We start from the raw sequence: 141,690 nt of genomic DNA on the forward strand, positions 1-141,690 counted from the left end.
AGGCCTATACTGCAGGTGACTCTATTGCTCAGACTGTGGCAGGCTACCTTTAATTAACGCCAGTGAGATTGGACAGACAGACAAACATGGCCTTGGACACCTTCCTACCTTCTCAGCCCACTATCTACTACTACAGATATTTACAAGCCAAGCTTTTCATTATAGGCTACTGTAGCCCACCAGCATTCACATCACAGGAGCTTTACTGTATGACAAAGCAATTTTCATATCTCCATGGCAAGCCGATTTCGCGCTCCTGTCTCTGCACTGCCTTTGTGTGGCAGAAATACCTTCAAACAAGCAAAATCATTGTTATGACTGTCACTCACAGCACAAAGCGCATTCACATCCATTTTTTTTAAACTAGCTGCTACATCACACAGTACAGTACACAGGACTCTACAGTACATCTGCCATCGTCGTTCTTCCGGCTTGTCTATATTCTCCCTGAGCAGAAAGCCCAGCAGCACAAGTCACGTTGCAGAGAATCAATCTAGTTCTCAACAGTCGAACATCTTTGACAGGGACGTCCAGCAGGGAACAGACTGTGGCGCGCGGCCGTCATTACTGAGGCTTTGTTCCCAGTAATGTGATCATAGCTTTGGCATCATTAACTGTAATCATACACCCGCTTTCCAGCAACCCCCTGACAGCATGCTAAAGATCTTCATTATGATTGCAGTAACAGGAGTGGGATTGGGCCCTTCTCACAGACAGAAAAAGGCCTTTCCGTGGGGACCCTGGAAAGATGCTTGCCCCATCAACCCCATTAGCGGAGTGGCTCGCTCTGGGCAGAACTTGCAAAGGGGACCCCCCCCTCAGCCCTTTACCCCCTCAGGACCGTGGCAGAAGGAGAGAGGTCTTGACTCACTGTGAAGCCGATGCCCACTGTGGCAGAGAAGGACCCTGGGATGAACTTGCCCTGGTCGTACTGGACCAGCAGAGAGGTCTTCCCCACGCCACTGTCTCCCACCAGGATGGTCTGTGGAGAGCAGGGAGAGAACATTGTGTGATGTTACCCAGGCAGCACAGCACACGGCACAGCCAAGCACAGCACAGCACATCCCCGAGGCCAGCCAGTGGAATATGTGGGCGTAGTGTAGTTTAGGCTACTGTATGTGCATCTGTTGCATATAGTCCATGCCTCTCTGCCTGTCTGATGGGATATCGTGTGTGTAATGTGATGTGATGAAAGGCTAGGGTACATGTCCCGCAGGAGGAGGGAAATGGTAGTGGGAGAGGCTGAAAGGACCCAGGAATAAGGCCCTATGGGAGATGACGCAGAGGCTGCCTGAGCTTTACTGTAGCAGCGATGGCTACTTAGATTCAAGTGGATGTTCTTTATGCCCCGAAGGGAACATAAACCGATCTTCAGTGGCCCAATGAACCGAAAAAACCTCTTGCACAATGACACACGAACACACACGAGCAAGCTCACACAAGCACGCACACGCACACGCACACGCACACGTACACACCCGCACACACACACTCTGTCTCTCTCTACAAACACACACACACACACACACACACACACACACACACACACAGAGTCAGCGGTCCTCAGATAGGCATCATTTCTCCTTGCAGTGGGTTTTGCGTCATCCCAACAGGGTTCCGCTGATTTCAGAGGAGGGCTGAACGTGGGCGTCAGTCGGCCCTGTCGCCATGGTTATCAGGTCGGTGGCTCGCGCGGCTGGCCTGGGGCTCCTTGGTAGCAGACACTCGGCTCTTTTGTTGACATTTATCACCTCCCAGCAGGCCACTGTCTCTTATCTGCCGTCTCAAAGAGCCACGCACAGCACTTCGCATAACTCTCAACTTTAATCACTAGGATGGGATCACTGAAAACTGTCTCAATTTCTCCCTCAGACAATTTTTTGAAAAATGTTGTTCATTACTGTTTTGCCGGATATGTTGAGAGGGATTCATGATTCATTCAGTGTTTTCTGTGTGGACTCAGCTGGACCGTTGGAAAGTATCTGGATTTAAGGGCTGACATTATTGTTGACCTTTGAAAATCAGAAGGGAGTGCTTTAAAATACCCTTCACCTGACAGACACTGACCTTTTGAAACAACTTTGAGATAAGACCTTGGGGAAGCTTTGATATAAAATAAATGAAATGTTCTCATTTCTTATTGTTTATATTTGACGTGCTGCAGTACAGATATAATTATGGGTGTTGTAGTTTACCAGAGGGTAGCATTCAAAAGTACGCAGTAATAACATAAAATAATGTATTACTCAGACTTCAGGCCTACTGTCTTGGATGAGTCACAGAGGGCAGCGATCGTTATTTGTGGAGGCCTGGATGGTTGGGCCAATCAGCGGCCACTGACTGTCAAACCAATCCCTATTACTATTTCATGGGAGCCTCATCAAACTTTAATGGCTGCATGTAAACTCCTCATCGCTAACTTTGTTGAGGAGGAGGTGGGTGAGGTTGCGGTAGGGGAGAGAGTGCGGTGGGGGAGGCAATGGAAGGGATCAGGAAAGGGGGGTTAGGAATATCTCAGGAGGCAAGAGAGGGATACTGTTTCCATAGTAACACAAGAGCTCTCATAACAAGAGTGTCAATTCCACTCTGAGTTGTCTCACAGATGTTCTGTATAAGTCAGTTACCATGAAGTCAAAGAGACAGACAGACAGACAGACAGACAGACAGACAGAGAGACATACAGACGGAGAGCAAGACAGACAGTCAGACAGACAGACAGACAGACAGACAGACAGTCAGTCAGTCAATCAATCAGTCAGTCTGGGTCCCTGGGACTCTATCAAGCAGAGGAAAACCCCAGCCTCCCCGCCACGTCTCTGTCTAATCAAGCAGACGGTTGTTGTTTTGCCTCAGTTAATGAGAATGTACCTCAAGGGATGTCTTCCTCACACGCCTGATGAATCATTACGCAGCATTGTTTGCAAAAGTAAGTGTAAAGTGGAAGCATTTAACATAAGCACTTTTTGTTGCTACTAGAGTATTCCCAGTTGGTTGATACAGTATAAGATCCAGATTTAGCTCTGTTCTCTAGAGAATGGAACTGTAGAATAATGATTCACATGATATTAAACAACTGATGAGAGTGCATTGCCGTAGACTTGAATTCAAAGATTCAATACTGTGTTTCCATTCTTCACACAAGAGATGGTGTGGAAAGTGCATTGCATGTGCTGGATTTGCACGAAACTTAATGCTTTGTAATAAATCCAAATAAACACATTTCCAGCCACTTTCTTTGCTGTATGACTTGAATTCATTGTTGCCAACACAATTATGGATATGAGATTTTCCACTTTTTATTAGACTTTTTATTTTCCATTAAGGGATTCTTTTTGGCCACTTGGTTATAGACCAATTTTGTAGATTGACTGAGATGATGTTGTCCCATCGACTGTGCTTTTTCCTCTCCACCATTCAAGTTTGTAGATTTTTGTCTCCCCAGGCCTCAGGGTTGCATTCCTGAGCAGTTTTGTTCCTCTCCATTTGCTCAGTTTGTAATGACAACCTGATCCACACAGTGTGTAATTGATTCCTATGCAAATCAGAGACACTATAAAAACTAAGATATTAATTTAAAAATTACATGAACTATTGTCCTTGCATTAAGATAGACTCAGTTCAACTTATTGAGTGATTTGTTGATGATTTTAGCATTTTAGCTAATTTTAAGAGTGTCATAGCAAATACTTATGTACATGAGGTATTTCTATATTTTAATTTTAATAAATTTACTGACATTTCTAAAAACCTGTTTTCGCTTTGTCATTCTGGGGTATTGTGTGTGGATTGATGGCAAATTATTTTAATTTAATCCCTTTTAAATTGAGTCTATGACACAACAAAATGTGGAAAAAGTGAAGGGGTGTAAATACTTTCCAAAGGCACTGTAAATACCTTTAAATGTTATCTCCATTGGTGGCCACGGGGGACATATAGAATATTGAGTAGTTCTATAAAGAATGTACTGCTTCTTAAGGAAGGAATAACAAATGTGGAGCATTTTGTCTCTCTGTGTGGGAATATCGTGCCCCTAGTCTCATATTTCTTTAATATAATTTCTTCCCAACAACTTCCACCACAAACCCACACATTTCCTGATGTGAAAAAAAACTCATTAAAAATGTAAATTCCTTTGGAATGACTTAACGTGAGCGACAGTGCTAATGTCCTAAAAAGCAGCCTTGGTCAGGATGGCCTTATGTTCTATCAGGGCTATGGGAATACTCACAGGAAGGAACAGAGAAACTACAGGAAGTTCATTTGTGATCCTTCTCTGGTTATCCACTTCTCTGGACCTCACTTACTGTACAAAGTAAAACATTGTAATATCTAAAATAAGGACGTGTTAAACAAGAGAGAGAGAGGGGGGGGGGGGAAGAGAGACAGAGAACAGGAAGGAGAGAGGGCGAGAGAGAGAGAGAGAGAGAGAGAGAGAGAGAGAGAGAGAGAGAGAGAGAGAGAGAGAGTGTTTTGACAAAGGAGCTGCAACCTCTCTTTTTTGTTGTTGTTGTTGTTGTGTTGCTTCTGATTGTAATTCAGTATAGGCCTATACTGATACATTTGTTCCCCATAGTTCTCTATTTACCACCACAGGTCACATGTTAAACTGAGGCCCTGGTCCATTTGTTTACAACATGCTCCTTACACTTGACATCAAAGAAAATGTTTGTCTTTTTTGGCCCATTGAACATGGTCAGGTGTTAGCCTTCCCCCATGGTTCTGGCCTGAGATAGTTCCTGTTCAGAACTCCTGGGGCCTGGCACTGGCAGACTGGCAGGTAGCAGTGCTGATTCAGGTGAGAGAGATAAATGAAGGCTGGAAAACTGGCAGAGGGAAAATGTTCCCCACAAGCAGAATCTCTACACATACTGAGATATCCCTGCACTTCAGAAGTATGACAACATGTCGGTATTAGCCGGCACCATATATGAAACATTACTTCAGCTGATAATAGAGTGTGAATAGTACAGAATAGTATGATAGAAAATAAATTATTTTAAAGAATAAAATAAAATACTTAGAAGGCTGATTGGTCACATAGAGAAAACTAATTGTATCTAGGCCTACTGTATTTACACAGACAGGAAAGGTTTCTTACCTACAATACTTACAATATGAAGAAAGATCATACATTGATGATGATTTGAAAAAGTTGGTGAAAATAGATTGTTTTAAGTGTAGACTACCCTGGAATTTTATTAACAACCATGAGCTAGTGGTGCATAACTGTGTGCAGTTTCGTCTCTTGGGCGACTGTTGTAAAGTGTCCTCATTAGAAGTAATGAAAAAGTAATCACCTTGTGGATTAGGTCCTCGTCATAGGGTAGACTGCTCGCAGAGGGAGTGTGTCCGTCCTCTGTGTCCGTGTCCACTGCGGATGACCCATATGCACTGTCGGAGTGAACCACCTCCTGCTCAACACACTCTTTTTCTGAAGTATACTCCGTGTCCATCTCGTTTATTCGTTCCATATCGTGTTAAAACCTTTTGGCACTGAGTTCATGAGCTTTACAAGTCTGTCTTTCAGATGCGTCGTTGCAACTTTCTCCTTCCCCAGTCCTCGCTCGTCCGTTATTGCTCTACTCTCTCGCTAAACGCCCCCTCCTTGTCTAGCTCTCAATTTTGCCCTGAATTGCATGTTTTATACTGATGCTCTTGGGAAAAAATTATAGCCACCTTTGGATTATTTCCGCTGAGTCGAATAAAATGTGAAAGCTAATTAAGCACACCAGTTGGAAGCGAACACAGTATACAGTATTTATGAAATCATGTCAAGTATGTCTACCGTGACAACCAGGATGTGCGTTGTCCGTGTTCAGCACCTTGGAGAGCACTTCTTCTCCGACGAAAACCATTTCGCACGAGCTACAGGATTCCAGCGACTCAGCATACAGTACCGTCGGAAAGTATTCAGACCCCTTCACTTTTCCCCACATGTTGTTGTGTTATAGACTCAATTTAAAATGGTCTCTGATTTGCATAGGAATCAATTACACACTGTGTGGATTAGGATGTCACAACCAACTCAGCAAATTTCATAATGTTCTCTTTATCCTGACAAACTTCCCAGTCCCTGCCAGTGACAAACATACCCATAACTTAATGCAGCTACCACTATTCTTCACACGAGAGATGGTGCGGAAACTGCATTGTATGTGCTTGATTTGCACCAAACTTAATGCTTTGTAGTAAAAAATAATAACCAAATAAACACATTTCCAGCCACGTTCTTTGCTGTATCACTTGAATTCATTGTTGCAAACACAATTATGGATATGAGATTATTTTCCATTAAGGGATTCTTTTTGGCCACTTATGTCCCATCAACTGTGCTTTTTCCTCTCCACCATTCAAGTTTGTAGATTTTTGTAAGTCTCCCCAGGCCTGGGTCACATTCCTGATCCACACAGTGTGTAATTGATTCCTATGTCAGAGACTATAAAAACAAAGATATTCATTCCAAAATTACATGAACTATTATCCTTGCATTAAGATGGACTCAATTGAACTTATTGAGTGATTTGTTGATGACATTTTTGCATTTTAGTTCATTTTAAGAGTGTCATAGCAAAGGGTCTGAATACTTATGTACGAGGTATTTCTGTATTTGAATTTTAAATTTACTTACATTTCTCACTTTCTTTACTCAAATCTTCACTTTGTCATTCTGTCATTCTATTGTCTGTGGATTGATGGCAAATTCTTTTAATTTAATCCATTTTAAATTGAGTCTATGACACAATAAAATGTGGAAAAAGTGAAGGGGTCTAAATACTTTCCGAAGGCACTATACACTTACTTTTTCGCCACAGGGCCAATTTAATCTATCTACACCACCTTGTTTTGCAATTCCCCTCAACAACAACAACAATAAACCAATTTAACAGTACTCTTGGCACTTCTATCAGGTCATTTAGAGGACAGTAAAAACTATGTCAAAATTGTCTTGAGCAATTTTTATCAGAGATGAAAGAGTTCTATATAGTGATATATTACAATAACATTGATAACAGATTGAACAGAGGTAAGCCAAATATCAATAAGGTGGTATTTCATTTACAATTTCATTTGGAATGGCCTCTCTTCAATGTCCAGAATGTAATTTTGCTTACAAAAGAGCACAAAATGAAACTTTCAAAAAGTGAGTGGATTCAAAGCAAGGACTTTCCTCTTTAAAACCTACACACATATCTGACTATAATACTATGCCCACCAAGGGACGAACACTGAAAATGAATGCATGCTGAAGTGTCATGATGTAATGCATCTGACTGTTGTTAATTCAATGCTCTAAACACATCTGTCCTTACTTAAATACATGATTCAATAAATAAATAAACAAAGTAGATAAAAGGGGACACAACAGCATGATAATTTAACTTTTTTTTTTCTTTTTTTTTATTGTGCCACCAGTCAACCTGTTGCTGTCGTCATGGGCTTGTGTGATAGTGGTAACGCTCCCCTCTCACTGAGGCCCCAGACCGGGAGAGAGCCACCACTACTACCATTTCATCCTCATGAGTCACCAGGCTGCTGCTGCTGTGAAGCAATACAGCAGGGACGGAAGCCTTCGCCACGGGGGGAATCCATTTCATATGACATTGAATAAAGGATGATGTGTGTCAAAACAATAACTTTACAAGCAGTGGCTCTGAACAGTTGGACTTGACAGATGGCTCCGTGAATGAATGAACAGCCATTTTCCCACTCAAATTGAAATACAAAAATATCTATGTTCTCTTACTCTAAACTGTGCTCTGCCTTCTATTTCTTTAAACGGGAGGCTTCACTGAAGCAAGTGTGCAAGGGGAACAAGGTCACTTGAAAACATAGTGTCAGAGAGTACGCAGAACAGAATATAACAGGGCGTTCAGATTAAAACAATAAAATTAAAAACTAAGACATAGGACAGGGCTTTTATAATAATCTAAAAAGGCAATAATTGCACATCTCTTGATAAACAATCCACCTTACCAACATAAGAAAGTAAAGGCAGCTTTAGATTTTCTTGACCTGGCTGGGAAATAGTCTGATGATGTCGACCACTCTTGTTTGTGAGTTTCAATACAAACAAATGAAACATGTTGGAGTACTCACTTTGTTGGCTTACAGACTTACAGCATAGACGGTACTGCATTCAAACTGATACAGAGGAGACGCATCACATACTACTGTTTGTAACCGACGTATGACAATTTCAACTTGGAGGCAAATCTAACTGTAGTCTTTATTTACATCAGCCAGGCACTTCCTCTGAGACACACACACGCACACGCACACGCACACACACACACACACACACACGGCTCTGCAGCAGTCATGGACAACAAAGACATTTAACATCTCAAAGCCAGTTCAAGAAACAAACAAATAAAATAAAAAATAAAAACACACATTCAAAACATGATATGTCACAGTAAACAGAGAACTCATGAGGAAAAGGGACAACTATCAAACAACTATCAAAAGGGACAACATTTGATCATCTTGGGGCCTGACAGCTAACTCCAGTATTGCAATCCCAGGTTGGCTGGTTCAGGTACAGTACATCTGTGATGTGTCTGTGTGATGGTGACGCCGCAACTTTAATAGCAGCACTTTGAGACAAAGACAAAGTAAGTAAAGGGAAAAGGCCATCAGTCCACTTGAGTGATGACCTCTCCTGTAACCTCTCAAGCTCCTCCTCCTCCTCCTCACCAATATCTGTGTGACCTTACAGTCTTACAGTAAAGTGCACTTCACCCATCTGCCTCTGCAGTTCTCTTAACAATGCTTCAAAATAAGCATGGTAATATAGTCCAGAGGATCCTCTCTCTCTGCTCTGGAAATAAACAAAAAAAACATATTTGAGTTTCTAGTAAAATTTTGGCAACTGCTTTCGATTCCATTTAAAGCAGAAGAAAATAGAACTGTGCACTGAGTTCAAAGTTGTTGCGGGGGGTGGGTTCTTTTCAAAGTTCAACCCAGACAAACCCTGACTGAAGACAGAAATGTGCGCGGACAGAAAACAGAAACAAAATCATCCATGTAACGATGCAGCAACGTTGGGACAAACCCCCCCCCCCCAAAAAAAAAGTTATGTTTGTCTTGCAGTCTTCATGTGCAAATTTCCAGCACTCGTCTCCTCCTTGGCATTAGAGGCCATTATTGCCTCTTTCACTGACGGCACTCCTCAGTGTAAGGAGACTCCCTGTCTGTTTATGTGCCCTTGAGCCATGGGCTGGCCTCTTGGACCATAACCCAGGCACCCTGTCCTCTCAGGGTTAACACCCTTCCACTCCCTCCCCTTGAGTGGGTAGTCCAATATCTCTCCTCCTCCAACGCTACCTGATACGGCCGTCACCTTTGAGAGGTCCCAGTTCAGACTTGGGGTCGGGGGACAGGGAGCTCCAGTTGGACTTGGCGCAGGGTCCCAGGGTGGGGCAGGAAGAGGTCTGGGTGGCACACAGGTCCCCAGTCACCCAAAAGGCTCCCACACTGCTGTCCACCCAGGCCTCCAGGGGCTTACCTACCAACTGGGACCTCCGCTCGGCCTCCGTCAGGGCCGGCTCCTGGGGGGGCAGCTTCAGGACGGAGCTCAGCTGCTGGAAGCCCTGCTCCAGGTACAGGTTACCAGGGGGACCCGAGTGAAGCCAGCTGTCCTCCTCTGGATCAGGGAGAAAAAAGGTGGACTGTTAGCAAAAGGTGGACTCATAGCATGACCAGAAAGATGAAAAGAAAGGTGAAGGATCTTCTATTGCTGTAGAACTCCACAAAGTGCAGAGAGCTGATCTTAATCCAATGGCAACTACACCTAATAACACTGCCAGTTAAATTACAAATGACAAGGGACTATAAGACCCTCATTTACAACCGCAGCCTCACCTTTGCGAAACGGCTCACGTCCTTTGAAGGCCAAGGGCGTGACAAGGAAGCGGGCCTCAGCCACGCGCTCCCACAGCCTGAGCACACGCACCGTCCAGGCCCCGGGCCGTAGGGGGCGCTGCAGCGGGGGCTTGTACTGGGTGTACTCGGCGTCCACGTCGACGCTGATGTCATAGGAGGCTGCCACCACCTGGGCCGGATCGATCCACACGATGGTGGCCGTGAGGTTGGGTCCCCTCGCCCACTTCTGCACTGCCACCGGCTCGTCCAGAGGCCCGATCACACTGCCGAAGTTCCGGAAGATTCTCTCCTTGGGGTCCCATTCTGTACCCACCTGGCAAGGAAGCACAATACACACACACAGACGTATAAGAGCAGCCTTGTGTCCTTGTTGTCTGAATAGAGCATCACTTTTTTGTTGATTTGGGGTTTTACAATAGATTTTATCAGACAAGGTCTGAGATCAGCCCACACTTTTTGTTTACCCTACACACAACTAAAACACAACTCCCTTTGACCACACACACCTACAGAAATCGGATAAGAACAATTCTCAGTACACACACCTCCAGGTTTTTGAGCCTCTCGTACTCCCTGAGGTTGTTCTCCAGCTGCAGCATGGCCTGAGGCACCGCCCATACCTCCACTGTCTCCCTGACCCTTGACCCCATGTTCTGCACCTCCTGCCTCACCAGGTAGCCCTGGAAACGGTCGTCGTAGAAGTACAGGTGCACAGACACCGGGTAGCCTATGGGCTCGTACCTGCACCACAGTAAGATCAGCACGTCAGTCAAACAAACAACTGACTTCACCTCCAAAGAATCAGTTTAGGAGTCTTATTTCTAATGAAGAGAATCACTGTCTCAAACAAGCCTAAGCAGAGGTAGAGTGATGATAAGGTGGACTCCTCCACACGGGCTACGGCTCTGGGTACGATTGTCCACTGAACTTTGGGGCCTCACCTGCAGGTCTCCAGCTTGGTCTGAGTGGCCTCCATGCTCTTGAGGCCCAGACGGAAGAAGGAGGAGTAGGCGGTCAGAGCCACGTCACTGAGGGTGCCCACCCCGTCCGCCCGCTCAAACAGGCTCTCCCAGTAAGCCTTGAGCGCCACGGTGCCCGGGGCATAGTGCCCGTACAGGTGGGTGTCCAGGATGTCGATGGCCTCCTGGTTCACTGTGGACTCAAACTTGCGGGCGAAGAACGTGGGTCGGGTGAGTTGCTGTAGAGAGATGAGGAGAAGGGGGAGAGAGTCAGTTGAGAGTCAGAGTCAACAGACATAGGATAACTACATGTAACATTTGTTGGCTGTTGGCCTTTAAAAGACCTGGGTTTAAAACAAGGCTGAGATGATCCATTCATGGCTATTTCTGTCAGGATGTAAACTCTGACCAATGGATGAAACTGTAGCCACACACTGCCCCCTCCTGGCAGGCAGACAAACTGACCTGTATCCTGATGAGGTCTTGTGGTTTAAAGTCGTTGGGGGAGCAGCCGCACCAGTCGACTATGTGCTTGTACTGGCACTTACAGCCCAGTTTGCGGTTCCAGTTGGTGACACGCAGGTTGTTGTCCACCAGGCTGTCACACATGTGGCTGTTCCCCAGCACTGTGTGGAAGAAGGACTGAAAGAGAGAGAGAGAGAGAGAGAGAGGGGCGTCGGTCAGAATGTAGGAGCTTCATTCTCGAAACACTATGGAACCATATTTACTATAAACAGAACCACTACAGCTCAACATTCTCACAGACAAGCCTAGACAAACAGTTTTCTACATGTCTAACCAGAACATTCACAATCAGTGCTAACAAGAGAACAAATCACAACAAGTGAAACAAGTGAGAAACATTAAGCTGACAGGTAAACTGTCTCTGAACCCCCCCACCTCACCCTCACCCATCAGTTCTGTCTAGCACCTCTAGAGCCCTGTGGGGACCGGAGACTGAAGGTGTCAGATAGTCTTGTCAGTGTACCATTCCCTTACCTCCGCGGGGAGCAGGGCGTAGGTGTAAAACTGCTTCAGCCCCGCCACCAGCTCGTCCTGGGAGTTCATGACGTACTCAACGAAGCGGCGGGTCAGAGAGAACCAATCAGAGCCCCCAGACACCTCCAGGCCGTCGGGGATGGTGCGCTCGCCCAAACGCCACATGTGGTTGTCACACTCGTGGAAGAGGCGGTCCAGACCCTGCTTCTTAATGAACCTGGACACAGTAGGGAAGGACAGGGGGGGGTTGAGGATGGATGTCTTCAATGCACGTCGACAGAATGCTGCACCATCTTAGACTCAATGGTTGGCGATAGATTGTCAGAGAGGCTAACCTTTATCGGTACAGGACAAACAGAAGGAGATGTTTCGTGCCATTGTCGTGCCTTTGAAATTTGAATTCAAATCTAGTATCACAATTACACCATATGACGAAGCTAAGTTCAACCATTACACCACAGAGGGAGCTTTATATCAATGTGGAAAAGGCCCAGACAACGTGATGTGCGAGGCGTCACACCAACAGTGCTGTATGAGCCAAGGCTGCAGGAATCAGGTGTCTGTAAGCGCCTTACCTCGCGTTCTCCCTCCCATGTGACTTCAGGAAGTTCTTGTCCCTGTGTTGTGACAGAAAAGCCACCAGTTCATCGTTGGTCCTGTTGGAAGGCGATAGGGCAAAGAGGGGAAGAAAAGATAGAGAGAGAGAGGGAGAGAGAGAGAGAGAGAAGGGGGGGGGGGGGGGGGGGGGGGGGATTAGGTTGGAAATAAAACGCTGACTGGAGCGCGGCTCGCGAGGGAAATGTGATGACTTTCCCTGGGTGGAATTAGCCACTCTGGGCAGGATTTGGGGTAGCAGCGGCTCCCCTTGTGTGCATCAGAGCGCTGCCGTTTATTCTCCCTTTTAAACCCCCGGGACGGTTCAGGAGGATTGGGCCACTGCTCTGGTAAAGGGCTCAAGATGGACCTCAGAGATCCACCCAGAACTGATTGACAAGAAAGCAGCCGATTTACCAGCGTCTCTGTGCATCAGTGACCCAAACAGTGTATTTAGTGCAGCTCAGAGAAAGGGGCTTTCATCTGCCGAACGGCGTGTCTCTCCTTTTCTCTTGTCGCTATACAAGTCAGAGTTAACTCGGGTCAACAGAATAATTTAAATCAAATCTCAGAGCGAGACCAAAAAAAAAAGCTCAAGCGCCTATGAGGAGCTGCAACTCCAGAACAAATCTCCTTCGAAACAGAGTTTCGGTCTTACAAACACAGCTCGACGCCTAGCAGAATAGAAAATAATAATAATAATAATAATAATAATAACAACGATTCAACATCATGGATCATTTGAATTTCAATCAAGCCATCCTTCAGAAATAGCATACAAAACATATCATACATTAGCATACACCAACCTAACAGACGGCAGATATACATTTCAAACACCACTAGGAGAGTGTGGTAGTTGTGACTGACCTGGTTGGGAAGTCAGTGGCGCTGAGGTTGATGAAGAAGTCCCATTTCCAGTCCAGCATGGAGAGCAGGTCCTGCATGCTGCGCAGGTAGGCCTTCAGCAGGCTGGCACCGCCCCAGATGGTCACCATGCGCCAGGGTGTGGCACGCACGTTGGGGTACTGCTTAGCGATCTGCTGCACCTCCCGATGCAGGTAGTTTGAACGCTGGTGGGGTTAGGAGACCAGGAATACTGTTAAAGGGGCAATCCGGGACTCAAACAACAACAAAGCGGTCTCCTCGCTGAGGGATGGGGCTGGACTGGAGAAATGTAACCACTCTTAAATTCATAGATAGAGCTATGGATGCAAGGACTGACCATCCATTAGATAAAAATGATAGTTTTAACCATGTTTTGAAGCTATAGCCTGCAGAGCTTATATTTTGGGTTCTGATGGGGGTAAGACAGTTAAATTAAGCTCATGAGGCAATTATAAGTTATATTCTTCAAGAATCAATGGATATACAGATTTACAATTAATTTAAAAGTCCAGAAATGGATGCACCAATTCCAGATGGCCCCTTTAAAATGGGCAATGTTTTTTTTCCACTGAGTGACTGTATCTAGTCATGGATACATGACAGCCAGATGTTAATCGCATTAGCCAGCTCGATTGTTGATACTGTGCCAAGTCATCCAGACAACAGTTGGCGAACACTGTAATAGCATTTAGCATTTAGGCAAGACAACAAAACAACATCCAATGTGTTTGTTAATGTAATGTGGGTCACTGCTGAGAGGAAAAAGAAGCGGAGATGGAGAAGTGAAAATGAATCCCCTTCTCGTGTTGGAGATAGCTGTCGGTACTTTGACAAACGAGACGTGAATGAAAAATAAGAAGAACTCAGCTTAAGAAGCTACTGAGAGGAAAAAATGTAAAGAAGGGATTAAACACGAGCGGTGAAAGACGACTGAAAAAAGTGACTTCATGTCAAAGAGGGGAGGAGAACCGGCAGGGTGGGTGCCTGCTAACAGGCGTGGAGGTGTGTGTGCGTTCAGAGAGAGTGTTCTGTGTTCAGAGAAGCAGCAGGGAGAGTATTATGACAGTCCCCATCAGCTCTGGGCTCCCACAGTCGCCTGCTCGGCAGAAAGAGACGGGACAAAGGAGGCGGAGGCGGAGGAGGAGGACAAGGAGGAGGAGGGAGGCTCATGGAACCACTCCAGTCCAACCTGACCTGCTTTACAGCCCAATCCCTCAAAAGGCCCTTTCCTACTGAGTGATGAGGACACCGGTGCTCCTTTAACATCCAGCATGGTCTCTATGGTGGGAATGCCATGGACTCCTCATTCATCAATGCCTTCCCTTCCAGACAACAGTATTCCACTGAGCTCTACAGCTAGCTACCTCTGCTCCGCAGCTGTGGAGACCAGCTCCCTGGCGCTCAGGTGTGTGACCGGTCTAGTCTAAACAGGTGCAGAGACGACAGCCACCTGTATCTCTATCCACGTCCTCTCCTCCTTCCACACCCCAGCCTCCCGTGAATAATCACATAACCCTTCCATCCTGACGAGGCTAATCCCCTGACCACTAAGACCTGAGGGTAATCTTAACCTCCTCAGCTGTCCACTCTGTAAACACACTCCAATGACCCCTCCTCACACACCACAGCACACACAGAGGGTGTATGCAACTCCCCTGAAAAGAGGTTAGGGCTCCTGCGTTCAACAAGCTGCTATGGTATGTGAAACCATGCATACGTGGGAGGGAACTAACGAGGGAACTAAGGTGAATGCGTGGTGGAGTACAGACAAGTCAAATCCTTCTAGTGTTCCATCCGCTGCTGTCGACAAACCGGTTTCCTCACACTCTTAGTCCCACCATATGCCACCTATGTGCAAGTTACGGCACATTTTGTCACCTGCTCACAAGACTATGCTGCCTTCACATCTGAATGTGAACAGTTCCAATGTACAAGGGAGATATAGAGCACCTTATTACATGGAGGCAGCTTCATATGGAGTCTTTTATGACACTTTCCACGACACATATGAAATCCTGTAACTGTCTCCTCTCCTCTTGTTTCTCACACACATACTGTGCATACATTCCCTCTCAGTACAGTATGTACCCAACGTAGGCAGTAGGGCTTGGCTTTCAAAACGGACTCTGACCTCGTCAGCCTTTCGCCCCGACAGAAAAGGCAAATATAAGCCCAGCGTGGGTTTTACCTTGTCCACGTGGATGTAGTAGAAGTGGTCGCGGTGGTATATGGCTTTGATGAGGCGTTTCAGCTGGCGGACGGAGCGCCCGTGGACCACCAGGACGAACGCCACCCTGACGGGGTTGTCCACCTTTGACAGGTCGTTGTCCAGCTCGTCCGCTGTCTGGACAGGGCTGGACAGGCCTGAGGGTAGAAACACAACCAGAGAGTTAATGGAAACTGTACTATCCATGTCCTCTCCTCCTTCACCCCCCCCCCAGCCTGGCTATAGCTCAGCCTCACACACACACATGTAAAAGGAAAAAACTACTAAAAACTACTTTCAGAGATGTGAAAACCGTAAAACGGTTACATTCATACTACATCCAGGCTCTGAAGAGGAGATACTTTGACATGAACAGAAGGAACTGAACTGCAAACTTAATGGAATATAAATCATGAAGAAACTGCAGTGTGTGTGTGTGTGTGGTCAGCCTCTGGTAGTCTGTGATTCCAAGAGGAGAGGCCTATAGCTGAGTGTGTGTATGTGTGTGTGTGTGTGTGTGTGTGTGTGGACCGGAGGCATTCTCACCATGCTGTGGGCAGAACTGAGGCAGAGCCTGTGGCATGAGCTGCCCTGCCTGATGCTGGCACACAATGTTGGCGATCTCCTGTCGACACTGCCGCGTTCCGGCGCGGTGCAAGGCAGACAGGGCGTCTTTGCCCGTGATGTCACACTTGGGCACAAAGTCGCTGCTGGGAGCTTGGGGCGCTCCCTCCACACTACCGGGTTCCCCAGGCACCGCCAGAGGGGGTAGTCTGGCCGCCCCCTCCCCGCCCCCACGAGTGTCGCTGAAGTTCCTGCTGCTGGAGGGGTCGTGGGGGGGTATGGCGTCCGGGCCCAGGGTGCTCTTGACCCTTATGGTGGGCTTCCCCCGGCGCTTGCCGCCCCTCCTGAGGGCGCTGGCGGCCGTGGCCCCAGTCCTCTCCAGCCTGGTGCTCCATCGGGCGCCGCTCCTCCCAGACAGGGAGTTCTGTCTCTCCCAGACCTCCACTTCCCTCTTGGGGTCCTGGCTGTTGTGGTCAGGAAGCTTAGACCGCCGGGTCTTCCTCTGAGGGAAGATGGGGGAGGGAGAAAGAGAGAGGGAAAGAGAGAGAGAGAGAGAGATGGCAGAGGGAAGGTTTAAAATCTCCCTCCTTCTCCTTCATCTCCTTCACTACATCGATCATAGAAGAACACCATAGAAGAGCACAAAGCGCAGAGAAGCAGTCCCAATCAAATCCTGGTAACGAATGACGACTGTTTTGGAAACAGGGAGATAATTCACACCCTGAATAAGAACGACTGAAAACAACAACAACAACAGCCCAAGAGCCCCAGAGGCGCAATGTGTTTACTCCGTTTTGTTTTTGCTCTCATCATCTGGGTTATTTTTAGCAGAAAGCCGAGCCTCTGCCTTTTGTGGAAGTAGGCTAATCTGGGAAAGACAGAGTCCAGAGAAGGGACAAAGACGCATAATAATGAAGGTTGTGATTCACCGCGGGGACCTCGATAAACCTCAGCCAGACCCTGGGCACCGACACACAGCACATGCTTGGGGCGTGTGTACACACACACACACATGCATGCACAAGCACACACACATGCACACACACTGGGCATAAGCTCTCATCTAGGAAAGGTCACACTGAGTGTCCTTATCAAGCCACTGCGGGGAGAGTCTGTGTGTGTGTGTGTGTGTGTGTGTGTGTGTATGTGCATGTATGACTGACTGACAGACAGACAGACAGACAGACAGACAGACAGAGTCCTCTGAGGAGTAATTAGTGAGGCCTGGAAATGGGATACGGCAGTAGGAGCTGGAGGGCTGCCATGCTCTGAGCTGCCCAGTAAGATTACTGTCGGACAGGGGCCAAATGGCCTTATCAGCAGCCACCCCTGCAGCCCCAGGAGTGCTCAGCGCACAGTTAGTTAGGACCCAGGCCTGTTCTTCTATGTCACTTTAACTGTATAGCAATGCCCCTCCACCATCCCTGTGACCACAGGTACCTGGGGAAGGATGGGGAGGGCCGGGCCAGGGAGGGGGGACAGTGACACTCAGACTATTCATTCATTTCTCACAGTGAAACATTCCCTCTCTCCACCCCCCAAAAAAACTATTTAATTGAATTTCAAAGCAAGACTTAACTTCAGACAGAGAAATCAATAAGCCAATACGAAAGCCTCTCTGAGCAAAACCTTCCTGTTCAGCTTGTTTACCTGAGGCTCCAACGGTGAACAGTACAAAACTACATGCAGCTAGGCCTATATTGTGACTGACTTGACCAATGCTACTCTCATCCCTGGACTCTGAAGTCATTTCTTACATTCTATTCCTGCAAAACACGACGTCTTAAAACCATCGACACCCACTTTATTCTGGTATTTAGCGGTAAACAAACAGGAAGACGCAGCTCTCCACCGCACCGCATCGTACTGGAATGCCAAAAATGGGGCCCTCCCAATGAAAACACAACTAAGCTATTTTGACTTTTGGCGAAAAACGCAATATCATAGCTTACCCACACTGGTTTAATGGATTATACCATAGGGCCCTCGAAATATGCACACGGAGGGGGAAGCATAACACTGAGTGGGCCGCCCACTTCCTGCCTCTGTCAGACAGCGTGGCTGAGTGTGGGCTCACGCCGCACGCCGCTGGCACAGACACAACCAGCCCAGAGCGGGGGGAGTGAACGGGGGCCACAGCACGGCTGGAACAGGACAGGGTAGGGTAGGACCAGGCAAGGCAGGGAGCTAGACCGGTGCCGGTAACCAGCCTGCCAGCAGCCAACACCAGCCAATCCACACAGCAGAGCTACTGAATGCCCATTGCACTATAAACCCCATTACGGTTAAAAAAGCATTTGTAGGCAATGATGTGACACAGCATGAAGCCCAGGCAGCACCAAATGTGTTTCAATGTGTTTATTAAAAAAACATAGCATACTGGGCAGAGGCTAGAGCTGTATCTCAAGGTGCAAAATACATATTTGAGAACTAGCCTTTTCTTCTACTGGTTGTACAGTACAAAGATACTCTGATAAGGGCCTACCCTTAATGTATAGCCTATATATGGCCCATGTATGTTCTTGTATGGAAGAGAAACACTGCAATGTTTCCAATGCAACTTCCCACTCTTTTCACAGTTTTTAATTAACTCCATCAAGAAAAAAAAAAAGCGGGGGCTTCTTTTCTTTCCAATTAGCTGAAGCCGTATCACCACCGTCATCTGCTGGAGCAGAGCTGTGAGGCGGACAGAACGGAGCGCGCGGCCTTCTTCCTCACAAGTCTTCTTCTGCGATGCTTTAATAGGATGCATGTGGCTGTGTTCACACATGCACAGCCAGCCTCTGATGAGAGCAGATGTGAGCTCCGTCGACACCACTGAGCAGAGAGGAACCCGCTCGTCCAGCCCTGCCTCCGTGCAGACAGGCCGCAGCCCCAGCCCCTGCCTCATCCTCTCACACTCAATCTCTCACTCAACACTCCGACCTCTGGGACTAAAGGGATGTTAGGACCTGCATACGGCCCTGTGGAATGCACATGAAAGGCCGTGTGTGATTTAAAGCAATTTAAACAACGGTTAAAATAGGCACAACTTCCTGCTCTTGTGATGGATCACGAGCCATGTCACGCTTCCTGTTTACACTGGATCACTCTGTCCAAAGGACACGTAGCCTATTCATCGTATCTCGGCTTGGTTGTTATTTGTTTAGACGACTTCAGAGCAGCAGAGAGATTGACTAAATGGCCTTTCAACAGCTCCAAGTAACAGTTCCATGATGGAGACAGAGGGATGGAGCAACACACCAGCATGGTCACTGAATGCCTAATCGTACAACAAGCGCCAGAAACAGAAACCACGAAAACCAGTGAAATAAGTGTTATGGGCGCCAGACACGGAGTATAAAGTAGAGGCTCTATGCACCCATTGAAGCCTTCACTCAATCAGCACCAGGCAACTTAACCAGACAGTAGACTCCCTTCACTTCCCCATAGTGGAGGAAGACGCAAATAAATGCAATCCTAGGCACCGTGTTCCTCAATTTGGGCCCTCTTTGTTCCCTTGCTCCCGCTCCCTCTCCCTCCACCCACAGCTCGCTGAGACAGCCCTGCTGCATGTGTGACCTATCAGTGTGGGTTATGCATGCACAACACATGTCACATCATGATAGACAGAGGAGGCGGGGGGGGGGGGGCTCCTGTCTATACAGTATTTCAGCTCACATTCCTGTCTGTACCAATGCCTTAAAATGATATCTAAACGCAGAGCCCCAGGGCTGAATCAGTTAACAGCTCAGAATTACCTTATTTAGAGAGACCAGGGGAGGTTCAAGGGCACTGCCTGAGGGGAACGTTTGAGTTCCAGGTGTGCATGTGAGATGTGATTCCCACGGAACAGTATGTTACATTGATTGGTTCAAATACCGCTGACTTCAATCATAAAACCCTAGAATGGAGCAAGACACTGAGTTGTAAGACAGGGCTGTAGAGGTCTTTTTAAACTAAACAGACCTGCTTCGCAGTTGACCACACATGCAGAACAATAACAACCAAAGCAACGCAAATACTCAAATGTCAAACTAATATAATGTCATCATATTATGAGAAAGATGATAACGATGATGATGGTATGTATGGGACGAGCCAACTGGGTTAGCTTTGAGCAGGGATGGTGAGCAAAAACGAGCCAGAGGCAACCACGAACGCACATTCCTAATGCCCGCTCTAACTCGTCGCATGTCATAAATTGACATTTATACACGCTGGTGCTGACACTACATTGGGTAATCAGATTGGATTTCAGTTACCTTGCCAGCTAGGAACTTCTCTCTTCTTTCCACACCGCGCCGGCACGAAACAGTGACAGAGAATTCTGCTTTTTAACTACTTTTTAACTACTGTATCTAGCCAACTAACTCCTTACTGGTCCAAAGAGTTATCATACAGTTACAACAACTCTGAATGGCATAAGATGCCCGTTTGCCCGAATTCCTTACAGAACTACAATAGACGATGATCACAGACACACAAGTTCTGATGAGCCCCAGACAGGAACAGTGAGGGACAGTCTACTGGTACTATGTTTCCAGGCAACTGGCTGGCTTAGCCTGGGCGATAACGCAAGTGTAGCTTTAATATCCTAGCTAGCTGGTTTAACATTTATTCCTGGACAAACTAGCTCAGACAAATTGGCTTAACTGTACCGCTATACCAATGACAGACAGTTGGCTAACTGGCTAGCTAGCTAGCAGACAGATCTTTTTTTTTTTCACTTGCCGAAATCCTATTAGATTATGGGTCTCACCTCCGCCTCGCCCTCTTCGAGACTCCTCAGACTCCATACGACTAGCCCTTGAATCAGAAGAATTGTTAAAGCGGCGGCGATCGCTAGTTTGTACCGTCGGAGCAGCTTCTGCACTCGGACGCTGGCCACCATTTTTCCGATTACCGTTTACATGGGCGCGTGCAAGGCAAGAAGCGCGCTCACGCGATGACGTTGGCTTGCCTCCTCTCCAGGTTGCTAAAAGTTGCATGCAGTTGCAACATAGATAAATACAGGCTACAGTGGTTTCCATCTATGGGTTCAGTCAGTGTTATTATAGGGTTTTTTTAGGGTTTTTTTTAAACATACTTTCATTGTCTATTTCTTAAATTGTGTTCATTTAATGATGCTGATATCATTACAGTGAGTCAAAGTGTGTGAGTGAAAACACACTTTGAATGAAGTTCTCACAATACAAATGAAAGTCGACAAGAAAAACGTGAACAATCGTTAAATACAACAGAATGTAGCCTATTGGCAGATAGTAATGTCAGTAGCCTAACAAGTTTATAACGTGTCTTTAATCATGATTCATGATTTATAGTTTCTCTCAATGTGGAAGGACATATCTTATTTATTTATTTTTTATCTCATTCCTGTCAAGATGCAGTTTTGGACACTACCAACAGGCTGTCCCCTCTCATCTCTCATGAGTCCTTGGTATCTCCAAGGTAACCAGCGACTCCAACGCTGGAATGCGATGTCCGGACTGATCTGGACCTACGGATTCCCCACTACAGAGAAAACTTCTGAAACACACTTTAGTGATCGGCTTTGCAAAATTGTAAGATTTCTTGTGCGCGTCAACCGTTTTTAATCTGGAAACGATCTGCATTAGGCTACTGTAATATATTAGATAACCTGAATTGATAGCTTATCAGATCACATGATTAATGCAAACTCTGGTGCGCCTCTGAATTATTGATTCAAAGCCTAGCCTTTTGTTACTAGGTTCCGTCAGCAAGGTATAAGTAACCTTCATTCCTCTTGCCTATTGCAATCATTAATATAGATTAGTAGTGCAGCAAATATGGGGGGACAAGCTGTAGTTGTTATACTACTGTGAGTTCAGTGGCTACTCAATAACCAGTGTCACTTCCTTCCTTGGCGACTGCGCGTGTCCATGAACAAAGTGCGGGACATAGATATACAACTGTTCTGTCTCTATGGTGCAGGGACTGTCCAGTGCCCGGCGACGTCACGGGATTTGAGAGCGCGACAGTGCGCCTCAGGACTCAAATACTGTGGCATGTTTACCGAGGTGAGTTACCCTGATCCGACTCTGGTCTGGAGAAGTCGTGTTCATCGCATTGGAATGGGACAGGGGATGAAGAGCAGACATCTATCTGATCTCGGTTCCTCATGATACCAGAAGACCCCTTTTTTGCCTACAGACTCCGGAGTTCAAGATCCAAGGGAATTGACCATTCGTCAGAGATGTCCACCGCTGCAACTCCAACCATCCCCTCGTCACAGTTAACATCGGATCAACTTACAGTCATCGTGGCATCATGTAAGTAAGCCTTTAATCTCTCATATGTCACATATTTCCGTGATATTGATAGTAACCTTTTGATCAGAGAATAAAATCACACATTAATCCCAGACATATTTTTTGTAAACAGCCCTGCTGTTATGACGAACACCTGCATTTTGCTTTCTGATTTATATTCACTGTAGACAGCCGGTTATTTACACCAGTGATGGATAAATTCACTTTATGAAAGCACTGCTAAAGTGGTGTGTGATAAGGAATATATTGAACAGATTTGTTTGCCAGCTGTGATCCCTGTAGATAGAAGCCTATTTGCTTTCCATGTGACATTTGAAACAGTTCAGATTATTATTGTCTATATTTAGAACCTAGAACCTATTTGTATTATCTTGAAGCTGCCAGTGTTATGGATGGACTGAAGAACACTATCAAAGGAGGAATTATATGCTTTACTTCACACTCAGATTTGACTGTAAATTCACTTGAAGCCTGGAACATCTAGACTGTGACTAACATTGCCAATTACAACTTCACATTCTATATCACCATCCACAGAATGAAAACATTATATACGCTTTATTTGATGTCCACAGCCTCTCAGCTGTGTCAATAGTCATTCCATTCAAAAATCCATAACACATTCTCAACAGAATGATATGACAATATTCCAAACTCTTGTTTTCACAACTTAGAATGGACCTTTGTGTGTAGGCTTTAGGACAAGCCCATGCTGTGATTATAGGAAGATTGGTGCCTGGTTAATGCTGAATGGTTAGTTTTCTTTCTTTCCCTCTCCTTTAATAGTTTCCTCTCTGGTGTTCTTTGTGGTGATTGTGGTGCTGCTTTCCATCATATACCGGAAAGACCCTCACTGCTGCAAAGTCCACTCCTATCAGGACTCACATGGAGACCTGGTAAGACCTCTACAGTACCTTATTGTTATGTCTTACAGAATGATACAGAAGAGTAAGAAAGTGTCCCTTGAACATGTTCCACTTTGGCACATTACAGATTAGATCAAGTGACTGAGGACAAAAATACCATGCAAATTCAATGTAGCGCCGTTAAGAGGTGTCAGGTTAAATTTGCATGATTATGGGGAGAGGCTCAGAATAAATGTGATATGATCATTGTAAGACCATGGATTTGCATTGATGGAATTAGCAGTGCCTGTTGATCTGTCCTCCGTTAAACACTAACTGTGTAAAGTAACTGTGAGCGTGTAGGGTGTAAAGTAACTGTGAGCCCCAGGGTGTAAAGTAACTGTGAGCCCCAGGGTGGCTGAACAGCATTGGCACACAGTAAATTCCATTGATACTTGCATTGATTTTAATGATGTGTCAATACATCCCCACCACCATTAGACTACCACAAACTGATTTTGTTTTACTTTCAAGCTAGCATATAAAGACTCCTAAGAATACCTAATATCAAAACACATGCCTGGTATGTGATGGGGTGCACGTTTCAGCGGGGGTTTTTTTCATCAGGAAGAAGAAGAGATGATATTTGATTATTGTTTTTGTTCCAGTCAGATTGCACACCCACAATATCTTTGCTACATTCAAATTCTTCCGCCCCGGAGGCGCAGGCAAAGCAGTGATGCACAGTGATCGAAAAGTTAACCAAACTTTGGCCAGGGGACAGGAAATAGTGGACAGGAAGTGTAAATTCTCCTCGGAGCTCACTCTTGAGTTGCTGTCCATCCTCCATGTTTCCACTTCCTGGCCTGTGTCCCGCCTCCTCGCCTCCCCAGGTCCCTGGGGTAGTGGTTGTGTGTTATCTCTGGAGCACAGGGACACTGCTCCTCATACCTTCCCTCTCTCCCACGGACAGGAAACACTAACTCGTCTGCTATGTTTGGCTCTGGCCTCAGTGGGTAGATAAAAGTTGTGTTGTCTCATGTCAGGAAGAAACAGGCTTGTCCTCTTGTACACGCTGGTCATTTTGACCTGTACTGCTGTCAGCTGGAGTCCCACCACACATGGCAGATCAGACAACTTTGCCCTTGCCATCTCCTAACATATTGTCAGGTTGGGGTGTCGGGTCTCAACTGTAAACATGGGTGACAGACAGTAAATATGGAGAGCACTGGCTACATAGAGATGACCTAAGGGAAGGTTCCACCTTTCTGGAGGTGAATACACAGTTAGCTAGCTGATTGTTGTTTGATGAGGAAATGCAAGAGATGCAGTAATAAATAGCTCTCTCCATTGAGACCAATTCATTCGAAAATTGCTTTTTTTTCACCCTCTTATGTCCTGAATTAATTTCCTTTTGCCTGCAGGCGTAGTCACTGTTATAATTTTTGGCAGAATTTTCTTTGGCAGAAGAGGACAGTTGTATTTCAATATCATTACAAGGACACAGACTTGAAGGAGGGCCAGATTGAGAGGGAGGCTCTCATGGAAACAAGCCTCTGTCATTGTTTTCCAACAGAACGTTTACTTTCCTCTATCTGCGTTGAACCTTAACCACATACCTTCCCCTGCTCCAGTTTTTTCCATGAATAATGGGCCAGACCCTGCTGTGGGTGTTGGGGACAGAAGGGACAATAGCCGTCCTTCAGGTCGCGACACTGAAAAAGGCACACTGCCGATGGGGTCCTCCCCCGATTTCAACTCTGATTTTACACGGTTGTGCTTTTTCACACTGGCTGAATCGACGAAAGACAACAAAAGGACAACTTTTTTTTTTTTTCCTTTTCTGAGGACTTTTTTTTTTTCGCCTCTTGAAAGTGCAAACCAGTGAGGGAAGGTGACCTTTGACATGACTGCTTCTGTGGCGACTCTCTCAGTACCATGCTGGAGGGGCGGTGGCAAAGGTCAGGGTGCGTCACTCTGAGTGCAAGTGATGTCACCGTTCAGGCTGGCACCATGATCTGCTTTATATTTTGAAGGTGACCATTTAGTTTGAATGTGCTACTTCTCTTCTTGTGATTTATAGTTACACAACTTTCCTGGGAACTTCGCTGCAACGTTGCTCCTAACGCCATGCATCCGCAGACTGAATTTAAGTCTCAGTCAGGCAACAAATGACTTTTCTGTGATGCCATGCCACCCAAATGACGTATGGGGCCATAATGTGTATTGGAGCGTGCTCGTTAAGCGGTACCTGCTGCAGTTACAAGGGGAGACAAAGACGTTGAAAAGGGCCACAGTGTGTGGTTTGTTGCCTGGGACCCTGATGACACAGTAGGACACAGCATTGTCACCCACACAAAGAGCCTCATTTAGGCCCTGGGGTAATCACCTAGTTTTCTGGCAGGGCTTTTTCAAGAATTCCAGCACCTCATACAGTGGGAGCCTGCCTAATCTTGTTTGGGAAGGGGCTGGACTGGGAGGAGGCACGGAAACCAGAGGGTGGTCGTCCTATTGGCTAGATAATTTATGGTATTGGTAAACCAGCCGGGACCCACAAGGATTAAATAAGGCTTGCAAATTGAACAATCATGGTGAAATGAGGGAATTCCTGCCTAATTAGGACATTAGGGATAACGTCAAGGAGGTTCACAACATGTTCATAGAGGTTGTTCGCTCAACTTCTCACTGTCACTGTGATAAATAACGGTCCACCATACATTACTATAACAACACATCCTGTGGGGGTTACTCTGCGCTGACTTTCCCATAACACATGCTGATCTCTGTCCCTTGTCTCTGTCCTGCTCCAGGATGGCCCTCCTCAGTACTACAGCAGCAGACAGACCCTAGTAGGCTCCCCCTGTCTGGAGCAGTCTCCGGACGTTATACAGGACAACTCTCATACCCAGGTAAGAAAGTTCAGTAATGTGTGAGCAATGAACCAGTACTCCAGTGCCTACCTTGAAGCCCCTGGACCACCATAAAAATCCCTCTGTGTAGAGCTTCAACGACTGATAAGACTTAGCATGGGGGGGTAAGGCGCTTTCGGTGAATACGGTGGTCACTCAAACAGTGATGCATAGACAAGGAGTCTCCATGGCCACAGAGAAACCGGTTGCGGACTACATCCAAAGTGTTTGTAAAAAAGTGTTACGTCTCCAACACTGTTCCATTGGGTGTGTCGTGTCTGTTCTCCCACAAACAGCAGGCAGGTCAGATGTTCCTCATCGGCCTGCCCTCCAGCTACCGTCTGCCCGCCCTGGAGGCTCCTCTACCCAGGCTGCCATCCTACGAGAGCGTCAGGAAGAAGGACCGCCAGAGACAGATCCACTTGATGATCGCAGACCGCTTCGGCCTTAACGGCCCCATTCCGACTGAGGTAAGTTACCGTGGTGTGGACAAGTGTTATAAATGATGTACATGACTTATATGGTTGTAAGTAGACCTCAGTCTGAACTATTTCTATGAAATCTTGATTCAGCTTGGAAACCAAAGAAATACCCCCCCCCCCCAAAAAAAATAAATAAAAATAATAATAATCATAACCCCTATAAAGTAAAGAAGAAATACCATTTTGACCCAGGTCTGCTTTTAAGTAGTAGTCTTATACAATTCTTTAACTGCCTTGTTTTATGTTTTGTGAAGTCAAATCTTCCAATTTTAAAAAGTCTAACATCACCCCTGTCCTTTGCAGAGGCCTCCCATCTTTAGTTTTGTCAATAACAGGAGATAATGAGAGAGAGAGAGAGGGAGGTTGTCACATAATGGCTGTGCTCTCATATTGTACCAAGAGCTTGTTGGGAGATTAGCTGTTATTCAGAGACAGCTGTAAACAACAGCCCTATCAGCTCATCACATCCTCAGCTGCAGCGATGCGCCTGCCGCCCTTTTCTAGGTTTTAACCGTGTTGATCTTTCGCTGAGCTCTGACTTGCGTAACGCTCGAGCAAACGAGGTAATGAGAAAAAGGCACATCAAACATGATTAAGGCTCGCGTCCTGGGTGTAAACAGTGTCGGAGAATGCAGCGCTTTGTGCTTTTCTCTGATGTTTTTTTTTTCTCCTCCTTTTCTTTATGAAATGACCTAGTGAATGAGTGCACCTCAGGTATGTGGTTAAGGTGTGGGGGGGTTTGGGCTGGGGGCGGGGGCGCTCTTAATTGCCATGTCTGTGTGGTGGCCAGGGGGGTGTGGTAGTGAAGTGAAACTGGCCCGGTACATGTGTGGTGTGTTTCTAGGGCTGGGAGAGGCGTGTAGGGCAGGGCTGTCCCTGCCGCTGTCCCAGGGCCCCCAAGCAATTCAGAGATAAGAGGACTCAGGGAGTCAGGGAGTGAGGAGCCGCCTGATGAGGGAGATACGTACTGGAGGAGCGCATGTACGAGGCAGTCAAACGTGCACCACGCAAGACTAATCTGTAATGTAAATACAAACATGGTGTGATTGCCTTTTGTGTGATGTAACAAGGACACTACCGGGCAACAATCTAATCATAGGACCTTATCTTATTCTGAGTATTCTGTGCCTTTTCTGTGCTGTTCCACGCATGGATTGTCCTGGAAAACATTATCAGTGCAGTTTAAAAACAAACCACTTGTGAGTGTTCCCATACGGGGTGACTCATAGCCTTGTATATAATGTTCTTTGTAAGAATGGGAGACAGACTTGTTTGTGCTTTAGCCAGCTCCTTCTCATGCTGAATTTGAGGTGACTCAGTCTAAAAGAGTCTAAAGAGTCTCAAATTGTCTTCTCAAAATGTAGCTTGGTTAATGGGACAACACACTCAGACAGTGCCCCTTAACGCTGTTACATTCACCCAATGCAGTGCTCTCTAAAATCTTTCTCTCCTTTCTGTCTCTTACACAGCCCCCTCCGACGTACGAAGAGAGCATCCGGCAGTCCGTGGAGGTGCCCTTCGATATTCTTGCGTCTGTTGAAGACCCCCCCCACCCCCAGAGCATTTACCCACAGCAGCCTGACTCAGACCCCACCACTCAGTCAGAGGCCCCCCCTCTGCGCCTCTCCGCTCAGGATACCAACTGTGCCCCCCTCCCTGTCTGAACATTTGGGCGCTCTACTGACTCCTGCAGGCACATGATGACGAGGGTAAACTGCAAAGTATGGATGCTTTTTCATCCAGCTTGATTTGCCAAACTGGTCAGAGGATATGGAATTGCGCAGATTCTCAAACTTGGGTTGACAGTCAGCTCCAGAGACCGGCGGATCGACTGTTCTGTCTGAAAGGAAGCTTTGACAGTATGCTGGAAGACTGATGGTGACCAAAGATAGGGAGGTGTTCCTCTCCACTGCCTCTACAGAGGATTACTCCATAGTGAATAACTGTGCACACTTGAATCAATGTCCAAACCTCCTCTTGTCAGTTGTCATTTCAAACTGGAGCCTGAGCGAGCCTTGAGAGACCTGGATTGACTTTCAACAATAAAAAGGGAAACGGTCGTTCAGATAATGCTGTGACACTATCCGAGGTGGCCGGTTCATCTCATGCCAAAGAAAATGCACTGTAACAGGACAGGACAACCGTGATAGAGGACACTCCTCTGCATATATACGCTACTGAAAACACAAAGACCATTTATGCTGTGAACAGAAAAAAGCACCAAAAAAGGGAAGAACGATCTTTCAGACTTAAAAGAAATGTTGTCTTGTATTTTAGATTGAATGGTACCCCTGCCCCCTCTTTGCATCACTTTATGGATTAAAGTGGTGTGGATTCTTTTTGTCTGTTGTAGCAATCTTATTTTAACTATCATCACCCTCTGTGTTTAGTACTGTGTCTGAGCCAAAGACCTATGAAGGTCTTAATATGCTCCCATCTTGCCGAGTGTTGTACAGCTTCTGCTTGTGTTTTAGCCCCGGAACCTGTTAAGAGGGGAGGTAAACACCAAAGGTGTTTGCTTTGTGTGTCTTTTAGCTGTGCGTTAGTCATTACAGGGAAGTTTCACAATTGGCTTGTTTTATTCAAGACCTCTTTGAATGTGAATAGTGAGACGGTTGTGACGCTCGCTGTAAAACGCCTTTTTTTCACAAGTTTACTTTACAAGGTCAATTTGTCTGTCTCCCTATTTGAACAAGTAATGTAACACAAGTATGTAGCTTACTTTCCCTTCCCAGTCCATTACGTTAGTAAAAGGTTGACATGGAAGTTAACCAAGCAACAGGCCTATTGAAATGAACATAATGGTGAAATACTTAAAGTAAATGACTTGTCAAGGCATGTCAGGAGCCCACATAGTTAAATAAATGTGATGTGACCTATGCACACACATCCATGCATTCTCACTGTACAGTTTTACATTATGTAAATAAACTGAGTTGTTATAACATTTAGATGTTTCTTTTGTAACTTCTTATTCACCTGAATAGTTACTTGCAATGATTGTATTGCTCTAGGAATGTCATAATGACATCGTTTGAAGAGGAACATTGTCTTTGTATTATTGAGCATTGAATATGAGTGAAACACCCTTCACTATTGAAGTTCAAAACAAAACTCCCATGTGAACTATCACTCTTAAGTTAACCGCTGACATCTGGTGGCCAGTTCTGGAAATGCTGATCTCTGAAGACGACAACATTTCACCTCTTTTCCACTTATCAGTTTGAGACAATACTCTCACAGACACATATTACCGATGGCGACATCATTATGTTGAGGTCATTAGATGACGTGTTCACAAGGGCACCATTGTCCTGTTAAGTGCCTAATGAGGGAATCAGGAGGACACTGGCAGAGGTCCCTGAGCCTCTTCACAGCTGGGCTCCACAGCAGGAAACAGCCTTCAGGAAGAATGAGAGAGAGAAACACTGCAGGCGGAACATCTTCCATGACTGTGTTCTAACTGAAAGACAGAACACAACTGTTTGGTAATCCCCTTGAGCTCTCCTCATAAAGGATGAGCCTCTCATACTTGATAAGGTCACAGGTCGGTTGTTTCGTCCCTAAAACCGTGGTGGTGTTGGGGGTGTTGGGGGTGGGGGGGGGGGGGGGTGCATGGAGTGCTGTGCTTGCTTCTCATCACTGACATCTTACCATCTAATTAAGCATGCAGATTTAGTCTTTAGGGGGATTAACTGACGGTAACAGAAAGGCAGGCTTTGTTTGAACTGGAATTACTTTCTGATAACTCTTCCAATTACAAAGAGGGAAAGCAAATAGTGAAAGTGTTTGTTTTCATTACAAGTCTCTAACGCTCTCTAAGCTTCTTATATTGTCTTCATTCATCTGTAAAGGACTCTCTGTAATTGTTACTCCCTGGATTCACATCAATCTGTTTTATATGTCCTTTTCAATGAATGTCATTTAAGAGTACTCTTGGTGGATTCTTTAAAGTCAAATGTCATTGAAGCTTGACATCAAGATTAAGTATGTATCCATAATTTGATTCTTACAATAATGGCATTCAACCAACCAAGACATTGGTGTATGAGTTGAATCAGGTACTGTATGTTGGTGCTGCTGGGCTGAAGCAAAAGCCTGCGCACACTCTGTTGCTCTCCAAGACCATGGATGGTAACACCTGAAACAAGTCTTCTTCTATTTGTGGTAGCCTTAACTGGGACAAAATACATTTCATTAGTGAGATTGTTCAGTTCAAAATCAGACTCTCTTTCAGTATGCAGAAGAAAAAAGAACGGACATTTTTTTATGAATATGATCAGTAGCCAACTTCAGCAACAAACATGGCTACGCGCTTTGTCCATCTTCGGATCTGATTGCTAAGAGGCGGAGATAGCCGAAGTATCTTCGTTCATACGAAAATCGTGTATGTAAACAAGGTCAGTCATACTGCAGCATACAGTATCAACTGACTTATTCCACTGGAAAACTACTCCCGTGGCTAGAAGAGACCAAAACAAGGACCGACACCACAAAATAGTGTGCAAGGTATGTAAGTGAATACGATCCTATCGCATGATTAGGAATGTATTTTCTAAAATATGATGATGAACATTTTGATTGAATAAAGACTTCACACACAACAGCACATAACAGCATGACATTGCTTACATATACCTCAAGTATGAGCATCTCATGCAAATGTGCGAATTCGACATGTCAAACCAAATTCGACATGCAATGTCAACCAAGGGTATTGCAGCATTAATATTAATGCAAGATCTGTTGCAGTGCCGCAAAGTCACACGATCTACCTATGTTTACTTTGTGCGCACCAGTCTAGACTGGTATATAACTGGGTCACTGTCACTGTCAACATGCATAATCATGTTTTCTCACTCGCAGATTAAACCTAATTAGCTGAGTAGTCTACTCGTATCATATTCAATTGCAGTGCTAAATAGTGACACTACGGTACTCGGCAGGAAAGACGAACGTTATTTGTCCGTATAGATGTATGAGTTTTCACCATGATGTTTCGTACTTATTATTACATACAGCGCCGTATATAGACAATGCTATTCGATTTGATAAGGCAATAATTAAAATTGCCAAGGTTGAATTTACCAAGCATTGTATAACCACACCTCTTTGTTATGCAATAAAACATGTTGATTTGATTTTTTTTCGATTTAAATTGACCAAACATTTTATAACCACACGTCTTTGTGTTGATATCTTCACACAATCCATGTGAGCAGACAGTCAGCATGAACTCACATAAAGGGATTTATTTGTATCCATAATTTAGAAACCTGCAGTTATGATTGATTTGGGCAATGAATGCAAGTGGTCAAGAGAAAAAAAAAACAGGTTTCAAGCTTCTAACCCTTCATTTCTAGTATTTTAGAGATCAAAGATCAAATGCACGTTGTTATCTGTAAGTCTATAGATATTACCTATCAATACACACAAACTTGAACTTGCCACAGTGAAATGGAATCTAGAGCTATATTGCCAAAGATGGGGATTATTTTGGGCCAGTTAAATCCATCGCTGTCTGTTTTGCCTGTGATCCATTATCTGGGTTAGCTTGGCTGTATCAGGACTTTGTAACTCTGTTTGGAGATCTTCCCAGGTACGCTAACAGCCTCAGTCGCACACTGACTAAGGTCACGTGCCACAGTTGCCCTGCTCTGCCCAGCAGAGTTACTGGCTTAGCCTGTGTGTGTGTGTGTGTGTGTGTGTGTGTGTGTGTGTGTGTGTGTGTGTGTGTGTGTGTGTGTGAGGGAGGGGGTGAGAGAGTGAGGGAGTGAGGAGAGAGAGGTTGCTGGACAAACACACGAATGCTGACAGATGAGACAGCCCTGACAGCATGCAGGGGCAGTCACGCTACAGAGACTGGACTGTAATGTCACTGTTAATGTAGTGTATGATTTTTAAAGGTGAGGTAATGATTTCTAAAGGTGAAGCATCCTTCATGTTGTGACCACACACTGGTGTTGATGTTTTGTTTCGGTCAAGTGAGATTGGCCATATGTTGCATGCTGTGCCCTCTGTCCCATGTTTAAATCGGCAATCTGGGATTCAAACAACAACAAAGCGGACTCCCCGTCAGCTGACGGAAAGGGTTGGAGACCCATACCATTCCCAAATTCATAGACAGAACTATGGATGCAAGGACTGACCATCCATGAGATAAAAATGATAGTTTTAACCATATTTTGAAGCTATACAGTGTTTTGAAGCAATACAATTACACTGTTTATATTTTGGGTTCTGATGGGGTAAGATAGTTGAACTAGGCTCATAAGGCATTTATAAGTTATATTCTTCAGGAAACAATGGCTATATATAATTCATTTAAAAGTCCAATTATTGATGTACCAATTCCAGATTGCCCCTTTAATGATTTACATAATGTAATGCTGTTTGGGAAGTAAACATGTTTGTCTCCTGAAGGGTGAAGGGGTGTTGTTATTGTTGACTTAGGACACGTGGGAGAGGGCCGCCGAATTAGGGCAATGGGATGGAACAGCTGACCCATTTGCAATAATAGCAAAGTGAATAAAGCTTTCTGAGGTTATTTCAGGTGAAAGTTATTTTTTTTTTAGTTCCTTTTCATTTGGATGAGGCACCGGTGTTCCTGCTATTACTATCAGTCACAGTGACACAATGTAGCCTACAAGTACCGCTGAATCAGACACGCTTTAGTTGGACCTGTCCATCTGAAAGTTGACCACAGGGAGTAATGGGTGGATCGATCCATTTGGATAGTCTGTCAAGCAGAGGTGCCCTGTGAAGATAAGTTTCTAAAACTGCTTTATCTATGTCTGATTTTCAGGATCCCAGCACAGACCTGCCAAGATGATGCAGTGTTTCCACTTCCTGGTCGAGCCGGCCAAGAACATAACGGCCAAGCTTAAGGTAGGACAAACTCCTCTCTGACCTCACAAATCCATCCTTACACAAAACACCTTTGTCTTATGTCAGATTTGATCACAGGGGAAGGTGACCTTGAAACTGCTGTTGTCATGGCATCAGTCACATGCTTTAAGCAGTCAGTTCTATTTATTTCTATCTACTACATGCTAGTTTACTGATGTTAGATTAAGTTGTAGAGACAAACTAAACCAGGCTGTTGTTATGGAGACAAATAGACGCAGTGAGTCAGGGAGGTTATTGGAGAGAGAGAGTGAGGGAGGGAGAGAGAGAGACAGATCTCTTTCTTTCCTGCTGACAGGAGGGGAACATGGTGTGCATTTTGATGAGGACAAACGACTTCTTTTTTTCAGTTTTGACCTTATTACTTTCTAAAGCACTTTCTGAAACCCCCATTTGTCCCCTAAATCTGTTTTCTATCCTCTCTGCCCATTGCTATTGCTACTTTTTCTGTATTCCATGGTAAACTGTCTTCACACTTTTTCCCTCAGGAATCTCGCAAAAGGGCAAAGACTGAGAAAAGAGAGCCCCTGGAAGAGATTCAGCTGTTTATAGTGGACCTGGCTAGGGACCTCAGCCGAGTGTGCCAGGTATACACATATACAGCATGTAGAAACATTCAATGGCCGATAGGAACGTCTGGCTTGGACTCTAAGAAATAAACTTTATAGACAAAAATATCCCTTATTCCAAGGTGGTCCCTATCAGACTGCTTTATTTCAGTCCTTAACCCCTTCTCATTCCCTCTACCTCACTCACTCACTCACATACTCCCAGAAGCCTGAAGTCATGTCTGTGTCCGTGTCCTCTCTCACTGCAGCGGTCGGATGTGCTGGAGCACATCTGGAACCTTGATGACATCTGGCCCACCCCTCTCTGCAGGGCCTTCATCCTGGACTGGGCCTCCATGCTGGAGAGCAAGGTACTGGAGGCTAATATAGAGAGTACTGATGGACTGGGACTTAGACCTCTAGGATAAAAGACTCAAAAGAGCTGGTGAATTTGAAGGAGAATGTCTCTGTACAGTACAGTACGTGTAACTCCATGCGTCTCCATGTCTTATCTGCAGAAGAGGCCGATGCAGACGGATGGCTGGCCAGAGAAGAGTGAGGGGAGGGAGCAGAACCTGACCAGTGAGCAGGACCTGGAGAACGCCAAGGTGGTGATCATCAACTGGACCAAGGACCTGAGAGCCCAACCGGAGGTGACGAGAGCACATCTGCAGCTTGTCTTCTATGTTACCACTGGCAGATCTAATCATCCTATCGGAATAAGTGAAACATCCTTAAGTGAATTTCCCCCTTCGGAGATTGATAAAGCGCTAATCTCCTCGACTCCATTTACACTGTGGCCTTGTTGATTGACGCTGTGCTTACTGTTATCATGAGACACTCGTCTTACTGCAACCTCTCTTGTTTCCTTGCAGCAAAGTGTGTGGCCTGGAGAGCAGGTGGCCAAGGTGCTGGATGATCTCCAGGCGGTGTGGCAGAGAGGCTGCGTGCCCAACCTGCTGACGGCCATGGAGCTGATCATGCTGACCTTACTGACGCAGAGCCTGGACAAGGCGAGGCCTTGCTTCAATCTTACAATTCATTAAGGATAATGACGCATACGGTTTACGAAGAGATTGATGACAGCATTGCGCTGATATTTACAGAGGCAATTTCTTTGTGTGTTTTGTTTTATGTTTTTTGCAGGAAACCATCCCTAAACAATGGCTCATGTGGAAGCAGAGGACTCAGAAGATAGGTTTGTAACAGGATCTCGCCTGTAAATGTTCCAAACATATTAGTGTTACTGCAGTGAGAAACCAGTCGGAGGGTCATTTTTACTTTAAAATGTGCTTATTGGCTCCCTCTAGGTGCCGCCCGCTACATCCCTCGCCCAGGTATGTGACTGCATCGACAGGCCTGAGCAGAGCTGGATGTACTGTTGACAGAACATATTTGTTTTACAATCAATTCCATGTGTGGACTGTCAGAATATTTGTTGCTAAAATGCTTTATTCATGTTACAGTATGGGACTGGATCTCTGATGCTGCAGGTATCCTCTCTCTCTCTCTATACTATTCCATCCATTCAAATCGTATATTATAAATAACAGACACATACATATCTAATGTCATTGCAGTGCTCTGCCGTGCCTCATGTGTCTAAATCCTTCCTGTTGCCTCTCCCTCAGTGGAGATCACCCTGGACCTGGACACGGCCAACCCTGACCTCCTGATCTCCAACGACGAGAAGAAGATGCGTTGCGGCTTCGAGAGGAAGGAGGTCCCCAACTACCACCAGCGCTTCGACGGCTGGTGGTGCGCCGTGGGGGTGGAGGGCTTCGACTCGGGCCGCCACTACTGGGAGGTGGAGGTGGGGGAGCGGGACTGGCGACTGGGTGTGGCCAAGGAGTCGGCCCTGAGGAAAGGCTTCAAGTCCCTGAACACAGACACGGGCTACCTGAGCCTGCGTCTGGAGAGGGGCACTGTGCTCAAAGCCCTGACCGTGCCCTTCACCGCCCTGCCCCCGGGCCTCATCCCCCGCAAGATGGCCATCTACCTGGACTACGACCAGGGCCAGCTGTCCTTCTACGACGTGGACACCCACTCGCACATCTACACCTACAATGAGGTCTTCACAGAGAAGCTGTTCCCCCTGTTCGGTACAACGGAGATCATCAAGAACCTGGTCATCAGGTCTCCAGGGACCAAGGCCCACTGCCTCTGCCCCGCCCCATGCCTGTGGGGCTGAGCAGAGTACTTCCCACCCATAACCCCATCCCTTATGGTACCACACTCACCAGTCAGCACTCCTGTAGATGTGTACTGTATGCACCAGTGAGTTAATGTAGTCACTGGGAGTATTCAGACCTCCATTAATGTAAAGACCAACATGCTATGGCTAATAGCTATGTGACCACTCTAATGCTGCTGCCTCTGTGATTCTTTCTGCCTCTTCCTTACTAGAGTTATGCTACGCTCACATGCTCTGTATTTTCGTACATTTGAAAGAATACCGTAGTATTAATGTATTGTGCAATATTAATCCTGCAATAAAAATGCACTTTCTGTGAATAATAAATAAGCAAAACTCAAGTCTTTACTTTGTGCGCTGTGTTTTTATTGAACTCTTACATGGTTCAGACTATGTGTGCCCTGAAATAAGAAAAAAAGAAAATGAAACTACTTCAATGTTTTTTTGGCAAATCATACTAACAAAATGATACTAATAATACATACTAATAATATGAATTAATTAACTTCAACATCATGAATTAATATAAAATAAAATAAAAAAGTAGTTTTGCAGGCTTACAAAGGGGAGGTGTAGGTGAAGAAATGAACGATTGCTCCTCTCCCTCATGAGACACTATGAAAACACAGATCAAGTATTAAATCAGAATCAGATATCAGACCGCAATAACTTATGACCAAATTCTGCACGTACGTGTCACATGCTGTCCAGAGATGAATAGGGGACCCAGTCCGGAGCGGAGTTTGAAGGTGACAGGTGGAATGAGCTCAAACCCATGGAAACTGACCTGCAAATAAAGCACCAGCAAGACATCAGTTTGAGGTGAAGTCAAGCCAGGTACCTCCTCCCTCCCATAAATAAGAAAACTTCACCTGTGAGGTCAAAACGGTCACTACTGCTTTCATACAGTAACCCATTCTCTACGTGCCCAACCCTCTACCAGTCAAACAATTCCAGTGAGTCTCTGGGATAGGGTGACTCACCATAGGTTGGCACATAGGATGAAGGCTGGCGATAGGCACTGGCCTGGAGGACAAGCCAACACTGTCCTGAACCTCCACGACATGCATCTCCTTACTGGCATCTGCACTCAGACAGATCTGCACAGGACACAGATGGAGAGCACAGATTAGGAGCTGAATGAAGGTGAATGCCAATTTCTAATCCATTAGTTATTTTGGTTTCATAGGCTGAACCTGATTATAGGTTCTCAGGGAACCATGTGTGGGTGTGAGTCATGCGGCACATTCAAGGAATTCCATATCAGAGATTTCTATTTATGCCTATACAGTGCCTTTCGGAAAGTATTCAGACCCCTTCACCTTTTCCACATTTTGTTGTGTTTATAGACTCAATTTAAAATGGATTCAATTAAAAGAATTTGCCATCAATCCACACACAATACCCCAGAATGACAAACACAAAAACACGTTTAGAAATTTCAGTAAATGTATTAAAATTGAAATACAGAAATACCTCATGTACAGAGTACAAAGTATTCAGACCCTTTGCTATGACACTCTTAAAATTAACACAAATGCAAAAATGTCATCAACAAACCACTCAATAAGTTGAATTGAGTCCATCTTAATGCAAGCATAAGCATTTGTCATTCTGGGGTATTGTGTGTGGATTGATGGCAAATTCTTTTAATTTAATCTATTTTAAATTGAGTCTATAACACAACAAAATGTGGAAAAAGTGAAGTGGTCTGAATACTTTCCGAAGGCACTGTAGGCCTACAGCTCATTTGGAGAGTGGCTGAAAGTTTAAACAGACTGACCGTTCGGATGAAGAACTGATGCTCCCATAAATCCTCATTTACGTCAAACACTACTTTCCTCTGGGTGTCACTCAGCTCACAGCCTGGACAAGAAAGAAACCCCGTGCAACTGAGCAGCTGATTGGGACATGAAATCAAAGGTGTGGTATCATGAACAGTTTCTCCTAGTAGTTTCAGACGTCTTACCCCACAGCACACAGATGGTGTCAGAGACAGATGATAAAGTGGACAGATCCATGAGGAACCCGTGTGTTTTTCTAGACCTTTCAAACAGTCCACAGTCCGAGGCGACTGTCAATTCAATTGCGCCTTTTCTCTACTTGCTTGGTTTGATTCACTTCACCTAGTTTTCAGGGTTGAAGTTCTCTGTAGATTTGATATAGTTTGCCAAGCAAATCTGCAACGCAAAATAACATACTTATCGATAAGAAAAAATGAATTCATATGAAAATCTGGCACCGAAGGTGTTGATGAACCGCGTGCAGTTAATCAGCACATTTGACTTCGATTGGCCAACATAAGAAAGGTGTGTACCCCGGGATCCAATCAGAGTGGTGGACATTGAGTGTGTGCAAAACATGCACTCATGGCCTCTGTAGTTAATCGTAATCTATGTACACTAAATACAGGAGATATAAACTAGTACAGCAGGTAAATGCGTTAAAGCGGTATTCCCTGTAATAACGTTTTGCCTTATTTTGTGCATTTCTCACCTGCACGCATGCCGTGATGTCATTGTTATGCGACGGCGAGAGTGAAGTTTTGTTGTCAAGTTGTGAGTCCCGCTGCATAAGTGATGACTTCCATTAACCGGGCTTTAAAAACCCATTTTGGGTTCGATAAGTTCCGATCCCAGCAGCAGGAGGACATTGTCAAAGCGGTTATCAAAGGTTAGAACAATAAGCATTTTGAACACGTTAACACAGACCTGAGACTTACGTAGCTGGAGGAGCTAACGTTAGCTAGCTGCTTAGCTACGGCTTCAATCAATCCCTTGCTTGGCTGTCAACAGACAACATTAGCTGTCTGTTTACCTTAAAAGAGCTGAGTATTTTCTACACTTAATCTATCACTAACTTGTATTTACATCGGAAATGCTTTGGTGTGTCTTCGAAGATTTGTCAGGGTGTGTTTTTACATGGAGGTTGGCTATCTGACATCAGGTTACAGGAGTTACAGTTAACGTGTGTGTGTGTGTGTGTGTGTGTGTGTGTGTGTGTGTGTGTGTGTGTGTGTGTCTATATGTATGTATTTGTGTGTGTGTGTGTATATATATATATATATATATATATATATATATATATATATATATATATTAGATAGATACAGTAGACGAAGGGGGTGATGATATACGACTCATGTTGTGTGCAGGTGACAGGGATGTGTTTGTGTGCATGCCAACCGGGGCAGGGAAGTCCTTGTGCTACCAGCTCCCTGCAATGTTGGCTAATGGCATCACCTTGGTCATATCCCCACTCATCGCTCTCATCCAGGTGAGGCTCTCTCTGTTACAGTTTGTCCTTTACTTCTTAATTCAAATGACCAAACTAGACAGACACGGTTTGTGTCCTTGTTTCTCGGAATGACATGCTTGAATCCTTCTGACGACTCTCACGTTGCTTTGTATCTCCTCTCTTTCTCCCGTCTCTTCTTCAGGACCAAGTGGAGCACCTCAGGGAGCTGAACATTCCCGCCTGCTCCATCAATTCCAAGCTCCCTGCGGGCGAACGCCACATGATCCTGAGCGACCTGGAGAGTGAATGCCCCAGGCTGAAGCTCCTCTACATCACCCCAGAGATGGTGGCCTCCCCTTCCTTCCAGCCCTGCCTGAAGGGCCTCTGTTCCCGGAAGCTCCTCTCCTACCTGGCTGTGGATGAGGCCCACTGTGTCTCCCAGTGGGGGCACGATTTCAGGCCTGACTACCTCAAACTGGGCAACCTGCGTGCCCGTCTACCGGGGGTGACCTGCGTGGCCCTGACAGCCACAGCTCCTAAGAATGTGCAAGAGGACATATCTCAATCCCTGAAGCTGCGCTCGCCGCTGTCCTTCATCACGCCCGTGTTCCGCAGTAATCTGCACTATGACGTGGTGTTCAGGGAGCTGCTGGAGGACCCCTACGCCCACCTGCACACCTTCGTAAAGGAGACGCTGGGGGACGGGTCTAAAGGACAGGTTGGTACATTGATACACTCAACTCTCGCTCAACAGACATTATTTCCTCATATTTTAGTTTTGTTTGCTTGTTTTTACAGCATTTCTGCTTTTATTGGGATAGAGACAGTAGAGATTGACAGGAAGGATGGGTGAGAGAGAGGAGGGATGACGTGCAAGATATGTCGACGGTCGAAATCGAACCAGGAACCTTGCGATTTTGTGTTATGCGCATTAGTGTGCTATGCCACTAAGCGCCCGGGACAGGGAAGAATATTGAGTGTCCATACACACACACTGCAAAAAAAAACAACAACTCAGAAATGTATTGTTTATTATACCATATGCATGATGCATAAGCGTAGAATGCCAATAAGTGAAGGTGATGAGTGAAGTCAACATCCGTTGTGTACTATGTTTATTCAGTGTGTTGTCTAGTGGCAAATGCTTGGGAGATCTCTGAATGTCCTCCCTCAGGGCTGTGGGATTGTGTACTGTCGGACCAGAGACGGCTGTGAGACTGTTGCCCACCAGCTGACTCGGCTGGGCGTCCTGTCCAAGCCCTACCACGCAGGTAAAGTATCCCTCTAGGATTTCCAATCATTGTGAGCAGGACAGGGTTACTGTAGAACCATGATACCGACCCGAGCATTGAGACGGGCTCTTTTTTAATCATTGAGTGGTCCAACAAAAGTGTGGGACTCACAACCTTTTTTTTCTTCCTGCTTGTGTAGGGCTGAAGGCACTGGATCGTACCGAGGCGCAGACTGACTGGATGCAGGGGAAGGTGGTGGTCATCGTGGCCACCATCAGCTTCGGCATGGGAGTGGACAAGGCCAACGTCAGGTGAGGATGGGAGTGGACAAGGCCAACGTCAGGTGAGGATGGGAATCCTCAGGAAGCCTATTGAGCCCAAGTGTTGGTGGTGAATACATGCCACAGGAATGAGAGAAGAGTGTGTGACTTTCATTTTCATTAAGTTTTGAGGCTGGGAATCGAATCCTAACATCTGGCATGGTCCGTTTCACAAACCAAACATGAAATAATGTGTGTGTTATTTCTAGCGGGGTAGTTAGTGCGTAATGGAGGTACCTTGTCTAATATTTCCCCAAGAGACTCTGTGTGTGTGTGTGTGTGTGTGCGTGCGTGCATGCGTATTCGCATATTTATCTATATTTTTCATCCAACAGGTTTGTCGCTCACTGGAACCTGGCCAAGTCTCTGGCCAGTTACTACCAGGAGTCTGGGCGTGCGGGGAGAGACGGGCTTCCCTCCTCCTGTAGGACCTACTACTCCCCCAGAGACAGGGAGCAGCTCAACTTCCTCATCCGCAAGGAGGTGGCCCGCAAACAGGTGAATAGGAGGACCACACTGAAGACATGATCATTAGGGGACATTTATATATATCATCATCTTACTTGACCCCTGATGTGAACACAATGCATAGTAGTTGACGGCAAGAGTTAAAATATGGTTGTTTATGGAGCTATTGCATGAGTGAATGATTTCTGTACTTCGCTACAGAAAAAGCGTGGCTCAGATAAAGAGCAGGATAAGGCGGCCATCACAGACTTTGAAGCCATGGTGTCTTATTGTGAGCAAGAGGGGTGAGTTTGAAACATAAACACATGCTAGTACTCTGTTTTTAAATGTTTATTTCATGCAATATACAAAACCATAACCATACTGCATAATATGAACCCTGTTGAACCCTTTTAAGCCATAAAGTAAACTTTTTTTTATTGCCACGTCGACAACAACCTCTCACTTGACTGTAACGGAACTGTTTCACTCTTTGCTTGGAGAAAATACTCCATATATATCCATATATATCCATATATATCCTTCATACATTTTAGAATAAATGAAAAAAACTGTAAAACGATGCTGCAGTTACATTGTTGTACAGCAGAGGGCAGACATGGGCCTCCCCATCTTCTATGATAGAAGTTTGTTTTTGCTGAAACACTTTCACAAGGGGTGTGGTGGGAGTCTCCATTTGTGAGGCTCTGATGGAAGCTGAAGAGAGCTGCTCAAGTCTTCTCTAAACGATGGGGGGGGGAGTTGACACTCAGATGGTGGTCGGTTAGACTGTGAGTGTGAGTGTGTGTAAGTTTAAACCGTCCGAGAGGCCCAGTCTAGCCCTGTCCTTCTCCCAGGTCAAAAGGCTGCATTGTTAGCCTTTCGAGCCCCGGGATGCTCCATGGAATGTTGATACTCCTGAAAGCCTGGAGGTTGGGGCGTGTTTGCCAGTCTCTTAGGGAGTCTCCGTGTTTATCTAGAGTGCTGTTGTTCAAGGGCTGGGCTCTTTTATAGACCGCGTTCACACACTCTCTTCATGGGTCCTCATTCGTCACAGGTTAAAAAGGGGCCTGCCCGTAGAGTGCCTGTCCATAATGTCTTTCCCTGTGGGTTTTCACACTCTCCACGGGTCCTCATTCGTCACAGGTTAAAAAGGGACCTGCCCGTAGAGTGCCTGTCCATAATGTCTTTCCCTGTGTTTTTTTTTTTCACGCACACTGTCTGGGGTCCTTATTCCTCCGATGTTTGGGGGACCACAGAGTGCTCTGTCAATAATGTCTCTCTGTCGGGAGGATAGGGGGCCTCTCTCAGGTCTGGGGGTCTTTGGGTCTGCTTTTGCGGGCGCAGCAGCAGCAGGTCACACAGGCCATCAACATCATGAGCAGGAAGACCACTGGGGAAGAGAACAGGGGTTGAGGATTAGTCGAAGGTTTTCTTTTGACAGTTATAGAATTTTCACGCAAAATGCTTTGTGGTACTGGTTGACATTGTACGGTCTTAGTGGTTTGAGGTATACATTCTAAGATGGGTCTATAAAGTGTATCATTATTCAAAATGTGTTCATTGAGAGACATACGTATTGACTCTGTGGTAAACGTTCTTGGTGGCGTTCAAAAGTTAAATTCTAAGACGTCCTCGGTGGAGGATGTATGAGAGACTGAGCCCGCTGGGACCATATATACTGAAAAATGTATGCACTCAGTGCAATGTAAGTCGCTTTGGATAAACGCGTCAGCTAAATGGCATATATTCTAGATATTATATCAGCTCACTGATGAAGAGGACTAGGATGAAGAAGGCCCCCAGCTCCAGAGGGCTAGCTTTGGGCAGACCCTGTAGCTTGGTCCAGATCTTCTGCAGCAGGTTCAGGGTCTCCTCCCTGGCATCCATCCTATTGGCTCAGGGCTACTGTCACTCGCAGGGGCACTGCAGGTTGCAGAGTACTTCTGATTGGTTCGTCTGGGTCAGAATTGGATGTGGAGCAGTCGGTCCACCTCTGGTATCTGTGTGTCACTGGTGTGGTGTGCATGTGCCCACTGAGATGCACCTGGAGAGTAGAGAGTAACATGTATGTACTGAGAGATCAAAATACACCTTTCAGGTTGTCAATTTGTTGACAGTTTCACTGACTAACAATGTCAAAGAGCTTGGTCAATCTGTTCTGACTCGTGTGGTATAGATGGTGGAAAAGAATGACATGAACATACACTCACTGAGCACTTTATTAGGAACACCTGTACACTGTACACATACTCATGATGGAGGTGGTGTAATGGTGTGGTGGAGGTGGTGTAATGGTCTTGGCACACTTTGGGCCCGTTAATACCAATCAATCATCGCTTGAATGCCGCAGCCTATTTGAGTATTGTTGCTGACTATGTGCATCCCTTCATGGCCGCAATTTACCCATCTTCTAATGGCTACTTCCAGCGTGATAACGCACCATGTCACAAAGCAAAAGTCGTCTCAAACTGGTTTCATGAACATGACAATGAGTTCAGTGTTCGTCAGTGGCCTTCCCAGTCACTGGATCTGGATCCAATAGAACACCTTTGGGATGTGGTAGAACGGGAGATTCACAGCTTGAAATTGCACAATCTGTGAAAAATCTGCAGGAATTGCGTGGTGCAATCATGTCATCATGGACCAGAATCTCAAAGGAATGTTTCCAACATCTTGTGGAATCAACGCCACGAAGAATTGAGGCTGTTTTGAAAGCGAAGGGAGGCCCTACCCAGTATTAGTATAGTGTTCCTAATAAAGTGGTTAGTGAGTGTACATCTCCTTCTCTAAGAGCGAGCTGGAGAAAGGGAGTGTCTATTTAGCCTGTGGGGGTCTACTCTCAAGCATGTGGTGGTTTTTCTGGTCCAGGGTGAATGTATGTCCTACATTGCAGCATTGTAATTACAGCTCCCAGCATAGCTGAGGGCTGACACATTGGCGTTGGAATCCTGTTATCAAAATACCCAGCGGGAGATTGGAGAAGGAGAAGAGAGGAGGGATCCCACTGTCTGACTGGGTGGAGAGAGGACTGTCCCGTACTATTTCAGGGGTAGACACACACATGTTGGTTGTGTTAGGTGTGGGTTAGGCTAAGCAGAGTGTATACTACTGTATTTTCGTTTGTAATCAGTGAACAACATTGGGTGTGACGGCCATTTTGTGTCAAGATGCAACCAAGATCCTGCTCAAGTTAATTGCCTTCTGATCGGTCCTCAGTCCATCAGGCTCTCTACTCCCCCATCTTGTTTGGGCTGCTAGTCAACTACAAACTCCCCCCACTTCTCTATCACAACAAATCAACCTGATTGGACAACAGTCCTCTCCCCTGCAACACTGAATTAGCTTCTTGCACTTGCCATATAACCTATAGGTATTGTATATATTTGTTTTATCAAAGGGGAAAGCTATGCATTTGACAATGAGCGTTGTGTTTGTATGGGTGTGATGTGTAAACAGACTGTTTGCTCCATTTAAAGTCACAGTGTTTCACTTTTTTTTGGAGGAATGTGTTCTGTGTATAGGCCATTTTCTAACTCATCTTTGCTTTGTCAACTGACACCCATTTAGTTTTGAAACAAACTAAAAAAAAAAACGTTTCTCACACGGACCTGTTTCTTGAGCTCATCTTCCCAGACATCTCTTTCTCAGGTTTAAACCTTCTAGCTGGTGTAGTAATGGGTCCCAAAGTGGGCTTTAACCAGTCTCAGGTTTCATGCCTCGCAGTATCGTGAGAGCCCACAGCATTAGACTCACGTTAACTTTCCAGCTGCTAAATATGTCATTATGATAATGGAACACTGCAGAACCCCCCTAGGGCAGTTCCCATACTGTAATCACATACATGCCTCACTGAATAACACACGTTAAAATGCACAGCGTGACAGCTAAAAACACACTCTTCACGTTATTTAGTTTTTTTGTGCACTCTTCATAAGCTTTTGTTAGCCGTTCCTCTGTTAAGCTATGTTCTGCATTCACTGACATCGGCACACAGACACTTTGCAACTCCCCTGGATGACACTGAGTAATTCTCACACATTCAACAGAGCATGAATCAAAACAGCACAACAACGAAGCTTGGATTACTAAGCCAACCAGTCAGTTAAGAAACACAAGAACCAACGCATTTCTTACCTGAGGGAGTGTGAGTGAGTGTTCCCTGTGTGAGAGCGTCTGTGTGTCCTGTCTGTCTGTCTCTGTCTATCTCTCTGTCTGTCTCTCTCTCTGTCTGTCTGTGTGTGTGTGTCTGTCTCTGTGTGTGTGTGTGTGTGTGTGTGTCTGTGTTGGAGAACAGAGTCTAACAGACAGAGGTAGTGCTCTCAGTCTCCGGCAGCCCAGCAGTCTGGTCAGGATTAGGGTTAGCACAGTTAAGTCCCTCAGCTGGTAATTAGCATATGGAAACAGAGAGCAGCTAAAGCCGTGCATCCACTGTGTGTACAGGCTGGACAGTACCTTAATAAACTGAAGTTACGAAACAGGCTTGGAAGTGAGTGAGCTTCTCCAGATGTCTCCCTGGCTCCCCTCTCTCTCTCTCTCTGTGTCTCTCTCTCTCTCTCTCTCTCTCTCTTTCTCTCCTCTTCTCAGTATTGTTTGCTTTCTCCCCAGTTAGTTTGTTGTCCTCTCTTGGTGCCGGTAGAAGAGCCAAGGGTGGTGCAACACTGTTGTTGATCTCCAGTCAGACGGGACCCCTGCTGTGTTTTTGTGCTGTCTGTATTTCTGTGAATACAGCTCATCACCTCCTCTTCCTCCTCCTCGCGCCGTGGTTCTTTATCTTCTTCCGACAGTACTCTCCTCCTCCTCTGCTACATGAGTCTGTTGTCTTCTCTCTGCTCTGTATGTCACTGTTTATTTTTTTCTCTCTCTCCCACTCCCTCTATCTCTCTTCCACTCCCTCTCTCTCTCTGTCTCTCTCTCTCTCTCTCCTCTCTGTTGATGGTTTTCTCCGGCTCCCCGCCTCCCTTGCTGAGACCGCCTCTTTCCCCCCCCTTTGATCACCGTGGAGACGGGGTTTCCATATCTAGCGGGGTAGTTAGTGTTTGTGCGTAATGGAGGTACCTTGTCTAATGCTTCCCCAAGAGAGAGTGTGTGTGTGTGTGTGTGTGTATACATACAGTACATTACATAATATTAAACTGCAATAGAGAGCTGTATGTGAAAAGAGGCGTGACCCCCCATCTTGTAAAACAGCATTATCAAATGTTGAAATCTGCTTCATATATATATATATATATATATATATATATATATATATATATATATATATCTCCTCACCATCCACATGTTTTATAGAGCAGCTACAGTTGGTGCAGTGTTTTTGATCTAGAATGATCTAGAATGTCTGTTTCCTCAGTATATCTACTCAGGAGTTATTCCACTCCCCCTGATGCACTCCTCTCCTCATCAAACAAGTTCCTCTGATAGCAGAAATAGCATCCTGATCACCGCTCTGTGTCAGTGACGGAGGACCTACCCTGTCGCACTGTGATACCTCACGCATCTCAAGTGGAGCTGTGAGAAACACACTCCATCAACAGCCAGCCTTGCCTGAGGGGCTGTCTGTCTGTCTGTCTGTCTATCTCTCTGTTTTGAGTGAGAGAGCGAAAACAAGCGGGATTGTGGGTTGGTGGGGAGGTTGGCCCTAGTTGACTTGGTTTCATCATCGCACATTGATCATGTCAGATGATCTGTTGTACAAGTGGTGCCTATTGATCAACCAGCACTGTCTCTGTGTAGCCACATGACATCTGATTGATTGCTTAGCATATGCAATGTGGCTATCATCCAGTATCTTTTATATAGGCTGTATAATGCTCTTTCATATAGACTGTATAATGTTCTTTCATTTAGACTGTATAATGCTCTTTCATATAGGCTGTATAATGCTCTTTCATATAGGCTGTATAATGCTCTTTCATATTGGCTGTATAATAATGTTCCATATAGGCTGTATAATGATCTTTCCTATAGGCTGTATAATGCACATATTATGTAATGTGAGTGTTTCTCAGGCATGTGCCACATCTTAGCTGAGAGCAACAATGCTCTGGGAGAGGTCCTGAAGGGATGGGTGGGGTTACATGCCTTTGAATTTGAGGTGTGTATTTGTGCACCTGTGCATTTGTACAAGTGTGTGTGCGTGCGTGCGTGTGTACGTGCGTGCGTGCGTGCGTGCGTGCGTGCGTGCGTGCGTGTCTATAACCTTGTGTGCTTCTCATCCTCCTCAGCTGCCGTCATGCCACCATCTCCAAGTTCTTTGGGAACCAGAAGCCAGACTGTGCCGGGGCCTGTGACTACTGTCGCGACCCCAAGGCTGTCCGGGCACAGCTGGAGAAATCCTCCTCCCTCAGCACCAAGACCAAAGCGGTCCAGAGGCCCGCAGGGCCGTTTGGGTTTGACCGGGGGCTCTACGCAGGGGGGAGGAATGGCTACGGCTTTGAGAGGTATGCAACCTGATGTTGATGTTTGGACTGTACCAAACAGTTGGAACATCTAAATATATGTTTTTAGGACATTTCTGCTTTATTGGGATAGAGATAGTAGAGATTGACAGGAAGGATGGGTGAGAGAGAGGAGGGATGACATGCAGGATATGTCGATGGCCGGAATCGAACCAGGGACCTTGCGATGATATGGTATGCGCCCTAGTGTGCTACGCCACTGAACGCCCCAACAGTTGGAAAATCAAAGGATTTTTTTGCTGTTTTTGAGGAAATGTTGGCCTTACAGATCTTGTCTGTTGATGTGACCGTCTTATTCAGTCGGTCATTGTGAGTGAGAGGTCATTGTCTTCTGTTGTGGACGTAGTTTGTGGAGTAGTTTGAGATGTCTGTTCTGAACTTCTGGTGTGGTGACCTCCAGACATGACGAGGAGTGGGAGGGCGGTGATGATGGCGAGGATGAGTCAGAGACAAGGAAGAAGGAGTTTGGAGATCTCTTCAAGAAACAAATGAAGATACGGAAGGTGAAAGCTATTCTCACACACACACACACACACACACACACACACACACACGTTCTCAACCTGTACAGTCTGTCCTCTAGCTTCCACCCACAGTCATACAAGAACCAAACATCCTCCCTTAAACATTCTCCATAAGTACAACCTCTTGTCCTCTGTTTGCTGCTCCCTCTCCTTCCACATCTGTTTGCCAGCTGTGGGCAGGCAGGCGGACAGGCAGGCAAGCAGGCAGGCTGGGTATGTGGTTGTGGGGGCCCCTCTGTCAGAGCAGCTTGTGGTAAATCGCTCCCACATGTGGAGGAGTATTGGCACGGGGCTGCAGACCCCTTCTCCTCCTCCTCCAACACTCAAACCCCCTTGTTCAAATCTCTCACATAAATCCTGACAAACAAAAGACGTGTTGAGTTAAACTACGACGGTGAAACTGTTGGGCTGACACTTTGCCAGCAACAACAAAGGGAGTTGGGAGTTGTTGGGGTGGGCGGGGGGGCGGGGGGACGGACACGGGCCAGTAGGTGAGATGTAGTGCTGGAGTGAGGGAAAACCAGTCGGCCTTCCCTAGGCTGCATTCCAAACTGTCTGCTGTATACCACAGTAACTGTTCTGCTCTCATCAGATTAGAAGTGACGTGTGATGTGTGAATGCGGTTGACGGCAAAACACAGTGATCAGTGTTCACTGTTTCAGAGTAGAATGTTTGTTTTTTCATGTTCACTGTATTCAGTGTCACATTTTCTTTAATCTTCCTCCCTGCCTTTCTCTGTAGCTGTCTGCTGGCCACAAAGGAACTTTTATCCCTCCAGGTGGGTCCTCTGTGATTGTCCTTCACACACACACACACACACACACACACACACACACACACACACACACACACACACACACACACACACCTCTATCAGTGTAAAGCAACCTGATGATGATAGAGGCATGTGGGAGTGTTTTTTGGGATTCCTAACAGTTGACTGTTTCTACAGATGCTGACTGCCCACTAAAAGAGGCCAGCAGCCAGAAAGTCCCCAGGCTGACTGTAAAGGTACAACACCACCTCTATAAACACACGCACGCACGCACAAACTCTCACACCCATGCAAACCAATATCACGCTCTCATGCTTTTGATATTAATTCACACGTCCACAGAAATTCAGTGACTCAACCATCATGAGAACTGAGAAACAATTAGAAACAATATGATAGACAAACAAGATGATGTTTTAAACATGGTCAGACTCTCACTATGGTGTCCCTGGAAAGAAAAGGGTAACAACATAGTAGGTTGAGATCAAAGAAAGACACTAGGCTACACTGCCACTGTGTGGCTGGTATTTGTATTACAATATAAATCTCAGAACCCAGTGAGACTTATTTATTTATCAATAAATCGTGCGTATTCACTTAAATGGACAAACCGTTTCTACTGTGGCCAGTGCCTCTATTGTTGACACCTGGTAGTTGAATGAAGCTTGTATGAAATGCCCTTGTTTTATACTAGGGCCTTTTTGGCAATTTATCCCCTGAAAATATAAGTGAAGCTTAGATGAAAAAATTTAATATCTTATCTTGTCCATGTTCAATCTTTCTTTACTCAATGTGTATTGTATTCCAGGCCAGAGAGCACTGTCTGGCCCTCCTGCAGGAGGCTCTGACCAACCACCAGGGGGCAGCAGCAGACACATTCAGGTATCAGTCAAGACAGAAGAACACTTATATTGCAGTGTCACTGACTCACTGGAGATGCCATTACGACAATTGAACCTACATTTCTTCCTCTATCTTCCTGTCCTCTCCTCCACTATCCCCCCTCTCCCAGCTCAGACATACTCTCGATGGCGGTGGATATTGAACATGAAGTCTTAAAGAGCGCCAAGTCTTCCAACCTGTACAAAGCAGCTGTCCTGAAGAGGGTGAGTAGCTCTGAAATGTACTGACCTTCTTACCACTACTTTAATTCTAGATAAGTGCATATGGAGGCTATATAAGTCATTGTATTATTTTAACCGGTTAATTATTGAACTCATCACCTCTTCCTAAGGTGTCAGAGATGAAGAAGGGAATATCTGCCTCAGGAGGAGGAGGAGGAGGAGGAGGAGAGGGAGGAGAGGGAGGAGAGGGGACTAGTAGCAGCTCCACTGAGACCAGAGAGACAAAGACTGAAGCCAATGTTGAAGAAGCACCTTCCTCCTCCTCTTCCTTCTCCGTCGCTGAGGAGCAGCAGGGGTTCACGTCTGCTTCACAGATCTACTCCGTAAGACCCAACATTGATGGGGGGGGGAAAAGCCCCTCTGGCTCTACCCGCTTCAGAGAAGGATATTCTTAGTCATTTGGTGGCCGTAATGAGGAACAACCTGTCTTAATGGCTAACACGCAGTGACTCAGCCCATTGAGACCAATGTCCCAGACTGATGATGTGTCACCCCCAGTACAAACAGGATGCATGTGATTACATTGAGGTTTATGTACAGGCTCAATTTGGTGACTAATGGTCCCTCGCTCTCTGTGTTTCACTAACCAGCTAAAGCGCAAGCGGATAGGAGCAGGCCTGAGGGGCTCCTCCAACCCGTTCCAAACAGCCAGGGAGCTGCTTGCGGCCTCCAACAGTGAGGGCTCCTCAGCAGGAGCGTGGGCTGGGGCTGGGGCTGGGGCCAGGGCCGACAGGGGGGAAGGGAGCGGAGGGTTCTACCACGACAGCCTTGGGGGCCCTGGAGAGTCAGCCGACGAGGAAGACCAGGGGAAGAGGAAGGAGACAAAGACTACCGATTCAGCAGACACCATTACCTCGTCCATCAGAGCCAAAGCCAATGCAGTGGCCGTCTCTCTGAACGATCCCACCAAAGCCCTGAGCAAGAAGCAGCAGAAGCTGGCGAACGCTGTTAAGAACTCTCAAGACATATCCCGGTACTTTGGGAAGAAACCGGTGAAGAAAAGTCAGGTGCAAGAAGCAGAGATGGGAACCAGTGATACTTCACCTCAAGTCTCTGCGGTATTCCCCACGCCATCCCCCACTCAGGAAGACACACCTGAGGCGGTTCCCATGGAGACCGTCTCTATGGATACCAACCCTATAGAATCCGTCCCCACAGGCACCATCCTAAATGAAGTCATTACTGTTGATGATGATGATGATGAGGACGACACTTGTATGATAGAGGATGATAAAGTGGAAGCTAAACTGGAGCCTACCACAGAGTAAGATGTCTTTGAGCTCTATGTGTATTAATGTATTTGATTTACATTTGTTATTTTGTTTCTCCTCTCCCCTTCTAATGTTTACTGTCTCCCACACAGACCAAACACACATGAAGACAAGCCCAAAGCACTGCTAATAGAGAAGGTATTTACACCCTTTCACAGTACAGTGACTGCAATAGGGGCACTGTTACTCTATCAAACTGGTAACACAGATATTAAAGGTATAGTTCATTATTTTACACCAGATGGTTACTTGCCTTGAAAGTTATCTATGGGCCAGGAGAAACTGAAATCCATGGTTCAGAGTTGATGCCCATAGACTTCTTTCAAGGTAAGGAACCGTTTTGACTATGAGTTGTAAAATAGTGAACTATCCCTTACATGACTAAAACCTTGTTGCTGATATCCACCATCTGTCCTGTTGTGTTTGCCAGCTGTGTGAGGACAGGATAACGGACAGGGAGCCCCTCCCCCCAGCCAAACGCAGCTGCCCCCTGCCGGACAACAGGAAGAAGGTGACCTTTAACCCCACTGTACATCAGACCACGCTGGAGCCAGGCACCCCAGATAAAACCCCACCCAAGGCTGTGTCGTTGAAGGAGGTGGCGGACATAGTGGTCCGGTGTCTGGACCCCTTCTACAAACAGGGGAAGTTCGCCACCAAGGTGAGGGTGACGGAGGGAGGGAGGAGCTAGAGGCTGGGGATGAGGATGTCGTCTCTCTGTTCTAATACACTCAGGAGTGTATTGAACCTATGGTACCTGTGATCATTTTAGAAAACCACCACAGATATGTTATGTGATACTATTCCTTTTTATTGTAGGAGCTGTTCAAGTCCTTTGCCCGCTGCCTGTCTCATCTACTAGCAGAGGGGAGGGGCCGGGGAAGAGATCAAGGTCAGAAAGGCTATATATTCGTGTGTGTGTGTGTACGTACGTGTGTGTACGTGTGTGTACGTGTGTGTACGTGTGTGTACGTGTGTGTACGTGTGTGTACGTGTCCCATAACACGTACGTGTTATGGGAGATCTGCCTTGTCTAATACTTGTATGTGTGTCCACAGTGAAAGCGGAGGCAAAGTCTCTGATAAGGAAGTTCTTCAGCGGAGTGAAGCGCTGTGAGAGCGAGGAAGACTGGAAGAACCTGAGAGGTCCCCACAGCACTAACACCTCATAGGACATAGGGACGGAGGGATGGATGAAAGGAAAAACGGAGGACGAATTGGGGCTCTGAGAGCCAGCTTACACCCCCCCCCCCCTCTAAGTTTCCCCCTTAGGTTTCTTTAAGGCTGAGCTTTGAGCCATGACCGACATCATTTACTGCTATGCTGTGTCAACTTCAGTCTCAAGCTGCTGTGGTGTGTCACAGTAATTTAGCCATACAACATGTATACTGTACACTAAGTGTCTGCTGGGCATGTTAGCCCGTTCTGGTCTGTACACTGGCTGTACAACATTAAACAGAGACAGGTCTTCGTTTGATGTGTAGCACCGGTGGATAAGAGTAGAACGCAAACTCTGCTTTTGTGACCTGGTCTTTTACTTTAATAGACTGACGGGATAGCCAACTGACTGAATGAATGAATGAATGAATGAATGAATGAATGAATGAATGACCAGAGAAATGTTCTCTAAAACTCTCCTGGTCCTTGTTTCATTTAATCAGGTGATATCTTTTTTTCCTTTGTTAGTCTTGTCTTATTATCTCTCTCAATGTGACCTTTTGTTTGTGTGATGGGATAGAAAGAAACTGTTTTGCACATATTTTTTTAGTTGTCTGTATGTTTTACAAAGTTGGTCTCTAGGCTGGAGTGGGCCTGTGTGATGATGTTGACTGGGTGCCATTTTTCATTTTAACAAACTACAGCAAGGTACAGCTCTGTTAGTCTTTTGAAACATGAGGAAATCCAAAGAGCGTTTGATGCACCAATGGCCACAATACCCTGCTATATGAAGACATACCAAATACTGTTTGCTCCTCCGTGAGACCTAACTGTTTACAATAAAATCTAATGCTGAATGTGTATACTACTGGTGGTACCACAGCATGGGACATCCCTTATTGTTGATGTAGAATAAGGCTCTCATGAATCTTTACAATTTGAGTAAGTGGGAGGACTGTTTCATGGTGCAACATCTTCCCTGTAGGCCAACTGTATGATGTTCTGATTGGTCGCTAGGGGAGAGGACGGGGGCGGGGGGGATTGTCACCGAATGAATAAAGAGAGATATCGGCGCAAAGCACGAGTGCGAGAGAGGGGTGTGTGTGTGTGTGACAACAGCTGGACGCCTACGTAAATAACAACATCATGCAAATTCATTAAATACTTATACGGCACCATTCTTCACGGCACCACTTTCATTAAATAAGCTACGCATTTAAACAGATAATGCGCGTAATCACGGACTAGAAATTATAATAAAAAAAAGAACATCACGTAATTATTTACTTAACCGACATTATGACACTGTATTTTGAAAGATGTATCTTAAGTCAGGTGCGACAATTTGTCATTCGCTCTCCGAACGATGAATGTCAGAATGATGATGATGATGATGGGGGGGCGGGGGGCAGCAGGTGCGCTGACGGATTTTCTCTTATGATGATGTAACGCTGCTGCCGAAAGGGTTACAGTTTTTCGGAGGCTGCGCCGTTTGGGATTTCTTGCTCATACGAGGCGTGATTTAGCTTCCGGGCGGAGATTTCGCAGAGCAGATCGCCGGTGAACGTCCACAACGATAGACCGTGCATAGATGCTTCGTGCAGGCAGGATGGAGGAGTTTGTCACGGAGGAAGACGAGCCATGGTACGATCAACGGGATTTGGAGCAGGGTGAGTACAAGAATAGTGTTACAGTTGTGCTCGTCACGGTTGCATTTGTTGCTGGTTCTGTAGTGTGCAAAGGAGCATACCAAAATCTATGACAAATCGCACCTGCTGAAATTGAGATATCGCATATTTGATTTATCTCAATTGGCTCTTGAAGAAAATAGTATTGATTGTCATTATTATGATATCAGTCTGTACTGTACAACCATAGGTTTAGAAGATGCAGATGGAGCACACTCCCAAGTCAAGGTTTCACCTGTCAGTCCATGATGCGCGCACACACACACACACACACACACACACACAGAGAGAGAGGCCTATCCTATCTTTTCCCTCTCCAATTATTCCAGTTTCGAGTTTCCTGCCTTTGCCAATTATTCTGATCTCGTCATAGTGTTCTCAGAATGAAACCACTGTTTCATGTACCTGTTCTGCCTCTCCATACTTCTCCTCCTTCAAAAATATAGAACATCACATGTCAACCTTTTGCCCTGGCATTTTCATCAAGTCACTCAGATGCTGAACAGTGGGACTGGATCTGCTGGTGATCTGTTGGATGGTAGACAGGGAGTTGATGGAAAAACAAGGGGGATGTTCTGGGACTCGGAGAGAAATGCTTCACATTCTCCAAATTCTGTCCGTGTAGAACTCTGAACAAAGACTCCATGCAATGGACTGTCTGTGACTGTGAGGGAGAAGAAGGGCTGAGTGTTCCATCTGGTCCTTCCCTGGTTATACTGGGCATATAGTGCTCATAGACTTGGCACGGGACAAGACAACAAGATGATCAAAGACTCTCCTTTAATACCGTCTCGTCACATGGACAATGAGGGAGATGCTACCAGTTCAAAAGGCACCTAATCTAATGCGTGGCACTCCGCTTTTTGCAATTCACCATGGAAGGCTGGAGATTCGTCTTACAGAGTGACACACGCCCTTGTATCTCCTCCACAATGATTGGATTAAGCTAACTCAATTGAACCCAACACACAATGTATCCCCCCACCACTAATGGCCAGATAGATAAAGATGAGGGTATAGTCTAGGCTGCTCTTCCTTAGTGCATTTGTATTGATCTGGCTGAACCTTTCCCTCCACTGCTCTTCTAACCTATAATCCCAGGAAGGGAAATGGGGTGTTATTCTAGCATTTATCATTGTCATTTTTTATAGTGTAAAAATGGTTATGTAGGTCAAATATGATTAGTTATATGTATAGATATGGAGCGATATTAATAAGACCTCTCCAGACCAGATGGTGTGTGTGTGTGTGTGTGTGTGTGTGTGTGTGTGTGTGTGTGTGTGTGTGTGTGTGTGTGTGTCCTTCCCCAGCCCATGCAGGGCCTCCCTCCACATCACCCCCTCACCTGATTACCCGATGACCCAGAGAGGGGAAGCAGCTTTGGGTCTCATCAGCTTGCTGTGGCTAGAGCTACTGGCTCGGCACAGGGAAGCAGGTGGATATGCAGCCGTTCAGAGCTCTGGATCATCTCAGCATTATTCAATATCGGGACTTAGAGAATTAAGCCCCAGCAGGGTGATCTGATTAGGGAGCCCCAGACAGGACCTCCTAGCAGGGGATCAGAGATCTCAGATCTGGGGTTAGAGAGAGAGAGAGAGAGACTTTGTGGCAAACCTGCATGTTAAATACTGCATGTTAGCACATGTACTGTTCCAAGCTAATGATCTTAGTATATGCTTTGGTCTAACATTGTCTTATCTACTCGTTTTAACCCTATAAGTGATGATGTCATTACATAAGTAGTCTATTCCTAGGCCTGCTTGATTTATTGACCTCTGTGCTCATTGTTATCGGCCCAACATATGCTGTGTGTGTGTGTGTGTGTGTGTGTGTGTGCGTGCGCGTGTGCGTGTGTGTGTGTATCTGTCTGTCTGTCTGTGTGTGTGTGTGCGCAGATGGCAAGGTATGATGTCATACTTATAGCAGCTTATTCAGAATGGTTGGGCTTCACTAGACGCCACGCTGTATGAGAGATACACATCAGAAGGCATTACAGTGATGGCAGAGCTGCACGTGCAGAAGGCTGCAGTGCACATGAGCCCTGTGTGTGTTTGTGTGTCATGCTCACTTGCCATGGGAAAAAAATGCTAGGCCTACGATGATTGATTGGTGTTAATGGGCCCAAAGTGTGCCAAAAATACATTCCCTACACCACCTCCACCATGAGAAGGTGTACAGGTGTTCCGAATGAAATCCTCAGTGAGTGTATTTGGCTGCTCCATATATTGTTTGATTTATATGGTATGTATGATTTATATGGTATGTATGATTTGTATGGTATGTATGATTTGTATGGTATGCGCTCAGTGAAGTGGGAAAGCAATGGCGTGTCCGTCCTGGAATATACCTTTCTCTCTCCCAGCAAGCTGAGCCTCTCATTTGTCTCATCTTCTTTTTTCAGCGCTGAAATCTCCTGTGCGTGTTGCCTTTGATAAGATTACGTAACTTGGGCTCTCGACAATATATACGTGTGTGTGTGTGTGTGTGTGTGTGTTAGTCACGTAGCGTTAGAGAGGACCTGAGGGTGAATGCTCGCTGTACAAACTCTCAATCTCACTCTCTCTCTCCTCGGCTACTGCCTCTGTATTACAGCCCCTCATCACTTTTGTGCTCCAGTTCTCTCTTCCTGTTATCATCTCTTCATTGTGTTGAAACAGGAAATTACAGCCTGACCTTGGGCTGCAGGGGAATGGCAGAGATGAGCTCATTAGGCTTTGTCCCCTGCAAGGCTTTAGTCCTGCTGTATTGCTTACTTCTGTTACCTGACTTACACTCACACACACACACACACACACACACACACAGCCGTACAGTAGTAAATCATATCAGACCCCTTGAGATGTGTGTGTATGTACGAAGCGTCCAATAGTCCCACTGTTGTATTCTTGCTGACAGTGCGGGTGCACTGTGGTGATAAATCGCTGCATTCACGTTCTATAATGGAGGTCAATGCCTCCCACCCCCTCGACTATCATGGGTCTCACAGCATGTTGGAGACAGAACGACTCTCCTCCTCCTTACTCTCAGTCCAAGAAGGCCTCGTCACCGCAGCCGATAAATAATGGATCCATCAAGCTGCTCTGTACAGTAGGAGCCTCCCTGTTCTTTTCCAGGCCTCTGTTGTGCAGACAGGATCATGTTTGTTGTCTCGTTTGGATGTGTATATCCAGGGATGACTGTCAAAGCAGATTAAGCACAGAGAGAGCAGAGATGTGCTGTTTTTTTTTTTGTAGTGTGGCCTGGCCTATTCCCTTGGAACCAATTGCTTTTGCCTCAGAATAGGACTCGCTTGTTACTGTAGCAACAATTGCATAGGGACTTGGGGACAGCGTTGTTTTTAGCAATGGCTGTTAATGCTAGCAAATGGGCCCTGATCACAGGCTAAATCTGTCTTATTTATTTCAGTCACCTAGACATAGAACATGACATTATTGTTGTTGTACTTTATTTGGCTAAAATGCCTATGTCTGCAGATATACATAGCTTAGATATACTTAGCTAACACAGACAAAATGCTGACTCAGGACTTTCCACTCAAAATCTCCTTTATTGGCAGTACAATGACGACTCGAGAGGGACTGCGGTCTCTCGTCCGTTGTGACTGACATGTCCTCCATCTATGAATGCTCACGGTGGTAGAGACCTGTGTTAGTTTGACCTTTGACCTTGAGTCGTCCTGACAGACCCTGCCTTAACTAGGTTTTTCCCTGCAGTCTCTTTCTCTCATCTCCATTTTCTTGAGCTCGTCTTGGCCGAGGTCACGGCAGATCTTTTTAATCAGAGAAGATGGAGGATTAGATGAATGAACTCCTGCAGGCAGAATTGAATTAAGGGATTTTCTCTCTGTCTCACTCTTATTGCATTTGATCTTAACTGAGAGGGCGAAGTCTTCAATTCAGCATTATCAAGGAAAGCCACTGCCTTTGGTGAATGTCGTTAAACGTCAGAAGTAATTCATTTTATGCCCTGTCTACCACAACCAAATCAGAGATATTGACTGGGTATAAAAGACAACAATGGCAACAAGCAGCATCACACACAGGTTAAACTGGAATACAGTAGCTGTCAAAAAAACAGCTTAATAAGGTATCATTATATTTTCCTTTGTGTTCAGTACATTCACCTTCTTTCTCTCTCTCCCCCTCTCTCAGACCTGCACCTGGCTGCAGAGCTGGGGAAGACCCTTCTGGAGCGCAACAAGGAGCTGGAGGACTCCCTACAGCAGATGTACATTAACAATGAGGAGCAGGTGCAGGAGATAGAGGTACGTGTGTGTGTGTGTTTGCTTGCATGCATGCCTGTGTTTATCATCATGATTACCGTCAAACTGCTGAGAGGGCCATATCATCAAGCCTTGGCGCCATGCAAGCGATTGGGCGTCCGCTGAAGTGTGTGTGTGTGTGTGTGAGTTTTATACTGCTAAAGATGCACTCTACGATCCCACAAAGTGCCTCTCCTCTCTGGCACAATTCCATTCTCCTTGATCCTCCATCAAGACAATTAAACCCTGCAGAGTTGTGAGTGGAGCGGAGCGGCAGAGGAGAGGAGCGCTGCCGCATTAGAGGCAGTGTTGACTCACTGTGCTCGGTGGGAGAAGGCAACCCGTTGACTCCTCTGTCACAGAGCCAAATCCGCCACCTCATTAAGCAACAAAGAGACTCGCCTCCTTATTAGTCAACGACAAAAGCAGCTCACTGAAGGGTAAAAACCCCTGCCTGCAATCACAAACATAAATCTGCTGTAGCGGGGGAGAAAACACAGTCTGTCATCAACTTGTTTGGGGAGACATTTATCGCTGTGAGCCGCGAGCATGTTTGCCACACTTATCCTCTAAATATCAGTTGTGACGTTTGAGAGGATTAACCTTTATGGGCACCTGTGGCATTCAAGTCTACATGCCATTTAGGCACATTAAGCCATTTTAGATAATATATAGATATACTCTGTGTGTGTTTGTGTCTTTCCCTGTGCTGTATATTTACTCAACCATGTGTGTGTCCACGACTCCAGTACCTGTCCAAGCAGCTGGAGATGCTGAGGGAGATGAACGAGCAGCACGCTAAGGTTTACGAACAGCTGGACATCACGGCCCGGGAGCTGGAGATCACCAACGAGAAGCTGGTGCTGGAGAGCAAGGCCTCACAACAGAAGATCGACAGGTGAGGGGGGAAACACTCTCAAAGGCGGTGTTCAGGCTGGTTTCAGCCTTCGTTCAGGCTCAAACTCAGACTCAGACCAAACTTTATTGCTATACAACACAGTTGTTAGGCGTGTGTTTTGGAATTGCACAAGAAGCGAAAAACAGTTATACTACCACATCACATTCTAAGCAAGATTAGTTCATAGCTTGTTTTCCTCATGGTATTTATATCAGGCTTTTCAGCTAAGTCAGTAGATGCTTGGTTCTTGAATGGTAACCACTGTTCATAGTAAATATGTATACGAAGTAAACATTCTTGTTCCTATAAAACTGGCTCAGCATGGCTGTACAAGTATTGTGTGTGTGTGTGTGTGTGTGTGTGTGTGTGTGTGTGTGTGTGTGTGTGTGTGTGTGTGTGTGTGTGTGTGTGTGTGTGTGTGTGTGTGTGTGTGCGTGCGCGCGCGCACAGGTTGACGGGGACCATGGAGACGCTGCAGAGTCAGGTAGATACAATGACTGCTCGGGTGGAGGAGCTCCGAACACTGGAGGAGCTGAGGGTCCGTAGAGAGAAGAGGGAGCGACGGAAGACTGTCCACTCCTTCCCCTGCCTCAAAGAACTCTGCACCGCACCACGGTCAGGATCAACGAGCCAATCACGGCTTTGTGGTCATATAGAACGCTAAAATCTAATATTATCAACACCAAAACTACTCTACTACAAAACGTTAAAAAGAAGTATATGATTTATGTCCAAGTGAAAAAGTTGGTGAAGAAGCACACAACAATTTATATCCTCAAACTGGAGACCCCTACGATGTGTGTGTGTGTGTGTGTGTGTGTGCTATTTCTCTGTCAGGTATGAGGACGGCTTCCTGGTGGCCAACCCAGGCAGTGTGGACCTGGTGTCAGAGCGGAGGCCCCTGGACGAGGAGAACGAGCGCCTGAAGGGCGTGGTCTGCAGCCTGCGCTCCTCCATGGTGGCGGAGCGGGGACGCCGCGAAGGTGCGGAGCGTGAGTGTTCTGCTGTGCTGCAGGAGTTTGAGCGTCTAGAACAGCGCCTCCTAGGGGCGGAGGGCTGCCAGCTGCGCGTGCAGGAGCTGGAGGCGGAGCTTCAGGAGATGCAGCAGCTGAGGAGGTCTCGCGTGTGTCTGATGGGCGGGGTGGAGGAGGGCCTGGAGCAGACACTGCTCAACAACGCCCCCGAGACCGACACCCCCGAGGAGGGGGTGGGGCTGGAGGAAGGAGGGGAGGGCGCAGGGGAGTCGGGGGGGACGGGGGGAGGGCAGCAGGGAGGCCCAGTGAGGAAGAGCTGCAGCGACACAGCGCTGAATGCCATCTCGGCCCGCGACGCCTCGGGCAGGCGGCAGGGCAGCTACGCGCTCCACGCTAACGGCGTCCGCAAGCGGGGCATGTCCATCCTGAGGGAGGTGGACGAGCAGTACCACGCCCTGCTGGAGAAGTACGAGGAGCTGCTGGGGAAGTGTCGGCGCCATGAGGAGAGCCTCTGTCACGCCGGGGTGCAGACCTCCCGGCCCGTCTCCAGAGACCCCTCCATGAAGGAGTGCAGCATGGCCTCGTCCGGGCCCACAGTGGCTGCGCCGGCGATGGCTGGGGGGGCAGCCGCGGCCCCTCTCACCCCGCCAGAGACCCCCTCCACCCCAGAGGCTCTGGAGGGCATCAGCAGGCAGGTGGAGCAGGTGGACAAGAGGCTGGGCCAGAACACACCCGAGTACAAGGCCCTCTTCAAAGAGATCTTCTCCCGCCTGCAGAAGACCAAGAGGGACATGAACTCAACCAAGGGGAGAAAGACCCACAAATGAGATGGTGTTTTTTTTCCCCCACCCTCCTGACTTTGATTAATGCACTGACTGTAAGAGCAAATGGGTACAAAAGCCACAGACTTGTTTATTTGTAATTGATTTCTCTCACTGTTTAATCTTTGCTTGTTAGAATTGGTCACTCATGTCTTAACAGCTCTTTCCTCGGTGACAGGATACCTGTTGTTATGCATGGGGGGAAAATATGATGCTATCTCCTGTTGATCTTTTCCTCTGCTTTTATCATCCCTGACATCTGGAAAAGAATAATTTTGCATATCACAACATGAATGAAAGGTTGTAGAGGTCTGATGAAGTAAGGATATGATGATATGATGTCTGATATGATAAGGATTATGATGATATGAGTAGATGCCTTGTTTATTGATCGAACGTTATTTTGTAGTGCACTAATATCCTTGTTTGGTCTGTCTTTGTTTAAGACAATCCAGTATAATAAGACAGAGAGAAGCTGTACTAATAATATGTTAATTAAGATGCATTGTTGCTAAAACAACAAATTAATTGTTGAATAATCTGTTTGCCAATGACTGACATACCGGTATCATGAGAAGATGTGATTTCCTCATCAAATGTAATGCTATGGTCAATGTACCAATTGTTAAAATACTTCCTGTCCACAATGAATATGGACGACTAACACTCTTAGGCCTTGTCAACATTCTAGGCATGGTGCATGCATCAATCCAATACACCGTATACACATTTCTAAATTGGTTTTGAAAATCTGGTGAACATTTTACAGCAGTGGTAATTTTACCAGATAAAAACCTGTGGACCTGAATTGAGAGCGCTCATGATCCTCAAGAAAATTGCTAACTTGTTTTCAAACTGGTATGTAAAAACTGTTATTTAGGGTATATATGTGTGTGTGTGTATACTGTATATTGGTGATTTACTCTGAAAGGACTTGCATTCTTCAGATGGCTATTGCTAATGTTGCCAAAATGAAGTGTCACAGCTACCAAACTGAAGACCACCTCGTGCACTGCATAGAAATGTTACTCTTATGACACTTGACTAAGCTGTGTATTTATATTTTCTGTTGAAGCACTGACTCATGAACAGAGCCATGTCTAAGCCCCATGGCACCTTGGTCACTGAAGTGTGTTGATTTCAAATGTACATGTTACATAAGCATACAGGGGCCTCAGCCTCCACCTCCTCCTATTCCCAGTGATACTGTTGTTTTGGTCGTGTTTAAATTCAGTGATAAGTTAACATGCGCTTAAGCTACTCATTGTATTCCACTCAAACTTTTGATAATGTCTACCACAACGAAGCAATGGTCTTCTATCATCTAAAATGTACTTCATGTTGTGTTCTGTTACTTCTGTTCATTGAAAGAGTCTACAACAACAACATCTTGGCGGTTTGTGTATGAATGTGTGGGAAGATGATTAATGGGAAGAAATGAATCAGACTGCAGCATCTCTGGCATACAGCAAAAACAAGAGTAGTGCTTGTAGAGTGGTGCTGTATCACAGGCATTCATAATTGATGAAAAGATCAGCAGAAAAAAGGAAAAAGAAAGACAATCGACACAAACAGCTCCAGTCTGAACACTTTATTGTGGACACAGATGAACAGTAATCTCCAGGTGGCACAGAGAAGTAGTACACAGAAATCAAAGCCATACTGAAAAATGCAATGATCCTTGAAATATGAAAGTATACTGAACCAGTGAAACCAAATGCACCCCAATCCCAACATCACAGGTTAAGACATTTGGAGAGAGAAAAAAAAAAAAAAAAGTGTCTACTTTTTTCTTTTTCTTTTTGAGTTTACAAAAAAATACAACATGGTTATGTAGTAAGATATGTTGTCCATGTTGTCCTCCTACTTGAATCTCTGGGTCTGGTTTGAAAATATGATCTGACCAAAACATCAAACCTGCGAGTCTACACACAGGGTCAATGTTCAAATACAAGACAATACTTCACCCCTCTGATTGTGAGCACTTATGATGAATGTTCCCCAAGTTGCCAGACCGTTGCAGAGAGCAGCTTGTGAGGGTAAAGGCTAGAGGCACAGTCAGTGTTGGTAATCCTGTAGTTGAGTAATACACGAGGTGAGCTCTTTAAGAAGCCCTTGTGTAACATTCCTTACTGCCCCTATGGGCAACACACACACACACACACACACACAGTACACTGGCCACAAGCAAGGGCCCATTTCTGAGACAGTCGTGGAATTAGCAACTGGAGATGTTCTAAGGTCCGGTTAGAGGACATTTGACAGCTTAGAAAACACGTGCTGCCCAAGAGTGGTCTGGGTCAACAAAAACTGGTTGTGCTCCATCCACGTAAACAATGCCAGCATAGAGTATAATTCTTTTTCAAATGTCCACGTCAAAACCACCTGACAAGTATGGAGTTAGAGGTGGTGGTAAGGGAACAGAAATGGCTGATACCTACGAACACCGTCTACTTCTACTGGCTCTCTAAAGCGGCCCCTCCTGATAGGAGGACGTTACATGTAATGGTCGCCTTTTAGCACCTGCACTCCGCTCAACACTCTCTCCCTCACCAACACAGAGAGAGGGTCTGTTCTAACGGCTACCGGCTCTGGGGTTATCTGCTCCTTCATCATCAGGTCTACAAAAAACCTCTTTAAGGCCACATGGCTGCTGAATGACCTCAGATAACCGGGAGAAGCACACTTGCACCTTCAGCAGGGGAGAGGGGGGGGGGGGGGGGGGGGTTGAGTGCCTCTGATGGACTGGAGGTAGCCTAAACGCTAATTATGAGGCTCCCCTTTCTCTCAACCAGACATTATTATGAAGTTTTACCATTTGGAATTCAGACTAGTTCTCGAATTTAAAAAGTATTTGGACCCTGGTACAAATAATCTGCTCAAAGGCTTTACACTGACTAAGTGAAAGGGCAACATCTCCAACCAAGCACAACAGAGTGTGGGCCAGCAGCAGCCATTCACAAACAGCGATGTCCACTTTACAACACTTCCCAAGGCAGATCATGGTCATACAAAACAATCAGCAAAATAGGTAGAAATAATGAAACCAGGAATGTGAGCGGAAAAGGAGAGAGAGAGAAAGAAAGAAAGAAAGAAAGATGGAGGGCGAAGAATGGAGGAATTCACATAGTTGATCACCAAAAACATCCATAGCAAGAGCATCAACAGATCAATCTATTATATATTTTTTTTTTCATTCTTTTTTTTTTTGGACTTTTATATACAAACAAACCAAAAACACTAAATCTTGATTGTGCACATTGTTTGCTTTCTCCACATACATATATTGTCACGCTTCAAAACTCATTGGAGTGGAATAGTAGGAGGATCACAAACAAGAAAGGGAGGAACGGGGAGGGGGGGGGGGGGTGGAGAGATGGAATGATGAAGTGGAATGAAATTTAAAAAAAAACACTGCAGAAGGGAAGAGGAGGGAGGAGGGGGGGGGGTTGGACGGAGAGAGCAAGAACCTTCATTACTTATTGACAATGAATACATAATCAAGATAGAGATTAATAGAACACATGGATCCAAAAAGTAAATGGAGGGGGTGAGCAAGAAAGAAGGAATGAACAGAAGAGGAGAGGAGAGGATGAGGAGATGGGTAGAATAATGTTGTTGACGGGAGAGGACAGGACAGGACAGGGGGGTCTCAGTCTTTCCACTCTTTCTTGATGTTGAGGTTCCATTCCCAGGATAGGTGGTCGTGTTTGTCGTCATCCGTGAACTTAGACTTGATGTTATAGGTGCCGCGGGCCAGCATGCCCTTGGGCGCCTCCTCCAGAGGGGTCAGGAACTCATACTCTGCCGGCCTGGGCCCGTAGCTCCCCACCATGTAGTCAGACTTATCAACTGGAGGGCAAAGAGAGGGAGGGAGAGAGAGGGAGGGAGGGAGGGAGAGAGAGAGAGGGAGGGAGGGAGAGAGAGAGGGAGGGAGGGGGAGAGAGAGAGAGGGAGGGAGGGAGGGAGGGAGGGAGGGAGGGGGAGAGAGAGAGAGGGAGGAGGGAGAGAGAGGGAGGGAGGGAGGGAGAGAGAGAGAAAGGAGGTGGGAGAGAGAGAGAGAGAGGAGAGGAGAAAGAAAGGAGGGGAAGCGAGAGAGTATTTAACATGTATTTAAGGTCTCTACACCATATACTGCTATCAAGTGCAGCAGCTTGTGGTTGGTGTGCATGTGAGGGGCAGTATAACAGCTTACGTAAAGAAATCCTTATGCAAAACACATACAGAATAAGGCGAGTCATAAGCGGAAGCAATATTAGATTTAAATGAAGAGTCACAATGTTCATGTGAGAGACTGTTTAAGCAAGGACAGGGGGTGGGGGAAACAGAAGAAAAGGAATTCCCCCTTAATTTGAATAGTTAAATTAAATAGAACTCAACATGTCAACACAATGCCCTGCTATGTCCCTGCTGCTATTCTCTAACTCGTAGCAATTCATATCAAATCCGGGAGCAACTTCCTGCCTCCCATGCCGTCCACTTGTTGCAGAGTGAACATTAGCCATGGGGAGGGTAAAAAAAGGCCGGCAGCGTTCGTCGTATGACAAATATTTAGGCCAGTGTAGCACCATTAACTTCTCATTTACTGGCTGTGGAGGAGGGGCCAATGGAAATACCTCCCCCACTAACTAAAACACATGACCTAATTACAGTACAGAGGAGTAGAGAGTCGCACCAAAAACCTGGGTGAAAGAAAGCCACCCTGAGGGCCTGTTTCTCAAACACATATATATCAAACCCGTTTCTAGACTAAAAGCATTTTCACAACGGAGACTTGGCCTCGGCTCAGTCTGCGTCTCTGACGGCCAGGCCGTCATTGTAAATAAGTATCTGTTCTTAACCGACGGGATAAATAAAGGTTAAATAAATAAAACGTCTGGGGAAACTGACCCTAATGGTTTATAGTCATGACTAAATCCATTCATATACCAAACCAATGCCCGTAAACAGCCACAATGAGAAATAACCAGATCCCCAACAGAAATAAAAAGAACACAAAATGAATCATACATGGAGAGACTCCAGAGAAAGCAGCCAGCGGTACTTACTCTTCACTCCTTTCCTGTGGGTCTGCTGGACATACTTCAGTCCCGAGACGATCTCCTTGTTAACCTGCAAACACAAACAGTCAGTGCTGGTGTCAGCGTTCAGCGTGATGTACTGTGCTCTGCTCCAATTTAACATCCATGGCAACAATAGCCTTGAGATACACAAACATAGTAGCTTCTCCTTCAGACATACACCAGGGCTCGCTCACCTTGAAGCTGATCTTTATCTTGTACTCAACCCCCTCCTTCAGAATAAAGGACTGCTTCTTGAAGGACTCAAGGTCCCCTGAGGGAGGAAGGCAAGACAGAGGATGAGCAGGCTGCATTGAGAGAACACAATAGTCCTCCTTGCTTGTAATCACAAAATGGCCTTTACACACCACGATCCGAACCGTACCGTGCTGGCTGACATATTCTTTTTTTTATCATTGTGCTTTTCAGCACTGTTACAGCGACTATGGTGGGTGAATAACCAGGCCAACACAGTTCAGCTCAGCTCAATAGTGTGAAAAGGGTCAAATTGTCCACCAGGTGGCGTTTGGCTGTACTGGAGCAAACTCGCTCTACTCCAGCATGGCCTGATTTCCCGCCTGTAGTTATGTATATGGGCCATATGGGGGCAGGAGTTCCTCATACCAGTTAACTCTTAAATACAACTAAATGGTCAATCGTATAGGTTCCTGCCTGGCTTGTCTGGGGACCATGTTTGTACACCACAGGTGGGAGGTGTTACCTTGTTTAATATTAGCAGAGACTGTGAGGCAATGTCCCTTACATGTCTGCAGTGCAGACGCAAGCACCCCCACAACTGTACACTTGGTTCCACCCCCCTACGTATTCAAATGGAAAATATGACTTCCAAGGCTCGTTCTCACACTAAAATCGGCTCCAGCCTTTCAATAGGAAAGACCTCAAGCAGCAGCAGCAGCAGCAGCACTTCCAAGAGGCCAACTCGAACACTAAAATACCAGTCAGAACAACCATGTCTGAACAACTCACCCTGGAGGTCAAGGGTCAAGGGGTTTGGCGCAGTCTCACACATGAGGGTCAGGCGCGTCACCTGGACGTTGGGAGCGTTGACGTCTAGAGGGACAGAAACACACACAGGTCACGATTCCAAACCGCCATCAACAGACTTGATGCATCAGCTCTACAGAGATCCAGGAGAGACTGGACTGTGAATAATGGAAAGGAAATTAGCAATGGATAACAGTGAACATCTGCTAGGCTTACATAGACAAATATAACAAACATCCTTTGATCCAATATAATCTGGATGAATAAACTAAACAGGGAATAATTGAGACAGCTGAAAGCACCATGTTTGATTCGGTGTTGGTGATGGATTTTCTCTAAGGCTGTACATACTGAGAATCACAAAGCCAGAAGTAACCCGACAGAGCCAGACATCAAAAGTCTAAAAGATGTCTGCTGGCAATCAGTGGTCCATCACTGTTCGTGATAACACAGTGTTAACAAAAGCCCAGGGTGGGCAGGGTGACCTGGTTTTCAGCCTGTATCTAGCTCACAGACTGTTGCGGGTGTCAACTCCTGACCTGCCATCAACAAAGGACAGATGCCCGGGGGGAAAATAGCTTCTGTCTGAGGAGGGGCAACTCTGACAGGGCAGCACCCACTCAGCAGGAGGACAAGGAGCCATGGGACAACAAAACCTGACTACTTCATTAAGACTCAGACACACGCAAACATGTCCGCACACACACACACACGCACGCAAACACACACTAGTGTGCGCACACACGCACGCTCGCTCCCACACTCTCCCATGGGATTTGCAAAGTCATACAATCAAATCCCCGAAATGAAAGTCTGCTGAAAGACTTGAAAATGAGGCAGGAGGGAGATTAAAGGAAATGAATAAAAGTGAGATGGTTGCAAGAGATCTGTGTGCAAGAGCGTTTATTAATGAGGGAGGGGGGGGGGGGGGGGAGGAGAGCGCACGGTGTGTGTGTGTGTGTGTGTGTCCAGCTGTGACAACACTAACCTACAGGCTCGCCCTTGCCCCCTAGCAGCGCCTCCTTGTACTTGCGCAGGCTCTCGTCATCCTTGTCCAGTTCCTGGATCTCCTGCAGGCTCTTCTGGGCCGGGGCCTTGTAGTTCACTCCTCCCACCTCCTCGTTTGCTGCAGCGATGGCCGCCAACTGCTCTGGGGTGGGATCCTGCTCTGCCATGGTCTGCTACTGAGAGAGAGGGGAGAGAGGGGAGAGACAGAGAGAGAGATGCCGGTCAGTCGGGGAATGAAAGATGGGACCGGTCCACACATCACATCACTTCCCATATGCTCATGAGTCCCCTTTAATGAAGATCTAATCTGAAAGCAGAACAGGCCTGGAGTTTATAGTGTGTCATGGTAGATGATTACGGATTTACTTCCTTCTCCAGGGTGGCGCCCTCATTGCACTTTGACCCCGGCAGTCTCAGCAGTGCTTCTAAACTAAAATACCCTCTCACACACGCATGGCTATTTGACCAGAACTAGTGCGTGTGACTGGCTGGCTCACACAGCCCTATGCTCTGGATGGATGGATGGATGAATGGACAGAGTCCCTATGGCAGGGAGAGGAGAGCGGGAAGGGGCCCATGATGCTGTGGCTTTACATTGTGCACTCTGGGGGGGAGGGGGGGGAGCGTGGAGGGTGGTCTTACTGACTGATCTTTATCTGAACTCCAACCCTCCCTCCCTCCCTCCCGCTGTTGTTGTTGTTGTACACGCTGGCCAGCGACAGACGTGCTTCTGTAGACCAACCGGAAGAGAGCGTGGGGGGAGGAGGGGGTGGGGACAACAGTGCTAATGTGGGTAGCGGCACCCAGCTGCAGCCTCCACCGCATTACCAGTCAGGACCAATTATGGTTCAGGGAGAGCGATGCTTCGCAGGAATCAGGAGAACGGGAGGAGGTGGGACCGAAGGACTCCACGACAAAACCGCCCCGACAAGTTTTCCCACAACAACATGAAAGGCACGTAAAAAGAAGTCCCATCTGGTCTGTCCAGTTGATCGAGACCTCCCGAGTGCTGTAATGCTGCTGCGCAGCTCTAGGTACGCCTCATTCTCCTCCTCCTCCAGACACCCCTCCCCCCCCGCTGTGGTGGTGTTGCGAGTGATTGGCACACAGAGGCGTTCTCTGTGTCTGTGGGTGTAGAAACACCACAGCAGTGTCATGTCTCTGTGCTGCTGAGATCTCCACACGTTAGCAGCAGCAGAAGCAGCGGCTTCATCGTCACGGGGACCATCACTGCTGTTTCCTAAACATTCACATTTCAACTAGTTCCTTCATTCCCCCCCACCCCCCCCCCACTCCACAACACAATACACCTCACACTTGAACAATTTTTCTCAATTTGCCATGGGCAAAAAGTTTAGGCCTATCCCCTCTCTGAAGCTCGGTATAATTATTGTAAAATTATTAAAAAGGAAAACAACGCTACACGTATTTGACCTAAGCAAAGTGTTAGGCTAATATAAAATAACAGAAACATTGAACAGAAAATGGCAAGAATCAGTAGCTTTGGTTTTTGGACAAAGGACAGGGGGCAGACCTCTGCTGAACAATACTAGCATGTGGATGTGGTAAGCCAGCCTGCTCACAGGAAACCGGCTACCCAACAATGAGACAGGAAGCCTAAACTTCACACAAGACACTATGTATAGTCATGTCATACGTCTCAGTGGAGTACCTTGCAAGAACATGACTTGAATGAAGGCGTGTTTGAGGGTTGTCTGTCAATGGATCGCAGACAGAGAAACCTGAGCTCATACAATGAAACAAAAAACAATGCACAACATCAACGGTAAGAGTGGACTGAATGGTTAAAAAAATATAAAAACATTCTCTCTCTCACACGGAAAAGTCTTCATCATTGAAGTGTGTGTCATCAGAGAGGCTCCAGAGATTATTGAACACAGATGCTGATTATTAAAGTGACATACCGCACCTTTAAATCACAGACTAACCCACAGTTGAGGAAACAACACAGTTGACTTAAGCTCAGATGACGACCACTAAAATCACGCCACGACAAACAAGAACTCAACCCTTTCACACCTCCAGTACCAACACATCAACCAGAGTTTCACCCTCACCTCAGGCTATCTGTTCTCCTCATTCTCAAACCGCCAAATCATTTTCTCTTTTACATTGTGCATGGCATATACACACCTGGACATCAGCCAGCAAGGAACTGGGAGCACATTGCACCATTTTCCATGGAGGCCCTGTACATTCCCATAAAAGAAGAAATTCCTGTTCTGCCAACACTGTGTTTTGGCAGGTCAGCTATGTGAATGTGCCTTTGAGAGAAGGAGTAAGGGGGTTTGATGACGGAGGGAGGGAGGGAGGGGGGGGAGGGCGTGGGAGAGAGAAAGAACAGGACCAGATTTACGAACGTCGTGCCATCTCTCTATAAAAAAACCGCCTTTCTCACTCCTCGCCCGAAGTCCATCTGTATGCTAGCTAGCCTATCGCAGTCTGGAGAGAGCTGGGTAGACTGGACCGCTGCTGCATACCAAGCTGTCACCGAGCGGGCTGGGGTTGAAGGAGTGGCCGGGGCCGTGTCGTAAATAAAGAGGGACGCATATTTGAAGCGCAGTGCCATATTTCTCTGCTGCTTACGCACTCGCACACACAGCCCCTCATCACTGGCCAGGTGGGGAACAGGAGGAGATAGTTCTGCTGACGTAAACAGGTCAATGAGGGACACACGAGGACAGAGTGTAAAAATAACAGTATCATTGACGTTACTACATGTTGTTATATAGTAATTTAACAAGGTCAGTTTTACAAACAGCACAGTGTACAATATCCACAGCTCCATGACTAGGGCCTCAACTCAGCAGTTACTAAGGCACTGTGCAGCAGGCGTGTGCAACATTGGAACTAGAGTCATTAGGCTCGGCCTTCATAGTTACTCATCAGGTTACCGGGGGCAACTTCATGTAGGTTTAAGTGTGACCCAACGTTTTGCTTCTTGTTGACACTGCGTGAGCTTCTGCCTTCACCAGTGCATTCTTTCACTGACAATGACATCACACTTTTATCAATGCTGCCATTGGCTGGGCATGACTGCTCATAGGCATCGCCGTGTAAACATTCTTCAACATTTGGCAGCGGTCTCAACGCACAGCGCTTGCAAGGGAGGAAGTGAATGAAGCACATTCAGTTTCTGCCCGGAGCCACCACATTTAGAAATGGCATCTTAACTAAGCATGAGATTTGATGATCGGGTCCGACAATTGAAAGTCCATGGGCTCAATAAAATAGATTTGTTTTAACAATATCAACTTGCGTTCCGATATCAAATTACTTCCTGGTGCACATTTTTCTCCCTGCTGACAAGGAACATATTCACATTCGCCACAGATGACCACTAAGTGAGGCACAGTTCAGTGTAAAAGGACCCATGAGAACCAACATGTGAAATTCATCAAGCAGCCTATCAAATTCTGTGTCAAATGAAAGCGAAGAGTCTATGTTTTTGGGAAATGTAGACAGAAATACATTTCCCAACCATCTTCCATCATAAGAACAGGGATAAGCCTCATTAATGTTTAAGTATAGACCCCAGTCAACTAATATCATCACATAAATTAAGAATCATTGCCCAATCTCTGGGTCATTCTGTTACCAAAATCCCACATAAGGGTAAGCTATTTTCAGATTCCTCTGCCTCATGAGGAGCAAGGATAATAACAGTTAACAAAAGTAGGAAGTATAGGTAGACCTACATAGTTTATGAATAAATAAGTGATTATAACTTGTTACCGATTTGATATTAGGATGACTGATTTGGTCATTCTGTTAACACACCGGTTTGAAACTAGCTGAGACTGACATTAGGTCTGAGTAATATGAATATTGATACTGAGATTAGCCCCAATGAGGCTTGAGGGAATAGCAAAGGGAAGTGTTTGGAGGTGTACAGGAAAAACAGCCTCTTATGGGGGATGTGTGAAGTGCTCAAAGACACTGTGGTTTTAATGAAGAACAGCCTCGTTAAACAGGGAGCAGTTCTGCAAAGCTCAGTGCTACAACTGAAACTCACAAAAACATCAAAGCCTAAAAGTTCCTAATTTTGCCCTGCCCGCCGCAAAATTAAACTCTCCATTGAAATGATAACCTCATACATACATTGACTCACTGTAGTAAAAGGTCACAAAGCCTTGCGACAGTCTTTCATGTGACCACCCCAGTGTCGCTCACCTTTGACATTTCACTGCATAGCTTACGCAATACAGGAAGCAGTAGGCTACATCGGAAAAAGTAAAGCACGATGGCAATCCATCAACAAATAGACATATTAGACAGAACGAGATAACATTTTAGTAGTTTACTAGGTTAGACATGTCCAATGCTTATGTAACACAAACAGCATAATCTAGCGTCACAGCTACGTGTCCAGTTGTATTAAAAAACAACACCACCACCACATCTCCCCCTCAGAAACGTCATCACAAATAGAGAACAGCTGCAATGTCCAAAAGCTACAATTAGCTTTCAATCCCAGAGGGGGGAGGGGGGAACATGGCAGCCAGGACAGGAGTCGAGAGTGGAAGGGATTGAGAAACAAAAGGATTAAATAATGACTGGGCCTGCCTCCACTGTCAGGACTTAATCACCAGGACAACTTGAAATGTGCCCATGATGTTCAGGTACAGTGATGAGGATATATAGAGGAAGGATTACGTTGAGGTAGCCTTCTCTCAAACCCTAGCCTCCAGATTTGGCTGCCTGGGTGCTCTTGGCTCCAGCTCCCTACTGCTGATGTCACAACACGCATCTATAGCTGCTTTGATCCTCTCAGTTCTCCCTCTCTTTCTGTGTGTGTGTGGGTGTGGGTGTGTGTGTGTGTATACCGTCTCCCATAGACAGCTTTCAGTACGTCCGAACCTTTTCATTTCTCCCTTCACTCCCTACAGGACTCCCCATTTCATGTGTCCCTGTGATGTTTGCTCGTGCCTTCGGCTCACAGTCACCAGTCCCGGTTGAGTTCGTTGTGTTCTGCGGTGCTTCGTCTAGGACGACTGAGAGCTTCCGCCTTGTTCTGCTGAGAGCTTGATGACTCACATCCGTTGAGAGAGCTGAGAGGACTAACCACACAGCACAATGAGGCGAGAGCCACGTTCATGGCCTCTCAAAGATCCTCTTGACTTTACCTGTGCGCCTCGCTCAACCTGACGATAACGGGCCTTTTGAAGTCGCGGTTGTGTTGCCGGGTAAGCAATGCTGGCTTGATGTAATGTCAACAGACCCATGCTGGGATGCACCAACCAACCAACCAAGCTGAGGTCACAGCACTAAACACAGACCAATGTGTTAAGGGAGGATTGCAACAGGAACTCCTCTGCAGAGCTGATGCAATGCAGAGGAACTCCAGTCTCCACAGAGAGAAAACAGAGTGAAACAAAATAAGAAAGAGAAAAGAGGGAGAGAGAAAGGCGAGACAAATAGAAGACGGAGGCAATATTCTATCTCAGGAAAGCCTTGAACAAATAGGGGGGTATTAAAATAGCTGGGTGAGAGATCGGCGTGTACAGCAGCAGGAAGTGGAGTATGAATGGGAGTACCAAGGTGCCAGCTGAAAGGTCAGGGCTCTTCCCCTGCTCAGTGGGGGGGCTCAGTCACACATGCCCAGATTCTGTCTGCCTCCCCTGGCAACAGAAAGGCATCAGCAGCCACTGTGGTGGACAGTAGCCTAATAAGCCTGGCATGCTGTTGTATTGTGGCTCCCATTCAGTTAGGCTTTTCAGTGAATTGTCACTCACTGATACATACATGATATGATGGGTGGGAACATTACATTTACACTCGATGTCAGCCATGCGGTCAGAGGAATTCAAACTCAGACAAAATGCAAGCGTACTGGATATATTATAAAATCAATGGCTTACGGAAAATCACATCTAGCATGGAATTGCCTTTTGGAGGAGGTATAGGAGATTAAGACTGGTATTCCCAGTAGGGGGTGTCTGTCATTCAGACTTAGGGTAGTACAATGAGGAGGAGCAGCAAAGAGAAGCTAATCTTTAATCACACTAACAGTGCTCTCTGTGTGGAGATGCTGGCTTGTGTCCCTGATCCGAGACCCTGTGAGATTGAGTTAGAACAGAAGGGGCGACTGACGTGCCACTTCAAGGCAGGCTGAGTGATTGTGAAAAAAAAAGAGAAGAAGATAGGGATAGATAACTTTGGCTCTGCTAGAAAATAAGTAACCCTCTGGCCTGGTTCTTGTCAGGACAGGCATAGCTTGGTAAGTGAGGGGGAAAACTATGTCCATACGTCTCCATATTTCTGCTGTGGAGAAAAGTCTTCATGGAGCCTGAACTAAAATGCTAGGATGTCAGAGTAGGATTATAGTATCTAACCCTTGGTTTTCTGATGGTGTTATAGAAAAAACATTTTAGTTTTGTAGTCAATACAGAACTAGGAACCAATTGTTTAGAGATCCGGGGACACCCTCAGAAATTAAGCAAAGCATGAGGGATCAAATCTGGCCAACTCTGTTGAGTAACCTGGCAAAAAGTGAATGAAAAAGCCTTAACTGTCTGCAAATGTAGTAATACTTGAAACGCATTCTTTGCGACATTGGAGAGGGCAAGTCTGTACCGCTTATACTCCTATACACGAACTTCTCTCCCAAACTTTAAGGAACTAGAAAATCTACCGCGCAATTACACACACACACACACACACACACACACACACACACACACACACACACACACACACACACACACACACACACACACACACACACACACACACACACACACACACACACACACAGGAAGGAAGGAAAGGGAGTCTTCACATTCGGAGCCAGCCTGAACCTGTGTGAAGTTTTGTATGACACAATTTTATAGTCTCAAATTACAAACCTATTTTGTAAAAAAAGACGCAACCATTCGGGTAACAGCAGGCCAAAGACCTGGACAGGTAGGCCAAAAAGTTGCACTGTCACTCTAAACTTTCCGTGCTTGATCGGATCAAATGAAGTTGCTCGCTGTTCAGGAAGTGGCAACATAACTGCTGACAATATGTCACACTACTTGATTTATGGGTGATTTATATACCGATTTAGTAGATATGAGACATGTAATATTTATTATTAATGAACAACTCGCATTTTGTATCCGAGGCGAGTGCGAGGGGTTAACTTCGAACAATTGCTGCACCTGGCCATTTCAAGAGACTATGGACACATGGCATGTGCCTCAAACAAATATCACCTGGGAAACATAACCAATTATATTAAAGCAAAAAAAAACATTTCATGATTCAAGGCTCATCTAACGAATGGTCAAAACAGCCATCGCTCGTTCGTTAGCTTTTACAAGACAAGTTGCATGAGTGCCATTCTTGTTACACCAAGTGGCAAACTTAACTGCAAATGAACCGACCCCCCCCCCCCCCTCCAAAAAAAACAACAACAACTCTCTGGTGTTATTTCAACTCTAATACTCAATTTAAGGCATGATGTTATAAAAGGAGTTTAGAAACTAGTTCCTTGGCCCTTACCGTTATGCTGCTGTCGGTAGGCTGGAGTACGCGCCTCTGAATGGCGATGAGGGAGCGGCAGCTCGAGTCCAACACACAACACGCTTCCGGGAATACTGAAGTGCACGAGCCCTCTATGGGTGCGCGCCTAGTCTTGTGCCAGACAGGTCACAAGCAAGAACTACATGATTGTATGGAAATAATGTCGATACGTTTGCTATTTATCTTGTAAAATCTATTCATATTTTTAAAAAAGTATCCATTACAAATAAGCACAAGTGATCTAGAATGATCCCTGTAGAGATTGTGTATACACCTCACCTCATGCAAGAACATGGGGTAGGACATGGACAACTTTAATTGCCGTATACTAAAAGTATGGCGGACCAAAAGTCTTTATGAAGAAATGCAATGTAGTCAGAGAACGTTACAAAGTCAATTCAAGTCCTACAAACTTACACAATACGTTTGATTGCAACATTGACTACATAAAAACGCGATGTAGATCAGTGAAAATACAGTGAAATACATAGAAATAATGACAGATCAAAATTTCATCTCCTTAATCCGGTAACTACAATACTTGGACTATGAGGACATCTAGTGGTTAAATGGAGGTACTTCAAGCCATCATTTCACATGACTTTGGGATTTTCTGCAGGTACAGTAGTTGGATAGGCAAGCAAGTCATAATATGGTAGTGAAATAAACAAAAAAAACCAACTCTGAATTCATTCCTTTATCTTATGTATGGGTCCACGTGTAAAAGTCAAGAAACCCACTAAAACCCTCATCCATCCAAAATCTGGCTGCTCCGCTTCTTGTCGCTGGCCGTTAACATGTTTCCTTGCTGACGGAAATCTTTCCATCGACACTTGTCTTTCATTCTAAATCTTTTCTCCCCTTACACTCGTCAGTCTCACAGCAACGTGATCACCTTCAAGGACAATGAACTACCATCAACCCACAATAACAAGAAGCAGGCCGAGTCAGCATTTGGTTAATATGTACTGCAGGTTTAATACAATGATCTACAGGGCAAAGGAATCAGAGCCACAGGGAAAGCCCCACCCTGTTCAACCTACAGTCAAACCAATATTTTTTTTTCAAAAAAAGAAAAAGATTGGACAATCGGTAAAAAACACTTAGGAGCATTTAAAAGGAGAAAGATTGGTACAAGGAATTTAAATCTCATCAGAAGACATCCAAGTGTAAAACATCCTGCATGTTCAACGTTATAACAATGGCATCCTTCAGCCCATGCAGAGGAAGAAGGCAGCCTGGGAGATTAGTCTCAGTTTAGGCGGTGTCCATCTGGGAAAACAGGGAAATGCAGTCAGTTTACATATTAGGACAATGATATAGCCTGAGGTGAATCATGTGTTCTATTCTAAGCATAAATCTATGCCAACAACCACTCATTGTTCACTTGATGCTAATGCTAGTGGTAGGTAATGCCTATATTGGCATTACCTACCACCTTCATAACCCCAATTTGGACCCAATTTATACCATGTTAACCAAAAATCAAAAACCATAGGTTGCTGATGTAACTAAACAATTAAAAAAGATGGCCAAAATCCCATAGACTTGGGTTGTAATTTCAAAAGCAACACTCACCCTGGCATTGTAGGCATCTAGCTGGGCATCAAGCTCTTCTGCGGTGGGTGGCTGTTTGTTGTCCCCCCGGCCACCTCCTCGGCCTCTGCCCCTGAATCCTCCGACACCGCGACCCCCGCGTCCCCTCTGCATTCCCCTGAAGCCACCAACGCGACCCCTGTTCATGCCACCGCCTCGATTCACACTGAAACACAACATAACAAACCGTAAACATTCCATCCATGATGATTGTTATAATGGGACAAATGCGTTTTTCAGATGCAGGTCAACCATCTCGTCTTACCCCTGCATTGGAGGCCGCCTCTGTGTGTCGATCTGTGATGTGACAAGCTGTATGTTCATGGGACGTCCTGTAAATTAAAACAGTATTAAAGTTAAATTCTACAATCCTCCACGCTCAGTGGATTGTAACGCATTAGAGGTGACTGTCAAAGCAGCTCGAGATGTACCATCAAGTGGGACACCGTTGTATTGTTTCATGGCTTTCAGCGCATCTGCCTTCCTCTCGAAGTGGACGTCTGCAGTGCCTAAACTCCTGCCCGACCGATCGTAGTGGACAGCAGCCTTCTTCAGTGTGCCGAACTCTGCAAAGAGCTCCTGCAATACGAAGGCATGTACCTTGATCAGATTCAAATCAATAACAGTTTTTCTCTCATTTTGGAATAGACAAGGGAGTCATTTGTACCAAAGAAAAAACTTTATTGGTCAGTGGTTTTAAGGTTCTGTTTCACAGCGTGTACCTGAATGTCTGCATCCGAAACGCCAAAGTCGAGATTGGAGACAAGAAGCTTCCCTCCAGTTTCCACACCGGCTCCACCGCCACCTCCAGCATTGGCATTGAAACCATTGTCGTACATGTCATGCTGCCACTTATCCGGAGTCTGCTTGGGCTGCAACAGATGAAAGAGAACGCACCTGCTGACTTCAGGCTCCCCTGTCTCTGTCAATCACAGAGTCCACACGGTCGGGGTGCTGGGGCAAGCAGGGCCTTCACTTCCACCAGGGCCAGGGCACGCCGCTCCCCCGTGTTAATTCCCAGCATTCCCTGCCCACCCCATTACTACAAGCAAGTAAACCAGTGCAGAAACAGGACAACATATCAACATAATCAATTTCTAGCCACTATACCAAGTTCTAAATTCAGAACTAAAACATTTCCAAAAAACAGTCAACAGATTGTTCTTTACAAACAGTTACAATCCTTGTAGCTGAACATTTGGAGGATATGATTTAACTGTGGCAGGTCTGCTGGGCCTAAATGCATTTGATGAATATTTATATAGTAATGACAATCACTACTATTAGTTGTACACACATCAGCACAACATTTAGGCTACGTGTTACTGTCAGCAAAACCCATTATGGTGGTACTAGCCCATGTCAATTCCGCCCACCCTTTTACTGGCAAGCCAACTACCCATGTTGCCCACTGTGTTCTCTTGCCATCTGCGCCTCCACCAGGCTCTCCAGACAGCCATCCCGATGGGGAGTAGTGTGCAGGCGGGGAAATAATCCGTATGGTGACTGGTGTTGTGCTCTGCAGCAGTGTCGCCTCCAACGTCGATGTGGTTCTTTCCACAGCCGAAAGAGAGTCCTTTGAAAGCCACATGCTTGGATGGGCGAGGTGTCCATGTTTTGAAGGGAGTTAACTAGCTAAACAGACCAACTATTCGGCCTGTAATGTATGGAATGGCGACCATCTGAGTCCATTTTGAAACCACGCCATTTTGATTGGGGCTTGCCGTGACTACCTCATAGCCAGCTATAGATAATTAAAGAAAATTGAAGATATAATTATATTCATTTCCAATTAGAGGTGCAAAAGTCCACTAATACATCCATTAATGATTATAATGGTATGATGCCGCTCGAACAAGCTTAGCCCGCCAGCCACTCCCAAACAAAGGACTCCTTCACCAAGAGGAGCCCAGCCAGAATTTGTGCAAGAAAATCTTCCAACTGCAATGGGATTTTTTCGTTGCGATGGTTTCCAGTTGGCCAGCAAGGGACTTTCTGGGGTGAAAGACAGAGCTACAGACCGTAGATTAACACTAATTTGATGGTTTGGGGATGCAGGGGATCAAAATGGCGCCGTTTAGGCCGTGCGGGTTAGCAGACGATCCAAAGTTAGCCATTGTGGCTAACATCAGCTTAACTCACTCCAAGCTTCTTCTCAAAAACTGTGGTTTTCACACATGGGTTGGGGGGAGAAGGACACAATGCATTATTTTCCATAGCAACTTAACCGCAATTTACAGAGCTTCCCTCCATTAATTCGGGGAAACTCAACGGGTTAGAGCTGCTTGTTTGACTAGCAGGCTAGCCATCATCGGAGGTAAGCTGCTAAAAACCATGAAGATAAGAGGACGTCAACCCCAGGCATTTTCAGGTTACCACGGGTTTTCCTCTCTCTGCCCATTCCTCTAACTTTCTCATACCCTGCTGTACGGCGTCGGTCTGCTTCTTCCACGGCTCAGGTTCTGTCGGCCTCTCATGGGGCCTGATCCTCCGCCTCGGCCCCCAAAGCCTCCGCCAGTGCTTCCAAGACGCCCGACACCGCCACCACGGCCCCCTCCTGAACCTCCCCGGCCACGGCCTCTTCCACCACCACGGCCTCCTCCACCACCTCTCTGCCTGTTCTGTTTGATAATGTCGTCTAGAGACATATCCATCTTATCTGCCATGTTGAGGTTCTTCTAGCGCTAAACACAGTTGTTAGCGAAATAAAAGTATACACTAGCCTGACTATTTCCCTGCCTGACAGCTTCACTACGACCCAATTCGACGTGAGAAAAAAAAAACACTTGCAAGACAGCGGAGCGTAGGTTGCTTTTATAGCCACGGGTCCCTTGCGTACGTAAGAGAGCGATGACGCGTTGCGCTTGTTATCCCTTCTACAAACCCTAGACGAGCATGCTGCGAAGGATAACATCGACTCTCCACTATCACTTTAGGACGAATTCATATAGTACATCACAGTCGTCATGTCGTTCTGAAGGAATTTTCACCACTAATATGTTTTGTACTGTGTGGCCCAGATGTTAGACATGTTTTAGTCCTTATTCACATCACACCTCTACTGAACAATTCACCTCACAATGTAATAAAGCCTATAACTGATAAGTAATACTGTAGATCACACAGCCTGATCATCACTGATAAATGTAGATAGAAAAGATAAGCCAGGACTCCTGGTTTGGACTCCTTGAAACATTCAAACTCTATTCTAACAGAACCTCAGAATAGGATAGCATGGTGATGATCAGAAGTGTGTTTTGTTCAAATGGTATATGCAAGACCGATGCAAAAAGGCATTGAAAGTGGAATATTGTAAAAGTCTTTTATTCAATGTTTTGTTTTGAGGTTGGGAAATCAATGTGGGCGGCATACTGGGGAGATGTCTACTTTAAGTCCATTTTAGGGGCATAAATTTACATTAAAAAGGTTGGCGTCTCTACTTAACAATATTTGGCTTCTGAAACTCGCCCCATACAGTCTGATTCCATTCCAATACATCTACAAATCATCTATCAAACTATCTTCCAAAACAAAGAAAGTCAGCCCTTCCGCATTCTCCTCCACGGTCATGTTTGTAGATTGAAAGGAAAACTTGGGTTCTATTTAAGACTGCAGTACTTAATGTGTCCTGTGAAGAGTTTGTATACAGTTTGTACCTCGGCAGCAGGATGTCAGCATATTTCAATGAAACTCTGCATCAGTCCCATTCACATAAAAAAGAGAATGAATATGAAGAACTCATGATTTTAAAACCAAGAACCAGGAGAAGAATAGATCTCCCTCTGTAAATGTAATCCAAGCCTTCTTGTATTCCACCTCGTCCAGATGAGGCAGGGGTGAGAAAAAAAAAAAAAAAAAGAACCAGGAGAGAGATATAGAAACAGAGTGAGAAAAAATTGGGGGGCAGGACATAAGCCCCTCGCTGCAGTGAAGTGGACAGTCAGGCTGTTAGTCCAGGGGGGAGAGAGGGGACCGCCATTCTGGACTAGACTGGCCAACGCGGGCTGACAGAGGATTGGTAGAGGAGAGTTCCAGAGGATAATGGGTGGAAAGTAAAGCTGCTGGACCATGAGAAGAAGGACTAGGACTTCTTTGAGTCCTGTGTGTTGCGTTTCTTGAGGTCACTCAGGTCCACTGGTGTGAAAGCTGCAAGAGTATAGAAACAGTGGACATTAATTCTGTGTTTTTATCAATCTAAGAAGTAACTTCTTTTTACATAAACACATTAACAATGTTGTTGAATTTCTTGCTTTACTTTCTGTTGTGTTTCTGTATAATTCCATTTGTGCATTGTTATGGAAAACATATACTGTATATGGCTAACTTGAACAATATTGTTGGCTTTTATTAGTGTTTGCCTTTGAAAGACCTTTTTAAAATATTGAAAACAAAAATTCAACGTTAAATTGACAAAGAGTCAAACCATGATCTGAAACATGTGCTGGACCTGCTGTCTTAGACCAGGTGTCTATTGAAAAATATTAGCTCAATGACACAAACTTGGATAAAATGATCCATCAAGACACTTACAATGTAGGTTGGGATTGGGATTCTTCTCCACATATTCCTGTGGTCCACGATCGTTGCGTTCACTCTGTGGTGACCTGATGTCTCGGAGCACACACTGCCAGGCTGAGATGAAGCACAGACATGTCAGATTACAAGACTCCTCATGGATATTTGACCACATTCAGACTGTTAAATCCTGCACAGTGGCCATTTCTTGTGTTTATATCGTATTTATATCTTGTGTTTATATCGTCTCCCTCTGTTTTTATTAATTCTTCCTGTGAACGCTTTGTATTGCATCTCTGTATGAAATGTGCTATTTAGAAATAAAGTTTAAAGTTTGAAGAGCTCTGTGAGGACGTTTTTCTTAAGGGGAAAATGTTGGTGGGTGTGAGGCTACTACAGGTGAATTAACATTTAGGTGGTCTTAGAAACATCAGGTGCTAGTCTTCTGAGGCAGACTCACTGTCGTGGATGAAACGCACATTCTCCTCGTGTGCTGGAGTGAAGAGTTCCCCAGTGTTTGTAGGGGACCGAGGGCTGGATGTCCGCTTGTAGCTGTTCACCATCCTGGGAGCAGATGAGCTAAAAGAGCAGCAGAGGTTATGTTGGAGGAAAAATCACATACCAGGAAATCCATAAAACAATGAAAGACAGGAGGAATAAAAATGCATGCAGTTTGATAAACAGTAAGATGACCAGAATCCAGCTTATCTGGTGCTTCACAGCTCTACTGGACATACAGAAGCTGACACAATAACAACATTCTCTCCTAACCTGGTCATTCTGTTTGGAGTCCGTCACTAGCTCGTCGCTCCTTTCTGGTAATAGTTTGGGGTTGGAGAATTAGAATGTTCCGATGTCTTCTGTTGGATGTCTGGTATTTGACAAAAAGGTGACAGTAAACACGTCAACATTGCCTAGCCAGCGAACTAGTACTAGCTGTAATAATTGACAGATATATTTTCAGTAGGTTTGTCATAGCTACGAGACAACATGACCAAAGGGATTGCAATAAATATTTTTGATGAAGTTTACAACCTATAATCGACTGACAAACACAACACAACTGGGCTCTGTTTACATTCTGGCTGTTGTGGTAGCTAGCTAGCTAATGTTGTTAGCTCGTAGCTAAATGTTCCCAACGACTAGCTATAACATAAGCGAAGTTATATTTGCTACACTTACTACTCAACAGTCTCTTGGGATTTCACATACCATTTCATAGTTCTTAAAACCAGTTGCGGATCAACTAGCTAATAGCTACTGACAGACAACGAATATTAGCCTATTAGCGTAATCTATGCTAAGATAAACATCACTCAGTTAGCCATTGGCTAAAACATAATTTTAAGCCATTCAGTTGTTGAGCTAGTGTACTGTTTTTAAGCAGACGAGAATTGATTATGTGTCGTTTTCAGATAGCATGGTTATACGGATAGTCGATAAGAAATTCATACCGATATACATAATCGGAAAATTAATTTCATATTTCCAAACCTGTTTGTGGGTCCTCCTTCCTTTCGCTTTCTTTATTCTGTAAAATCTAGCTTGTTAGCTAGGCCGCTCTCGTTGAAAACGTTGCCAATGCCAACCAATCATTTCCGGGGAAGAAAACGGAAGCAAACTGTGGTTCCAAGTCACCGTGTTCCTAGTGTTCTCCACATTAGACGTAATGTAAAAACCACTCTCCATTGATAGGGAATTTAATCAAATTGCAGTTTTGCGTTAGGCCCACTTATTGTAGTTTTTTTTTCCGGACAGATGATTACTTTTGAAGTGTGAAGAGACGTTTTGCCTGTCATCACAAGAATGTCTTCGGATCATTTTGGTGCATCACACATTTTGGTCATGATCCAATACACAGAAAGTGCACCATAGGATTAACAGTTCAGTGAAGTGAAAATACCGACTTCAATCATAAAAGCATTGTGGAGTTTGTAAATGACCATAGTTTTCAAGAGATCAGTATGATCTACGCCTTTCTATGCATTGCCAATAGACTTATCTTTATGACGGAAACGTATGGAAAACATTTTCCCAATAATTTGAAATGTGTTCTAATAACTTACTTAGCACAAAGGATACTCAAAGGAAACATCCTCCTTTTATGATCCTCTGACAAAACAGATGAGGCAAATTATTTCGAGAACCGTCTCATCTTGTTTTAATTTATCCTTGTGCTATGTGAAAAATACAAATCTCTGAAGTGTGGTTCCAAATACCCTAATTTCTGTAAAATAATTCTCAATGCTCACTCATGATTGATTTAAAATTCAAATGCACTCTTTCTTGCTATGCTGTCAATTCCACCAATTCTATTCTGCCAATCAAAACATGTTATTCCTGTTCAGTTGATTCTCATCATTTGCAGAAATGAAATACATGGCAGTGAGGCTTGAGTACTGTATGTGTATGTACAGCTGTCAATACACTGGGGTCCATGGTAACAATATACACTGGGGTCCTTGGTAATCATTTACAGTGGGGTCCATGGTCATAATATACATGTTGAATGTCTCACGTATACTTGCGGCTGTGTTGCAACTGATGCTAGTGCAACTACAAATGATCACAGAGAGGGTCAATCAGTGACAGAGTTGAATACTTACCAAAAGATCAAACACAAAACCCAAACATTCAATTGCTATTTATAAAAAGCAGCTTTATTTAAGAAAACATTTTGTATGTATATATATATGTATATATATAAAAAAAGAAGTATAGGATAAGACTTTCATTGGTGACATTCATTCGATTAGCTGAAATGGGCAGAGTACCATTTACACTTTCAACAACACTGTAGTAGTATTGTAAAAAAAACAACAACAGCAAAGCATCAGAGGGAAAATGGCAGGACATAAGCAACAGTGCATGAATGGCATTGTACATAATTTCCAATGATATCTGGCCTTCAAATGAAATTGCATTTTTGATGTGAATTGTTGATTTCCCTTTCTCTGCCCAGCAGAGAGGATACACAAAACTCCACCTAAGACACAAACGCTATCGGTCATGTAGAGAGCAATGATGTCAATAACAGTAGGCACTCTGTGTTCGGGAGCAGAAGGCATGGCTACGTGTTGTTCAAATACATCAATCATCCTTAATACAGAGAACATGTTTTCCAAAAAATAACAATAAAGTATGTTGACTTAATATGAATGGTCACTGAAATAGGCCTCTGTTTGAATTTTCTCAATGGGTAATCAGAATTAAGACGTAGTCCATGGATTTGATACACAGATTAGATGTCAACTCACTTACTGTGTTGCATCACAGCGTTTTGGTTTTTGAGTGGCAACGTGAGATCGGAAATGAAGACTGGCATGTGTACAGTTGGATTATGTCACAAGGGGACTTTTTAAAGCAAAGCACCAAAAACAAATTACATCTTTTGAGCAAAAAATTTGAGGGAAATTGAGCTTTTACAAAGCTTTACCAAATTCATATATTCCAAAAAGCTTTTGTCACAAAATTCTGTCACCATATGCAATTAACAAGAAGGACAAGCGCTCTGTAGCACGATCAGTGGCCTGGTCCCTGTCCCTGTTCTCCTTTCACTCTGGCTGGCTGGGCTTTGTAAGGCCACAACCACCATAGACTGTCTGTTGTCCATTCCAAGAGGGCAGTCTCAGGACCAGAGCACTCTGTCCACCTGTCCACACCTAGCTCTTTTGGGGGCAGTTAGTTAGACACAGCCTGTCTCAAACAGCTTGGCCAGCTCTTTGTTGTCTGGGTCAATGAGGTCGGCTGCCTTCTCCCCGTTCTCGTTGGCTGCCTCTGTACTAGCACCGATGGAGAGCAGGTACCTGAGTGGGGACAGAGCACGGTATTGTTCAGCACATGTCACATTCACAGGTTGTAATCAATGAGGAAGTAAATGTTTTATCCACATTGTCTATATTAAGACTGTATATATATATCAATCTAGTTCAATCAAGTCAGTCACTCAGTGCTGTTAAGTAACCATCAGTGGAAACAACTACATGTTCATTCATTGAACGCTGTGTTACTGGTGGTCTATAGGAATGAAGTTATGTGGGAATGTATGAATGTGTGTGTCAGTTTGTGTGTTTGTTTGTACTGTACACCAGCAGGCGACTGACCTGGCGATCTCTGGGTAACCGTCACTGCAGGCCATATGCAGTGGCGTCCAGCCGTCTTCGTCCCGCTGGTGGACATCAGCCCCATATTTCACCAGCAGCTTCACGCACTCCAGGCTCCCTGTGAGGACGGCCTCGTGGATCGCTGCCATACCTGGACAGAGAGCACCATACATGGGCCCAGTCAGAGAGGGGCACAGCTGCACCACGCACCACGCACTACACACACACTTTACACATTTCTACACACTCTACAGATTTCTACACACGCTACACATTTCAACCACTCTTGTTTAACATTAGGTTCACCAAAATGTTACTGTCAACTGTTACTGCACAATAAGCCTATATACTATAGTAAATGTATATATATATATACATATTACCTTTTAACTTCTAAATAGTCCAAATGTAAACAGCATCATGATGAATTGTTAAACTTGTATTTTCATGGTGATAATTACAGGAGCTAAGACTCGGTCACCGTCTGAGTACTCTTTCTCAAGGGTCAACTCACCAGACGGGAAGAAGGTGTCCACGCGTACTTTCCTCGCCCTCATGAAGCGTCCGATCTGCTCCAACTCTCCGTGCCGGATGCAGTCCTGGAAGATGATGTCATTGGAGAAGTGTACAGCGCGGGCAGGCTTGAGTGTTACAACAGGCGAGGGGGTGCACTCTGCCTGTGTGTGCCGTGGAACGCTGTAACGTGTCCCTTTACTGTACGAAGGGGTGTATGTTGATGTGGATTTGTATGTTGATGTATACAGTGATGGGGTGTAATGTGTAGGGGTGTAGTGGGTTGGGGTGTACTTTGTGGGTGTGTATTGAGCTGGAGTGTATGATGTTGTTGTGTAATGGGTCGGTGTGTAGTGCGTCGGTGTGTATTTGGTGGGGGTGTATTGTGTCGGTGTGTACTGTGTATATCGTGTGTACGACGACACTGGTAGCTGGTAGCTGTACTTCATCCCTGCACTCGACACGGTTCTACCTCCCCCTTTGCAGTCAGCCCAGAAGGAGGGACGGGAGAAATCCAAGAAAACTCAACAATCCAGAAAGAGATATCAAATTCCTTAGCCCCGTGTCCTTTCACACACTTTTCCCACTTCCTTCTGATCCTTGAGTTTCCAACCGGAGCAGCACGGCGACTCTCCCTGCAAAATAAAACAACTTTCCAAAAGTCTCGGCCCCCTTGTCACACTTTCTCTCACTGTCTTTCTCTTTGGTTTGCTGGGTCTGTCACTGGCGTTTCCTGCGTGTTTCTCCCGTCTTTATGAAATTGTATTCAACAGTATCCTCTGCCGTTGCAATGGGTGGTTGTCTGATGGAGCAGCCGGGAGTGGGTCCCTATATACCCTCTGTAGGGCTATTTTAGGGAGAAGTCATCCCTCATATCGAGTGACTTCAGCTTAGAAATGAGTGGCCCCTGCCAGTCTCCTCCCACTGTGCGGTCACATGCCCGCTGACACCGCCTCCACCCCTTACCCCATTAAACATGAGACAGAGTGACAGCCAAAAGCAGAGGTATTCATCATTCAAAGCACTTAGGGATCTTATTGGACCCTGGCCAACGTGTCTACATGCCAAATCAACAACATCTAGGACAATGATCAACATCATCAGAGCAGAGGGTTTGTTGGGGCCTGGGTCAGGTCAGGCCCCCCTTTTGGAGTTTTGCAAACAAGAGCAACCACGCTAGGTCATGGTAATCAACAGTGTGTTAGAGTCACATGTCTGTGAACCAGGACAAACTGTTTCCAAGGTTTATGGAGTCAGACCAGGGGGCTTCATGCAGTGTACTTGATGGATAACAGCTGGCATCAAATAAAACTATCGATCAATTTCACAGAGGAATAAACTGTTTATTGGCAATAGCTTGCTTTTCTGAAATCAAATCATTCTTTGTTATCACTTTTCTGGTGAAATATGTTTCACCAGAAACTGGTCCTCAGGGATGTTCAAGAACTGTCATCTAAAAACAACAACAAACTGAATACTTGAACTATTTCAATAGAGGCGAAAGCAAGAGAATATCAGACACATTTTTTGTAAAAGAAAAAAAATGATTTGCCATGATAGGATCAAATAATTTTATGGTGTGGTACTTTTATTGTTAGTGTGACAGGTCTTGAGCTTTTGGAAAGATCAATATTTTGACACTTGTGTCTCTGTTTTTATAGTTCACACACACACACACACACACACACACAAACACTGAACATCACATTGTGACCTCTGATCTACACACTCCCCCTGCATCAGGACCAGTTGGACCAATAGTATCTAGCCGTACAGGATGTTCAGCGCGCAAGTACAGTCCTGGCCAACTGTTGTGTCATAGGGTCATAAATCTATGCCGCTAAATTTAACCCTTCCTTCTAGTTGGCATTAAAAGGTCAGATGGTTTTGGTTGTAAAAAAATAAATAAAGGCCTTTTACAGTACAGCCATCCTATAACCTGTGTATGAAGATGATTGAAAATCTGAATAACCCAAATCCCCCATGAAATGCTTGATGCAATAGAAATAAGCATGAATATCATAAAAGCAACGTTGGTGGGTTGAGTTGATACAGTTCTGTGGTTCGATCTCCACCATCATATCAAATCTTATGATATTGTCACTTGTCAGTACGTGTGCGTGTCATGTGGACGGTGGCATGCCGTGACATCTTGCCAGCGCCACCAGCTGTCCTAGCAGGCAGGCAGAGACTTCTGAGAGAGGCAGAGCTGGTTTCAGCTGGATTTCAAAGCATTTGCAACTGGACTTGGACATTTTTATAGGAGCTGCAGTGTGGCCAAGGAAAATAGCATAGCCACAACCGATTGGTTTTCTCTTTCCCAGTCTCTCGTAGAAGACATTACCATGCCCAGAGGGGCAGCCTTACTGCAGATTTGCTCGAATCGACTCCCATGCCCTTCATCGTACGGCCAGAGCTTTTGATCCTTCTCCTGTAATATGCGTCCTGTTATGCGCGTCCTACATTTCAGCCATACGGTCCAGTTACATTATAAGAATTGACTCGCTCTCCCACCATCAAAATATCAAAGCTTATGTTATTACTTATGTTATCACTTGATGGCTTGTTGCCATTTCAATGACATAGTACACAAAAGCATACATCCTCCAGGAAAGTTCATTGGAATGAAAGGGGCTTAAGTATTCAGTTACAACCATGTTAATCAATTCAGATACAGCATCACCTTCCATTGGCTACTCACTTAGACCTCAAAATCATTATCAATGGTCACATTTCAATTGGCTCCTCCCAGTGACTTTCCCTTGTGATTACAACTGACCCCTGCCTGGACCCCCACCTATTATTACACCCCCCTCCACCCTGCACAGCTAGCCACTCTACCCGGGGGAAGCTAGTGGAAAAGAGGCTTAGAGCTCACGTCTAGACAAATTGAGGTGAGAGTAAATGAATGTTCGTGGCTAGGGAGGCAGAGGCTTTTTTAAAGGCACTATCAAGTTCCATAGTCTCTTATAAGGAGGTGTGGTGTAGGGGTGGTTGTGCTCCTGGAACTATGGTGCGACCCCCCCCCCCTCCCCTACAAACACACACACACACACACACACACACACACACACACACACACACACCAAGACGGTGCAGGGCTGGTGGTGGTAGCTAGTGGGAAATGTTTGTTTGTTGCTCCACTGTGGTCACCCCTGGATACGTGCCAGAGCAGAGCACTCATGTGATTGGGGGGGTCTGCACCTCACATATAGCATGCTATACATAGACATAGGCTGCTTCCTGCACGTCGTACAGGTCCCATTTCACACACTGTCAAATTACCAAGAATCTGTTTCATATTAAAAACATCCTGGGACTATAGATCTGCATTCAAGGCTGAGTAAGAGACTCCAACAACATTCTCCACTGGACACTTCACAGGGAGACACAGAGGGCATCAAATCATCTCAGACCCCATGTCTTACTAGTGCCTCTAGATCTTTGATCCAGACCTCACCGACCGAAAGCTAAATAAGTAGCCGAGGGGCAAATATGGCCTCCATACTACATTTGACTATGCAAGGGGCTTTGCGTAATAAACACCTTAACGCCTCAAATGTAATTTCAAGCACTGATGGAAAGTACTTAGGGCTCCACGAGATTCTCAGTCTATTCTTGAACCCCTAATGCTTAATAGGTTGCATAATGGAAACCTATTGTTGGATGACATTTGCAATGCCAATCAACCAAAACCACTCTGCATGTTACTTTGCATAATGTAACCTTACTGTAAGTAGAGCCTTATTCGGACAAAGATAGGAGATAAGGGTTTAATGTTATTTAAAAAATGTTAATGTTATTGAAAAAATAATCTTGGTTGTAATTACCTTTGCTTACCTTTTGGAGGCCGGATTCACAGTTTCCCTTCAAAGAAAGCTGTTGCACGTGGCTTTTATCCCACTGCAAAATAATTGCATCCTTATAAGGCCAGACCTTCAATAATAGGACAAAGTTTTAGGACATAGCCAAGGCCACGGGGCATTTTCATGTTTACAACAACCTGTCAAATGGGCTAATCCATGTTGACCAACCATGGACCAGCCATGAATTCCCAAACACTTGACACTCAGTGGACGGACGGTCAGTGACTCACTACTCTTAAAATAAGTTCCAAAAGGTGTGACAAAACCATGTGCGATGCATCACAACTACTCAAAGGTGTTAATGAATAAGATGATTCTTCATGGAAAATGTGTACAGATCAACATGGAAGCAGCTACGGCATCACATGGAACAGTATAGATGACAGACACATTCTTTCTGGGATAACCCTGCAACATGTGCACACATATTTCCTAAGCTTCGATACTTCTCTCCTGCAAGAGATTTGGAGCAGGACTAGGGCATGGGGCTGTCTGCACAATGTCCACCTCTTGCCAAGTTGGCAGACAGCACCCTAAAACAACGCTGCCAGTTCCCGCCTGCACCCTGTGCATGGCGATATGAGCCGCTTCTCAGAAACCCCTCCACCGCCTCGGGGACGGGGAGCCGGTGAGGGGCAAGAGGGACGGCAGGCGGCACCGGCATGCTCGCCCCGGGGTTGAGAGACAGGGAGCAGGCGGACACACTGTTGGGCCTCTGCCTCGGTCTGTATCCCCCCCAGGTCCAGTGGGAGTCACACTCAGGCCGCGGTCAGATCCGGTTACGGCACGCGTGGCCGGCACCAAGAAGAGAGCCTTATTCTAAATCAGGAGGCAGTAATCCCCGGTCCTAGCCGAGGGAGAGACCACTATGACGGCTGCAGTCACCACTGGTGTGAGGCTTGAGATGACAGCAGACAGCAGAAGGTCACTATTGTACATGAAGACGCTTCTATGTTAGGAAACGTGAGGAGGAAGTGTATCCCTACTTGGCAACTCATGTTTTCCTCAACAACTGGTCGAGATCTCCTCCCATATAACAGGCCCAGGCACTGAATATGTCCTGTTGGTCATTTATATGGAGGCCAGCCAGCAGCTACCATGTTCTATCTTTGGCTATACCAACCTCCCCTAGTTTCGGAAAACCTGGAGAAATCCTTTGCAGAAAGTAGCTACAAAGGGGTGGAAACCTGCGAAATGAGTGATGCCTTGCGACATGTCATAACAATCAAATACCTTGCATGTGCGGAGCTCCAAATAAACAGAATTCAGTTTTTCCTTCAGGTTTTCTTCCATTTTCTACAATCTTGCAAGCTAGCACAGACAACCACTCGCTGCAAAATAGTCGTACCCGGTTGGAAAAGACGACGCACATAACAACAAACAACCATTCTAGGGGCGTGTGGGGGGAGAGTTCTTGGAATGGAACACCACCAAAGAAATTGCAAGCACATTCTCCCATCGCTCCGTCCTGTTCAATCCAAGCCAGATCAGAAAATTCTATAAAATTCTACAGACCTCCAAAAGAGGCGTGAGAACAATGTGATTTCGAGGTATGGCTACACAAGAAATGTTGTGTATGTGTTTGTATGTGAATGTTTCTGTTGAAATAGGGAGTTCTTTTACTATTATGAATATAGTTTCTAGAGGACACCAATAATCACTACCAATAGTAAGGTCAGCACAACACATTTCTTTTGGCAGCCTGTCACTATTAAAACAACACTCTTCATTTATGGCATTTATTATTGCTTTACATGGTCACCCGCAAATGTAGCTGTGCTTATTCCATTGAGTGCATATATGAGCAAACATGGCTGTCTTTGTGCACCCTCTAGCATGCAGATCACAAGAGTGCTGCGTGACAGGCACCCACAAACAGATGAGCTGACAGCTTTCAGAGCCTTTACTTTGAACGGTGCTGTAGCACGGACAACAGACCCTCTGAAACTAAATCGGGCCAAATCGCCGTTTGCTGTGCAAAACGAGACCGGCCGACACCTGGCCCTGGAGGCCAGGCATGGCCGTCATGGTTTCCATGCCTCTGGACTCTAGAGTTGCTGAGCCCTCAAGTCACAAGCACGTACTTTCAATGGGAATTGGTCCATATTCTCTCACCAAGGGGGAAGTAACTTTCATTTTCAAGACCAATGTATTCCAGAAGTATCAAAGATGACTTCATTTGATTGATGTGTTGAATTACAGAAACATTATTTTCAGGGGACATTCTCTCAGTGAACAAAGTTTAATTGATGTAAAATAAGACAAGAAAATCACGTGTGTGACAGCAAAATACATAAAAAGAACAAAGAAAAACGATGGAGTGAGCCTTGCGCGTTCAACACAGATTGTTGATTTTTTTTCCCCGAACAAATCAAAAAGAGCTACCCATACAGAATGCTAAATCCTTGAAGAACTAGGCCATGTCTTCAAGAACACAAACAGGAGGACTACTATCACATCCGTCAAACATGGAGCGCACCATGGGAATTGAACAGCTATATTTCTGAGCTCAGTTTAAAATAACAACATTTTTGTGAAAATGCACATTGATCACAATGACTTTAAAGACAGTATTCCCCAAGGAAAATCAAAACATTCACTATCCTCAGTAGAATATCACTTTAACCATCACAAGGAGGCAGCATGGAACTCAAAGTACTGCACTGGTGTGAACCTTTACTCTTGGAGTGATCTTTGACATGGGTGTATATGCCTAATACAGGGCTAATTATATGGATAATGCTAAATACGATGGCATAGATTAGCGCAGATGTGTAACTATGCTATAGATTAGCAGCTCCCACCACACAGATGGAAAACGAGTAAAGCCGTGATTGAAAGTTGTTCCAAAGTTGTTCACAAACCCACACTAATCTCTGATCAAAGACGACTATGTAACGGGTAAAAATAGTTGTTCCTCTCGCCCTTGAATCCCTTAGCCGGTGTCTTGAACTGGATCACACTGCTGCCTTGAAAACAAATAGTTCTGTCCTATTCTATCATTCTATTCTATCTCGAAGGGCTTTGTATTTCCTCTTAGGAAATCATTTAGGAGAAAACATTTTGAGACAAGCCACAAACTAATGTGTAACCCTAAACAATAACAGATGCAAATGTAGAAATGCAGCAGGTTGGTCCTTCTGAGGATATGAATATGTTTTTTGTTCTAGGCCAGGGGGGGATTTTCAGCTCCTCTCCAAGCGATGGGATACAAAAGAGTAGACGGTCTGAACCCGACCACCTCCTGACAGGGCATGACTCCCTATAAACACCCAGCTCCTCTAATAGTTTCCCATGACCCAAAGCAAACCAAAATTAAAAGCCTTCCCGCTCAACAGGGCCTAAACCGTCCCTGGGGGGGGGGGGATTAATGCTTTTATGGAGTGTTGAAAATAGTGCTTTGTGTGTCATTCAATGCTCCTATTGAAGACTGGTGAAAGAGCACAGGCCACAGTGATGGGGCCTTAGCCACTGACTTTGACCAGGTATGAGGAATGCCACCCCACGAGGCAACCGTGGCAGTAAACAGGGTCGGCAGCTGTCCACAGGCACAGGGCGAGCAGGAGCGCACAGACTTCACACGGAGGGGAGAGAGCCAGGGTGCAGGGCGTAGGGGTGTTTGTGTGGGGATAGGGTTACCCGTGCTAGGCCAGCATCCATGGAAAAGGAGGGTGAAGTAAAGGGATGGATGTATGGGCATCTAATTTGTTGATGCTTGATTACACAATGGGGGCCATGTGCTTTGGTTTGGCTCTGAAAATGGCACACGGGCAACAGCCAATGCAGAGGACGAGAGACCGTGGCTGACTAATGTCCCCTTGTCACTGAAACAGGAAGTAAGAGAGGGCAGGGTGTCTCGATTGCTTGGCTCAGGGAGAGCTTAACCAATTGGAGAGACATAGTGTTGAACAGGTGGGCATACTAAAGATAACTTTTATAAACCTCTGTACCCGCCACATGAAAGAACAATGGCATATTAGACCTTCAGATAAAGGCATGCCTGGACCAGGGGAGGCTGATGGAGGTAGAAATTGGAGGACAGGCTCATTGTAATGCATGGAATGGAATATGGAATGGTATCAAACACACTTGGACGGGCTCATTGTAAAGCATAGAATGGAATAAGGAATGGTATCAAACGCATGTATTTGATACCATTCCTCATCCCATTCCATGCATTACTATGAGCCTGTCCTCCGATTTCTACCTCCGCCAACCTCCACTGGCCTGGACCACTTTCAGATGGCATCCTCTACACAGCACACTGCAAACAGGGCAATGAAATTAGCATCCAGGTAAGACATAGACATGAATGGAACATACCAGATTATGGCCATTAAGGATGCATAACTGAGAAAACAGTTGTATCATTGGTGTAACATCTATCATGTGCCCACTGGTCTGGTTTGCCATGAATCTATCCTGCGTCCAATACAAAAGCACTCAACTCAACAAAAGATACATAACTTGAGCGACAACAATTTGCTGTTGAAACGTCCCTCAAAAAGAATCCCTCTGCCATCCCGTTCCTCGAGATTCCATGACAGGTTAATTCAATACAGGAGGCGGACAGACGGTTGTAAAAATAAAAAAAATATTGGGAGAGGCAAGCTGTGTGACCCAATTACAGAACGCAAATAGCATCTCCAGATGGAGTTTGACCTATTCCAGGCTGGCAAGCTGGTTCTGTGCTCTGTGTTCGGTCATGCACCTGCCAAAGTGGGCTTTTCAAGGGAACACAGAGGGTATGTAAAAAAAACCTCACCTAGCTAAGCTGACAGGGCTTACTGATCTTATTAGTCATATCAGGATGAAACGCACTCACTTTAACTCAAACTTTGTCCTGCAGGCATCTCTAACAAAGCTCCCATCTCTCCTTTTCTATGATCCTCATCCCCATTCCCCAGAGGGTGGAAGAGCAGCCTACGGGAGCAGGGATACAAGGTCAGATTCAGAGCTGCCTGGAAATGCTTCCTAACATCAGTTTAGATTACATTTGTCTATATGAATGCATGTTTTTGAAATATTTGTAAATATAATGCATGTTATCATGATAGACAGATAGATAGATAGATAGATAGATAGATAGATAGATAGATAGATAGATAGATCGATCCAATGCTCTGTTGTTTCTGTTCATGCTTTGATGCAATTGCATGATAAAGCCTATATGACCATGAAAAACACAAATTACATAAAAGTTATATACAGCAAAGAGTGCAATTAAAAAAAAAAAGTCGCAATCAAAGCTTTTCACCTTATCACCTTCTTTCTTTTGAATACCTTCTGAAGTTAGTTGGGGGACCTAAATGTCACCAGTGTGACATTGCATGAGTTATGTAATCACGACTGTGAGGCACAATGTCAATGTTAGGATGGTGTCTGTCTGTTAGTGTAGGGGACGTTTCAGTGTTTCTGGAACTCTCTTTCTACTCTGAGTACATCACATGGTACCGTATGACCTGTCTTTCTGAGACACCCTAACCCTAACCCTAACCCTAACCCTAACCCTAAAAACCACAAGATTCTAATCAGATGACTACTTCCTCACAAGAAGTAAATAAAAAGGAGTTTAAAGAAAAATGCCACTAACAGGTCGAATCATCAATGGGATTTGGAGGGCTGAGGAAAAAAACTGACAATCGTGAAAATGGGTGCAGAGGCACTTACTCTGGTGTAGTCAAATCAGTCTTAGGGGCCATTCTTACTTGACTGAATACCCGTGTGACTGCAGTGTCCTACAACAGATGCCGTCCACACTAATCTGTCTGATAACTGGCGAGATAGGTTCCTGTCGTCACGCTGGTGGAGTAAGTGCCTCTGCACAGGGGATACTTAGAGTACTTACAATGCTGTGGTGGGCTTTACCCATCAGCTAAACTTTCACTGTACCTACTCACAATCATCGATGATTACTATTGCTTTAGTGTCCATTAGACAGACTCCGAACACAGTGAAGCACTCGAACAGTGTAAAGTTAGATTATCTCTATTGAAAACCTACGGCACCATTTATGAGTTGATTATTATTATGGATAACAATTAAAAAAAAAATTATTTAGCAGATGCCAATTCTTCACTCGATGGGATCCTATTCATTACTGTGAATAGGTCCACACAAACTGTGAATAGGTCCAAGAAAGATGACCCTGCCATGACCCTACCATGATGACCTCACCACTCTGTCTGTTGTACCACACTGCACTGGCCCCATAAGGTGAAGTGAAAGACAGGATATTCCCAGCATGCATTTCACAGGGGTCAATGTGCCAATTTTAGCAGCACAGCCAATGGCAGAGCTGGAATCCTGCTCCAGCTACAGGAGGGGCCAGATCAGGTTACGTGGCCGAGACACAGTAAAAGAGATGGGACAGAACGTCCCGTGTCGCTAAAATTGGCACCTTTCTGAAAGTGAAAGGTTCAGTATAGACACATTCATCACTCACTGTATCAACATTATGAAGCCCAAGCCTCCCTTCCCCCAATTACCACCCTATTGATCCTACAGTATCACCATAGAGGACATGTACAGTACAGTGGTTGCGCCGTGTGTCTCTCGAGGTGCAGGTAAGCACAGACGCCATGATGCCATACATACCATGTAACAGGACTCTATGGCAGCACATGTCCTTACATGATGGATGTTCAATATGGTAAACGCACCAGCGTGCCTATGGCAGGGTCGACGGGTTCTCTAAACATCAGACTGGCCCTTTAGAGGAGGACGGCACCACCCTGGGTAACCCTGGGTTGGGAAGGTGTACTGTCAGAGGAGACGTTGCAGAGAATGTAGGACACAGCCTCAGCAGATTCATCACCCTCATCCTCTCCTGTTTGTGTTTAGCGTCCCCATGGAGGGAAAAAGCATGTAGGACATAAAGGAATGAACACACAAAACTTGGCCTTTGTCTTTTAACCGCACTTTTTGTCATCTATAATACATGTGGTCCATACATTGCATCAACAGACCAATGTTTCCAGATTCAAGTTTAGTGCCTGCTAATATTCAGCTAACATCTTATTCTGAACTCTTGTGTCCCGACAGAGATTTTAATGACACAGCATTGGCTATGGCATTTGGCATAACACACGGTTCCTAGTGGCCAGTTCTCAGAATATGTTGTTCTCTGCTGTCGAGGCAGACCAACAACCTGAAACTGAAGCGCATGATGTAATGATACAGCAACGTCAGACTGCAGAACTCCAAACAGCTGAGAGATGGATCAAGCCCCAGAGCTGGAGTGGGTTTCCATTCGGGAAGGAACGCTATAGCCACCATCCATTCATAGACGTCTCTATGGACCCCTCCTCTTTAGCATGGCCTGGGCAGGATGGAGGAAGAACCCAACATGACCTGAGGGGCAGGGAAGGAGGAGCCCTGGCTAGACCACACCCTCTAATTATAAGTGCAGACAGACAGCCTGAAGAGTAGGGAGGCAGTGGATGAAGGGCAAAATGGTCCTGGTGATTGCGATACACACATGCATGGCGGCGCAAACACGGCATGCGCACACAGACACAGACACAGACACAGACACAGACACAGACACAGACACAGACAGACAGACAGACAGACACACACACACACACACACACACACACACACACACACGCATACACGGCATGCACACACACATACAGACACAGACACAGACACAGACACAGACACACACACAGACACTCTCACACACACACACACACACACACACACACACACACACACACACACACACACACGCATACACGGCATGCACACACACATACAGACACAGACACAGACACAGACACACACACAGACACTCTCACACACACACACACACACACACACACACACACACACACACACACACACACACACACACACACACACACACACACACACAGACACACACAGACATGCATACTGTACATACATAACTGAAACGTAATCCAAGAAGGGGACCGGTTTATCTCTAATGAAGATGAATGGCTTCATACTAAAGGCTGCTCTATAAGTCTGACTGAGCCAGGAATGGAGATGAGAGCATGTAAGTCGGTTCAGCCCTAAGAGCTTCTTGTCAAACTGCTAATCCACATGAGCTGGACTGTCAACAACCTTGCCATGAACTGAATCAACCTCTTATATGCTGTCCCTATGTTAGTATAGCGCAACATACTGTATGTACTGTAGTATACAAGAACAACACCATTTTTGTAATATTATAGGATGTGATGACCCAACATTCTGTTTAGCATTTCGAATGTTGTTGTGTTCCTTTGGGGATGACCTCACTGGTCTGACCTGGACATTCAATGGACAAAAGAGAGCCACTGTAACCCGTCCACCTTTGTGAACATGTCATTACATTTTCCATCTCAGAAAAAATGTTTTGTCAAATTTGTATTTGTTTGGTGTCAGCGAGAAAACCATGGATAAGATTCCCTTTGACTTCCCCTGTGTTACCTCATACCTAATTGAGGACTGTGTCAGTCAATCAAAACCATAAGCGGATTGGAAACTGAAACTGATATGACTGGCTGCTGAAACAAAAGCCCTTCTCACATGAAAGAGATTGTAGCAGCATGGCACCAAGTTTCCATGCCACATTATGCAAGGTGCTGCTCTCTAGTGGTCATAAGAGGCAGCACTCTTTCACTGTCTCAGCGCAGAGAGGCCCTTTGTCAGTTGTTTTAAACTCGATTTCTCGCTTCCTCTCCTCGGTCCTCCAATCTCTTGCTTCTCAAAAAGCATTGGAGGAGAATATCTTAGAGGAGGAACCTAGATCATCTCCTCCAATGAGCTTTGAGTAGGAAGCGAGTGGAGGACGGAGGAGAGGACGCGAGGAATCGAGTTCCTAACAATTGAGAAAGGGCCATAAATAGGGCCATAGACAGGGCCATAGACAGGGCCATAGACAGGGCCATAGACAGGGCCATAGACAGGGCCATAGACAGGGCCATAGACAGGGCCATAGACAGGGCCATAGACAGGGCCATAGACAGGGTCATAGACAGGGTCATAGACAGGGCCATAGACAGTGCCATAGACAGGGCCATAGACAGGGCCATAGACAAGGTCATAGACAGCCTCCCTCCCTTTCTCCCTTTCTCACGTTGTCACACTTGAACTACAGTCACACTGCCTGTCACAGACTGTACCTCAGTATAGGTTCAAAAGGCCTCCCTCCTGTTGATGAATTGTCAGTTCACACTAGAAGGAAACTACATTTGTTTGGCTTTTCCTCAGGGTGGAAACATGCAGTACATCCTCTGTCCACGTCCTCTGGAGATATGACAGGGGACAGGCTGAGGCAAGAACTCTGTTTTCAACTTATTGAAACAAAGGACAAGGAATGGATCATTTTATTTGCAATTCACAAAGTTTGAAAAAGTGTAAGAACTGTACAATAGTTTGAAAAATTAGAATTTTGAAAAATAGTAATAATACAAAACAGGTTATGGGAGATAATCATATAGCTAAAAACCACGCAATAACAGCTCAAGTTGATCAATTGTCAATAAATATTCTTGGTGGTCATTATTCAAATGGTCATTCTTAACAGTCTGGCTCGTCATTGTGGTCACCACAGTCATTGTGGTCATCCAGGCCATTGTGGTCCACATGGTTACTGTGATTATTGTGGTCATCGTGGTTATGGTGGTCATCATGGTCATCATGGTTGTCATGGATATCATGGTTTAGCTGGGCATACTCCACTGACCCTTGCTGAGAAAGACAGAAGAGAGACTATCATCCTTGAAGAATTATTTTCCAGTCATCTAATTTGTTTGGATCATTCACTGCAGAGACAGTCATTGTTTCTTTGACTTCTTCATGACATTGATGTCTACATTTCAGACTACACTGCAATCTCTGATGGTCCAGCATCAACAACTCCTTCCTCTTGATTTTGAGGGAGAAATAATGAGAACCCCTAGGGGACTGAGTGCAGTGATAACTTTAGTGGCTTGGAAAAGTAAATGGAAAACTGATATAAAAAATAGCCATGTCACTTTGGAATAGAACACTATTCTATCAGCATTTCTTTCTATTCACAATACTTTCTATTCATAATACTTAGTCAATGTCTTATTTTCTATATTAGGGGTCCTTCTATGTCAGTTAAAAGGCGTCTGTGTGTGTGTGTGTGTGTGTGTGTGTGTGTGTGTGTGTGTGTGTGTGTGTGTGTATGTGTGTGTGTGTGCGTGCGCGTGTGTGTGTGTGTGTGTGTGTGTGCCTGCCCGTGTGTGTGTTTGTGTGTGTTTGTGCATGTCAGCACAATGTTCTACTTACGCCATCCGCCTGTTCTTCTGATGCACCTGTCAAAACACAGTAGGAGACAAGCTCAGGAAATGAAGGCAGTCAGTGATCAGAGAAGAACTTGCGTCTCCACTCCCCCAAACAACACCCACCACTCCTCCAGAAGAGTGGGTGTTTCGGGCTTATCGCATTACAGCCACTAATGTGTATGTGGTACTAATCTGTTTCCCTGCCTGCAAGCCCCATTGTCTAACAACACAGAGACAAGCCAAAGCCCATTATTGTGTTCTCTTCCCCTGTGCCACAACATTGTTTGACACTCATACTACTGACATTCGCAAGGAGTAGGTCAATAACTATGAACAATGGACTGAATGGGTGACGGAGTGGGGTGTGTTTTCCATGGGTATCAAACAATGGAGCGGCCTGCTCAATCAGCATGACGGAAAGACTCACTGTTTGGACTGGATTGTTATTACAGGAAGTTCCCTTTGACGAGAGCAGGAAGTGGACACCTGGCTATCAGGCCTCCTTGTTTAACGGAACACTCTCTCACTAACAATGCAGATGTTTACAGTGAGACCTGACCTTGTGCTTCCTGGCGCATTTTTTTTTTTTAAACGGCAAGAGAGGGACCAAAAATCAAATTGGCTGTTTAGTAAGATTGTAAGAGCGTTTTGTGAGCGAGGAACAGGATGTTAGTCTTACCTTGCGTTGAGTTCCGCACTTCGCTGTACACCGTGTCCGTGCCTTTCTTCACCGGAGCTGGGAGGACACAAAAGCATAAGGAGAGAATATGAAATGCTTCAATGGAAATAACAATCCCTCCATGGCCTACATTCACTAAACATTATTCCACCCACAGATCCCCCCCCCCCCCCGCCCCCCTTTGCCTTCCTTTGCTGCATCCGCCTCTTTTGAAGACACACATTGCATCAGTGTGATGAGTCAAAGTTCAAATCATGACAAATGCCTTTCTCAGTTGGGTTCACCCCCCCCCCCCCCCCCCGCCCCCCAGGTCACAATTTAAGTGATTTTTGTCCAGGTGTAATGCAAGGCATATAACTGTCAAAATATCTCTACGATGTTTGTTCAGGAATGATGGCAACATAGAGTCATGGACCAAACCATTTGAAGCTGATAGGACTGGCCAGTCTCACCTCTGCAGGGGTCCATCTCCTGGGGCTGCACTTCAGTGTACTGTGTCTCCGGCAGCTCTGGAGGACCCTCACTCTGCTCATCAGACTCTACAACACAACAGGCAGACTCAACATTCAGGTTGGATAGACAGGTAGAGACCTATTGATAGAATTATCATCGATAACCCCTGACCTCTGGTAAGCTCACCTGAGCCTGAGACATGATCACTCCAGACGCTCCTCCCCATCACCCCCGGAGTGACTGTGAAGCACAGACACCAGGGGTCAGTCATACAGGAGGACAGGGTCAGAGGAAGTGTACTATAGGAGACAGGCAGTTGTGAGGCTGTTGCTAACTTGTGTATCTTCCTTATATGGCCCACAGTCCAACATGCAGTGTGTCACTAACAACATATGGTCTCATCCATGTTGAATGAAACATTCTGTGAAACATGACGATACTAACACAATAGATGTTGCTTTAGTCTCCTGCTATTCTGAACTAAGCCCAGGAGGAAGGAACACAGATAAAGAGGAAGTAAGAGGTCCCGACAGCATGTGGTTAGGAGGAAAGGGATTGTGGAGGTCACGCAACACTCTATTAAGATTTGTATGAGGGACAAATGGTTTGGTGGTGTGAAGCCCTGAGAGCAGCCACAGGTAAATCAGTGTTTACCATTGGCAGCCATGTTGACCTCTTCTTGGGTGAGGCTCAGACGCTCTTCTATTTTGGCGCTCACTGACTTCCTGAGAGATAGCGAACATGAAAACACAATTAATGCTTATAAACAGGAAACTCTTACAGTGCGTGACCGTTTTCTCCTACATTACAGACCTGTGACAAAAAAACTGAATGAACACATTCATTAGTAGTTTGTATAAAGATTATGGTAGAACGACAAAAATCACACTCAAGGCCAACTCACACTGACAACTCTGTGGTCCTCTTCCGTTTGAACGGAAGAAGGCCTTTCTTAACCACGATAACGAGGATGAGGGCCACTGTGAGCAGAATGCAGAATGTCGCAATCAGCCCCTTCTTCCAGCCAGCCAGTTTCACTGTAGTACAGATAGAAATGGCACTGGTTCAAACAACAACAAACCACTTTTTTTGGTAAACAGCTGAGGAATGGGTCTAGAAAAATGTAACCATGCTCAAATTCATGGACGGAGCTATGGATGCAAGGACTGACCATCGATGAGATCGAAATTATCGTTTCAACCATGTTTTGATGTTGATGTTGTTTACAAACAATGGACTATAACAAGTTTATATGTTGGGTTCTGATGGGGGTAGTTGAACTAAGCTCATCATGTATAAGTTATATTCTTCAAGAATCAATGGCAGTATACCATTAACTCATAAATCCCAAAATGGATGTACCAATCCCAGATTGCCCCCCCCCCTCCATCCCACCCCGCCCCGCCCTACCCCCCCTCGCCCCTCACCTGCTACAGTGACCATGGCGCTCTTCTTGCTGTCGTTGGATTGGTTGTTGGTGACACAGTAGTATCCTCCTCCGTGCTCTCGGTTGACGCCTCTGACAGTGTGGGATCCCTGCAGGCCATTGGTGTCCTTTGACAGGAGGGGCGTGTCACTCTTACTGTGGTACCATTTGTAGGTGATGGGGGGCGTGCCCCACTCAACAGTGCAGGTGAGGATCAAGTCCTGTCCTTCAACAACTTCCCCCATGTATGGTTTGGTGGTCAGGACGGGATAAGACACCGGTTCTATAAGAACAGCATGCGTAATAGGGTCAATGCAGACCGTATCTGCGACTTTACCTTTTTACCTTTGCCCAGCATTATATTTTGCCACATATCACCCAAAGTATTTCCATGCATTTCCTTCCTGTGTTATAGGGCAAGCTGAATGATCTGTGACAGCCTTTTTTATGTTTCTAAACAGGAAGCTCTGTGGCCACCTCACCTACGATGATGGTGGTGAGTCTGAGGTGTTCTGCTGAGCTCTCCCTGGGGGGGTTGTTGGGTTGGTTCTGGGCCAGGCAGGTGAAGCTGGTGATCTCAGATCTCCTGTGGATGGCTGTGACGTTGAAGAGAGCCAGTTCCTGGGGCCTGCGCACCGTCCTGACATGAGCCTGCCCGTTGGGGCCCTTCAAGGTGTACCTGATGGGCATACAGCCGTTGTCACTGTGGCACTGCAGCTGGAAGGGCTTCCCCAGAATCAGCAGCTTGCCCCCAACCATGCTCAGGACAGGCACCGACACAGGCACTGTGAGGGAGAGAGAGAGAGGGAAAGGGGGAAGGTGGGAAGGAGGGAGGAAGCGAGGGGGTTGGAGGAAAGTTCAGAGGAATGGAGATGATAAAAATACGACGAGAAAATAGAAGACAGGAGAAGACGCGTGAAAAACAAGAGGGGAGAAGAAGGGAGAAAAGAGGATAAGGACATGTTGCTAGCTGTACTATGGAAGTTATATTGTCCCTGAGAATGGAATGTTTTAAAAAACAATCCGGAATTTCACACACACACACACACACCTTTTGCGTTAATGACAACCGTTTTTTTGCAGTCCTTGACGATATTTATGGCTTTGGCCTGGCAGGTGTAGTTACCATTGAGGGAGGGCTCAGCTATGCCACTGTAGTTCCCCCCTTGCGCCACTAAAATATGGTTTCTGTAGATGGAGAACTTAACATCGTCACCGCTCATCCTCTCAGGGGAATACTGTAAGATGTAACAGGTCAGTGTGAAACGCTCTCCCTCATACACTTCTCTGGGTTCCATCTTGATGAGTGGGTTTGAAAACAGCTCTGTGGGGTTCAGACAGAAAAAGGCGAGCGTCAAACATTTCATTGAACGATGCCTTTTGACATAAACACACTGATCAACAACAAACTCCATTGGATGGCCTTGAATGACACAGTACTGACACAATGTACTTAACAAGCTCACTATCATCCCATACTTGCCTTTGACTTTAATGGAACTGTAGGATTCCTTCTGCACGTTGCCCATCTCTGCCCTGCACACAAAGTCACCCATGTCCTCGGCCAGAACAGTGAGTCGATGACTCAGACTTATGGATTTTCTCTTCAGCACCCTCTTGTTCTTGAGCAGGAACACCACCACTTGAGGCAGGGAATCCAACACTTTACAGACAATCTCCACAATGTCCCCTTCCACGATGCCATCGGACGGGATAATGGTCATGAGTGGCGTGATGTAAAGCGCTGATATCAAGACAAAGAAGAAGGGAAATTTATGAACCAAATATCCATCCTCTTGCAGGTGATGGAATATGAAGCAATCCAGATGAAGAATCAGAATCAGAATCAGAATCAGAATTCTTTTATTTGGCCAAGTATGTTTGCACATACAGGAAATTGACTTGGTGAGGTTGGTGCATGTACATAAAAAACAAATAGCAAATATTGACAAGAAATTTACAAAATAGCAAAGTATTAACAAAAACAAATTTACAAATTTACAAAAAAGAGCAGCAGAACAATACATCTTGTAGGCACTTGTATGAGGCGCCATGGGTATTGTAGAGCATCACGTCAATAGAAATTGAACACATAGAATTCTGATTTCATAACAATTATACTGTACTTTTGATTGGAACCTGACACACATCACTGAACCTAACTGCAGACATGATGACATCACAACCCAGTCTCTCTTACCTTTCACCATGACCGCGGTCACATTGCTGTCGTTGGACCTGCCGGCGTCGGGCAGCAAGGTGACGTCAAAGTTACAGTGCAGGAGACTGTTCCCGAAGTGGCTCAGCTTCAGGCTGGTCTCCACTGAGTTCCCACCGGACCTCACCTGCTTGATCTTCTCAGAGTTCTCGTAGAAGTGGAAGAGCAGGGAGCCAGACTCGTTTGGAGCGCTGCACGTGGCTGTGACCGCATCCCCTTCATACACCACGGCAGGCGTCACGTTCAGCAAGGGCGTCTGTAGGCCTGGGTGGATACAGCCAACCACTAAAGTAGGATACCACATTACCCTAACCCTAACCCTAACACTAACCCTAACCCTTACCCTTACCCTAACCCTAACCCTAACCCTAACCCTAAGCCTTACCCTTACCCTAATGCTAACCCTAACCCTAACGCTAACCCTAACCCTAACCCTAACCCTAAGCCTTACCCTTACCCTAATGCTAACCCTAACCCTAACGCTAACCCTAACCCTAACCCTAACCCTAACCCTAAGCCTTACCCTTACCCTAATGCTAACCCTAACCCTAACGCTAACCCTAACCCTAAGCCTTACCCTTACCCTAACGCTAACCCTAACCCTAACCCTTACCCTTACCCTAACCCTAACCCTAACCCTAACCCTAAGCCTTACCCTTACCCTAATGCTAACCCTAACCCTAACGCTAACCCTAACCCTAACCCTAAGCCTTACCCTTACCCTAATGCTAACCCTAACCCTAACCCTAACCCTAACCCTAAGCCTTACCCTTACCCTAATGCTAACCCTAACCCTAACGCTAACCCTAACCCTAACCCTAAGCCTTACCCTTACCCTAATGCTAACCCTAACCCTAACCCTAACCCTAACGCTAACCCTAACCCTAACGCTAACCCTAACCCTAACCCTAACGCTAACGCTAACCCTAACCCTAACCCTAAGCCTTACACTTACCCTAACCCTAACCATGCGTGGTTCTTAGAACTCGCTATAAGTCAACTTGTTGTAATGCCACGTACCAGAACACAGTATAGGGGCCACAGTTGGCTCTGTGCTAGCTCATTACTATCAGACCATACTTTGATTAGATGGAAAACCAACAGTACTCATATGGAAAATAAGGATAAGTGCCCACTTCAACAGTACCTGTGACGGTGAGTCTCTGGGTGTGGCTGCTTTTGCTCTTGTCTTGAACTTTGACCCGACACTCATATGTGCCAGAGTTGGCAGCCCTGGCTGGTATGAGTTTGTGAAGTACTTTTGATTCGCTGGTGTTTTTGGAGTAGACCAGGACATCGTCCTGTAGGAAGTTGAAGCTGTGCGTCAGGCTGAAGGAGGGGCCATGGCTGACACTGACCTCACAGCGCAGGGTCACCGGGGTGCCACTTTCTACCACGCCGCTGGGCAGGAGTGTGAGCTCCACGCTGTCTATGGTGTATACTGTACAAACACACACACACACACACACACACACACACACACACACACACACACACACACACACACACACACACACACACACACACAAACACACACACACACACACACAAACACACACACACACACAAACACACACACACTTAAATGTGTATCAACAGGAACCATTTCCATGTTAATACAATGCTGTTGCTAGATTAATAACAACGAAATCACAAGTGTTACTTTAGTTACTAAAGAGGAATAAGAGCAACTCCATGTAAAATGCAACAGGGCCAGGCAGGGAGGTTAGTATATTCTTTCTGTCTTCACAATGTGAAGTCGAGAGGAAGAGGCCTTCCTTGGTTTCATTCCACAGTAAGCAGGAGCCAGACTCCGGAGGAGGAAGGAAAACACACAAACAAACACAGGCTGACCTTCCCTTGGGAGGGCTGTGGCATTACCCTGGCTCCTGTTCCCACTCAACCACAACAGAATGTGGCCTGAGCTGCCACTACAAAGCGGGCATTCTGTTCACATCCTCCTTGGGTAAATGCTTTTAGAATGGGTACACGGCTTAGCAATACAAGGGAGGAAGCAGCGAACTGAACCAAAAGTACCGATTAGTACCCAAATCTGTGACTCCAAATAGACTAGCCATTGGAAATAGAAATGGTTCGTTATTACAGATCTATCTCACCAGCTCCCTTTCAATTGCCCATCAAGTGTTCAAAATCAAGGGGAGAAAAATTACTGAGCAATAAATAAAATCACTTATCTTATAATATCTTAGAATGTGGGAGTATCAAAGAGGTTCATTCCCATGCTGACGCAAAGCAGTGCAACTCGCTGCGCATCACGACTAAAAATACTTTCAGTAAATCAAACCAAAGACATGAAAGCGTCAAGGAAGTCAGATGCGTACAATACCCATTTCCTACAAAAATAACTATTTTGTGTGAGGTGTAAAAATAGCCCTGCTTGTCAAGAGTAGGAGAGGACCCACTAGCTGGCCTAAAACTGTCTGAACACAGTCTCTAGCTTTCCGATGCCTTCGTGAAAGTCGCTTCAAACATGGAAAGTACAGTAATTATATCTCATACTTACATGACTGAGCTTCAGCACCTCGCCCTGTGTGTGAAGAAAGGTGGAGGGAGAGAGTGGAGGAAAGGGAGGAAAACAAAACAAACGTGTGAGAGACATATGATGAAAAAGTGCTCGAGTGGAGGGTGCTACCTATCCTAGCAGTGAGAGATCCCGTCTCAGAGAGTAGAGTGGCGGGTCCTTACAGAGGGAGAGGAGGCTGGTCAGAAGCAGAGCCAGGTGGAGCGGTTTGGAGTCCATCCTGAGTGATGTGCTGTGGAGTCACACACTGCTACCGCGGGACAGGCAAGGTGCTGGAGGGGGCAGGCGTTCAGAAAGGGACACAGGACGTAGGGGTGGGCCGCAAGGAAGGAGAACAGAAGGAGGTGGAGTACAGAAGGAGCAGTGGGGTGGGGTGGGGGGGGGGGGGGGGGGTTGGAGGAGATTTCTTAGTGTGTGTTTCTGTGTGTGTGTGTGTGTGCGCTTGTGCGTGTGTGTGCGCGTGGGTGACAGAGTGAGTGTACGCCTTAGCCTCATCATCATTTGGCCTTCTTTTTGTTGAATTTACCAGGAAATGATTGTTACTTCCTAATTTATTTGTTTCTGTCAGTAGTCAAGCATTTAGTCTTGCTTTGTTAGTGTACATATAAAGGGAAGTACAGTAGCCTACAGTAGCAGTGTTATAGCCTACTATTAGCAGTGTTATTAGCAGTGTTATAGCCTCAGTGACAACCACCTAAGATTATTGGTATAAGGCATCCATCAACAGCACAGCCCTCATTTATATATAGTGTGTAAAGAACTGTAAACAATTGATCGGCAGACACGGTCTGGCTCACTGGTGCTCTCAGTCACAGCCAGGACATTGAACCAACACATACAACAACATGCAGGCGTCTGCTGAGGTTATTCACGCATTTTGCGTCTGCTTAGCCTCCCTGCTCACCCACACAATGAAGTCTTTGATACCACCTGCTGTTCATCTTCAAGCTGAACAGCAGGGGCTCATCCATATGACCGGCATCTTAATTACCTTTCTCACTACACTGCTGTTCATCATAATGAGAGGTGACATAAATCTTTAAAGGCAGTCAGCATCCTTTCTTGAGACTGGCATTCTTGACAACACCAACATCATTTATTGACCAGACTGAGCTGCACATCCAGTCCTGCACTGACCTTGAATTCAACTTTCTTGAGTTGATTGACACTCACTCATTGAAAATCCAATAAAGGGTTTGAATTACGCACCAAAACCAGACCAACATGTCCATTGTTTATGATTTATGAATGACTAACATGTCCAACAAAACTCTCAAAGGGTTTTTAAGAATTGTTTTGAGCATACAACAAACATTTCAGATGAAACGGTTATGTCAGATGCGAGCCAGACATTTCAATCCATTGGAATAAGTCAAACCACAAAAGATATGTTGTAGGTAAAACCTGAAGGTCAAATTCAGACCTTGTTAGAGACCTTGTTAAGGATGTTTTTTCTCTCTCACTCAAACGAAAGGCCTTGGGCTATTGGGGTCCCTGTGTGAGCTACTCACTCTTGAACTTTCTCTCTTGTTTCTCAGTATCATCACAGCTAAGGGCTTGACTGACAGAAACACTCTGAAATTATTGATAAAGTTGGGTCATATACTAATATCTAAATTACTTCCTGGCCACTGTTCATTTATGCATGAGGCTTTTGAGCATATAGGGTCCATTACAAACTGGCTGTCTGCAACCAAGTAAATGTCTGTTGAATGCCCTGGTTGTAGTACTAATATCTGGCCACTAAGAGGTGCTCAAGGCTCACAGGGAGAAGAACTTCGGATACAAAGCAGCTACAAACCAAGCCTGCTCTCTCTTGGTCACAGCCGCATTCACATCTGCATAAAGCCTCAAGCCAGTAAAGTCGTAGTACTGGAAAGAAACAAACCTCCACAAATCTGGAGTTGTGCCTCTGCTGTATGAAAAGGACGTAGGTTATTAAAGCACTGCACAATCACCGTATGCAAACCCAAACTGGGTACAGCCTGAGGACCTGTCCTCACCCCTGCTGTCTGCTGTCCCTTCTTTCCCCTCTGTCCCTGTGTTCTGCCTGCCCTGCCTGTCCATATGGCCCAGGGCCTGCGTGTGCGCTAGCCTGCTCATCCTCACAGCCCGTGGCCGTCCTGAATTAGCATTTGTTAAAGATTCATGGGACAGGTTAGCGCTTAATTGCACCGCTGGCTCGTCAGGGGGTAGTTTCAAAAAGCTTTGGTTTTTATCACACAATAGTTGAAGTTTCAGCACGCAATCACATACAGTACTGGAAACACGCACGCACGCACGCACGCACGCACGCACGCACGCACGCATGCACGCACAAACACAGCAAACCTAATTCAAGCTACAGTACAGTATTGCATTTCATGGCCTTCTGTGTCTAATTGGCACCCAGAGTCTGTGTGTGTGTGTGTGTGTGTGTGTGTGTAGAACTGAGCCTGAGTGACATACAGTGGAGCGCACTGTCTGAATTGATCTAGCTGAGTTCTTCCTTGTTCATGCTATGCTCAGCCACATGGAAATCCTGTGGGGCCCACAGGGGACGAGCCACCCGCTCTAAAGTGCTGCTACCGCAGAGGCAGAGCTCTGTGTGTGACTGTCAGCGGGGGAAGCAGTCTCTGTCTACTTGACATTTTGACTTGCAGATACTTTGTCTCGTTGACATTTCGACTTTGTTTCTCTTTCCCAGCAAACATTAAATTCAGTGACCTCCAAAACTGACAAAACCGTTGAGAGAATTGAGTAGCGACTGCATGTGGCTCACGATTAAAGAGCGCTCACACAGGAGGGGTGATTGATAGTGCCCTGTGGCACTGGCATTGAGGCGGTCAGTTCTCGGTGGGTCGTGGGTACCAGAGGTCTGATTGATGTCATAGCTCTGGGCAGCACTGCCAACTAACAACGCCCCCCCCACCCCCACCCCCACCACCACCACCCCCACCACCACCACCACCGCCACCACCACCACCACCACCACCACCACCACCCCGCCCAACCCCTCCTCTCAGCCCAGGAAACAGGCTCTGCACACTGCAATACAACTGTGCCCATAAAAATCCATCTCCACAGTAATAATACATGTCATGTATACGAGGGTTAGAGAGAGAGAGAGAGGGAGAGAGAGAGAGAGAGAGAGAGAGAGAGAAAGAAAGAGAGAGACAGAGACAGAGAGACAGAGAGAGAGAGTGAGAGACAGGGAGAGAATATTTTGTAGGGTACATCATGCAGCCTGGTGAAACCAAACAAGTGTCCTCTAACTCATTACAGATCTTCTGTAGGATATTACCTTGAAATGAAGCTCTCACTTTCCATTAGTCTCAGTTAAATTAGCTTCTATTGGAGGTAACCTTCTTAAGTGTTACACACTAACCTAATTTCAAGCTTCTAACAAGTAAGAACTCACAACTTTTCATACTGTAGGTTATCAAATCAAATGATACGTTTCCAATCTTCTCTCAATTATCAGTTCGTCTTACAGCTAGTTAGTTTGAACCATTTTGACTCAGATTTTTCTCATTTGATTTCACACTATCACACACAGACCTCTACCAAGTGTCAGTGGTCCTTCATAATCCTAGTCACATGGACAAAGGACATACAACGCTATATAAATCAAAAATAGGTGGAACAACTCTGCAAAAAAACCAAGGTTAAGGTTGAGATAATAGTACAGTACCTGAAGTCATGAATCATGAAGTTTTCAAATAGAATAGAAAGTCAAGTCAAGGCTGTCTTTTAGGGAGATAAAAAAAAATAAAAAGAAGCTTTTTGAGGGTAGGTACATTCTTTTTGAGGGTAGGTACATTCTCATGCATTTTCACTGACTGTCACGTCCTCAGTGCCTTTGATTACATCATCAGCCCCATAGAGCGACAGGTGACAGTAAAGTCGAACGTGGATGACAGGTATTATCATGTGCCATTTTGACGGAACACCCACAAACACATCTCAGATCTGTGCACTGGAAGTTATATAAAACAGATCATTTCTCCCCGTCTGTTGAGCTTGTGTGCCATCTCTGCAAATCTATCCCACGCAAGCGGTGGCCCTCTCTCCACTCTCCCTCCCACGGCCCCAGACAACACTTGAGCAAGCTGAGAAACTCGCTTTCCATCTCCTCCTCCTTGGTGTAGAGTGTTATGACAGCGAGTGTCCACCACCACTACAAGAGCATGTAGGACCTGTCACTCTCCCTGGACAGGGGGACCTCAGGCTTGGGGACAGCCACTGACAGGGGACAGGCAGGGTGACCTCAGGCTTGGCGACAGCCACTGACAGGGGACAGGCAGGGGGACCTCAGGCTTGGGGACAGCCACTGACAGGGGACAGGCAGGGGGACCTCAGGCTTGGGGACAGCCACTGACAGGAGACACTATTCAGCCAAACAACCACCTGAAGGAACTCCTAGCACTCTCTCTGCTATCGCTCTCTCTCTCCTTCCCTCTGCTTTCTTTCTCTACTCTTTTGGTCACTCTCTCCCACACACACACACACACACACACACACACACACACACACACACACACACACACACACACACACACACACACACACACACACGCACACACCCTAGTCCTCTCTCTGTTTTTCCCTTTGTGGAATCAATAATAAATGATCTCAGAGGCTTTGCTATGACAGGCTCTTTACTCTGCCTCTCTGATGGTTACCGGGGAGAATTGAGACAATGCACCAAGTCCAGATTCCGAACCGTGGCGAGACAAGGAAACAATCGGGTGAACAGGACGAGGGTCACAAGTGTGCTTCGTGGTTATATAAAAAAAATAAATAAAAAAAACACTGCTCCTGTTCTGCACAATATTTGCTGCTTCAGCAGTACGCGTCACAGCGCAGAGCCTTCAAAGTTCCACTTGTCGCCCCTTGGATACAGCACCCGTTGTACACACAGCACACCACACGGACAGCTCCATCTGAACCTCCACAGGGGGCGATTGTTCTCAGCTGCCTGCTGTGTTGTACACTCTCTCACTCTCTCTCTTTCTCTGGTCTCCAAGGAGAGAGCAAGGCTGCATGATCCTCACGCCTCCTGTCCTCTGCGTACCGCCACCTCAAGAGACGGGTGCAGGTTCATTTTCCTGGAAGGTCGTGCTGAAACACCAAGTCATTTAGTGCACATTTAGTCATTTAGTGGTCCTCTGTGGCTCAGTGGGTAGAGCATGGTGCTAACAACACTTAGGTTGTGGGTTTGATTCCTGCTGGGACCATATATACTGAAATGTATGAACACACTGCAATGTAAGTCGCTTTGGATAAAAGCGTCAGCTAAATGGCATATATTCTATTACAAATCCTGCTGAGTCATCAGAGAGGACTAATAAGAGCACAGTGATAGTGTTTTTATTTTTTTTAAAAGGCAACCATTTGTGTTTGAGGTTGGATTCTAAGATGCGGCAGAGTAGATGGGTTGCCGTTTGTAGTTGTCTTTCATGTAAGTATCATTTAAAAGCAGTTGCATAGAATACACTGTATTCTCTCTCTCTCTCTCTCTCTCTCTCTCTCTCTCTCTTTCTCTCTCTCTCTCTCTCCCCCCCTCTCTCTCTGTGTCTTTCTCACACACACAGATGCTCTCACTCACACTCACACTCACACTCACACTCACACTCACACACACACACAAACACACGCGCACGTATGCACGCACGCACACACACACACACACACACACACACACACACACACACACACACACACACACACACACACACACACACACATCTCATCTCATATCATATCATGGCTGTCAAAATGTCAAAACTCACCATTTGGAATAATAACTCTGTCCCCCGGCAGATATGATTTACATCTCTCTGTCAGTGACTGACAGCAGCACCATGTATTAAACCTCACTGGGCATGTCCTGAATTTCCTCAAACCAGGCGCCTAGTGACCTGCTCCATGTGCTACTCCCACCAGTGAGGGGCGCCGTAGAGACACTGGTGTATTCAACCCCCGCGGGACCTGGGTTCCCCCACTAATCACGATGGTTCTGATTCCTCCGCTTCTTTCAGCCTAGGTCCTGTGCTTTATTAAAAAAAAAAAACGGTTTCCTCGTCGCGGCTAGAGGAGAGCCGGGGAGAGCCCACTCACAAATCAATACAAACATCATGTTCGTGTGAGAGGACGCAGGAGAGAAGAGGCCCGGCTCCCTCTGTGTAATCACAACGGCTCTCTCTCTCTCTCTACAGCTTCAGGCTCATTTACAGTTTCAGATGGAGAGATGGGCCTGCTCTCAACCCCTGCAACTTTGAAATGACTCATGTTGTCAGTTTTCAGTGTCTGACTGGGAGGCTCGGAATGTGTTGGACTGCCACAATGTGGGCAAGATGTGTTAGAATGTGAAATGTCAGAAATTGTCTGAGAAAGTGAAAAACTTTCTTTCTTTTCAATGTTTCAAGCACGGTGGAAACTGTGCAACTGTTGTTGAAATACTGCAAGAGGTATAGAAGTTGACACTTTGTTTATTTTTGGGGGGAAATGTCAATAACAGCACATTTCAGGCAGAAATACCAGCTCTCAGGAGGAAAACAGTAGGAACGAGCTGTCTCAAGTCAGACAGGAGAGGGAATTCAGCCACTGTTTTACAGCAAGCAAAGACGAGGAGTTATGTAAGTTATGGTAATTTCAGCTGCTACCGAGAAATTCTCAGCTGTTGTTTCCCTGTATGGCAGAACAATGTGTTTAATTTCAGAACAGAAACCTAATTACCCAGTGAAGCTAATGAGCATTTGAGTCAAACCAAACTCACTGAAAGGACCCAGCTGTAGTTAAACTACCACCTCACATCTTCATACAGATGCAAAAACAGCAGAAAAGCTAAGTGGACAGCGTCGTACTTTATGCCACACAGTGAAGTCCCAGCGAAGAGCTCTACGGAGCAGATATTCCATAAGCCTTCCTGCCTTAGCAGAAATCATGTCTCTCAAAAAAACAATTTCATCTCAAATCCTCCTTTTGTGTGTGTGAGAGAGGGATAGACACACAGAGAGAGAGAGAGAGAGAGAGAGAGAGAGAGAGAGTATTTAATTAAGAGACAGGAGCATCCTCTGACTTTGAGTGCACTGAGCAGTCACAGCGCTCGTCATTCTCTTTACCTTTTTCTCTCACTTTTTCTCCACTTACCCAACCCACTCTCTCACTCTTCCCATCTCCGCACAGCCACCCCCTCACAAGGTCTCTGCCATTAGAACAACAGGATCTCATTTAAAAACCTGGGGCGAAAGAGAGGGAGAGAGAGGGAGGACAGCTGGAAACCTCTAGCATCAGCATAATCCCTTCATCAGGGAAGACTAACACATCTCATCTCTCTGTCTTAGCGAGGAAGAGGAGGCCTGGAGCTCCCAGTCACCACCACCACTAATTGCATTGATTTGGTCACCTTCCAGAGGTCTGTTATGGCAATGCCACTGTTATAACTATGCTGTTATAACTATGCAATATGAATAAGGCATGTATAAGAGAGAGGCATCTAAGGATACATATTGAGTCAGTGTTTAGTACACGTTATTACAAATATCTTGTTTTCCATCATCATTATTTGAGAATCATTGTCCCATGATAAGGCAAACACTTTGAGTTAGATTCACCATGAATCATTTCATCGCTCTCTCAGATTTCCACCAAGAGCACACAAGGAACCATACAGTGAGTAACATTTGAATGAATGAACAATGGCTATTTCAAAAGATTGCCACTACACACGACGATGGCTGTGATTGAAAAAACATGTATACTGTATGCAGGGGGAGGCTGATGGAGGTAGAAATCTGAGGACGGGCTCATTGTAATGCATGGTACGGAATGAGCCTGATGTATGCATGTACTGAAGCACCTCGCTTCTCCATTTCTTTTGCGAGATCTGTTTTATTCGGGAGACTGATTTGAGTGTCAAGTGGTGGTGAATGTAGCCTTTAGCTCACTGTGTGGACCGGAGGGGAGGAAATGAGGAGCAGGAGGAGGAGGAGGAGGAAGAGGAGGGGCGGGGGGGAGTGGGGAGAGGGGGGAAGGATGGAGTAGTCCTGAAGCATTTTGAAATGTGTGCAGTACTCTTGGCACAGAACCCTTTGTTGGTATGCTGTTATTCAAAAGAATGCAGCCATCATGACTGAAAACTCTTTATTTGCCCATTCGTCCTTATTAAGCAGAATGTCAAATATTGTTTTAATGAAAAAGAAAGCACTGTCTCTGTCTGATGAAGTCCACATCGACCACAGTATCATGTCATGTGATCCTAGTACTGTTTTAATCAAATAAAACCCTAACCCTACCTCTTTTTAAAAGTAAGACATTGTTGTGCTTCACATTTGTGCCGTAAATATTTGAGAAATATTCGTTTTCTGCCGTCCCAGTGTGCTGTTGAAAGAATCATAGCGATGGTCATAGGACTCCATGCTCAGCTGCCACTAATCATAAAATAACTAGCCAGACTATTTTAAAAAACCACAATAGCAATTAGCACCGTTCACCACCATAGGCAGGACATTGGGACAATAGCGATCCAAATGACCCCGCCTGGCAGCTGTAGTGACAGTCCGGTTAAAAATGTTACGCAACATAACAGGAACCCAAATACACTGACGGATGTCTGTACAGAGAATTCTGCATTCTTCCTATTCAGTCTCTCTCCACTGTGCTGCATTCACATCCCTCCCAGACATGGTCTGGAGACAGAGCAGCTGACCTTGGTGCTTCGTGCTGTGGTCATACACAGAAACTATGCGATGGGGACTCATTGTGTTCAAAGAATGATGTGAAAGAATTTTTCACCAGAAATGCAATGGCCGAGTTTCCATAGTGACTGTTTTGATAATGGGTCTGCTATGTCAGAGACAGAACCAAGCCTTCTGAGGACTTACCATTGTCTATCACACTGCAGAGAGCTCAATGGGCAGACTTAATTGAATGGAAGGGGCAGGAGAGAGTTTGACAGAGAAAGAGAGAAAGAGATAGAAGAGAGAAAGTGAGAGAGAAAGAGTGAGGGGGGTGGGGGGGGGGGATGACACCATTACCTCAGTGTAAAAAAAATAGAGGAAATCTGGGCTGATCTCATCTCAACCATTCTGTTTGATAGCTGTGCTGACTTCACACGGGGACTGTGGGCGAAAATGTCTGCCGGGGGTCTTTCAACTCCAGTAGAGCGCAAAGACCCTCATAGGGACTCCAATCTGGTTTTACAAAGAGCGCATGATGAGAGAGGGAGAGGGGGAGAGATGGAGAGTGGGAGAGGGGAAGAGGGGGAGAGTGGGGGAGAGAAGGGGAGAGGGGGGAGAGGTATAACCAAGCAGTGGCACAGCTTCCAATTAACTGAAAACACCAATGTTCTTTTCACTTACCGTACATCCCACCACTTCTTCCTCAACACCTCTCTCACTCTCTCTCCCCTCCTCTATTGTTCTATTCCCTCCTTTAATCGCATGTGCGTGTGTGTGTGTGTGTGTGTGTGTGTGTGTGTGTGTGTGTGTGTGCGTGTGTGTGGGTGAGTGTGTCTATGTATGTGACTGAGCCGTTCTTCTTGCATGTACCCTTAGCCTGGGCACGAAAGCAGGAGAGAGAGAGAGAGAGAGAGAGAGAGAGAGAGAGAGAGACAGAGAGACAGAGAGAGACAGAGAAAGAGAGCTCAGATTTACAGGCTTGGCCACCCCTCCACACGTCAAACCTGGTCCTGCTTTACAGCTCCTCTCTCAATCACTTCACAGACAGAGTACAGGATGGCCCGAGTGATTGATAGAGGATAAGTCTGTGTGAGTGTGTGTGTGTGTGTGTGTGTGTGTGTGTGTGTGTGTGTGTGTAATGAAGGACCTTTCTATTTAAGTTGTGTGTCTGCCTTAGCTCAGTGTCGTAAGCTTGACACTTGTCAGATGTTCCGTTCTCTCTAGCAGTCCTACAAGTCATGTCTTAGTAAATTCTCTAGTGTCCTGGTTTCTTAGGGTTAGACATAGTCTTTATGGTTTTCTAAAGTCCTTACCTGTCTACCCTGTGGTTAGTGGTCTATTTGCTTTCAACTGCATTCCCTCGTCTGGCCTCCTCTCTGCTCCTGGGCTCCTACACCACACAACCTCACAGCAAGCTATGACCCCCAACATGGACCCGGTGGAGATCGACCAGATCCGAAGCGTTGTTTCCCACCAAGGAGTACCACTGAGGCGACAACAGGAACAACTCGCCCCAAATGGCAGAAACACTCTGGGCACTTCCCCACTCCGTCCAGCAACTCCACATCCCCGATCCCGGGGTGGCCGCTGCCCAAGCCTCAGCGCTCAGTGTGTCAATCATTGGTGGAGACCCCCCAGTGAATCAGCCCCGCGAACCCAAGACCCGAGCTCCCGAACGGTATGACGGCCACCCGGGAAGGTGCAAAGGGTTCCTTACCCAGTGTTCCCTAGTATTCGAGCTGCAGCCCTTCTTGTTCCACACTGACCACGGGCCAAGGTTGCCTACATCATCTCCCTGCTCTCAGGGAAAGCCTTGGCGTGGGCAACCGCAGTGTGGGAATGACAGTCACCATCCTGCAGCTCCCTCTCTTTCACCGCTGAGCTGCGGCATGTCTTCGATCACCCAGTCGGCGAATGAGAGGTAGCGAGTCAACTCTTCAGCTTATGCCAGGGGTCCATCAAGTTCCGGACCCTCATGGCGGAGAGTGGTTGGAATCTGGAGGCGTTGATCACTGCTTTTCACCATGGATTGTCCGTGACTATCAAGGACAAGCTAGTTGCTCGGGATCTAGGAGGGGACCTGGATCTAGGAGGGGACCTCTTCACGTATGGGCCCTTCCTCATCCACCCTGATCCTGCTCATCCGTTCGTGGTGGAGGTGGACACTTCTGATGCGGGACGATCCTTTCCCAGACTGGGAGGGACGAGAAACTCCGCCCATGCCCTTTCCTGTCCAAGTGGATCACACCGGCGGAGCGCTATTACGACATGGGCAACCGGGAGCCCTTGGTGGTCAAGTGGGCCGAAGAATGGAGACATTGGTTGGAGGGGGCGCCTCATCCCTTTGTGATAATGACGGACCACAAGAACCTCATCTCCATCCAGAAAGTCAAGCGATTGAACACCTGCCAGGCTAGGTGGGCCCTGTTCTTTAACTGATTTGATTTCACCCTGGCCTACAGCCTGCTCTCAGGTATTGCAGTGGGGACACTCCTCCAAACTAACCGGACATCCTGGGGTGAACCGTACACTGGTTTTCCTGTGACTCAGGTTTTGACGGTCCTCCATGGTGCAGGATGTGCTGACCCCTATCCTGGTTGTCGTCGACCATTTCTCCAAAGCAGCCCACTTCAGCCCACGTGCAGGCCTTCAGTACCTGATGGACTGGGAGGGTTACGGTCCCGAGGAGTGTTCTTGGGTGCCAGCAAGGGATGTCCTGTATCCAAGTCTCACTAGGGGGACGCATCGGCCGCCTTATGGAGCGTTCAGGTGCATCCCATTGCTAATTAAGGACCTTTCTAATGAAGCTGCGTGTTTGTCTTTTGCCCCGTAGCTTGACGCTTTCAACTGTATTCCCTCGTCTGGTCTCCTCTCTGCTCCTGGGTCCTACACCACACAACCTCACAGCGGGTGTGGTCGGGCTGTGGATGAAAGGGAGGGATGTCACCAGCACGCCACGCATAGAGAGTCACTTAAACCCAACAACCCCTTTATGGCCTCTTTATGTGTCTCTAGTCATGTCCCTCCCTGCCACCGACCACGGACCTCCCAGATTGGCCTCTGCTTGGCCTGTGCTGCTGTCGCGGCTGCTGCTGCTGCTGCTGCTGCTGCTGCTGCTGCTGCCAGAGGGGTGTGTTAAGGCCTGGTGCATTAGCCTGGCTGACAGCTCTGGTAATAAGGTAAAAGGGCTCACTGGAATGGACTAATGGAGCTTCACTACTCCACCTCCACTTTCCTCCTCTATAAGGGGTTACTGCTGCTACTGCTGCTTACTGAGCACACTCAACAGCCAAGGCTACAATACCCACATACACCCATTTACTGTACACTCTTGAACCCACTGCCTCCGTAAAACACATAGAAATACGCACACACGTGCACGCACGCACGTGCACGCACGCACGCACGCACGCACGCACGCACGCACGCACGCACGCACGCACGCACGCACGCGCGCGTGCACGCACACACACACGCACACGCACACAGACACACACATACACACTCACACACAAGAGAGGGAATACTGTCTTGTAAGGTGGTTTGAAGAGAGCGGAGAATAACAAAGCAAAAGAGGGTGACAAAGGGGCTTGTCATCACAGAGAGAGTTAAGGGACGAGTGGAGCCATTTGCTGCTGTTCTCTGTCACATTATGTTTCTCTCAGCAGAGAGCTAAAAGAGCATGTCTACATGCAGAGCACGCACACACACACACGCTGGAGTTGAGCTGTACTCTGAGAATGCTGCCTTTCCTGCCCTCCATCTGACCTGGCACGTTTCAGCTGTGGCAGGGTGAGTGTGAGTGTGTGAGTGTGTGCGTGTGTGTGTGCGTGCGTGTGTGTGTGTCTGTGTGTACTACATGAGTGTAAATGTATCTGTGTGTGTGAGTGTGTGAGTGTGTGTGTGTGTCTGTGTGTACTGCATGAGTGTACATTTATCTGTGTGTGTGTGAGTGTGTGTGTGTGTGTGTGTGTGTGTGTGTGTGTGTACGTGTGTGTACGTGTGTACGTGTGTACGTGCGTGCGTGCGCAGAACGAAAAACAACACAGTGACAGGCACAGAGTACAGCGTTTTTTCTGATGACGGTTAGTTCAAAAAGCTCTTTGTGTGTGTAGGGAAAACCACACCCTCGCTCACTGTCCTGGCTGATGTATGAACATAATAACCCGAGTAAAGACCGCAGCACACTCATTCACACTCATTCACACTCCATATCTCAGACAGGGTTTACGGGTTGTGCTCAGGGTGTTGCCGTACAGTCTTATGATTTGTGATACTGCAGTGCTCGGAAAAAGAAGAAAAAAAGAGGAGAGAACTGTATTTGGCAGATTCACCCGGCTGTGATAAGACCAGAGGAGGCTGGCGTGAAGGCAGAAATCGGAGGACGGCCTCATTGTAATGAGGGAGTCCTCGTTCCATTCCCTGCGTTACAATGAGCCCATCCTCTGATTTCTACCTCCAACACCCCTCCACACTGGATAAGACGAGCTGACACAGATTTTCTGAGATAAAGACACAGATGAAAACACTGAGGTGGAGGGGGAAAGCTTTGAACGGGCACCGTGACTATTAGGTGGAGCTCTGCATCGCTACATCAGTACAGTAGCTACAGCGATGGCAGAGGTGGGAGTGAAGGGGAGGGGGGGGGGGGGCAAAGAGGGGGGGGGGAGCCAGGGAAATAGAGTGGTCAGGCTGTCAGTACAGCCCCATAGTCAGCACATTGAGAAGAGCATGACATTAACATTGGTAACTCATGCCAAGAGATAGTCATGATTACAGTACAGTAGAACCACATGATGAGAAGGTGGTACGAATGAACGATTGAACACAATTGGTTTGGATGGGCTTCACAGTTGCACCTTACAATATACACACAAGTTACGCACACAAGTCACGCACGCACGCACGCACGCACGCACGCACGCACGCACGCACGCACGCACGCACGCACATAGGAAACCCTGAGACAGCAGGCCAATATTTGGGGGCTGTGGTGAATCTTACAGAAAATCTGTTTCCCCGCCTGTGACTCTTCAAAAAGCCTCCCCTCCCCATCCTCATGCCAATTGTGATGAGACAGGGATATCCCCTGCTCTACTAAGAGGAGCCGACAGATCTCCAACAGGGATAACACACCCTTTGAATGCAAGTAGGAGGCTTTGGGAAAGACAGAGGGAGGGAGGGAGGGAGGGAGGGAGGGAGGGAGGGAGAGACAGAGAGGAGAACGAGAGAGAGCGAGAGAGAGCGAGAGAGAGAGAGAGAAAGAGAGAGAGAGGGGGGAGCGAGAGAGATGGAGAGAGAGAGAGAGCGAGAGAGAGAGAGATGGAGAGATGGAGAGAGAGAGAGAGAGCGAGAGAGAGAGAGATGGAGAGATGGAGAGAGAGAGAGGGAGAGGGAGAGAGAGATGGAGATGGGAGATGGAGAGGCAGCTGTGAATTAAAGATGCAGAACAAAGTCGTGGAAACGTTGAGTGTTTCTCTGCTGCCAGGAGGACACATCGCTCCCACTGATAATGAAGTGGGTCCTGCATGCTGAATTATTAATGATGACTGCCTCTTTGCCAATTAACAGGAATCTGCTGCCCACAGGGAGCGATGCTGCAGCACTCAGACCAGCCCAGCCCAGATGATCTGTAATACCACCACCCTACTCTACCACAGGCCAGCCCAGCCGACAGTAGCCTCTCTATGCGACCCTACCTTACCCCAGCCTACTGTAGCCCAGACTCTCCTTATACCACTGCCCTACCTCAGCCCAGCCCATCCCATCCCATCCCATCCCATCTCATCCAAGCCCAGCCCAGCCCAGCCTAGCCCAGCCCAGCCCAGCCCAGCCCAGCCCAGTCCAGTCCAGCCCAGCCCAGCCCAGCCCAGTCCAGCCCAGTCCAGCCCAGCCCAGCCCAGCCCAGCCCAGCCTAGCCCAGCCCAGCCCAGTCCAGCCCAGTCCAGCCCAGCCCAGCCCAGCCCAGTCCAGCCCAAACTCTCTGTTCAGATTCCATATCACTCACTACCCTCTCTCTCACTCCATCCCATATAGGCCGACATCCTCATGCACACGTTGAAGCTCTTACACAGTCAAACACACAGACACACAGTCACACACTCACATCACTCACAAAAATGAGTTTACAACCTTACACACACTTCCCACGCTCAGCACCTGCACACATCCATTCCTAAATCCATTCCTGAAAAAAAAAAACTGCCTGACAGGTAATAGCCTTCCTAAACATTACCCTGTAGAGCTCAGAAAAGTTGAAATGAATGCAAGAAAAACCTGATGAGTAGATTCATTTAGAACAAATGATTCAACAAAATTGCAGAGGTTTTTCAAGCTGGACAGACTCACACACGTAACTGTGTTCTGAAGAGATTTATTAGTTAGAGCTACAAGATGGCAGGCAATCAAAATCTCACTGACTCACCAGTAAATAATGCCATAACATCTTTGTTTGGCGTGAATCAAAAACTTGAAAATGAGTCATATTAGCATGCAATGCACAATACGCATAGGTGTGAGCATGCACACACACACACACACACACACACACACACACACACACACACACACACACACACACACACACACACACACACACACACACGTACGCACAAACACACACAGACACACACACCAACAATGATTTCATGTCCTTCAGGAGACTAGTATTAGCAGAAAACATTAAACACTAACGGAGACACAAACCCTACAGGCCTGACAGGATCAATTCACTTGTTTTCTCCTTGTTTATTTTGATGGGCTATGAAAAGAACTCACTGTGCAACTAATTACTGTCTGATTCACCACAAACATTGACTCAGTTGACTCATCCCACCAGGAAGTGGAGGAGAACTGGCTGTGAAGAAGCTTTGATTCTGTATGGCAGAAAGAGGGGGTGAGGGAGGGAGGGAAGGAGGGAGGCAGGGATATGTATATATATATGTACCTCTCAGTGTAACATGACTGATACTCAAGTTCCCGATGCTCAAGTTAAATTCTCAACATGACAAAAGTTTTGACTCCACTTCAAAGGAAAATCTACTTCTCTGTCAGGTTTTCCATCGTGGTTTCTTGCCCCATCCAACCCATCATAGTGCAAAGCCTGCTTTTGCTTTAGCCTGTGGTTCATTCTTTTCAGTTCTCAACAGTTGCATTGATCGAGGGCCCTGGTTCCCATGGCAAGCTATCCTGATGGGATCTGGGGCTGCTGAAAGGTCATGAAAACCTACAGTATAGTAATGGTTAAAATATCTTCTTCCCTTGAGAAAACTCTAGAGCACTAACTTTAAAGCTCCTTTGAAAACGCAACCAACTCATTTTCTCTGTCTTCTCCATCTCTTCTCCCTATCCCCATGCAACCAGACTCAAAGGTTTATGGGGTGGCGTTGGCAGAAAGAGAGTGATAATTCCCCCTCTCTTTGAAGAGAAGGTCTGGCTTATGTGTGTGTGAGAATTCTGTAAACAGCCCTGTGTTTTCATGTCTTTGATCGCACTTTTAAAATGCGCGTAGCGAGTCAGTGGATGCGTGAACCAGGACAGGGAGCAGTCAGTTCTTCTTCTCTTCCCTTCTCCCTTCTCCCTAGGAGCTCAGCCGCTCCCCGCTAGGAGAGGACAGAAGAACAATCTGAAGCTCCTTACCCATCCTGCACTGCATTCTGGTACCCCCCCCCCAACCCTAAGCCTAACACTAACACCCCTCCTCCCGCCTCCCCACTGCCGCCGCAGAGAAGCCAGAGAGAAAAGCCTCCCTCTCTCTCTCTCCTGGCTCGGCCCTCCCCTGCTTGGTCCGGTACAGAGAAAAAGCAGTGTGAGGAGAGGTGGCATCTGTCCTCACTCTCACACACACCTCCCACAGGGCCGTGATACACTCAGACTCCATCAAAAGAGGCACAAGAGAAGAGTTCCCAAGCAGGCTTAACTTTAGAGATCCTTCCAAGCCTTTCGTCTCTCCTGGCAGCCCTGTATACACACACATACACGTACACGCACACGCGCGCACACACACACACACACACACACACACACACACACACACACACACACACACACACACACACACACACACACACACACACACACACTCTGCTTTTAGCTCAGGGCTTTTGGAGGTGACTTTTCTCCTCTCCTGTTGCAAAGCTTTGACTGTATTGGCCAGATTCACATTCAAGAGGAAAGGTAGCTTTAGAGCTGTCTGGCTCCAGGTTTATATTTGCTTTTCTGCCAACTCCCTAGACTATTATTGTCCTCCTGCCAGACAACGATAGTCATGGGAGTTGGCTAAAGCACATTCAGATCTGAAGCCAGGCGGTAGGCAGGCTGAATTGTCAGCCATGCATTCCTGCCTTTGATACAGCAAGTACAGGACAGGTCATGAATGGGTTGTACACTCATTATGTCAATGGTAGACGTGCATGAAGATGGTGCCGTCTTAGTTGGACGTCACTCAGTTCTGCTTTCGCACAGCTTTCGAAACTCATCACTCAGGTTGGTCGCCGTTGGTTTTCGCACTTCCACAATGAAGCCACCGGTTCAGTTCCACGATTGTTAACTCTTGGGGTGGGAATACGCCAAGCACAGCCACGTCAATGTTTCGCTCCTGAAACGCTGGTACATTTCCCCACTTTTTTTTTTTTTTTTTAACCCGATGAACCTCGGCGAAGACATTATTATGCACCATTCTCCATTCCACACCATTCTCTCTATAGTCTATATGCTCCAGGTAGCGTTATAAAACACCTCAGACACCTTCTAGTCTGGTTCTCTCCTACTTGTATTTCCAATCTCACAGGTTTGTGGATTATTATTAGTCTTTCTGTCCGCATTGACCCGCCTGATCCAGTCTGGTGGACAAAGCTGCAGCAAATGCTCTGCGTTGGGTCGCTCAATGTACCAGTCAGTCACGACCACGCTGTGATGATGATGATGATGATGAGGATGATGATGATGATGATGATGAGGTCAGGTCAAAAAAACCTGCCGGGGCTGATGCACGGACACTGTCACCCAGGAGTAAAAACGTAAAAAAAAAAAAAAAAACACTCCATCTGGGAACATCGGAAAACAAACCTTCAAAAGACCACTTTCCTCACATACCCCCGACCCCGAACATCCCCATAAGTCCTCCTTTCAACCTGTCAATCACTCTGTGGACGCACGCAGCGGAACAGAACAGAGGACAGAGTCAGAAGAGACGGGCGTCATCACCGTCTACTTTGCTTTACCCTCTACGCTTATCACAGCTGATGACGCAGCAGCAGAGTATCACTCGCACGCTTGCAATCACTCTCATTTTCTCCCTTTTTCAACTTGAAAGCTATAGCGCAGACGGCTCCCATCATTGCCCTCCATTACGTACTCTCTCTATGCAGTATCTCTTGAGCACAGCTCCCCTGGGGAACACCCTCCCTCCCTCCCTCCCTCCCTCCTCCTCCCTCCCCCTCCTTCCCTCCCTCCTCCTCCATCCCTCGCTCCCCCTCTCCCTCCTTCACCCCCTCCTCCTCCCCCCTCCCTCCCTCCCTCCTTCACCCCCTCCTCCTCCCCCCTCCCCCCTCCCTCCCTCCCTCCTTCACCCCCTCCTCCTCCCCCCTCCCTCCCTCCCTCCTTCCCTCCCTCTCTCCCTTGCTCTGCAGTCATCAGGGAGAGAGGAAGGAGGAGGAAGACACTTACTGACATGTGAAGCACTTAGGGCCAGGGTGAGGAGGGAAACAAGAGCTGATGATGGATGCCCCCTGACCTTGGCTAAGACATGAGGACATGAGAGGGGCCATCATAGGGAACGCGTGGTGACTCCACAACCACTGAGCCCCATGCTATACCAGGTCAGACCGGGATAACCCGCCATTCTCTCCTCCACTAAAGGCAGTCACAGGGGGGGAAAGAGTGCATTTATAACTAACGGAATGCTTTGTGTGCTTCTCTCTTGTACAGTAGGAATGGCAGCTGGGATAATGTGATGGTCTGCGTGATGGTGCATTAGCATGAATTGGAGAATAGGCTGTGCTGTACTGTGCGTGTGTGTGTGTGTGTGTGTGTGTGTGTGTGTGTGTGCGTGTGTGTGCGTGTGTGTGTGTGTGTGTGTGCGTGTGTGTGTGTGTGTGTGTGTGTGTGTGTCGGGGCCGGCTCTACGCAGGGGCAAGAGGGGGCAACGCCCCCTCAAACAAATGGCCTGCCCCCTCAAATCAAAAATTTAGAAGTGAAAAATCCGCCGAAAAAAGCACAAGTTAAATGCTTCCCCTCATCTCTCATCTCCGTGCAGCGTGTCTTCACACAGCCTGCAGTCAGCAGAGATCGCCCCTCTCCCCTGCCCCCTCAGCCCTCCGTAAACATCCAATCACTGTTGGTATGCAAATGAGCCAAGAGCAGCCTGACTGTGGTGTCAGGTTTCCAGACAGAACGGTTAAGACTTTGAGGAAGCAGCTAAAACTCCACTAAACTCGTCGTAGCGACCCGTGAGATAACTAATAATTAACAACAACTAAAACAAAAAAAGAAGAAAAAAGGAAAAAAGTTATGTGTGTTATATGCTTGTTTATTTAATTTTTTCATAAGACTACCTTTCAGTTTTGTAAATATTGATTATACTGAAAAGTCTTTCCTTTAGGTTCAAATGTATTTGAGAATTAGACCATCCAGTTAAGATAAATGTTATGTTGTTGGTTGTTAAAATCTGGATGAAGGATATTTTATTTTACTTTTTATTTTTCAGTTTTCCCCCTGAGGGATTGCCACCTTATTGTGGTCAGGGGGTTTGTGTGCCTCAGTGACCCTAAGAGCTATACCAGCAGGAGCTTTAGTCTTCAGGTGGGACACCCAAGTTGGACAGGTCTTAGGGTAGAGGCCTGACAGAGTGCAATCCACTTCTCCAGGTTGAGGGCTGGACACACAGCTAACAGCCCATGCCGTGAAGAAAACACTGTTATAAAAAAAAACAGTTGGCACATGATGTGTACGCATAATGCCCCCTTCACATTTCTGACTGCCCCCTCATATGTGCATTCCTAGAACCGGCCCTGGTGTGTGTGCGTGTGTATGTGTGTGTGTGTGAGAGAGAGAGAGAGACACAGAGAGAGAGAGAGAAAGAGACAACAACAAAAAAAAAGACAACAACTGTGTGTTTTCTGCTGTCTTCTCAGGATACGGCCGGTGGGTTTGTCTGGGTTATTTAGGGCCTGCTGGGGGATGAAGTGAAAGAAGGAGAGACATGCAGAGGAGCCCAAAAGAGAGATACAGAAAAAGCTGTCATTCACAAGAGATGTTTGGGAAGTTTCTGTGTCGTGCTAGCTACTTCTGAGTTCAATGTACACTCACCGAACACTTTATTAGGAACACTATACTAATACTGGGTAGGGCCTCCCTTTGCTCTCAAAACAGCCTCAATTCTTCGTGGCATTGATTCCACAAGATGTTAGAAACATTCCTTTGAGATGACATGATTGCATCACCCAATTCGTGCAGATTTTTCAGGTCCTCTTTCAAGCTGTGAATCTCCCGTTCTACCACATCCAAAAGATGTTCTTTTGGATTCAGATCCGGTGACTGGGAAGGCCACTGAAGAACACTGAACTCATTGTCATGTTCATGAAACCAGTTTGAGACGACTTTTGCTTTGTGACATGGTGCATTATTAAGTATAAGTAGCCATTAGAAGATGGGTAAATTGTGGCCATGAAGGGAAGCACATGGTCAGCAACAATACTCAAATAGGCTGTGGCATTCAAGCGATGATTGATTGGTATTAACAGGCCCAAAGTGTGCCAAGAAAACATTCCCCACACCATTACAACACCTCCACCATGAGAAGGTGTACAGGTGTTCCTAATAAAGTGTTTGAGTGTATGTGAGTACCTTCAATAAGAGCACAGTCCTCCTCAATATTTATTTGACCAATTGTTCAAATCACACACTCTTACTAAAGGCTGTATGAGTACAGAGACTCCCCCTACCCTCATCCCACAGTCAAGTTCTTCCTCGTCAACCCGTTGTTACTACAGTATTTCACCATGACCCTTCTTGGCAGGCCTGCAGTGATTGTGATATAAAAACCACCGACATCATAATTTTCAGAGGCCATCTTGGTATTCTCACCCTGGGACTCCCTTGACAGGGTGCCAATGGTGTTTCTATAAATACTCTCCCACACTGGGGAGGAAGGGAGGGAGGGAGGGAGGGAGGGAGGGAGGGAGGTGTTGGCCAGTGGTTTGTGGTGGTGCTGGACCAGTAGGTAGCTGGAGATTAGACAGCAATCAGCAGGGAGGTACAGATTACAGATAATTAGTCCACACATACATGTAAGGACATTGGCGATTTTAAATAGAACGCAGATTAACAGATCGGGGGGGGGGGTGACAAATCACCCACCATCCGCGTCCGGTTGCGTTATGCATATCTGACCTCTCGTACCCCAAGGTCAGTTGGTTTACTTGATCGGAAGTAACAGAGACATTTCTTGAAATTGATGTGACAACAGCTGATGTGACATCATAATGGTATTTACTGCAACCCTGAACCATTGTCCTTGAACCATTGGCATTTAACTTATTGGCATTTAACTGACTCCTGTTTGATCGAAAGTGAATTAAGTGGTTTTAATACACTACCAAATTGAACACTACAAAATGTGTTGACACCCCCCCCCCCCCACCACCACCACCACATACACACACACACACACACACACACACACACACACACACACACACACACACACACACACACACATACACACACACACACACGGCAGCATAACAGAAAGATTCCAATGCAGATGGATAGTATGTTGTTGTCCTGTCATTTCCATTAAATGATGTTGAAATTCCCACACCTTTGTGATTTGGCTCATAGTGGCCAAGAGACACATACACACACACACACACACACACACACACACACACACACACACACACACCCTTTTCTCTTTCTTTTCTCTCTCTCTTCAACACAACAACAATCTAGTCCATCTATACCCAAGGCACAGTGTACTTTCAAAAGATTACATAAGTCTCCTCTCTGCCCAACTGACGGTGAGCAGCGAGCACATCACTTTGTTCTTCTTCAAAGGCTGGTGGATATCTTCTCTTTGTCAAAGACACAGTATGTTCCCACAACAACAGCCCAGAGGGAGCATCACCATCCCACTGCTTGGCTGGGTCATAGAGTTTGAACGACCCCAAGTCAACATCTACTGCTTGTGGGGAATGAGGGTGGATAGACCCTCTTTTGGGGGGCTTTGTTGTGTTTCTGTGCGGGTAGGCAGCTCTGGCAGTCCTCCGGGAGGCTGTTAGGTAACATCACAGGCAGTGCTGGCTTCCCCCCATACAGGCTCAATAATACAGGATTCCCTGACCCTCTCTCTCTCTCTCTCTCTCTCTCTCTCTCCCTTTCTCTCTCTCCCCCCTCTCTCCATTCTGGATGGCAATGCCAGGAAGTAAACAGGTTCCCAAGCTCTCTCCCTGGCATTGTCCAGGGTCAATCAAAAACCCTGGCACTGCTCCAAGACACGGTCCGAACGTCTGGGAGGAAACTCATACAAATTCATAAAAGTACACTGGTCCTGGGGGAATTTCGCTTTGGGTTGCCTGTGGGAGTGAGGTGAGGGTGTGAATGTATCCTTGGGATGGTGGGGGTGTGGGGTGTGTGGGAGGGGTGTTGGGGTGTCTGTGATCCAGGGCTCCAGTATGCTGTGCCAGCAAATCAGTTTTTCGCTTTCCTGTCCCACCAAAACAAAACTGGGAAACTCTCCTATGGCTCAATTAGCTTAGAAACAAACTGGGCTTTGTAGTTTAGCTTTGGCCCTGAATTATGATGAGTGTCCCCAGAACATAATGGTGTATAAACAAATCTTCACTTCGCAAAATGTCCACTCAGGCTGTATTTGAGATTAACAACATGACTATACACAGTACATGCCAAATTCAGACTTTTCTTCTGTCAGCCCTGGAGAAGTAAATGGATGTTTGCCAAGAAGATAAAGTTATTATTGTCATCATTTCCCATACCTTAACACTCTCATATCTCTTGGTTGGGCGAGTCATTTAAAGACATAATATCAGAGAAATAAATCTAACCGACACTGCATAAATGGGTAAGCCTTTTTCTTTGCATCATGTTGCATCAGTTCCCACATTTCATTTCATTTCATTTCATTTATGACATTTAGCAGACGCCTTTTTCCAAAGCGACTTACAACAAATACATTTGTTTAAGTAAGTGAATCATCTATCCAACAGTCATCATAAGACAAAGTAATCAATGCTCAGGGCTGGAGAGGGAGAGGGAAGGGAGAGGATACTGGATGGGATAAAGGGGTAGGTGAGAGGTGTGGATGGGCCCAGACAGGGCAGGGGGAGGGGAGGGGAGGGGAGGGGAGGGGAGGGGGGCTGGTCCGGTAGCTGAGCAGGGCTGGAGGAGCTGGGGGGAGGAGAAGCAGAAGGAGGACAGAGTGGAGAGTCGTTGGTGGAGCTGGGGGGAGGGAGACAATGAGCCCCTGAGTTAAACCTGTTGAAGAACTGGTTCAACTCATTGGCCCTGTTCAGATCTCCAGCCACTTGTGGGTTGTTAGCCTGCTTGTAGCCGGTGATCTTCCTCACGCTGCTCCACACCTCTCTTGCGTTGTTAATAATAATAATGATAATGACTGAAATATACCTTGGGGGGAAAGATACAGTTTCTAATGGAAGAGAACATTGTGCAACTTCTGTACTCTGTACTGTATTGTCATTTGAAACTTGGTTAAGACTGCATATGACCTCTCATTTTACAAATGCCGCAGTCTGAATACATTCGCTTTTCACTCTGCTATTGATAACTTGACTGGTTATGTCTGCATTCCCAAATGACCCACTCACCAGCATTCAACTGTACTGTACTTGACATGAATGCTTTCTAGCAAGCGTAAAAAAACATTGCCAGAAAATCCCACCACTCTGCCCTCAAAGAAAACGAGCTGCTTTCCACCATCTGCGCCCAACCCACATCATTCCTGCTTTCAGTTCACTTCAGCACAATGCTGTACTACAGAAATACTCAGCCCCAATGACTTACAATGCCACAGCTCATAGCTCAAACGGTATCCCCGAAATTGCAGCGCAGGTTGTGAGTGCGTGAGTAATAGCCTCGCAGGTCGAAAGAGTCATTAATGGTAATTGTGAGACGGGGGACGGTGAAGTAGTGGCTGCCTTGGAATGCGTCCTCCAGTTGCCGGAGGCCTCGGGGTGGTTGAGTTATTGACCCACGGCGGTTTGCTCAGTGGCTCATTGGCGAAAAAATCACAGGCCGGGGCGGCCTTATGAACGATGTAATAAGGACTGAGGCGAGGCGAAGGCAGCCTGGCGGTAATGCTCCCGCTCATACATAATGCAACGGGGGGGGGGGAAGAAGAGGAATACAACGGCAAGCAAAGCAGCAATAATAGAGGATCAAGACCTAACTTGATAACAGTGATGGTCTGCTGCTGAGAGAGAGAGAGAGAGAGAGGGGGGGAGGGGGGAGAGAGAGAGAGAGAGAGAGAGAGAGAGAGGGGGGGAGGGGGGAGAGAGAGAGAGAGAGAGAGAGAGAGAGAGACGGGGGAGGGGGGGGGGGGAGTAGGAGTATGCAATCCAGTTGACTTATCTTTTGAAGAGGGCCATATTGCCGGAGAGAAGTGCTAATGGATACAAGCTTGAGCTGAATAATGTACAGTATGTGCAGGAGACATTGTTAATGTGTTGTTGTAATGGCAGAAACGAACAGGTGAAATTACCACAGCGCTGGAGCGGCATCTCGCATGCACTCGGGTGGGTGGAGTAGCGGTAAAAGAGGCGTGTTCATGACAATGAGCAGGTCAAGTACCATCCGTTGCGCTGAAAAATTCTGGCCTTGAGAATATCACTCGTATTTCAGACACACCCCCCCTAAGCGCCTCCACCCAGTTTTTTTTGTGCTGTAATGCAGATAATCCTTCCCCACACAAAAATGGTACTTACGTTTCTCACATTAATGATTAATGAGTATTGTTAACTGTCACGGGATGATGACAATTTTATACTGAAGAAAGTCACTCTAAATGGCGAATTCTCCAGAATGACCATCAAACATGCTCATTTCAATTGTAACTTCACATGGGTGACTATGAATTGTTTACTAAACTGAGGTAGAATCACTTGGAATTTTAACTGAGAAAAAAAACGCTTTCCTCAGTGAAAATGCTTGGTTTGCACAACTCAGAGACCAGCAAACTGGCAAATCAATTCTAAAGATGGGAAGACTGGGTCGACCTCTGTGTCAAAGAGTTGTTTTTCTCGAAAGTATCTTCTAAATCAACTCATCCGCTTGCCTGAAGCAATTACTGCATCCAATTTACACTGGGGGGAGAAACAGGAAAGATGAGCTTTTAGCAGCCAGACCCGCATTATGCTGTATCCTCTGGACATTATGTTTGCATCCTGTTTTTCCAACCACAACATTAAACATAATAAAGGGCCAATCTGAAATTGCCTTCACAGCACGGCCTATTATTTCTATATGTGGAAAGAAATACATACTAAATGAGTCCTTAAGCAAACTCTCTCTATCTCTCTCTCTCTCTCTCTCTCTCTCTCTCTCTCTCTCTCTCTCTCTCTCTCTCTCTCTCTCTCTCTCTACTGCACCATACAAATGCTACAAAGGCCTGAACAAATCGATGTGCTGTGACTCAAGTGTCGAAATTGTGTGCCCTTATTTTAGCACCAATGAGTATGTCACTGTTTGTGTTCTCCAATGGTGAATTACCATTTCATTGTGCCACTCCACTGTTCCAGTTGCTAGTCACTACTCCTAAAGCCTTGTGTCATAATGGCATACTGTACTTCAGTCTGTTTCCATCTCTCCAATGAGGTTACATGGTGCTGTTAGAATAGGCCTTCAGTAGCTTGTGGATGAATCATTCCTCTTGAAGAACAAAGAGATTATGAGATCTATGAGTTATTATTCTCCCCGCCTCTCATACACCCCTGCAGGGGGCGTGGGGAGGGGAGGGGGTGGGGGGGCAGGGGGGGCATGGATCAATATGAGCAAAACTTCATATTAGTTATAAAAGTAGTGATGTACTAAAAGTAGCCTAAAAGAAATGGACTCCAGGATAGTAGCTGTGTTATCGGCTGAACCTTTTCTTAAACACAAAATGAGAAAAAATGTCTTTGCAGGTGTTGAGTTACATGGCTCAGATTCAGAATGCTGCTGCAGGATAGGTTCCTGAATGAATAATCTAGTTTTCATGATCAAATACAGCTTCCAACTCTGCAGTTTCCCCCCAAAAAACACTATATTCATTTCCCTCCGTTACTGCAAATCACATTTTCTAGTAGAACTTAAATGACAAAAGCATTACTGCAGTTGTTATATTGTCTTTTCATGTCCCGTGTGCCTCAAGGTGAGAAAATCAAACAGCCTTGCATCTCGCCTTAATGGTCGTAATCAAATCTCCAATATTAATTTTACCCAATAATTTCTGCGACTTCGCAGCACGCTTTAATTGCCTATTAGCTCAAACCACATCACTGAGCAACACAACTCTCTCCTGTATCAGATATGTAATAAATCAAGGTAAAAATCCATCTGGCTCTTGAACCCAAAGGCAATTAAACAAACATGACCTCAATCTCTTCCCCCGCTGGCTCCTTGGCACCCGTTGGCGAGCCACCTGTTTAGCCTGCCGCTAATTTGACATTCTCAGGGGTGATGATGGATGTGTGTTTGAAAGCCAGGTGACAGAGACTGCAGCATGAGACCTGATGGTTTTTCTATTCAACATACCTCTCTCAGCCACCAGCCATGAGTGAATATTCAAACCAAGAGGTGTGTGTGTTTGAATGTGTGTGTGTGTGTGTGTGTGTGTGTGTGTGTGAGAATGTGTGTATGTGTGTGTGTGTGGGTGTGTGGGTGTGTGGGTGTCTCTTAGCCATTATGAGCTATCGCCAAATAACAAAGGTGTGGGAATTTCAACATTGCTTCATAGAAATGGCAGGATAAACAACATACTATCCATCTGCATTGGAATCTTTCTGTTATGCTGCCAAGGTTCAGCCAACGGTGGCATGCCTCCCTTGGTGCCTCTGGAATGTGTACCACTTCAGAGGACCTGAAGCAGGCTTTCTTTTCATCCTCTGATCCTGCCTCACTACATCGCTCCTCTCCTCCTCTCCTCCCTCCATCCCACCATCCCTCTTATCTATAGAATAGACTGGTGTCAGAGCCTGGTGGCCTGGTTGGTCAGAGCCTGGTGGCCTCTGGTTGGTCAGAGCCTGGTGGCTTGATTTATTCATGATTCACAGCGGAGAGATTTAGGTGTGCAGGTCACGTCAGCTGCCATCACCTGGCTGCCATCACCATGAGCCGTGTCATCAACGCTTTCTAGGAATTCTGGTGGAGTGGCGCGGGGGGGTCGGGAGGACGGGGGAGAGGGGACGAAGGGGTGGAGGAGGAGGGGGCTGAACATGAGAAAAATGGGAGGAGGGAGAGAGAGACGCATCACAATCCCATCATGATTCATGTGATTTTAATTTGCGCTGACGGCCTTCACATATTTGATCAGTCACATCATTGTGGTTTTTGATGTACAGTCCCAAAGGGAAACAGGTGAATGTAATGCCCTCTGAAATCCCTGTCTCTATGTCAACTTAAAATGTATCGACACAAGTAAAGAGAGCTAAAAAAACAGATGGTCCTCTGTGGCTCAGTTGGTAGAGCATGGCACTAGCAATGCTTAGGTTGGGGGTTCCCGCTGGGACCATATATACTGAAAAATGTATGCACTCACTGCAATGTAAGTTGCTTTGGATAAAAGCGTCAGCTAAATCGCATGTAGTACAATGGCATATAGCTAGATCCTGCGTCTTGGCTTCATGTCTTCCTTAACCCCTGCAGCTGGTAACAGCTGGTCCCAGTGGGAATCAAACCCACAACCTTAGCTTCGCTCGTGCCATGCACAAACCAACTGAGCCACAGAGACACCATTGATGATACATCGAAGCAAACAACCTCAGTTTCTACAGTCATTTAACAGAGTAGTATAACCAATCAAAACCATAACACTTCTCTTTATTCGTTACAATTGGGAGGAGACCCTGTATGTATATATAGGCAGCACATACGGTATGTGTTCTTGGTACAGTACAGTAGGTATACAGTAAGCATGTTGCTCTCCCCCCTGCAGTCCAGAGACACATCGGTATTCATCACCCCACCCCAGCAGACCCCAAGGGGGAGGTCTTGGGGGAGACATGAGGGTGTATGACCCACACCGTATAGATGCTCCACACCAATCCACTCATCCACTCACCAATCCACTCAGAGAGCATGGCCTCCTTTCCCTCCCAGCCTTATTGAGGCCATGATATCCTTCTCCTTAATTACTGTCCATCATGCTCAAAATAATGAGCCACATGGCTGCTTGCCCTCTCAGCACTTCTCTCTGAAGGTGTGACATTTATACTGATCCCCCCCCCCCCCATGCCTGGTTCATCATGGGCTCTCTCAGTCCCAGGCTCCATGCGTTCCACAGCCTGCTCAGCCTTCCTGCCACCTGGGCTCACTGGTGCATACAAACACACAGTCAACACTCAACAGAGGAGAGGGAGTCCAAGTCTCCCAGCCCACCGCGGCCTGCTCCCTGTCCACTTTGCTCCGCGCCGCGCCAGTCCAGGCTCCAGCAGAGTGATGTGGGAGGGAAGCGTGAGAGTGAGTCAGGGCGTGGGGGCGGAGCGGCACGGCACGGCGAGATTAACGGAGACAGATGGCGGTGTGTGCCGCGATGGGATTAGAGATAGCTCTCTGAATGAAGACACGAGGCGAGAGAGAGAAATGGAAATCAGGGTAATCCCCCACTGCCATCCCCCTACCACCTCTGCCCCAGTCAAGGCCAGATACATCCCACCACCCCCACCCCACACCCATGCCCCAACACTGAACCTGGCACCCACTGCTACTGACAGTGATGTCATAGGAATACAGACAGTCTGACACACTCAGCGAGTCAGTGGGGAGTCAGTGGAGTGTGATGCAAAAATGGGAACAGAAGGATGAAAAATGTTTCTTTTCCGCTCAACTTTCACAATACACAATGCTATAATCAAAGAATGTTCACGTAATTTCTGGCATATGCAGAAAGAAACCTTTCTCTTAAATAGAGCAAATGCTTAAAGAGCAAAGGCTGTGGGGGTGTCATTGAAGTTTTACAGATCACAAACTGCTCTTCCTTACTCCTAATGCTGTTCAAACACAGCTTGAACCAGAGACTGAAGCACTCTCAAACTTGGTACTGTATGTACCTGTACAGAAAATGTTCAACGTGATCCTTCTCCTGCCCCCTCATAAAGACATCCCACAGTCACATGTGTGGTGGTCTGAGCATCTTCCTCTCTCCACATATTGATGAATGACATATGACTATATGTGTCATGTGATCATCTTGCCCCAGGAGAAAAAGAGCGCGACACTTTTATGTTCTGGTTGAACATGACGACATGCTGGTACACTTCGACCACATGTCATTGACTGCTGTCATGATTCACTTCCTGATATCATTCACTTCACAAAGGATCAGTATAGGGTTACCTGACCCCCCCCACCCCCCCTCTCCTCTCGTCCAGTCGAGATGCTGTCATAGCCGCCATGGACCCACCGCTGTATGACGCATGTTCCCTATATCCTGTCCCCTTTGCTCCTTTACAATCCCTGTCTCTCTATCAATCGATGACTGACCATCACTCTCACTCACATCCCGTGTTCCCCTGCCCCCCCCCGTCCACCCCGTCCACCCCTCCCCCCCCATTCCCGTCCCAATTCCCCATCCCCCCGCTGTTCCTGTTACAAGCTGATCCCGCTGAGTTTTATTCACTGTCCTCCGCAGCGAAGGCTTTAAGAGTCCCACAGGCTGAATGAACTTCATCAGTGTGCACTGTACGAGTCCCTTGCGTCAAATCACGTGCGCGGAGCTCACAGCACGGCCTGAGTAGGAGATATGAACACGAACCCACAGAGCTACAGTCCAGATAAACCTTGTGGGATTGCCCCATTTTTTTTTCTCTCTCATCTGGATAATTGTTTTCCTAAAATGGTATTTGATGTGTTATTGTAGGGCAGCATGAAACAGCAGCCCTAGGCAGCATACAGTGGGGGCAGAATAGGGTAGTCTGAGGGGCAGGAGTCAGCTGTGATTTATGACTGTGCCGTGACAGCGCTGGGGTTCCAGGCATTGTGATAAAGGTTACTGCTCAGATGAGATCCACATGACTCATCTTGACTGAGAGGAGAGGGTTTGAAATATTGAGCCTCTGGTGCAAAGCCTTTGGGTATTGTGTGCTTAGAATTCTTAATGAGAACAATTTTGGGATCCCCTCAGGCAATGTTCTATTGTGTAATGTTCTACATATTCTGGGCAGAGGCCCTGGGGTTAAAGTGAAGGTATTAGAGGACGGACAACGTGTGATGATATAAACATGTATCCAGTCTGCCCATAGTGGGATGAGAGTGATCAAAGATAAATGAAAGAGATTATAACATAGTCTGGGTCAATGTAAAATTTGCCTTGAGCTTGCTTGCCTTGGACTGTGAATGCAAGTGAAAACGGAGGGAATCCATCGTAAATAAATAAAGCATTAAAACGATCTATCATTATACCAAAATAACTAAAACACACCTCCTAGCCATGTGATGCTAAACTACAGCTACATAGTCCTCATATTATAGCCTAAAGTAAGGTATTTTCTTTTAAATCTCTAGCACGGTATTTTCTTTTAAATCTCTTTTTTTTTTTAAATATAGACTAGCCTTTATTTGAGGCTGCCCTTATTCTTTTAATGTGTTGTGTTTTACTGTGTTTTCCAGCTTATATTTTTGGTTTTATTTGCACATCCATTTTATCTGCACATTTGTAAAGCACTTTGTAACACTTCTTTTAAAAAGTTGCTATATAAATACAATTTATTATTATTATTATTATTATTATTATTATTATTATTATTATTATTTGAATAGTTATGTATTCCAAACACACATACAATGTGAACAATCACTTTCTTCAGAACCCCCCGGGCAGTTCAGTTTTTGTGATGTTTTGGACTAGTACTGGTTCCACTTTACAGCCTCGCTGACACCTCTCGTCCCTTCAAGGCACGCTGACCAAGTGTAACAGGCAGTCTCTTTAAAGCACCGACACACAGTAAATCAGCTGGGCTCCATCTCAACAACCCATCTTGTTTCTCTGCTTGATTGATTTCACCCTCCTCTTGACAACATGGTGTCAAATTGCCATCCTTAGACTGAGTGCTTACTGGAAGTACAATATCAGTTCTCGCAGATCTTATAGATACTATATTATACACACTGGGACCGGGAGTATGCCATGGTGCATCCAACCCACACAGAAGTCAGAACAGTGATTGGGTGAAGGATGGCAACCTCTGATGACGAGGGCGTTGGATTCACTCAACTACGAGCATGAATGTTCTTCGAAGCCTACCAAAATGTTTAGTAATACCACAGAAGTATAATATCTCAGACCGTCGTTTTTGACACAATCCTATTTCTTGGCCGTGGCGTCTGAAGACATTACAACTGCTACAAATCATTCCCTCCGTAATTGTCTCCTCATCGTTAGCGAGACATTTCGCTGGTTAAAAACACCCCGGGAGCAGCAGCAGCAGCGCCAGCCCTGTTTTCCATTGTGTATGTATGTATGCGGAAGCTAAGGAGGTTGTGGGGATATCCTTCTTCACTAAGGTGGCGTAGTGCGCCATGACTGGAGGTGTGATATCCCTCACTGTGACAGTCCCGGCCCAACGACCATCCACTACTGCATGGTCAGCAGAGCCCTGCTACAGACTCTACTTGTCTCTGGGCAACTGGACAGCCAATAGGCAATTTATCTCATCTTAATGACCTCCATCAATAATGCACACGACCGGGATTCATTTGGAACAACAATGGTGCATGTGTGTGTATTCCTGTGGATAAGATCTAAAAACAGTTAGATGTGTTCACCATCTTAGCTACTAGCCCCCCCCCCCCCCCCCCTCCCCACCTTTCAATATTTCATTTCTTTTAAAGCGCAGACCTTCAAAATAAGGGTATTCAGCCCCTGTACGTGTATGTGGATCGCACTAATCCATCTAATGTCACACAAAAGTCATTGCAGCTGCAGTGTCCCACATTTTTTTTGCTGATCCTTCTCATCAAATAATCCTTTAAACATGAGTGTGACCGTGAGAGCACGAACGTCCACAGTTTTTTTTTTCTTTTTTTTGGCAAACTACAGCATGAGGCTCTGCTTAATAAATCAGACATGAACTCATTTCACGTCGACACTATCTACCGTGAGGTGGTATTACATTCACCTGGTTTAGCACAGGGTCGTGACTCAACTGGATCTTGTGCCGGATGTCCACTCTGCTTTCACAGCACAAGCTGAGAGATGCAGACATCAGAGCTTCCTCACGATGCACTTTAACTATAAAACTCCCACGTCACTAACTAATGGTCCGTGTGATTTGCTCAAGAACACTGACTCCATCTACAGGGTGTGAGATGATGCTTGAGGCCCCACGTCATTGCTTACACCTCTGCGCACGTCTTTGTCTTTTCTGCACACGTAGCACACTCACGCCTAGAACCCTGTAATTGTTCTGGTACACTGACAAAAAACGGAGTGTGTCTTTATCAGTATAAAAGAGTTTACCCACAGTGTGTGTGAGTACAGTACAGTATGTGTATGTGTGTGTATGTGTGTGTTTGAGAGAAAGAGTGTGTGTTTGAAAGAGAGAGTGTGTGTGTGTGTGTGTGTGTGTGTGTTTGAGAGAGTATGTGTCTGAAAGAGAGAGAGAGAGTGTGTGTGTGTGTGTGTGTGTGTGTGTGTGTGTGTGTGTGTGTGTGTGTGTGTGTGTGTGTAGGGGGGTATACAGTAGCCTCCCACCGCTGCTGTCTTGGGGGGATTATGTGGGAGCACTACAGCAGCACCCATAAAACACCACTGAGCTGCCGTTGTGAAGGGGGGGGGGGCGGGGGGGGGGGCTATAAAAGCCTGGGCCTGTTGATGATGATGTGCTCACCAGCCTGCAGGGGCCTTCAGAGCTGCTTTATGACCTGCCGCAGCACACACACACACACACACACACACACACACACACACACACACACTCTCTCTGTCTCTCTCTCAAACACCCCCCCCCCAGCCCCCCCCCCCCCCACACACACACACACACTTGACAAAGACACATCTCCACTTTGTTTTCCCTACCAGAATTGAGCATCACTGCAGAAACTGCAGCGATGGATCACTGCAATCAGACAGGCCACAGATCATACAAACACATAAACACATACATGTTACACAAACAGCACTCAGACTCACTGTTCCTCTGCTCCTTCTACCATCACTGAAGTTGTGTTGTCCTTTTGGTGGATCCCCCCCTTGTAAACCTCTTGTTTTGACCATTTATGAGTTTTACTGACGTCAAACTATTGTTTTTTTTTACTGCACTTAGACACGTGCACTTAGACCTATCCCTTGTATAAATTAAAGGCACCATACAACCATTATTTTCCCTTGGCCTCCCGGTGGTGGAAATAGGAGAAAGATTGTGTGTAGAAAGGAGAAGAAACTCCAATTCCTAAGTGAAAAAAAGGTGAAAGACACCAGAGCTGCAAAACAGAAGCAGGCTTCGCCTCGACTTCTGTCAGGAAACTGATCAAGAGTGAAGAGCTGCATGGTATGAACCAAAGAAAGGGGCTGAGGCTGAGGCTGAGGGGGTGGTGGGGATGGGGGTGGGGGTGGGGGGTGGGGGTGGGGGGGGGGTG

The 141,690-nt window shown here is 46.1% G+C and overlaps 11 protein-coding genes across 14 annotated transcripts; 4 read left to right on the forward strand and 7 right to left on the reverse strand.

Annotated features, from left to right (window-relative positions):
* Positions 1–7,032: 7,032 nt before the first annotated feature.
* Positions 7,033–20,971, reverse strand: xylt2 (xylosyltransferase II). The gene is made up of 11 exons (XM_083676640.1): positions 20,837–20,971; positions 16,078–16,597; positions 15,514–15,689; positions 13,308–13,510; positions 12,419–12,499; positions 11,844–12,060; positions 11,310–11,486; positions 10,827–11,083; positions 10,431–10,626; positions 9,865–10,198; positions 7,033–9,646 (listed from the first exon to the last, which is right to left on the reverse strand). Exons 1-11 carry the CDS (start codon positions 20,966–20,968, stop codon positions 9,324–9,326), a joined length of 2,616 nt encoding a protein of 871 aa, XP_083532766.1. The 5' UTR covers positions 20,969–20,971; the 3' UTR covers positions 7,033–9,323.
* A 1,166-nt stretch (positions 20,972–22,137) lies between these two features.
* LOC310809204 (uncharacterized protein) lies at positions 22,138–29,506 on the forward strand. Its single transcript, XM_083676396.1, has 5 exons — positions 22,138–22,367; positions 23,154–23,263; positions 26,023–26,121; positions 26,418–26,591; positions 28,073–29,506. The coding sequence occupies exons 1-5, from the start codon at positions 22,217–22,219 to the stop codon at positions 28,265–28,267; spliced, it is 729 nt and encodes a 242-aa protein (XP_083532522.1). The 5' UTR covers positions 22,138–22,216; the 3' UTR covers positions 28,268–29,506.
* Positions 29,507–31,029: 1,523 nt separating this feature from the next.
* Positions 31,030–36,585, forward strand: LOC310809201 (E3 ubiquitin-protein ligase TRIM69). The gene is made up of 10 exons (XM_083676393.1): positions 31,030–31,112; positions 33,409–33,491; positions 33,998–34,096; positions 34,327–34,428; positions 34,576–34,710; positions 34,933–35,070; positions 35,204–35,255; positions 35,368–35,394; positions 35,524–35,550; positions 35,689–36,585. The coding sequence occupies exons 2-10, from the start codon at positions 33,432–33,434 to the stop codon at positions 36,246–36,248; spliced, it is 1,200 nt and encodes a 399-aa protein (XP_083532519.1). The 5' UTR covers positions 31,030–31,112; positions 33,409–33,431; the 3' UTR covers positions 36,249–36,585.
* A 40-nt stretch (positions 36,586–36,625) lies between these two features.
* Positions 36,626–38,402, reverse strand: npm2a (nucleophosmin/nucleoplasmin, 2a). Its single transcript, XM_083676259.1, has 6 exons — positions 38,221–38,402; positions 38,035–38,117; positions 37,235–37,351; positions 36,945–37,038; positions 36,813–36,866; positions 36,626–36,652 (listed from the first exon to the last, which is right to left on the reverse strand). Exons 1-6 carry the CDS (start codon positions 38,270–38,272, stop codon positions 36,642–36,644), a joined length of 411 nt encoding a protein of 136 aa, XP_083532385.1. The 5' UTR covers positions 38,273–38,402; the 3' UTR covers positions 36,626–36,641.
* Positions 38,403–38,793: 391 nt separating this feature from the next.
* recql5 (RecQ helicase-like 5) lies at positions 38,794–53,656 on the forward strand. Its single transcript, XM_083677779.1, has 19 exons — positions 38,794–38,924; positions 39,406–39,527; positions 39,691–40,206; positions 40,663–40,759; positions 40,920–41,031; positions 41,376–41,538; positions 41,710–41,792; positions 47,715–47,930; positions 48,349–48,451; positions 49,214–49,250; positions 49,425–49,483; positions 50,056–50,129; positions 50,260–50,353; positions 50,482–50,694; positions 50,962–51,635; positions 51,735–51,780; positions 52,073–52,303; positions 52,462–52,534; positions 52,701–53,656. The coding sequence occupies exons 1-19, from the start codon at positions 38,831–38,833 to the stop codon at positions 52,811–52,813; spliced, it is 3,120 nt and encodes a 1,039-aa protein (XP_083533905.1). The 5' UTR covers positions 38,794–38,830; the 3' UTR covers positions 52,814–53,656.
* Positions 53,657–54,390: 734 nt separating this feature from the next.
* Positions 54,391–61,447, forward strand: cdr2l (cerebellar degeneration-related protein 2-like; the record flags this gene model as incomplete). The annotated part of the gene is made up of 5 exons (XM_083677917.1): positions 54,391–54,469; positions 58,639–58,751; positions 59,498–59,646; positions 60,097–60,261; positions 60,484–61,447. The coding sequence occupies 5 exons, from the start codon at positions 54,391–54,393 to the stop codon at positions 61,445–61,447; spliced, it is 1,470 nt and encodes a 489-aa protein (XP_083534043.1).
* Positions 61,448–63,017: 1,570 nt separating this feature from the next.
* On the reverse strand, positions 63,018–76,096 carry arhgdia (Rho GDP dissociation inhibitor (GDI) alpha). 2 transcript variants are annotated; one of them, XM_083677355.1, is made up of 6 exons: positions 76,024–76,096; positions 68,495–68,687; positions 67,489–67,572; positions 66,699–66,775; positions 66,490–66,553; positions 63,018–65,293 (listed from the first exon to the last, which is right to left on the reverse strand). In XM_083677355.1, the coding sequence occupies exons 2-6, from the start codon at positions 68,679–68,681 to the stop codon at positions 65,094–65,096; spliced, it is 612 nt and encodes a 203-aa protein (XP_083533481.1). In that variant the 5' UTR covers positions 68,682–68,687; positions 76,024–76,096; the 3' UTR covers positions 63,018–65,093. The 2 variants fall into 2 exon arrangements, with proteins under 2 accessions (XP_083533481.1, XP_083533482.1); XM_083677356.1 differs by having other exon boundaries at positions 68,495–68,690; positions 76,024–76,067.
* Positions 76,097–77,118: 1,022 nt separating this feature from the next.
* On the reverse strand, positions 77,119–80,412 carry alyref (Aly/REF export factor). 2 transcript variants are annotated; one of them, XM_083677784.1, is made up of 6 exons: positions 80,061–80,412; positions 78,363–78,512; positions 78,072–78,219; positions 77,906–77,972; positions 77,623–77,806; positions 77,119–77,316 (listed from the first exon to the last, which is right to left on the reverse strand). In XM_083677784.1, the coding sequence occupies exons 1-6, from the start codon at positions 80,304–80,306 to the stop codon at positions 77,302–77,304; spliced, it is 810 nt and encodes a 269-aa protein (XP_083533910.1). In that variant the 5' UTR covers positions 80,307–80,412; the 3' UTR covers positions 77,119–77,301. The 2 variants fall into 2 exon arrangements, with proteins under 2 accessions (XP_083533910.1, XP_083533911.1); XM_083677785.1 differs by lacking the exon at positions 80,061–80,412 and adding an exon at positions 79,066–80,054.
* A 536-nt stretch (positions 80,413–80,948) lies between these two features.
* Positions 80,949–83,730, reverse strand: mcrip1 (MAPK regulated corepressor interacting protein 1). Its single transcript, XM_083676685.1, has 5 exons — positions 83,650–83,730; positions 82,927–83,026; positions 82,616–82,734; positions 82,171–82,272; positions 80,949–81,786 (listed from the first exon to the last, which is right to left on the reverse strand). The coding sequence occupies exons 2-5, from the start codon at positions 82,932–82,934 to the stop codon at positions 81,722–81,724; spliced, it is 294 nt and encodes a 97-aa protein (XP_083532811.1). The 5' UTR covers positions 82,935–83,026; positions 83,650–83,730; the 3' UTR covers positions 80,949–81,721.
* A 2,110-nt stretch (positions 83,731–85,840) lies between these two features.
* On the reverse strand, positions 85,841–87,327 carry ppp1r27a (protein phosphatase 1, regulatory subunit 27a; the record flags this gene model as incomplete). The annotated part of the gene is made up of 3 exons (XM_083677040.1): positions 86,773–87,327; positions 86,259–86,409; positions 85,841–85,961 (listed from the first exon to the last, which is right to left on the reverse strand). The coding sequence occupies exons 1-3, from the start codon at positions 87,218–87,220 to the stop codon at positions 85,841–85,843; spliced, it is 720 nt and encodes a 239-aa protein (XP_083533166.1). The 5' UTR covers positions 87,221–87,327.
* Positions 87,328–99,960: 12,633 nt separating this feature from the next.
* pecam1a (platelet and endothelial cell adhesion molecule 1a) lies at positions 99,961–108,446 on the reverse strand. Of its 2 annotated transcripts, none has more exons than XM_083677975.1 (15): positions 108,388–108,446; positions 108,206–108,229; positions 106,829–107,122; positions 105,664–105,945; positions 104,947–105,207; positions 104,590–104,787; positions 103,946–104,248; positions 103,465–103,746; positions 102,942–103,074; positions 102,692–102,762; positions 102,224–102,277; positions 102,037–102,123; positions 101,585–101,641; positions 100,910–100,935; positions 99,961–100,342 (listed from the first exon to the last, which is right to left on the reverse strand). In XM_083677975.1, exons 1-15 carry the CDS (start codon positions 108,440–108,442, stop codon positions 100,172–100,174), a joined length of 2,298 nt encoding a protein of 765 aa, XP_083534101.1. In that variant the 5' UTR covers positions 108,443–108,446; the 3' UTR covers positions 99,961–100,171. The 2 variants fall into 2 exon arrangements, with proteins under 2 accessions (XP_083534101.1, XP_083534100.1); XM_083677974.1 differs by having other exon boundaries at positions 104,515–104,787.
* Between the last annotated feature and the right edge of the window lie 33,244 nt (positions 108,447–141,690).

Source organism: Argentina silus (genome assembly GCF_951799395.1).
Source record: "Argentina silus genome assembly, chromosome: 9".
In the NCBI taxonomy this organism is placed as follows: domain Eukaryota; kingdom Metazoa; phylum Chordata; class Actinopteri; order Argentiniformes; family Argentinidae; genus Argentina; species Argentina silus.

Bases quoted from the DNA above. Each gene is read 5' to 3' on its own strand.
- xylt2 (XM_083676640.1), bottom strand. From the start codon at position 20,968: ATGGTGGCCAGCGTCCGAGTGCAGAAGCTGCTCCGACGGTACAAACTA. The intron at 13,511-15,513 runs GTAAAACCCACG...TAACCCCACCAG, and splicing joins ACTACATCCACGTGGACAAG to CGTTCAAACTACCTGCATCG. The intron at 11,487-11,843 runs GTAAGGGAATGG...TCTCTCTTTCAG, and splicing joins ACGCCCTGCTCCCCGCGGAG to TCCTTCTTCCACACAGTGCT.
- LOC310809204 (XM_083676396.1), top strand. From the start codon at position 22,217: ATGATACCAGAAGACCCCTTTTTTGCCTACAGACTCCGGAGTTCAAGA. The intron at 23,264-26,022 runs GTAAGACCTCTA...GTCCTGCTCCAG, and splicing joins AGGACTCACATGGAGACCTG to GATGGCCCTCCTCAGTACTA. The intron at 26,122-26,417 runs GTAAGAAAGTTC...TCCCACAAACAG, and splicing joins AGGACAACTCTCATACCCAG to CAGGCAGGTCAGATGTTCCT.
- LOC310809201 (XM_083676393.1), top strand. From the start codon at position 33,432: ATGATGCAGTGTTTCCACTTCCTGGTCGAGCCGGCCAAGAACATAACG. The intron at 34,711-34,932 runs GTGACGAGAGCA...GTTTCCTTGCAG, and splicing joins ACCTGAGAGCCCAACCGGAG to CAAAGTGTGTGGCCTGGAGA. The intron at 35,551-35,688 runs GTATCCTCTCTC...CCTCTCCCTCAG, and splicing joins CTGGATCTCTGATGCTGCAG to TGGAGATCACCCTGGACCTG.
- npm2a (XM_083676259.1), bottom strand. From the start codon at position 38,272: ATGGATCTGTCCACTTTATCATCTGTCTCTGACACCATCTGTGTGCTG. The intron at 37,039-37,234 runs GTGAGTCACCCT...CTTTATTTGCAG, and splicing joins ATCCTATGTGCCAACCTATG to GTCAGTTTCCATGGGTTTGA. The intron at 36,867-36,944 runs GTACGTGCAGAA...GTGTTTTCATAG, and splicing joins CTCTGGACAGCATGTGACAC to TGTCTCATGAGGGAGAGGAG.
- recql5 (XM_083677779.1), top strand. From the start codon at position 38,831: ATGACTTCCATTAACCGGGCTTTAAAAACCCATTTTGGGTTCGATAAG. The intron at 50,130-50,259 runs GTATCAGTCAAG...CCCCTCTCCCAG, and splicing joins GCAGCAGCAGACACATTCAG to CTCAGACATACTCTCGATGG. The intron at 50,695-50,961 runs GTAAGACCCAAC...TTCACTAACCAG, and splicing joins CTGCTTCACAGATCTACTCC to CTAAAGCGCAAGCGGATAGG.
- arhgdia (XM_083677355.1), bottom strand. From the start codon at position 68,681: ATGGCAGAGCAGGATCCCACCCCAGAGCAGTTGGCGGCCATCGCTGCA. The intron at 66,776-67,488 runs GTGAGTTGTTCA...TTCCTCCCTCAG, and splicing joins CTTGACCCTTGACCTCCAGG to GGGACCTTGAGTCCTTCAAG. The intron at 65,294-66,489 runs GTAAGTACCGCT...TTTGCCCTCCAG, and splicing joins CCACAGGAAAGGAGTGAAGA to TTGATAAGTCTGACTACATG.
- alyref (XM_083677784.1), bottom strand. From the start codon at position 80,306: ATGGCAGATAAGATGGATATGTCTCTAGACGACATTATCAAACAGAAC. The intron at 78,220-78,362 runs GTACACGCTGTG...TTCGTATTGCAG, and splicing joins TTTCGGATGCAGACATTCAG to GAGCTCTTTGCAGAGTTCGG. The intron at 77,973-78,071 runs GTACATCTCGAG...TTTAATTTACAG, and splicing joins CAACGGTGTCCCACTTGATG to GACGTCCCATGAACATACAG.
- mcrip1 (XM_083676685.1), bottom strand. The intron at 82,273-82,615 runs GTGAGTCTGCCT...GCTTCATCTCAG, and splicing joins TGTGCGTTTCATCCACGACA to CCTGGCAGTGTGTGCTCCGA. The intron at 81,787-82,170 runs GTAAGTGTCTTG...ATACTCTTGCAG, and splicing joins TCCCAATCCCAACCTACATT to CTTTCACACCAGTGGACCTG.
- pecam1a (XM_083677974.1), bottom strand. From the start codon at position 108,442: ATGGACTCCAAACCGCTCCACCTGGCTCTGCTTCTGACCAGCCTCCTC. The intron at 103,747-103,945 runs GTGAGGTGGCCA...CTGTTCTTATAG, and splicing joins ACTCACCACCATCATCGTAG to AACCGGTGTCTTATCCCGTC. The intron at 103,075-103,464 runs GTGAGGGGCGAG...TCTGTACTACAG, and splicing joins CGCCATGGTCACTGTAGCAG to TGAAACTGGCTGGCTGGAAG.